Genomic DNA, 143,554 nt, shown 5'->3' with positions numbered 1-143,554 from the left:
CATATATAAAATGCATCAAAAATTATATTAATAATAATATTATTTATTTGTCGCCTGCCATCTGCCATTTACCATTTGCCGCCATATAATATATTTAAAAAAATTTAATTAATTGTGTACACCATCATATTGTTGTCTAAATGCTTCAATGTTGCAATGCCCTGCTGCTATACACAGCAACACCACAATCTGTATGTATATCAACACACAGCAACATCAAAAGCAACATAAAAATGTTTCCCGTACTATTTCTGCAATGGCACACAAGTACCGCAAATTATTCGTCTTCTATTGCTGCACTGCTGCTGCCTCTGCCGCTGCCGCTGCCGCCGCTACTCTATCATCTACTCTCTCATTCTCTCTATATGGTATTGCAAATGGCCGCCATGCGATCTATTGTTGTTGTCGTTGCTGCTACTTCAAGCTAGTGATGGTATATTTAATAATATATATTGTTATGCATGAGTGAGTTGTTGTTGCTGCTGCTGCCGCTGCTGATGCCTAAACAAATGCGTGCATCGTTCATTAAACAATAATATTATAATGTACTATCGTATATGTGTACTATGTATGTATATGTATATGTTAAACAAATAATAATTATTATTAATTATGCCTGCCATCTGCCGCTGCTGCTGCCACTACCACTGCCACTACAACTGCCGCGCATATATAAAATGCATCAAAAATTATATTAATAATAATATTATTTATTTGTCGCCTGCCATCTGCCATTTACCATTTGCCGCCATATAATATATTTAAAAAAATTTAATTAATTGTGTACACCATCATATTGTTGTCTAAATGCTTCAATGTTGCAATGCCCTGCTGCTATACACAGCAACACCACAATCTGTATGTATATCAACACACAGCAACATCAAAAGCAACATAAAAATGTTTCCCGTACTATTTCTGCAATGGCACACAAGTACCGCAAATTATTCGTCTTCTATTGCTGCACTGCTGCTGCCTCTGCCGCTGCCGCTGCCGCCGCTACTCTATCATCTACTCTCTCATTCTCTCTATATGGTATTGCAAATGGCCGCCATGCGATCTATTGTTGTTGTCGTTGCTGCTACTTCAAGCTAGTGATGGTATATTTAATAATATATATTGTTATGCATGAGTGAGTTGTTGTTGCTGCTGCTGCCGCTGCTGATGCCTAAACAAATGCGTGCATCGTTCATTAAACAATAATATTATAATGTACTATCGTATATGTGTACTATGTATGTATATGTATATGTTAAACAAATAATAATTATTATTAATTATGCCTGCCATCTGCCGCTGCTGCTGCCACTACCACTGCCACTACAACTGCCGCGCATATATAAAATGCACTCAAAAATTATATTAATAATAATATTATTTATTTGTCGCCTGCCATCTGCCATTTACCATTTGCCGCCATATAATATATTTAAAAAAATTTAATTAATTGTGTACACCATCATATTGTTGTCTAAATGCTTCAATGTTGCAATGCCCTGCTGCTATACACAGCAACACCACAATCTGTATGTATATCAACACACAGCAACATCAAAAGCAACATAAAAATGTTTCCCGTACTATTTCTGCAATGGCACACAAGTACCGCAAATTATTCGTCTTCTATTGCTGCACTGCTGCTGCCTCTGCCGCTGCCGCTGCCGCCGCTACTCTATCATCTACTCTCTCATTCTCTCTATATGGTATTGCAAATGGCCGCCATGCGATCTATTGTTGTTGTCGTTGCTGCTACTTCAAGCTAGTGATGGTATATTTAATAATATATATTGTTATGCATGAGTGAGTTGTTGTTGCTGCTGCTGCCGCTGCTGATGCCTAAACAAATGCGTGCATCGTTCATTAAACAATAATATTATAATGTACTATCGTATATGTGTACTATGTATGTATATGTATATGTTAAACAAATAATAATTATTATTAATTATGCCTGCCATCTGCCGCTGCTGCTGCCACTACCACTGCCACTACAACTGCCGCGCATATATAAAATGCATCAAAAATTATATTAATAATAATATTATTTATTTGTCGCCTGCCATCTGCCATTTACCATTTGCCGCCATATAATATATTTAAAAAAATTTAATTAATTGTGTACACCATCATATTGTTGTCTAAATGCTTCAATGTTGCAATGCCCTGCTGCTATACACAGCAACACCACAATCTGTATGTATATCAACACACAGCAACATCAAAAGCAACATAAAAATGTTTCCCGTACTATTTCTGCAATGGCACACAAGTACCGCAAATTATTCGTCTTCTATTGCTGCACTGCTGCTGCCTCTGCCGCTGCCGCTGCCGCCGCTACTCTATCATCTACTCTCTCATTCTCTCTATATGGTATTGCAAATGGCCGCCATGCGATCTATTGTTGTTGTCGTTGCTGCTACTTCAAGCTAGTGATGGTATATTTAATAATATATATTGTTATGCATGAGTGAGTTGTTGTTGCTGCTGCTGCCGCTGCTGATGCCTAAACAAATGCGTGCATCGTTCATTAAACAATAATATTATAATGTACTATCGTATATGTGTACTATGTATGTATATGTATATGTTAAACAAATAATAATTATTATTAATTATGCCTGCCATCTGCCGCTGCTGCTGCCACTACCACTGCCACTACAACTGCCGCGCATATATAAAATGCATCAAAAATTATATTAATAATAATATTATTTATTTGTCGCCTGCCATCTGCCATTTACCATTTGCCGCCATATAATATATTTAAAAAAATTTAATTAATTGTGTACACCATCATATTGTTGTCTAAATGCTTCAATGTTGCAATGCCCTGCTGCTATACACAGCAACACCACAATCTGTATGTATATCAACACACAGCAACATCAAAAGCAACATAAAAATGTTTCCCGTACTATTTCTGCAATGGCACACAAGTACCGCAAATTATTCGTCTTCTATTGCTGCACTGCTGCTGCCTCTGCCGCTGCCGCTGCCGCCGCTACTCTATCATCTACTCTCTCATTCTCTCTATATGGTATTGCAAATGGCCGCCATGCGATCTATTGTTGTTGTCGTTGCTGCTACTTCAAGCTAGTGATGGTATATTTAATAATATATATTGTTATGCATGAGTGAGTTGTTGTTGCTGCTGCTGCCGCTGCTGATGCCTAAACAAATGCGTGCATCGTTCATTAAACAATAATATTATAATGTACTATCGTATATGTGTACTATGTATGTATATGTATATGTTAAACAAATAATAATTATTATTAATTATGCCTGCCATCTGCCGCTGCTGCTGCCACTACCACTGCCACTACAACTGCCGCGCATATATAAAATGCATCAAAAATTATATTAATAATAATATTATTTATTTGTCGCCTGCCATCTGCCATTTACCATTTGCCGCCATATAATATATTTAAAAAAATTTAATTAATTGTGTACACCATCATATTGTTGTCTAAATGCTTCAATGTTGCAATGCCCTGCTGCTATACACAGCAACACCACAATCTGTATGTATATCAACACACAGCAACATCAAAAGCAACATAAAAATGTTTCCCGTACTATTTCTGCAATGGCACACAAGTACCGCAAATTATTCGTCTTCTATTGCTGCACTGCTGCTGCCTCTGCCGCTGCCGCTGCCGCCGCTACTCTATCATCTACTCTCTCATTCTCTCTATATGGTATTGCAAATGGCCGCCATGCGATCTATTGTTGTTGTCGTTGCTGCTACTTCAAGCTAGTGATGGTATATTTAATAATATATATTGTTATGCATGAGTGAGTTGTTGTTGCTGCTGCTGCCGCTGCTGATGCCTAAACAAATGCGTGCATCGTTCATTAAACAATAATATTATAATGTACTATCGTATATGTGTACTATGTATGTATATGTATATGTTAAACAAATAATAATTATTATTAATTATGCCTGCCATCTGCCGCTGCTGCTGCCACTACCACTGCCACTACAACTGCCGCGCATATATAAAATGCATCAAAAATTATATTAATAATAATATTATTTATTTGTCGCCTGCCATCTGCCATTTACCATTTGCCGCCATATAATATATTTAAAAAAATTTAATTAATTGTGTACACCATCATATTGTTGTCTAAATGCTTCAATGTTGCAATGCCCTGCTGCTATACACAGCAACACCACAATCTGTATGTATATCAACACACAGCAACATCAAAAGCAACATAAAAATGTTTCCCGTACTATTTCTGCAATGGCACACAAGTACCGCAAATTATTCGTCTTCTATTGCTGCACTGCTGCTGCCTCTGCCGCTGCCGCTGCCGCCGCTACTCTATCATCTACTCTCTCATTCTCTCTATATGGTATTGCAAATGGCCGCCATGCGATCTATTGTTGTTGTCGTTGCTGCTACTTCAAGCTAGTGATGGTATATTTAATAATATATATTGTTATGCATGAGTGAGTTGTTGTTGCTGCTGCTGCCGCTGCTGATGCCTAAACAAATGCGTGCATCGTTCATTAAACAATAATATTATAATGTACTATCGTATATGTGTACTATGTATGTATATGTATATGTTAAACAAATAATAATTATTATTAATTATGCCTGCCATCTGCCGCTGCTGCTGCCACTACCACTGCCACTACAACTGCCGCGCATATATAAAATGCATCAAAAATTATATTAATAATAATATTATTTATTTGTCGCCTGCCATCTGCCATTTACCATTTGCCGCCATATAATATATTTAAAAAAATTTAATTAATTGTGTACACCATCATATTGTTGTCTAAATGCTTCAATGTTGCAATGCCCTGCTGCTATACACAGCAACACCACAATCTGTATGTATATCAACACACAGCAACATCAAAAGCAACATAAAAATGTTTCCCGTACTATTTCTGCAATGGCACACAAGTACCGCAAATTATTCGTCTTCTATTGCTGCACTGCTGCTGCCTCTGCCGCTGCCGCTGCCGCCGCTACTCTATCATCTACTCTCTCATTCTCTCTATATGGTATTGCAAATGGCCGCCATGCGATCTATTGTTGTTGTCGTTGCTGCTACTTCAAGCTAGTGATGGTATATTTAATAATATATATTGTTATGCATGAGTGAGTTGTTGTTGCTGCTGCTGCCGCTGCTGATGCCTAAACAAATGCGTGCATCGTTCATTAAACAATAATATTATAATGTACTATCGTATATGTGTACTATGTATGTATATGTATATGTTAAACAAATAATAATTATTATTAATTATGCCTGCCATCTGCCGCTGCTGCTGCCACTACCACTGCCACTACAACTGCCGCGCATATATAAAATGCATCAAAAATTATATTAATAATAATATTATTTATTTGTCGCCTGCCATCTGCCATTTACCATTTGCCGCCATATAATATATTTAAAAAAATTTAATTAATTGTGTACACCATCATATTGTTGTCTAAATGCTTCAATGTTGCAATGCCCTGCTGCTATACACAGCAACACCACAATCTGTATGTATATCAACACACAGCAACATCAAAAGCAACATAAAAATGTTTCCCGTACTATTTCTGCAATGGCACACAAGTACCGCAAATTATTCGTCTTCTATTGCTGCACTGCTGCTGCCTCTGCCGCTGCCGCTGCCGCCGCTACTCTATCATCTACTCTCTCATTCTCTCTATATGGTATTGCAAATGGCCGCCATGCGATCTATTGTTGTTGTCGTTGCTGCTACTTCAAGCTAGTGATGGTATATTTAATAATATATATTGTTATGCATGAGTGAGTTGTTGTTGCTGCTGCTGCCGCTGCTGATGCCTAAACAAATGCGTGCATCGTTCATTAAACAATAATATTATAATGTACTATCGTATATGTGTACTATGTATGTATATGTATATGTTAAACAAATAATAATTATTATTAATTATGCCTGCCATCTGCCGCTGCTGCTGCCACTACCACTGCCACTACAACTGCCGCGCATATATAAAATGCATCAAAAATTATATTAATAATAATATTATTTATTTGTCGCCTGCCATCTGCCATTTACCATTTGCCGCCATATAATATATTTAAAAAAATTTAATTAATTGTGTACACCATCATATTGTTGTCTAAATGCTTCAATGTTGCAATGCCCTGCTGCTATACACAGCAACACCACAATCTGTATGTATATCAACACACAGCAACATCAAAAGCAACATAAAAATGTTTCCCGTACTATTTCTGCAATGGCACACAAGTACCGCAAATTATTCGTCTTCTATTGCTGCACTGCTGCTGCCTCTGCCGCTGCCGCTGCCGCCGCTACTCTATCATCTACTCTCTCATTCTCTCTATATGGTATTGCAAATGGCCGCCATGCGATCTATTGTTGTTGTCGTTGCTGCTACTTCAAGCTAGTGATGGTATATTTAATAATATATATTGTTATGCATGAGTGAGTTGTTGTTGCTGCTGCTGCCGCTGCTGATGCCTAAACAAATGCGTGCATCGTTCATTAAACAATAATATTATAATGTACTATCGTATATGTGTACTATGTATGTATATGTATATGTTAAACAAATAATAATTATTATTAATTATGCCTGCCATCTGCCGCTGCTGCTGCCACTACCACTGCCACTACAACTGCCGCGCATATATAAAATGCATCAAAAATTATATTAATAATAATATTATTTATTTGTCGCCTGCCATCTGCCATTTACCATTTGCCGCCATATAATATATTTAAAAAAATTTAATTAATTGTGTACACCATCATATTGTTGTCTAAATGCTTCAATGTTGCAATGCCCTGCTGCTATACACAGCAACACCACAATCTGTATGTATATCAACACACAGCAACATCAAAAGCAACATAAAAATGTTTCCCGTACTATTTCTGCAATGGCACACAAGTACCGCAAATTATTCGTCTTCTATTGCTGCACTGCTGCTGCCTCTGCCGCTGCCGCTGCCGCCGCTACTCTATCATCTACTCTCTCATTCTCTCTATATGGTATTGCAAATGGCCGCCATGCGATCTATTGTTGTTGTCGTTGCTGCTACTTCAAGCTAGTGATGGTATATTTAATAATATATATTGTTATGCATGAGTGAGTTGTTGTTGCTGCTGCTGCCGCTGCTGATGCCTAAACAAATGCGTGCATCGTTCATTAAACAATAATATTATAATGTACTATCGTATATGTGTACTATGTATGTATATGTATATGTTAAACAAATAATAATTATTATTAATTATGCCTGCCATCTGCCGCTGCTGCTGCCACTACCACTGCCACTACAACTGCCGCGCATATATAAAATGCATCAAAAATTATATTAATAATAATATTATTTATTTGTCGCCTGCCATCTGCCATTTACCATTTGCCGCCATATAATATATTTAAAAAAATTTAATTAATTGTGTACACCATCATATTGTTGTCTAAATGCTTCAATGTTGCAATGCCCTGCTGCTATACACAGCAACACCACAATCTGTATGTATATCAACACACAGCAACATCAAAAGCAACATAAAAATGTTTCCCGTACTATTTCTGCAATGGCACACAAGTACCGCAAATTATTCGTCTTCTATTGCTGCACTGCTGCTGCCTCTGCCGCTGCCGCTGCCGCCGCTACTCTATCATCTACTCTCTCATTCTCTCTATATGGTATTGCAAATGGCCGCCATGCGATCTATTGTTGTTGTCGTTGCTGCTACTTCAAGCTAGTGATGGTATATTTAATAATATATATTGTTATGCATGAGTGAGTTGTTGTTGCTGCTGCTGCCGCTGCTGATGCCTAAACAAATGCGTGCATCGTTCATTAAACAATAATATTATAATGTACTATCGTATATGTGTACTATGTATGTATATGTATATGTTAAACAAATAATAATTATTATTAATTATGCCTGCCATCTGCCGCTGCTGCTGCCACTACCACTGCCACTACAACTGCCGCGCATATATAAAATGCATCAAAAATTATATTAATAATAATATTATTTATTTGTCGCCTGCCATCTGCCATTTACCATTTGCCGCCATATAATATATTTAAAAAAATTTAATTAATTGTGTACACCATCATATTGTTGTCTAAATGCTTCAATGTTGCAATGCCCTGCTGCTATACACAGCAACACCACAATCTGTATGTATATCAACACACAGCAACATCAAAAGCAACATAAAAATGTTTCCCGTACTATTTCTGCAATGGCACACAAGTACCGCAAATTATTCGTCTTCTATTGCTGCACTGCTGCTGCCTCTGCCGCTGCCGCTGCCGCCGCTACTCTATCATCTACTCTCTCATTCTCTCTATATGGTATTGCAAATGGCCGCCATGCGATCTATTGTTGTTGTCGTTGCTGCTACTTCAAGCTAGTGATGGTATATTTAATAATATATATTGTTATGCATGAGTGAGTTGTTGTTGCTGCTGCTGCCGCTGCTGATGCCTAAACAAATGCGTGCATCGTTCATTAAACAATAATATTATAATGTACTATCGTATATGTGTACTATGTATGTATATGTATATGTTAAACAAATAATAATTATTATTAATTATGCCTGCCATCTGCCGCTGCTGCTGCCACTACCACTGCCACTACAACTGCCGCGCATATATAAAATGCATCAAAAATTATATTAATAATAATATTATTTATTTGTCGCCTGCCATCTGCCATTTACCATTTGCCGCCATATAATATATTTAAAAAAATTTAATTAATTGTGTACACCATCATATTGTTGTCTAAATGCTTCAATGTTGCAATGCCCTGCTGCTATACACAGCAACACCACAATCTGTATGTATATCAACACACAGCAACATCAAAAGCAACATAAAAATGTTTCCCGTACTATTTCTGCAATGGCACACAAGTACCGCAAATTATTCGTCTTCTATTGCTGCACTGCTGCTGCCTCTGCCGCTGCCGCTGCCGCCGCTACTCTATCATCTACTCTCTCATTCTCTCTATATGGTATTGCAAATGGCCGCCATGCGATCTATTGTTGTTGTCGTTGCTGCTACTTCAAGCTAGTGATGGTATATTTAATAATATATATTGTTATGCATGAGTGAGTTGTTGTTGCTGCTGCTGCCGCTGCTGATGCCTAAACAAATGCGTGCATCGTTCATTAAACAATAATATTATAATGTACTATCGTATATGTGTACTATGTATGTATATGTATATGTTAAACAAATAATAATTATTATTAATTATGCCTGCCATCTGCCGCTGCTGCTGCCACTACCACTGCCACTACAACTGCCGCGCATATATAAAATGCATCAAAAATTATATTAATAATAATATTATTTATTTGTCGCCTGCCATCTGCCATTTACCATTTGCCGCCATATAATATATTTAAAAAAATTTAATTAATTGTGTACACCATCATATTGTTGTCTAAATGCTTCAATGTTGCAATGCCCTGCTGCTATACACAGCAACACCACAATCTGTATGTATATCAACACACAGCAACATCAAAAGCAACATAAAAATGTTTCCCGTACTATTTCTGCAATGGCACACAAGTACCGCAAATTATTCGTCTTCTATTGCTGCACTGCTGCTGCCTCTGCCGCTGCCGCTGCCGCCGCTACTCTATCATCTACTCTCTCATTCTCTCTATATGGTATTGCAAATGGCCGCCATGCGATCTATTGTTGTTGTCGTTGCTGCTACTTCAAGCTAGTGATGGTATATTTAATAATATATATTGTTATGCATGAGTGAGTTGTTGTTGCTGCTGCTGCCGCTGCTGATGCCTAAACAAATGCGTGCATCGTTCATTAAACAATAATATTATAATGTACTATCGTATATGTGTACTATGTATGTATATGTATATGTTAAACAAATAATAATTATTATTAATTATGCCTGCCATCTGCCGCTGCTGCTGCCACTACCACTGCCACTACAACTGCCGCGCATATATAAAATGCACTCAAAAATTATATTAATAATAATATTATTTATTTGTCGCCTGCCATCTGCCATTTACCATTTGCCGCCATATAATATATTTAAAAAAATTTAATTAATTGTGTACACCATCATATTGTTGTCTAAATGCTTCAATGTTGCAATGCCCTGCTGCTATACACAGCAACACCACAATCTGTATGTATATCAACACACAGCAACATCAAAAGCAACATAAAAATGTTTCCCGTACTATTTCTGCAATGGCACACAAGTACCGCAAATTATTCGTCTTCTATTGCTGCACTGCTGCTGCCTCTGCCGCTGCCGCTGCCGCCGCTACTCTATCATCTACTCTCTCATTCTCTCTATATGGTATTGCAAATGGCCGCCATGCGATCTATTGTTGTTGTCGTTGCTGCTACTTCAAGCTAGTGATGGTATATTTAATAATATATATTGTTATGCATGAGTGAGTTGTTGTTGCTGCTGCTGCCGCTGCTGATGCCTAAACAAATGCGTGCATCGTTCATTAAACAATAATATTATAATGTACTATCGTATATGTGTACTATGTATGTATATGTATATGTTAAACAAATAATAATTATTATTAATTATGCCTGCCATCTGCCGCTGCTGCTGCCACTACCACTGCCACTACAACTGCCGCGCATATATAAAATGCATCAAAAATTATATTAATAATAATATTATTTATTTGTCGCCTGCCATCTGCCATTTACCATTTGCCGCCATATAATATATTTAAAAAAATTTAATTAATTGTGTACACCATCATATTGTTGTCTAAATGCTTCAATGTTGCAATGCCCTGCTGCTATACACAGCAACACCACAATCTGTATGTATATCAACACACAGCAACATCAAAAGCAACATAAAAATGTTTCCCGTACTATTTCTGCAATGGCACACAAGTACCGCAAATTATTCGTCTTCTATTGCTGCACTGCTGCTGCCTCTGCCGCTGCCGCTGCCGCCGCTACTCTATCATCTACTCTCTCATTCTCTCTATATGGTATTGCAAATGGCCGCCATGCGATCTATTGTTGTTGTCGTTGCTGCTACTTCAAGCTAGTGATGGTATATTTAATAATATATATTGTTATGCATGAGTGAGTTGTTGTTGCTGCTGCTGCCGCTGCTGATGCCTAAACAAATGCGTGCATCGTTCATTAAACAATAATATTATAATGTACTATCGTATATGTGTACTATGTATGTATATGTATATGTTAAACAAATAATAATTATTATTAATTATGCCTGCCATCTGCCGCTGCTGCTGCCACTACCACTGCCACTACAACTGCCGCGCATATATAAAATGCATCAAAAATTATATTAATAATAATATTATTTATTTGTCGCCTGCCATCTGCCATTTACCATTTGCCGCCATATAATATATTTAAAAAAATTTAATTAATTGTGTACACCATCATATTGTTGTCTAAATGCTTCAATGTTGCAATGCCCTGCTGCTATACACAGCAACACCACAATCTGTATGTATATCAACACACAGCAACATCAAAAGCAACATAAAAATGTTTCCCGTACTATTTCTGCAATGGCACACAAGTACCGCAAATTATTCGTCTTCTATTGCTGCACTGCTGCTGCCTCTGCCGCTGCCGCTGCCGCCGCTACTCTATCATCTACTCTCTCATTCTCTCTATATGGTATTGCAAATGGCCGCCATGCGATCTATTGTTGTTGTCGTTGCTGCTACTTCAAGCTAGTGATGGTATATTTAATAATATATATTGTTATGCATGAGTGAGTTGTTGTTGCTGCTGCTGCCGCTGCTGATGCCTAAACAAATGCGTGCATCGTTCATTAAACAATAATATTATAATGTACTATCGTATATGTGTACTATGTATGTATATGTATATGTTAAACAAATAATAATTATTATTAATTATGCCTGCCATCTGCCGCTGCTGCTGCCACTACCACTGCCACTACAACTGCCGCGCATATATAAAATGCATCAAAAATTATATTAATAATAATATTATTTATTTGTCGCCTGCCATCTGCCATTTACCATTTGCCGCCATATAATATATTTAAAAAAATTTAATTAATTGTGTACACCATCATATTGTTGTCTAAATGCTTCAATGTTGCAATGCCCTGCTGCTATACACAGCAACACCACAATCTGTATGTATATCAACACACAGCAACATCAAAAGCAACATAAAAATGTTTCCCGTACTATTTCTGCAATGGCACACAAGTACCGCAAATTATTCGTCTTCTATTGCTGCACTGCTGCTGCCTCTGCCGCTGCCGCTGCCGCCGCTACTCTATCATCTACTCTCTCATTCTCTCTATATGGTATTGCAAATGGCCGCCATGCGATCTATTGTTGTTGTCGTTGCTGCTACTTCAAGCTAGTGATGGTATATTTAATAATATATATTGTTATGCATGAGTGAGTTGTTGTTGCTGCTGCTGCCGCTGCTGATGCCTAAACAAATGCGTGCATCGTTCATTAAACAATAATATTATAATGTACTATCGTATATGTGTACTATGTATGTATATGTATATGTTAAACAAATAATAATTATTATTAATTATGCCTGCCATCTGCCGCTGCTGCTGCCACTACCACTGCCACTACAACTGCCGCGCATATATAAAATGCATCAAAAATTATATTAATAATAATATTATTTATTTGTCGCCTGCCATCTGCCATTTACCATTTGCCGCCATATAATATATTTAAAAAAATTTAATTAATTGTGTACACCATCATATTGTTGTCTAAATGCTTCAATGTTGCAATGCCCTGCTGCTATACACAGCAACACCACAATCTGTATGTATATCAACACACAGCAACATCAAAAGCAACATAAAAATGTTTCCCGTACTATTTCTGCAATGGCACACAAGTACCGCAAATTATTCGTCTTCTATTGCTGCACTGCTGCTGCCTCTGCCGCTGCCGCTGCCGCCGCTACTCTATCATCTACTCTCTCATTCTCTCTATATGGTATTGCAAATGGCCGCCATGCGATCTATTGTTGTTGTCGTTGCTGCTACTTCAAGCTAGTGATGGTATATTTAATAATATATATTGTTATGCATGAGTGAGTTGTTGTTGCTGCTGCTGCCGCTGCTGATGCCTAAACAAATGCGTGCATCGTTCATTAAACAATAATATTATAATGTACTATCGTATATGTGTACTATGTATGTATATGTATATGTTAAACAAATAATAATTATTATTAATTATGCCTGCCATCTGCCGCTGCTGCTGCCACTACCACTGCCACTACAACTGCCGCGCATATATAAAATGCATCAAAAATTATATTAATAATAATATTATTTATTTGTCGCCTGCCATCTGCCATTTACCATTTGCCGCCATATAATATATTTAAAAAAATTTAATTAATTGTGTACACCATCATATTGTTGTCTAAATGCTTCAATGTTGCAATGCCCTGCTGCTATACACAGCAACACCACAATCTGTATGTATATCAACACACAGCAACATCAAAAGCAACATAAAAATGTTTCCCGTACTATTTCTGCAATGGCACACAAGTACCGCAAATTATTCGTCTTCTATTGCTGCACTGCTGCTGCCTCTGCCGCTGCCGCTGCCGCCGCTACTCTATCATCTACTCTCTCATTCTCTCTATATGGTATTGCAAATGGCCGCCATGCGATCTATTGTTGTTGTCGTTGCTGCTACTTCAAGCTAGTGATGGTATATTTAATAATATATATTGTTATGCATGAGTGAGTTGTTGTTGCTGCTGCTGCCGCTGCTGATGCCTAAACAAATGCGTGCATCGTTCATTAAACAATAATATTATAATGTACTATCGTATATGTGTACTATGTATGTATATGTATATGTTAAACAAATAATAATTATTATTAATTATGCCTGCCATCTGCCGCTGCTGCTGCCACTACCACTGCCACTACAACTGCCGCGCATATATAAAATGCATCAAAAATTATATTAATAATAATATTATTTATTTGTCGCCTGCCATCTGCCATTTACCATTTGCCGCCATATAATATATTTAAAAAAATTTAATTAATTGTGTACACCATCATATTGTTGTCTAAATGCTTCAATGTTGCAATGCCCTGCTGCTATACACAGCAACACCACAATCTGTATGTATATCAACACACAGCAACATCAAAAGCAACATAAAAATGTTTCCCGTACTATTTCTGCAATGGCACACAAGTACCGCAAATTATTCGTCTTCTATTGCTGCACTGCTGCTGCCTCTGCCGCTGCCGCTGCCGCCGCTACTCTATCATCTACTCTCTCATTCTCTCTATATGGTATTGCAAATGGCCGCCATGCGATCTATTGTTGTTGTCGTTGCTGCTACTTCAAGCTAGTGATGGTATATTTAATAATATATATTGTTATGCATGAGTGAGTTGTTGTTGCTGCTGCTGCCGCTGCTGATGCCTAAACAAATGCGTGCATCGTTCATTAAACAATAATATTATAATGTACTATCGTATATGTGTACTATGTATGTATATGTATATGTTAAACAAATAATAATTATTATTAATTATGCCTGCCATCTGCCGCTGCTGCTGCCACTACCACTGCCACTACAACTGCCGCGCATATATAAAATGCATCAAAAATTATATTAATAATAATATTATTTATTTGTCGCCTGCCATCTGCCATTTACCATTTGCCGCCATATAATATATTTAAAAAAATTTAATTAATTGTGTACACCATCATATTGTTGTCTAAATGCTTCAATGTTGCAATGCCCTGCTGCTATACACAGCAACACCACAATCTGTATGTATATCAACACACAGCAACATCAAAAGCAACATAAAAATGTTTCCCGTACTATTTCTGCAATGGCACACAAGTACCGCAAATTATTCGTCTTCTATTGCTGCACTGCTGCTGCCTCTGCCGCTGCCGCTGCCGCCGCTACTCTATCATCTACTCTCTCATTCTCTCTATATGGTATTGCAAATGGCCGCCATGCGATCTATTGTTGTTGTCGTTGCTGCTACTTCAAGCTAGTGATGGTATATTTAATAATATATATTGTTATGCATGAGTGAGTTGTTGTTGCTGCTGCTGCCGCTGCTGATGCCTAAACAAATGCGTGCATCGTTCATTAAACAATAATATTATAATGTACTATCGTATATGTGTACTATGTATGTATATGTATATGTTAAACAAATAATAATTATTATTAATTATGCCTGCCATCTGCCGCTGCTGCTGCCACTACCACTGCCACTACAACTGCCGCGCATATATAAAATGCATCAAAAATTATATTAATAATAATATTATTTATTTGTCGCCTGCCATCTGCCATTTACCATTTGCCGCCATATAATATATTTAAAAAAATTTAATTAATTGTGTACACCATCATATTGTTGTCTAAATGCTTCAATGTTGCAATGCCCTGCTGCTATACACAGCAACACCACAATCTGTATGTATATCAACACACAGCAACATCAAAAGCAACATAAAAATGTTTCCCGTACTATTTCTGCAATGGCACACAAGTACCGCAAATTATTCGTCTTCTATTGCTGCACTGCTGCTGCCTCTGCCGCTGCCGCTGCCGCCGCTACTCTATCATCTACTCTCTCATTCTCTCTATATGGTATTGCAAATGGCCGCCATGCGATCTATTGTTGTTGTCGTTGCTGCTACTTCAAGCTAGTGATGGTATATTTAATAATATATATTGTTATGCATGAGTGAGTTGTTGTTGCTGCTGCTGCCGCTGCTGATGCCTAAACAAATGCGTGCATCGTTCATTAAACAATAATATTATAATGTACTATCGTATATGTGTACTATGTATGTATATGTATATGTTAAACAAATAATAATTATTATTAATTATGCCTGCCATCTGCCGCTGCTGCTGCCACTACCACTGCCACTACAACTGCCGCGCATATATAAAATGCATCAAAAATTATATTAATAATAATATTATTTATTTGTCGCCTGCCATCTGCCATTTACCATTTGCCGCCATATAATATATTTAAAAAAATTTAATTAATTGTGTACACCATCATATTGTTGTCTAAATGCTTCAATGTTGCAATGCCCTGCTGCTATACACAGCAACACCACAATCTGTATGTATATCAACACACAGCAACATCAAAAGCAACATAAAAATGTTTCCCGTACTATTTCTGCAATGGCACACAAGTACCGCAAATTATTCGTCTTCTATTGCTGCACTGCTGCTGCCTCTGCCGCTGCCGCTGCCGCCGCTACTCTATCATCTACTCTCTCATTCTCTCTATATGGTATTGCAAATGGCCGCCATGCGATCTATTGTTGTTGTCGTTGCTGCTACTTCAAGCTAGTGATGGTATATTTAATAATATATATTGTTATGCATGAGTGAGTTGTTGTTGCTGCTGCTGCCGCTGCTGATGCCTAAACAAATGCGTGCATCGTTCATTAAACAATAATATTATAATGTACTATCGTATATGTGTACTATGTATGTATATGTATATGTTAAACAAATAATAATTATTATTAATTATGCCTGCCATCTGCCGCTGCTGCTGCCACTACCACTGCCACTACAACTGCCGCGCATATATAAAATGCATCAAAAATTATATTAATAATAATATTATTTATTTGTCGCCTGCCATCTGCCATTTACCATTTGCCGCCATATAATATATTTAAAAAAATTTAATTAATTGTGTACACCATCATATTGTTGTCTAAATGCTTCAATGTTGCAATGCCCTGCTGCTATACACAGCAACACCACAATCTGTATGTATATCAACACACAGCAACATCAAAAGCAACATAAAAATGTTTCCCGTACTATTTCTGCAATGGCACACAAGTACCGCAAATTATTCGTCTTCTATTGCTGCACTGCTGCTGCCTCTGCCGCTGCCGCTGCCGCCGCTACTCTATCATCTACTCTCTCATTCTCTCTATATGGTATTGCAAATGGCCGCCATGCGATCTATTGTTGTTGTCGTTGCTGCTACTTCAAGCTAGTGATGGTATATTTAATAATATATATTGTTATGCATGAGTGAGTTGTTGTTGCTGCTGCTGCCGCTGCTGATGCCTAAACAAATGCGTGCATCGTTCATTAAACAATAATATTATAATGTACTATCGTATATGTGTACTATGTATGTATATGTATATGTTAAACAAATAATAATTATTATTAATTATGCCTGCCATCTGCCGCTGCTGCTGCCACTACCACTGCCACTACAACTGCCGCGCATATATAAAATGCATCAAAAATTATATTAATAATAATATTATTTATTTGTCGCCTGCCATCTGCCATTTACCATTTGCCGCCATATAATATATTTAAAAAAATTTAATTAATTGTGTACACCATCATATTGTTGTCTAAATGCTTCAATGTTGCAATGCCCTGCTGCTATACACAGCAACACCACAATCTGTATGTATATCAACACACAGCAACATCAAAAGCAACATAAAAATGTTTCCCGTACTATTTCTGCAATGGCACACAAGTACCGCAAATTATTCGTCTTCTATTGCTGCACTGCTGCTGCCTCTGCCGCTGCCGCTGCCGCCGCTACTCTATCATCTACTCTCTCATTCTCTCTATATGGTATTGCAAATGGCCGCCATGCGATCTATTGTTGTTGTCGTTGCTGCTACTTCAAGCTAGTGATGGTATATTTAATAATATATATTGTTATGCATGAGTGAGTTGTTGTTGCTGCTGCTGCCGCTGCTGATGCCTAAACAAATGCGTGCATCGTTCATTAAACAATAATATTATAATGTACTATCGTATATGTGTACTATGTATGTATATGTATATGTTAAACAAATAATAATTATTATTAATTATGCCTGCCATCTGCCGCTGCTGCTGCCACTACCACTGCCACTACAACTGCCGCGCATATATAAAATGCATCAAAAATTATATTAATAATAATATTATTTATTTGTCGCCTGCCATCTGCCATTTACCATTTGCCGCCATATAATATATTTAAAAAAATTTAATTAATTGTGTACACCATCATATTGTTGTCTAAATGCTTCAATGTTGCAATGCCCTGCTGCTATACACAGCAACACCACAATCTGTATGTATATCAACACACAGCAACATCAAAAGCAACATAAAAATGTTTCCCGTACTATTTCTGCAATGGCACACAAGTACCGCAAATTATTCGTCTTCTATTGCTGCACTGCTGCTGCCTCTGCCGCTGCCGCTGCCGCCGCTACTCTATCATCTACTCTCTCATTCTCTCTATATGGTATTGCAAATGGCCGCCATGCGATCTATTGTTGTTGTCGTTGCTGCTACTTCAAGCTAGTGATGGTATATTTAATAATATATATTGTTATGCATGAGTGAGTTGTTGTTGCTGCTGCTGCCGCTGCTGATGCCTAAACAAATGCGTGCATCGTTCATTAAACAATAATATTATAATGTACTATCGTATATGTGTACTATGTATGTATATGTATATGTTAAACAAATAATAATTATTATTAATTATGCCTGCCATCTGCCGCTGCTGCTGCCACTACCACTGCCACTACAACTGCCGCGCATATATAAAATGCATCAAAAATTATATTAATAATAATATTATTTATTTGTCGCCTGCCATCTGCCATTTACCATTTGCCGCCATATAATATATTTAAAAAAATTTAATTAATTGTGTACACCATCATATTGTTGTCTAAATGCTTCAATGTTGCAATGCCCTGCTGCTATACACAGCAACACCACAATCTGTATGTATATCAACACACAGCAACATCAAAAGCAACATAAAAATGTTTCCCGTACTATTTCTGCAATGGCACACAAGTACCGCAAATTATTCGTCTTCTATTGCTGCACTGCTGCTGCCTCTGCCGCTGCCGCTGCCGCCGCTACTCTATCATCTACTCTCTCATTCTCTCTATATGGTATTGCAAATGGCCGCCATGCGATCTATTGTTGTTGTCGTTGCTGCTACTTCAAGCTAGTGATGGTATATTTAATAATATATATTGTTATGCATGAGTGAGTTGTTGTTGCTGCTGCTGCCGCTGCTGATGCCTAAACAAATGCGTGCATCGTTCATTAAACAATAATATTATAATGTACTATCGTATATGTGTACTATGTATGTATATGTATATGTTAAACAAATAATAATTATTATTAATTATGCCTGCCATCTGCCGCTGCTGCTGCCACTACCACTGCCACTACAACTGCCGCGCATATATAAAATGCATCAAAAATTATATTAATAATAATATTATTTATTTGTCGCCTGCCATCTGCCATTTACCATTTGCCGCCATATAATATATTTAAAAAAATTTAATTAATTGTGTACACCATCATATTGTTGTCTAAATGCTTCAATGTTGCAATGCCCTGCTGCTATACACAGCAACACCACAATCTGTATGTATATCAACACACAGCAACATCAAAAGCAACATAAAAATGTTTCCCGTACTATTTCTGCAATGGCACACAAGTACCGCAAATTATTCGTCTTCTATTGCTGCACTGCTGCTGCCTCTGCCGCTGCCGCTGCCGCCGCTACTCTATCATCTACTCTCTCATTCTCTCTATATGGTATTGCAAATGGCCGCCATGCGATCTATTGTTGTTGTCGTTGCTGCTACTTCAAGCTAGTGATGGTATATTTAATAATATATATTGTTATGCATGAGTGAGTTGTTGTTGCTGCTGCTGCCGCTGCTGATGCCTAAACAAATGCGTGCATCGTTCATTAAACAATAATATTATAATGTACTATCGTATATGTGTACTATGTATGTATATGTATATGTTAAACAAATAATAATTATTATTAATTATGCCTGCCATCTGCCGCTGCTGCTGCCACTACCACTGCCACTACAACTGCCGCGCATATATAAAATGCATCAAAAATTATATTAATAATAATATTATTTATTTGTCGCCTGCCATCTGCCATTTACCATTTGCCGCCATATAATATATTTAAAAAAATTTAATTAATTGTGTACACCATCATATTGTTGTCTAAATGCTTCAATGTTGCAATGCCCTGCTGCTATACACAGCAACACCACAATCTGTATGTATATCAACACACAGCAACATCAAAAGCAACATAAAAATGTTTCCCGTACTATTTCTGCAATGGCACACAAGTACCGCAAATTATTCGTCTTCTATTGCTGCACTGCTGCTGCCTCTGCCGCTGCCGCTGCCGCCGCTACTCTATCATCTACTCTCTCATTCTCTCTATATGGTATTGCAAATGGCCGCCATGCGATCTATTGTTGTTGTCGTTGCTGCTACTTCAAGCTAGTGATGGTATATTTAATAATATATATTGTTATGCATGAGTGAGTTGTTGTTGCTGCTGCTGCCGCTGCTGATGCCTAAACAAATGCGTGCATCGTTCATTAAACAATAATATTATAATGTACTATCGTATATGTGTACTATGTATGTATATGTATATGTTAAACAAATAATAATTATTATTAATTATGCCTGCCATCTGCCGCTGCTGCTGCCACTACCACTGCCACTACAACTGCCGCGCATATATAAAATGCATCAAAAATTATATTAATAATAATATTATTTATTTGTCGCCTGCCATCTGCCATTTACCATTTGCCGCCATATAATATATTTAAAAAAATTTAATTAATTGTGTACACCATCATATTGTTGTATAAATGCTTCAATGTTGCAATGCCCTGCTGCTATACACAGCAACACCACAATCTGTATGTATATCAACACACAGCAACATCAATAGCAATAGCAACATAAAAATGTTTCCCGTACTATTTCTGCAATGGCACACAAGTACCGCAAATTATTCGTCTTCTATTGCTGCACTGCTGCTGCCTCTGCCGCTGCCGCCGCTACTCTATCATCTACTCTCTCATTCTCTCTATATGGTATTGCAAATGGCCGCCATGCGATCTATTGTTGTTGTCGTTGTTGCTACTTCAAGCTAGTGATGGTATATTTAATAATATATATTGTTATGCATGAGTGAGTTGTTGTTGCTGCTGCTGCCGCTGCTGATGCCTAAACAAATGCGTGCATCGTTCATTAAACAATAATATTATAATGTACTATCGTATATGTGTACTATGTATGTATATGTATATGTTAAACAAATAATAATTATTATTAATTATGCCTGCCATCTGCCGCTGCTGCTGCCACTACCACTGCCACTACAACTGCCGCGCATATATAAAATGCATCAAAAATTATATTAATAATAATATTATTTATTTGTCGCCTGCCATCTGCCATTTACCATTTGCCGCCATATAATATATTTAAAAAAATTTAATTAATTGTGTACACCATCATATTGTTGTATAAATGCTTCAATGTTGCAATGCCCTGCTGCTATACACAGCAACACCACAATCTGTATGTATATCAACACACAGCAACATCAATAGCAATAGCAACATAAAAATGTTTCCCGTACTATTTCTGCAATGGCACACAAGTACCGCAAATTATTCGTCTTCTATTGCTGCACTGCTGCTGCCTCTGCCGCTGCCGCCGCTACTCTATCATCTACTCTCTCATTCTCTCTATATGGTATTGCAAATGGCCGCCATGCGATCTATTGTTGTTGTCGTTGTTGCTACTTCAAGCTAGTGATGGTATATTTAATAATATATATTGTTATGCATGAGTGAGTTGTTGTTGCTGCTGCTGCCGCTGCTGATGCCTAAACAAATGCGTGCATCGTTCATTAAACAATAATATTATAATGTACTATCGTATATGTGTACTATGTATGTATATGTATATGTTAAACAAATAATAATTATTATTAATTATGCCTGCCATCTGCCGCTGCTGCTGCCACTACCACTGCCACTACAACTGCCGTGCATATATAAAATGCATCAAAAATTATATTAATAATAATATTATTTATTTGTCGCCTGCCATCTGCCATTTACCATTTGCCGCCATATAATATATTTAAAAAAATTTAATTAATTGTGTACACCATCATATTGTTGTATAAATGCTTCAATGTTGCAATGCCCTGCTGCTATACACAGCAACACCACAATCTGTATGTATATCAACACACAGCAACATCAATAGCAATAGCAACATAAAAATGTTTCCCGTACTATTTCTGCAATGGCACACAAGTACCGCAAATTATTCGTCTTCTATTGCTGCACTGCTGCTGCCTCTGCCGCTGCCGCCGCTACTCTATCATCTACTCTCTCATTCTCTCTATATGGTATTGCAAATGGCCGCCATGCGATCTATTGTTGTTGTCGTTGTTGCTACTTCAAGCTAGTGATGGTATATTTAATAATATATATTGTTATGCATGAGTGAGTTGTTGTTGCTGCTGCTGCCGCTGCTGATGCCTAAACAAATGCGTGCATCGTTCATTAAACAATAATATTATAATGTACTATCGTATATGTGTACTATGTATGTATATGTATATGTTAAACAAATAATAATTATTATTAATTATGCCTGCCATCTGCCGCTGCTGCTGCCACTACCACTGCCACTACAACTGCCGTGCATATATAAAATGCATCAAAAATTATATTAATAATAATATTATTTATTTGTCGCCTGCCATCTGCCATTTACCATTTGCCGCCATATAATATATTTAAAAAAATTTAATTAATTGTGTACACCATCATATTGTTGTATAAATGCTTCAATGTTGCAATGCCCTGCTGCTATACACAGCAACACCACAATCTGTATGTATATCAACACACAGCAACATCAATAGCAATAGCAACATAAAAATGTTTCCCGTACTATTTCTGCAATGGCACACAAGTACCGCAAATTATTCGTCTTCTATTGCTGCACTGCTGCTGCCTCTGCCGCTGCCGCCGCTACTCTATCATCTACTCTCTCATTCTCTCTATATGGTATTGCAAATGGCCGCCATGCGATCTATTGTTGTTGTCGTTGTTGCTACTTCAAGCTAGTGATGGTATATTTAATAATATATATTGTTATGCATGAGTGAGTTGTTGTTGCTGCTGCTGCCGCTGCTGATGCCTAAACAAATGCGTGCATCGTTCATTAAACAATAATATTATAATGTACTATCGTATATGTGTACTATGTATGTATATGTATATGTTAAACAAATAATAATTATTATTAATTATGCCTGCCATCTGCCGCTGCTGCTGCCACTACCACTGCCACTACAACTGCCGTGCATATATAAAATGCATCAAAAATTATATTAATAATAATATTATTTATTTGTCGCCTGCCATCTGCCATTTACCATTTGCCGCCATATAATATATTTAAAAAAATTTAATTAATTGTGTACACCATCATATTGTTGTATAAATGCTTCAATGTTGCAATGCCCTGCTGCTATACACAGCAACACCACAATCTGTATGTATATCAACACACAGCAACATCAATAGCAATAGCAACATAAAAATGTTTCCCGTACTATTTCTGCAATGGCACACAAGTACCGCAAATTATTCGTCTTCTATTGCTGCACTGCTGCTGCCTCTGCCGCTGCCGCCGCTACTCTATCATCTACTCTCTCATTCTCTCTATATGGTATTGCAAATGGCCGCCATGCGATCTATTGTTGTTGTCGTTGTTGCTACTTCAAGCTAGTGATGGTATATTTAATAATATATATTGTTATGCATGAGTGAGTTGTTGTTGCTGCTGCTGCCGCTGCTGATGCCTAAACAAATGCGTGCATCGTTCATTAAACAATAATATTATAATGTACTATCGTATATGTGTACTATGTATGTATATGTATATGTTAAACAAATAATAATTATTATTAATTATGCCTGCCATCTGCCGCTGCTGCTGCCACTACCACTGCCACTACAACTGCCGCGCATATATAAAATGCATCAAAAATTATATTAATAATAATATTATTTATTTGTCGCCTGCCATCTGCCATTTACCATTTGCCGCCATATAATATATTTAAAAAAATTTAATTAATTGTGTACACCATCATATTGTTGTATAAATGCTTCAATGTTGCAATGCCCTGCTGCTATACACAGCAACACCACAATCTGTATGTATATCAACACACAGCAACATCAATAGCAATAGCAACATAAAAATGTTTCCCGTACTATTTCTGCAATGGCACACAAGTACCGCAAATTATTCGTCTTCTATTGCTGCACTGCTGCTGCCTCTGCCGCTGCCGCCGCTACTCTATCATCTACTCTCTCATTCTCTCTATATGGTATTGCAAATGGCCGCCATGCGATCTATTGTTGTTGTCGTTGTTGCTACTTCAAGCTAGTGATGGTATATTTAATAATATATATTGTTATGCATGAGTGAGTTGTTGTTGCTGCTGCTGCCGCTGCTGATGCCTAAACAAATGCGTGCATCGTTCATTAAACAATAATATTATAATGTACTATCGTATATGTGTACTATGTATGTATATGTATATGTTAAACAAATAATAATTATTATTAATTATGCCTGCCATCTGCCGCTGCTGCTGCCACTACCACTGCCACTACAACTGCCGCGCATATATAAAATGCATCAAAAATTATATTAATAATAATATTATTTATTTGTCGCCTGCCATCTGCCATTTACCATTTGCCGCCATATAATATATTTAAAAAAATTTAATTAATTGTGTACACCATCATATTGTTGTATAAATGCTTCAATGTTGCAATGCCCTGCTGCTATACACAGCAACACCACAATCTGTATGTATATCAACACACAGCAACATCAATAGCAATAGCAACATAAAAATGTTTCCCGTACTATTTCTGCAATGGCACACAAGTACCGCAAATTATTCGTCTTCTATTGCTGCACTGCTGCTGCCTCTGCCGCTGCCGCCGCTACTCTATCATCTACTCTCTCATTCTCTCTATATGGTATTGCAAATGGCCGCCATGCGATCTATTGTTGTTGTCGTTGTTGCTACTTCAAGCTAGTGATGGTATATTTAATAATATATATTGTTATGCATGAGTGAGTTGTTGTTGCTGCTGCTGCCGCTGCTGATGCCTAAACAAATGCGTGCATCGTTCATTAAACAATAATATTATAATGTACTATCGTATATGTGTACTATGTATGTATATGTATATGTTAAACAAATAATAATTATTATTAATTATGCCTGCCATCTGCCGCTGCTGCTGCCACTACCACTGCCACTACAACTGCCGTGCATATATAAAATGCATCAAAAATTATATTAATAATAATATTATTTATTTGTCGCCTGCCATCTGCCATTTACCATTTGCCGCCATATAATATATTTAAAAAAATTTAATTAATTGTGTACACCATCATATTGTTGTATAAATGCTTCAATGTTGCAATGCCCTGCTGCTATACACAGCAACACCACAATCTGTATGTATATCAACACACAGCAACATCAATAGCAATAGCAACATAAAAATGTTTCCCGTACTATTTCTGCAATGGCACACAAGTACCGCAAATTATTCGTCTTCTATTGCTGCACTGCTGCTGCCTCTGCCGCTGCCGCCGCTACTCTATCATCTACTCTCTCATTCTCTCTATATGGTATTGCAAATGGCCGCCATGCGATCTATTGTTGTTGTCGTTGTTGCTACTTCAAGCTAGTGATGGTATATTTAATAATATATATTGTTATGCATGAGTGAGTTGTTGTTGCTGCTGCTGCCGCTGCTGATGCCTAAACAAATGCGTGCATCGTTCATTAAACAATAATATTATAATGTACTATCGTATATGTGTACTATGTATGTATATGTATATGTTAAACAAATAATAATTATTATTAATTATGCCTGCCATCTGCCGCTGCTGCTGCCACTACCACTGCCACTACAACTGCCGTGCATATATAAAATGCATCAAAAATTATATTAATAATAATATTATTTATTTGTCGCCTGCCATCTGCCATTTACCATTTGCCGCCATATAATATATTTAAAAAAATTTAATTAATTGTGTACACCATCATATTGTTGTATAAATGCTTCAATGTTGCAATGCCCTGCTGCTATACACAGCAACACCACAATCTGTATGTATATCAACACACAGCAACATCAATAGCAATAGCAACATAAAAATGTTTCCCGTACTATTTCTGCAATGGCACACAAGTACCGCAAATTATTCGTCTTCTATTGCTGCACTGCTGCTGCCTCTGCCGCTGCCGCCGCTACTCTATCATCTACTCTCTCATTCTCTCTATATGGTATTGCAAATGGCCGCCATGCGATCTATTGTTGTTGTCGTTGTTGCTACTTCAAGCTAGTGATGGTATATTTAATAATATATATTGTTATGCATGAGTGAGTTGTTGTTGCTGCTGCTGCCGCTGCTGATGCCTAAACAAATGCGTGCATCGTTCATTAAACAATAATATTATAATGTACTATCGTATATGTGTACTATGTATGTATATGTATATGTTAAACAAATAATAATTATTATTAATTATGCCTGCCATCTGCCGCTGCTGCTGCCACTACCACTGCCACTACAACTGCCGTGCATATATAAAATGCATCAAAAATTATATTAATAATAATATTATTTATTTGTCGCCTGCCATCTGCCATTTACCATTTGCCGCCATATAATATATTTAAAAAAATTTAATTAATTGTGTACACCATCATATTGTTGTATAAATGCTTCAATGTTGCAATGCCCTGCTGCTATACACAGCAACACCACAATCTGTATGTATATCAACACACAGCAACATCAATAGCAATAGCAACATAAAAATGTTTCCCGTACTATTTCTGCAATGGCACACAAGTACCGCAAATTATTCGTCTTCTATTGCTGCACTGCTGCTGCCTCTGCCGCTGCCGCCGCTACTCTATCATCTACTCTCTCATTCTCTCTATATGGTATTGCAAATGGCCGCCATGCGATCTATTGTTGTTGTCGTTGTTGCTACTTCAAGCTAGTGATGGTATATTTAATAATATATATTGTTATGCATGAGTGAGTTGTTGTTGCTGCTGCTGCCGCTGCTGATGCCTAAACAAATGCGTGCATCGTTCATTAAACAATAATATTATAATGTACTATCGTATATGTGTACTATGTATGTATATGTATATGTTAAACAAATAATAATTATTATTAATTATGCCTGCCATCTGCCGCTGCTGCTGCCACTACCACTGCCACTACAACTGCCGCGCATATATAAAATGCATCAAAAATTATATTAATAATAATATTATTTATTTGTCGCCTGCCATCTGCCATTTACCATTTGCCGCCATATAATATATTTAAAAAAATTTAATTAATTGTGTACACCATCATATTGTTGTATAAATGCTTCAATGTTGCAATGCCCTGCTGCTATACACAGCAACACCACAATCTGTATGTATATCAACACACAGCAACATCAATAGCAATAGCAACATAAAAATGTTTCCCGTACTATTTCTGCAATGGCACACAAGTACCGCAAATTATTCGTCTTCTATTGCTGCACTGCTGCTGCCTCTGCCGCTGCCGCCGCTACTCTATCATCTACTCTCTCATTCTCTCTATATGGTATTGCAAATGGCCGCCATGCGATCTATTGTTGTTGTCGTTGTTGCTACTTCAAGCTAGTGATGGTATATTTAATAATATATATTGTTATGCATGAGTGAGTTGTTGTTGCTGCTGCTGCCGCTGCTGATGCCTAAACAAATGCGTGCATCGTTCATTAAACAATAATATTATAATGTACTATCGTATATGTGTACTATGTATGTATATGTATATGTTAAACAAATAATAATTATTATTAATTATGCCTGCCATCTGCCGCTGCTGCTGCCACTACCACTGCCACTACAACTGCCGTGCATATATAAAATGCATCAAAAATTATATTAATAATAATATTATTTATTTGTCGCCTGCCATCTGCCATTTACCATTTGCCGCCATATAATATATTTAAAAAAATTTAATTAATTGTGTACACCATCATATTGTTGTATAAATGCTTCAATGTTGCAATGCCCTGCTGCTATACACAGCAACACCACAATCTGTATGTATATCAACACACAGCAACATCAATAGCAATAGCAACATAAAAATGTTTCCCGTACTATTTCTGCAATGGCACACAAGTACCGCAAATTATTCGTCTTCTATTGCTGCACTGCTGCTGCCTCTGCCGCTGCCGCCGCTACTCTATCATCTACTCTCTCATTCTCTCTATATGGTATTGCAAATGGCCGCCATGCGATCTATTGTTGTTGTCGTTGTTGCTACTTCAAGCTAGTGATGGTATATTTAATAATATATATTGTTATGCATGAGTGAGTTGTTGTTGCTGCTGCTGCCGCTGCTGATGCCTAAACAAATGCGTGCATCGTTCATTAAACAATAATATTATAATGTACTATCGTATATGTGTACTATGTATGTATATGTATATGTTAAACAAATAATAATTATTATTAATTATGCCTGCCATCTGCCGCTGCTGCTGCCACTACCACTGCCACTACAACTGCCGTGCATATATAAAATGCATCAAAAATTATATTAATAATAATATTATTTATTTGTCGCCTGCCATCTGCCATTTACCATTTGCCGCCATATAATATATTTAAAAAAATTTAATTAATTGTGTACACCATCATATTGTTGTATAAATGCTTCAATGTTGCAATGCCCTGCTGCTATACACAGCAACACCACAATCTGTATGTATATCAACACACAGCAACATCAATAGCAATAGCAACATAAAAATGTTTCCCGTACTATTTCTGCAATGGCACACAAGTACCGCAAATTATTCGTCTTCTATTGCTGCACTGCTGCTGCCTCTGCCGCTGCCGCCGCTACTCTATCATCTACTCTCTCATTCTCTCTATATGGTATTGCAAATGGCCGCCATGCGATCTATTGTTGTTGTCGTTGTTGCTACTTCAAGCTAGTGATGGTATATTTAATAATATATATTGTTATGCATGAGTGAGTTGTTGTTGCTGCTGCTGCCGCTGCTGATGCCTAAACAAATGCGTGCATCGTTCATTAAACAATAATATTATAATGTACTATCGTATATGTGTACTATGTATGTATATGTATATGTTAAACAAATAATAATTATTATTAATTATGCCTGCCATCTGCCGCTGCTGCTGCCACTACCACTGCCACTACAACTGCCGCGCATATATAAAATGCATCAAAAATTATATTAATAATAATATTATTTATTTGTCGCCTGCCATCTGCCATTTACCATTTGCCGCCATATAATATATTTAAAAAAATTTAATTAATTGTGTACACCATCATATTGTTGTATAAATGCTTCAATGTTGCAATGCCCTGCTGCTATACACAGCAACACCACAATCTGTATGTATATCAACACACAGCAACATCAATAGCAATAGCAACATAAAAATGTTTCCCGTACTATTTCTGCAATGGCACACAAGTACCGCAAATTATTCGTCTTCTATTGCTGCACTGCTGCTGCCTCTGCCGCTGCCGCCGCTACTCTATCATCTACTCTCTCATTCTCTCTATATGGTATTGCAAATGGCCGCCATGCGATCTATTGTTGTTGTCGTTGTTGCTACTTCAAGCTAGTGATGGTATATTTAATAATATATATTGTTATGCATGAGTGAGTTGTTGTTGCTGCTGCTGCCGCTGCTGATGCCTAAACAAATGCGTGCATCGTTCATTAAACAATAATATTATAATGTACTATCGTATATGTGTACTATGTATGTATATGTATATGTTAAACAAATAATAATTATTATTAATTATGCCTGCCATCTGCCGCTGCTGCTGCCACTACCACTGCCACTACAACTGCCGCGCATATATAAAATGCATCAAAAATTATATTAATAATAATATTATTTATTTGTCGCCTGCCATCTGCCATTTACCATTTGCCGCCATATAATATATTTAAAAAAATTTAATTAATTGTGTACACCATCATATTGTTGTATAAATGCTTCAATGTTGCAATGCCCTGCTGCTATACACAGCAACACCACAATCTGTATGTATATCAACACACAGCAACATCAATAGCAATAGCAACATAAAAATGTTTCCCGTACTATTTCTGCAATGGCACACAAGTACCGCAAATTATTCGTCTTCTATTGCTGCACTGCTGCTGCCTCTGCCGCTGCCGCCGCTACTCTATCATCTACTCTCTCATTCTCTCTATATGGTATTGCAAATGGCCGCCATGCGATCTATTGTTGTTGTCGTTGTTGCTACTTCAAGCTAGTGATGGTATATTTAATAATATATATTGTTATGCATGAGTGAGTTGTTGTTGCTGCTGCTGCCGCTGCTGATGCCTAAACAAATGCGTGCATCGTTCATTAAACAATAATATTATAATGTACTATCGTATATGTGTACTATGTATGTATATGTATATGTTAAACAAATAATAATTATTATTAATTATGCCTGCCATCTGCCGCTGCTGCTGCCACTACCACTGCCACTACAACTGCCGTGCATATATAAAATGCATCAAAAATTATATTAATAATAATATTATTTATTTGTCGCCTGCCATCTGCCATTTACCATTTGCCGCCATATAATATATTTAAAAAAATTTAATTAATTGTGTACACCATCATATTGTTGTATAAATGCTTCAATGTTGCAATGCCCTGCTGCTATACACAGCAACACCACAATCTGTATGTATATCAACACACAGCAACATCAATAGCAATAGCAACATAAAAATGTTTCCCGTACTATTTCTGCAATGGCACACAAGTACCGCAAATTATTCGTCTTCTATTGCTGCACTGCTGCTGCCTCTGCCGCTGCCGCCGCTACTCTATCATCTACTCTCTCATTCTCTCTATATGGTATTGCAAATGGCCGCCATGCGATCTATTGTTGTTGTCGTTGTTGCTACTTCAAGCTAGTGATGGTATATTTAATAATATATATTGTTATGCATGAGTGAGTTGTTGTTGCTGCTGCTGCCGCTGCTGATGCCTAAACAAATGCGTGCATCGTTCATTAAACAATAATATTATAATGTACTATCGTATATGTGTACTATGTATGTATATGTATATGTTAAACAAATAATAATTATTATTAATTATGCCTGCCATCTGCCGCTGCTGCTGCCACTACCACTGCCACTACAACTGCCGTGCATATATAAAATGCATCAAAAATTATATTAATAATAATATTATTTATTTGTCGCCTGCCATCTGCCATTTACCATTTGCCGCCATATAATATATTTAAAAAAATTTAATTAATTGTGTACACCATCATATTGTTGTATAAATGCTTCAATGTTGCAATGCCCTGCTGCTATACACAGCAACACCACAATCTGTATGTATATCAACACACAGCAACATCAATAGCAATAGCAACATAAAAATGTTTCCCGTACTATTTCTGCAATGGCACACAAGTACCGCAAATTATTCGTCTTCTATTGCTGCACTGCTGCTGCCTCTGCCGCTGCCGCCGCTACTCTATCATCTACTCTCTCATTCTCTCTATATGGTATTGCAAATGGCCGCCATGCGATCTATTGTTGTTGTCGTTGTTGCTACTTCAAGCTAGTGATGGTATATTTAATAATATATATTGTTATGCATGAGTGAGTTGTTGTTGCTGCTGCTGCCGCTGCTGATGCCTAAACAAATGCGTGCATCGTTCATTAAACAATAATATTATAATGTACTATCGTATATGTGTACTATGTATGTATATGTATATGTTAAACAAATAATAATTATTATTAATTATGCCTGCCATCTGCCGCTGCTGCTGCCACTACCACTGCCACTACAACTGCCGTGCATATATAAAATGCATCAAAAATTATATTAATAATAATATTATTTATTTGTCGCCTGCCATCTGCCATTTACCATTTGCCGCCATATAATATATTTAAAAAAATTTAATTAATTGTGTACACCATCATATTGTTGTATAAATGCTTCAATGTTGCAATGCCCTGCTGCTATACACAGCAACACCACAATCTGTATGTATATCAACACACAGCAACATCAATAGCAATAGCAACATAAAAATGTTTCCCGTACTATTTCTGCAATGGCACACAAGTACCGCAAATTATTCGTCTTCTATTGCTGCACTGCTGCTGCCTCTGCCGCTGCCGCCGCTACTCTATCATCTACTCTCTCATTCTCTCTATATGGTATTGCAAATGGCCGCCATGCGATCTATTGTTGTTGTCGTTGTTGCTACTTCAAGCTAGTGATGGTATATTTAATAATATATATTGTTATGCATGAGTGAGTTGTTGTTGCTGCTGCTGCCGCTGCTGATGCCTAAACAAATGCGTGCATCGTTCATTAAACAATAATATTATAATGTACTATCGTATATGTGTACTATGTATGTATATGTATATGTTAAACAAATAATAATTATTATTAATTATGCCTGCCATCTGCCGCTGCTGCTGCCACTACCACTGCCACTACAACTGCCGCGCATATATAAAATGCATCAAAAATTATATTAATAATAATATTATTTATTTGTCGCCTGCCATCTGCCATTTACCATTTGCCGCCATATAATATATTTAAAAAAATTTAATTAATTGTGTACACCATCATATTGTTGTATAAATGCTTCAATGTTGCAATGCCCTGCTGCTATACACAGCAACACCACAATCTGTATGTATATCAACACACAGCAACATCAATAGCAATAGCAACATAAAAATGTTTCCCGTACTATTTCTGCAATGGCACACAAGTACCGCAAATTATTCGTCTTCTATTGCTGCACTGCTGCTGCCTCTGCCGCTGCCGCCGCTACTCTATCATCTACTCTCTCATTCTCTCTATATGGTATTGCAAATGGCCGCCATGCGATCTATTGTTGTTGTCGTTGTTGCTACTTCAAGCTAGTGATGGTATATTTAATAATATATATTGTTATGCATGAGTGAGTTGTTGTTGCTGCTGCTGCCGCTGCTGATGCCTAAACAAATGCGTGCATCGTTCATTAAACAATAATATTATAATGTACTATCGTATATGTGTACTATGTATGTATATGTATATGTTAAACAAATAATAATTATTATTAATTATGCCTGCCATCTGCCGCTGCTGCTGCCACTACCACTGCCACTACAACTGCCGCGCATATATAAAATGCATCAAAAATTATATTAATAATAATATTATTTATTTGTCGCCTGCCATCTGCCATTTACCATTTGCCGCCATATAATATATTTAAAAAAATTTAATTAATTGTGTACACCATCATATTGTTGTATAAATGCTTCAATGTTGCAATGCCCTGCTGCTATACACAGCAACACCACAATCTGTATGTATATCAACACACAGCAACATCAATAGCAATAGCAACATAAAAATGTTTCCCGTACTATTTCTGCAATGGCACACAAGTACCGCAAATTATTCGTCTTCTATTGCTGCACTGCTGCTGCCTCTGCCGCTGCCGCCGCTACTCTATCATCTACTCTCTCATTCTCTCTATATGGTATTGCAAATGGCCGCCATGCGATCTATTGTTGTTGTCGTTGTTGCTACTTCAAGCTAGTGATGGTATATTTAATAATATATATTGTTATGCATGAGTGAGTTGTTGTTGCTGCTGCTGCCGCTGCTGATGCCTAAACAAATGCGTGCATCGTTCATTAAACAATAATATTATAATGTACTATCGTATATGTGTACTATGTATGTATATGTATATGTTAAACAAATAATAATTATTATTAATTATGCCTGCCATCTGCCGCTGCTGCTGCCACTACCACTGCCACTACAACTGCCGCGCATATATAAAATGCATCAAAAATTATATTAATAATAATATTATTTATTTGTCGCCTGCCATCTGCCATTTACCATTTGCCGCCATATAATATATTTAAAAAAATTTAATTAATTGTGTACACCATCATATTGTTGTATAAATGCTTCAATGTTGCAATGCCCTGCTGCTATACACAGCAACACCACAATCTGTATGTATATCAACACACAGCAACATCAATAGCAATAGCAACATAAAAATGTTTCCCGTACTATTTCTGCAATGGCACACAAGTACCGCAAATTATTCGTCTTCTATTGCTGCACTGCTGCTGCCTCTGCCGCTGCCGCCGCTACTCTATCATCTACTCTCTCATTCTCTCTATATGGTATTGCAAATGGCCGCCATGCGATCTATTGTTGTTGTCGTTGTTGCTACTTCAAGCTAGTGATGGTATATTTAATAATATATATTGTTATGCATGAGTGAGTTGTTGTTGCTGCTGCTGCCGCTGCTGATGCCTAAACAAATGCGTGCATCGTTCATTAAACAATAATATTATAATGTACTATCGTATATGTGTACTATGTATGTATATGTATATGTTAAACAAATAATAATTATTATTAATTATGCCTGCCATCTGCCGCTGCTGCTGCCACTACCACTGCCACTACAACTGCCGCGCATATATAAAATGCATCAAAAATTATATTAATAATAATATTATTTATTTGTCGCCTGCCATCTGCCATTTACCATTTGCCGCCATATAATATATTTAAAAAAATTTAATTAATTGTGTACACCATCATATTGTTGTATAAATGCTTCAATGTTGCAATGCCCTGCTGCTATACACAGCAACACCACAATCTGTATGTATATCAACACACAGCAACATCAAAAGCAACATAAAAATGTTTCCCGTACTATTTCTGCAATGGCACACAAGTACCGCAAATTATTCGTCTTCTATTGCTGCACTGCTGCTGCCTCTGCCGCTGCCGCCGCTACTCTATCATCTACTCTCTCATTCTCTCTATATGGTATTGCAAATGGCCGCCATGCGATCTATTGTTGTTGTCGTTGTTGCTACTTCAAGCTAGTGATGGTATATTTAATAATATATATTGTTATGCATGAGTGAGTTGTTGTTGCTGCTGCTGCCGCTGCTGATGCCTAAACAAATGCGTGCATCGTTCATTAAACAATAATATTATAATGTACTATCGTATATGTGTACTATGTATGTATATGTATATGTTAAACAAATAATAATTATTATTAATTATGCCTGCCATCTGCCGCTGCTGCTGCCACTACCACTGCCACTACAACTGCCGCGCATATATAAAATGCATCAAAAATTATATTAATAATATTATTATTTATTTGTCGCCTGCCATCTGCCATTTACCATTTGCCGCCATATAATATATTTAAAAAAATTTAATTAATTGTGTACACCATCATATTGTTGTATAAATGCTTCAATGTTGCAATGCCCTGCTGCTATACACAGCAACACCACAATCTGTATGTATATCAACACACAGCAACATCAAAAGCAACATAAAAATGTTTCCCGTACTATTTCTGCAATGGCACACAAGTACCGCAAATTATTCGTCTTCTATTGCTGCACTGCTGCTGCCTCTGCCGCTGCCGCCGCTGCCGCCGCTACTCTATCATCTACTCTCTCATTCTCTCTATATGGTATTGCAAATGGCCGCCATGCGATCTATTGTTGTTGTCGTTGTTGCTACTTCAAGCTAGTGATGGTATATTTAATAATATATATTGTTATGCATGAGTGAGTTGTTGTTGCTGCTGCTGCCGCTGCTGATGCCTAAACAAATGCGTGCATCGTTCATTAAACAATAATATTATAATGTACTATCGTATATGTGTACTATGTATGTATATGTATATGTTAAACAAATAATAATTATTATTAATTATGCCTGCCATCTGCCGCTGCTGCTGCCACTACCACTGCCACTACAACTGCCGCGCATATATAAAATGCATCAAAAATTATATTAATAATATTATTTATTTGTCGCCTGCCATCTGCCATTTACCATTTGCCGCCATATAATATATTTAAAAAAATTTAATTAATTGTGTACACCATCATATTGTTGTATAAATGCTTCAATGTTGCAATGCCCTGCTGCTATACACAGCAACACCACAATCTGTATGTATATCAACACACAGCAACATCAATAGCAATAGCAACATAAAAATGTTTCCCGTACTATTTCTGCAATGGCACACAAGTACCGCAAATTATTCGTCTTCTATTGCTGCACTGCTGCTGCCTCTGCCGCTGCCGCCGCTACTCTATCATCTACTCTCTCATTCTCTCTATATGGTATTGCAAATGGCCGCCATGCGATCTATTGTTGTTGTCGTTGTTGCTACTTCAAGCTAGTGATGGTATATTTAATAATATATATTGTTATGCATGAGTGAGTTGTTGTTGCTGCTGCTGCCGCTGCTGATGCCTAAACAAATGCGTGCATCGTTCATTAAACAATAATATTATAATGTACTATCGTATATGTGTACTATGTATGTATATGTATATGTTAAACAAATAATTATTATTAATTATGCCTGGCATCTGCCGGCGGCTGCCGCTCCCGCTGCCGCATATATAAAATCATTTAATTGCTGCTGTCAACACCACAATATAACATCGTCGCACACAAGTACCGCAAATTATTCTGCTGCTGCTGCTACTTCATCTACTCTCTCATTCTCTCTATATATATTGCTAATGGCCGCCATGCGATCTATTGCTAGCTAGTAGTGATGGTATTAATTGGTATAATTGCCTTCCATTTGCCGGATGTATAAAATATTTTAATACACACATATATACATTGTAGATGTATGTGGATCGTGGCTAAACTATTTTTTTCCATGCCATTAAATAAACTACAAAAATTGTCCTCCCAAATTAGTCACAAAGAAACTATTTTATAATTATTTTCGTCCCACAAACATATATAAAAATTGTTCCGCTACATGTAAATAATTAAAACACATAGATAAGCTACTAAAAGTAAAGACTGCTTCCGTTTCCTGTTCTTTTCGATGATCTACCGACTTCACTGCCCTTCCGATTAGACTGCTTTACCGATTGTATTACCTTACTGAAGACTGCTTCCATTGGCACTGCATCTGCTAACAGCCGAACACTGCCTTTTCGTTTCTCTGCCCTACCGATTGGGATGGTTTGTGTTGCCTTGCTGAAGACTGCTTACATTGACACTGCATCTGCTAGCAGCCCAACCGGCATGTTCGTTGCGTTGTTCTTCTACTAACTTTGCTGCGTTACCGATTGCCTCTGCCAGTTACATATACGTAATTGATACGCAGCTCTCTTATGTGGCCTCTGACGCAGGCCCATCAACAAGTGGCGTGGCATATTGGAGAACGTTGCGGCCAGGAAAACGTGGATGCTGGGTTCGATTCTGAACTCGGGTCTATGGTTTTCTAGCACGTCTCCGTTTTTTAATATATTACGTTACCTCTGGCACCGTGTTGAGGTGGGCTCACTTACAAATGCACTGCGTGAACTACTGCCTTATAAGCTACATTAGCTGTCGAGTACCAACGAGTATCTTCAGCCTCGTCGGTAGAGTGCATTGCCCACACGCCATAGTACTTGGGTTCGATTCCCACTACAAACCCAAAAATGGAAAATCAATCTTTCAAGCAATACATTTGTTTTATAATTAATAAATCAAAAAGACACGATAGTATACAAATTATTGGATTAGATAATAACCATTTTAGCGCGGAAGATTTGTCAAGCATATTTATAAGTAGTAATACGCGCAGCCTACCATCCACCCACTCAAGCAGTGTGTACCCTTGTTATTTCAAAGCGGCGCCCACACAATTGCTTTTTTTCCAAGCTACATTCCGACCTACTAGATCTGGTCCGCGCGATCCGCTCAAAACAGCACAAATGCTGAGCAGTCCTCTCAACTTCTTGTAAACGACGCGCGCACGCTATAATTGGTTTGCTAACTAACACTATCCATACTTTAAACACTACGCTTTATAACATACTAATCAAAATTGCTAACAAATTAACAAATGCATCGTGGGATCTAAATTATGCTATCCCCCTGTCCATTTATTACAATTGCCTTCTGCCTTCTGCAATGTTAATGGCATTTTTAGGAAAATAAAAGACAAAAACATTTCTGAGAATAATTTACCAGCCCTTAACACATGCTATCAATCAATTAATTCGTAAATTTTCTGCAATCGGACACAAGTACCGCAAATTATTTTCCTGCTCTACCTGCACTCACACTCCCATATTGCAAATGGCCGCCTGCCATGCGATCTGTATATGTGTATATACTATGTATATTATGCGAATTTGCAAACAAAAATATATTTGCTTGCCTTCTGCCGACTGATGCATGTATAAAAGCATTTAATTGAACATATGTATGTATGTAAATGCAATATGCTGCTAATGTCAAGCCGCAATGTTGCTACAACAAGATGTATCAACAAAAATGTTGCCTCGCTCTCTCACTCTTATACTGCAAATGGCCGCCATACAATCCATTGCAACTTGCAAGTGTTCTGGCGTTCTCAAAGAGAGCATAAGAGAGCATGCTAGTACTCTTTTTGAAGTAAAAACTTAATTAGACGCGTTTTTGTTGCATTTGTGAGAGATTTTATTATGTAAGGCAGTTGCTGTTGTTGGTGTTACTGTTTCTCTTTGTGTCTCTCTTACGATAGGAATCAAGAGCATTAGCAAACGCAAATTAAACCACCCCTAATGCAGCGCATTTAAATTAAGAAGAAGAATGTAAGCAAAAAATAAATAAGAAAAAAAAAACCATTGGTCAAGTTAAATTCGGTAGCCCCCGACTTTAAAATTCTCTGTACCTATGTAAGAATACCTATATAAATTAAAAAAAAAAATTAGCAACAAAATGAACGAATATACCTTCATTGGGATTCTTTCTCACGTAAAGGGTGAACATCGGAATTGTCGCTATAATATAATAAGCATAATGTAGTCTTTCAGATACAGACTATAAAAAGCACAAAAAAATTGCTATCGCAACTATATAAACACCAAATTCTGACTATAGACTATACAACACAAACAATTTCCATAGATTTTTGTTGCGCGTTCATGTTTTTTAAAGCCAATTACGTAGTCGTTTTGTGTCGGATGTGCAGCTGCTTGCATATTTACCGGTGATTCATCGTTTTAGTGCTGAGATTTCACCAGTAAATGTGTTTTAAAGAATTCTTTAGCGTTAAGCTTATTCTGTGAATACAATTTTGCGATCCACAACAGCAGAAATTCACCAATACATGTATATGTACATATGTATATTTTAAATTGAAAATAAATATGTATTAGTATTGAACTGCCAAGTGAAATGCATATATACATACAAACATATTGCCCCAACAAAGGAGGGCAAAAATTGCTATTAAGGTCTAATTAAAGTAGAATTATTGCCGCTTGCCTCTTTAGCAAGTGCACTGAGGTGTTAACCACATACTATAGGCTTTTGAGTGGGGGAAGTACACCTCTACCATCTGCATTGATTCTAACGACCGCAACGAATTCAAAAATAAGAGCAACGACAAAAAAGAATGCAAGTGCCGTTACAACACACACATACAAAGTCATATGTATGTATATGAAAGTAACGGTCAGCGTCCAATCGAACGCTGAGACTAGCACATATGCACAACGACCACTCACACACACCAAAGACGCGCCTATTATGTATATTCTTTCTTTAATTTCGCGACAAGGCTGTCGCATGCATGTACATATTTATTCACACGAAATTTAGAAGCACCATCCACAGCCACTACAAATTTAAAGCTTATCGTTACAACACACACGGGAACACATACAAACGCATGCATTAATGTAACGGTCAGCTTCAGCAAAAATTTCTTCCAACTGTAAATGCGTACATACGCACAAAGATCACTCACACACATTAAAAAACAGTTAATCTATTTATTCACACATATTCTTTATATAAATTGTTTACTTACCGTGAGTAGAATTACTTAACCATTCGTAAACGCTTTGCGTATTTAATTGAAGAAACAAATTGTAATAGGTTCGCACCACACGAATAATTATTCATTAAGTGTTGTTGGACACTACATTTCAAAAGCAAAACAGCAAAAAATGTATTATATTAGAACACTACACAAGGTTTCGCGCTAATTACGATTTATTATATATTATACACATATGTATGTGTATGTATATATATGTATATGTATGTATGTGTAGAGAAGAAAAACTTGCGCATCACTATTCAAAACAAAATTATAGAATTTTGGCGCATTTCACTTTTTATTGACTTTTCTCTACAAATGCACACGCATTTGCACCGACAGACACAGTTGATTTTGATTTTCAAATTATTTAGAACACTACACAAGGTCTCGCGCTAATTACTATTTATTATATATTATAAAAATATGAATATGTATATATGTATATGTAGAGAAGAAAAACTAGCGCATCACTATTCAAAACAGAATTATTGAATTTTGGCGCATTTCACTTTTCATTGTCTTTTCTCTACAAATGCATACGCACCGGCACCTGCACCGACATACATATACAGTTGGTTTTACTTTATAAAATTAATTAAAAAACCACAAGTTTACCGAGAATTACGATTATGCGAAGGCCCAAGTGTGCGTCGCATGTCTGAACGTTGCGGAGTCACGAGTCGCACTGAATGAAACAAACAAGCCTCGCATTTAATCTAAAAGCACTAACGGCCGCCATTTTAGATCGTCCCCGCTGTTTTCAAAGAGAGCACAAAAAGAGAGAGAGCGTGGCAGTACTCTTTTTGGAAGTAAAAACTTTATTAGTCGCGTTTTCGCTGTATTTGCGTGTTTTGTGAGATCGATTGCATTATGTGTTGCTCTTACGGAAGAGAATCAAGAGCATAAGCAACCGCAAATCAAACCACCACTGATGCACAGCAATAAAACTTAGAAAAAGAATGCAAGCAAAACACAAATAAGACAAAACCAGTGGTATAGTTAAATTTGGTAACCCCCGAATTTGAAATTCTCTGTACCTATTACGGGATCGTGTTGGGTCGGATCTGCAGCATTTACTAGTTGCCGTTCGCAACGGAATCTATTTTACTTGTTCGTCAAAAACCATAAAAACTCAAAACAACAACAAATATACACGCTCAGAGCTATAAATGCGTTGAACAGTTTTTACGAGTTTTTAGCAGTTGTTAGATGCTGTTTTCCTGTTTATTTTGACGTTTATCAACTTAGAGCTGCTGGTATAGAAGTCGGCTATTAATTATTTTATTATTATCCGATATTACTTGTAAATGTTATTAATATTTATTTAAATTTGTATATTGCTTTCTGCTTACGTATTTCAAAGTCAACCACTCCGTTGCCGCTGCTTCCACCAGCCCCACTTATAGCCGCTGCTGCTGCCTGTTGCACAACTGAATACAATATTTACAACAGCAACACTAATTACTAAAAAAACCAAGTGCAAATGCACTTGTTATAGCCAGCCCTCGGGCTGCAAATACATATGTACATGTACACATTTAGAAGCACCATCCACAGCCACTACAAATTTAAAGCTTATCGTTACAACACACACGGGAACACATACAGACGCATGCATTAATGTAACGGTCAGCTTCAGCAAAAATTTCTTCCAACTGTAAATGCGTACATACGCACAAAGATCACTCACACACATTAAAAAACAGTTAATCTATTTATTCACACATATTCTTTATATAAATTGTTTACTTACCGTGAGTAGAATTACTTAACCATTCGTAAACGCTTTGCGTATTTAATTGAAGAAACAAATTGTAATAGGTTCGCACCACACGAATAATTATTCATTAAGTGTTGTTGGACACTACATTTCAAAAGCAAAACAGCAAAAAATGTATTATATTAGAACACTACACAAGGTTTCGCGCTAATTACGATTTATTATATATTATACACATATATATACATGTATATGTATGTATGTGTAGAGAAGAAAAACTTGCGCATCACTATTCAAAACAAAATTATAGAATTTTGGCGCATTTCACTTTTTATTGACTTTTCTCTACAAATGCACACGCATTTGCACCGACAGACACAGTTGATTTTGATTTTCAAATTATTTAGAACACTACACAAGGTCTCGCGCTAATTACTATTTATTATATATTATAAAAATATGAATATGTATATATGTATATGTAGAGAAGAAAAACTAGCGCATCACTATTCAAAACAGAATTATTGAATTTTGGCGCATTTCACTTTTCATTGTCTTTTCTCTACAAATGCATACGCACCGGCACCTGCACCGACATACATATACAGTTGGTTTTACTTTATAAAATTAATTAAAAAACCACAAGTTTACCGAGAATTACGATTATGCGAAGGCCCAAGTGTGCGTCGCATGTCTGAACGTTGCGGAGTCACGAGTCGCACTGAATGAAACAAACAAGCCTCGCATTTAATCTAAAAGCACTAACGGCCGCCATTTTAGATCGTCCCCGCTGTTTTCAAAGAGAGCACAAAAAGAGAGAGAGCGTGGCAGTACTCTTTTTGGAAGTAAAAACTTTATTAGTCGCGTTTTCGCTGTATTTGCGTGTTTTGTGAGATCGATTGCATTATGTGTTGCTCTTACGGAAGAGAATCAAGAGCATAAGCAACCGCAAATCAAACCACCACTGATGCACAGCAATAAAACTTAGAAAAAGAATGCAAGCAAAACACAAATAAGACAAAACCAGTGGTATAGTTAAATTTGGTAACCCCCGAATTTGAAATTCTCTGTACCTATTACGGGATCGTGTTGGGTCGGATCTGCAGCATTTACTAGTTGCCGTTCGCAACGGAATCTATTTTACTTGTTCGTCAAAAACCATAAAAACTCAAAACAACAACAAATATACACGCTCAGAGCTATAAATGCGTTGAACAGTTTTTACGAGTTTTTAGCAGTTGTTAGATGCTGTTTTCCTGTTTATTTTGACGTTTATCAACTTAGAGCTGCTGGTATAGAAGTCGGCTATTAATTATTTTATTATTATCCGATATTACTTGTAAATGTTATTAATATTTATTTAAATTTGTATATTGCTTTCTGCTTACGTATTTCAAAGTCAACCACTCCGTTGCCGCTGCTTCCACCAGCCCCACTTATAGCCGCTGCTGCTGCCTGTTGCACAACTGAATACAATATTTACAACAGCAACACTAATTACTAAAAAAACCAAGTGCAAATGCACTTGTTATAGCCAGCCCTCGGGCTGCAAATACATATGTACATGTACACATTTAGAAGCACCATCCACAGCCACTACAAATTTAAAGCTTATCGTTACAACACACACGGGAACACATACAGACGCATGCATTAATGTAACGGTCAGCTTCAGCAAAAATTTCTTCCAACTGTAAATGCGTACATACGCACAAAGATCACTCACACACATTAAAAAACAGTTAATCTATTTATTCACACATATTCTTTATATAAATTGTTTACTTACCGTGAGTAGAATTACTTAACCATTCGTAAACGCTTTGCGTATTTAATTGAAGAAACAAATTGTAATAGGTTCGCACCACACGAATAATTATTCATTAAGTGTTGTTGGACACTACATTTCAAAAGCAAAACAGCAAAAAATGTATTATATTAGAACACTACACAAGGTTTCGCGCTAATTACGATTTATTATATATTATACACATATATATACATGTATATGTATGTATGTGTAGAGAAGAAAAACTTGCGCATCACTATTCAAAACAAAATTATAGAATTTTGGCGCATTTCACTTTTTATTGACTTTTCTCTACAAATGCACACGCATTTGCACCGACAGACACAGTTGATTTTGATTTTCAAATTATTTAGAACACTACACAAGGTCTCGCGCTAATTACTATTTATTATATATTATAAAAATATGAATATGTATATATGTATATGTAGAGAAGAAAAACTAGCGCATCACTATTCAAAACAGAATTATTGAATTTTGGCGCATTTCACTTTTCATTGTCTTTTCTCTACAAATGCATACGCACCGGCACCTGCACCGACATACATATACAGTTGGTTTTACTTTATAAAATTAATTAAAAAACCACAAGTTTACCGAGAATTACGATTATGCGAAGGCCCAAGTGTGCGTCGCATGTCTGAACGTTGCGGAGTCACGAGTCGCACTGAATGAAACAAACAAGCCTCGCATTTAATCTAAAAGCACTAACGGCCGCCATTTTAGATCGTCCCCGCTGTTTTCAAAGAGAGCACAAAAAGAGAGAGAGCGTGGCAGTACTCTTTTTGGAAGTAAAAACTTTATTAGTCGCGTTTTCGCTGTATTTGCGTGTTTTGTGAGATCGATTGCATTATGTGTTGCTCTTACGGAAGAGAATCAAGAGCATAAGCAACCGCAAATCAAACCACCACTGATGCACAGCAATAAAACTTAGAAAAAGAATGCAAGCAAAACACAAATAAGACAAAACCAGTGGTATAGTTAAATTTGGTAACCCCCGAATTTGAAATTCTCTGTACCTATTACGGGATCGTGTTGGGTCGGATCTGCAGCATTTACTAGTTGCCGTTCGCAACGGAATCTATTTTACTTGTTCGTCAAAAACCATAAAAACTCAAAACAACAACAAATATACACGCTCAGAGCTATAAATGCGTTGAACAGTTTTTACGAGTTTTTAGCAGTTGTTAGATGCTGTTTTCCTGTTTATTTTGACGTTTATCAACTTAGAGCTGCTGGTATAGAAGTCGGCTATTAATTATTTTATTATTATCCGATATTACTTGTAAATGTTATTAATATTTATTTAAATTTGTATATTGCTTTCTGCTTACGTATTTCAAAGTCAACCACTCCGTTGCCGCTGCTTCCACCAGCCCCACTTATAGCCGCTGCTGCTGCCTGTTGCACAACTGAATACAATATTTACAACAGCAACACTAATTACTAAAAAAACCAAGTGCAAATGCACTTGTTATAGCCAGCCCTCGGGCTGTAAATAATCTAATACCTAAAAAAATGTCCTTGCACTTGAAATAATGCCCACGCTTGAAAAACTTCCTAGCACTTGGTTTCTTAGCCACAATTCATGAAAACAAAACAAACTTCTGAAAATGTAAACAAAAACTGCTTTAAAAAACAATAATTTTCAGCTGACATAAAGCCGAAGGACGAGAAAAACATACATCTGCTTATGAATGTACATATGTACAGGTATGGATGCTCATTTACATGTGCTGATGCATAAGTTGACCAAATATCTTTTGAAATTGTACAGCTTTAAATTATTTGGCCTTGATATTGTTCTCATATATACATATTTGCGTATGAACATAAATACCTGGATAAGGCGTGGTAGTTTACTTAAATGTTCGAGCCGTGTTAAAAATTGATTACATTGGTAATCATTAATAAATAATATAATTTTGGTGAAATGTAAATGTTAAAAGCTAAATTCATAAAAACTTTACACGTATTTACGCCGTTATATATTTATATTCATTGTAATTGACAGACATACTTTTGTTTGTTTATTACAAGATACGTGTATAAATTACTTTTCTCACATTTGATAACATTTTAAACTGTCCAGTAACTAGAGTTTTGGGGTGGGGCTCAAAGAATTTACTCGTATGTTTTAAGATTTATTTAGCTAAATAATAAAAGTAACAGTTATTAATTCAAATTCGTTTAAAATGCGTTTACTATCATAGTTTGAAGCTTCGTGAAAATGTGGACAAATAATTACAATTGAGGTATATAATTTATATGCATGACAGTTACACATACACACTTAAAAGCAATTTTTAATATTATAACTACATAAATACTTATATACATAAATATGTAAATTAAAATCAATTTCATATACAACATCCCAAAATTGTTAATTTCGCGCTAAATATAGACAAAGTATACTTTGCCCCACTCAAAATACTTGCTTCTTTCTCTAAATCGGTTCTGCTTGCACGCTTAGATCATAAGTAGTACAATAAAGTTTAGACAAATATTATTGGAATTTATGTACAGTAACGAGGCAACTGGCAATTGTTGTGCCGATTTTCTGGCCTTATAGTAAAAAGAGTCACGTGCATTCGATTTCTTAGTCTATGGATATAGGCGTACTTAATACTAGTTTTTAATTATAATTATTCAAAGCGATTGTCGCGTACTTATGTAAACTCCCTCTTTCTCTATTCTCTTATCTACGCGTTGATGGTCTGTCTGTACCTCCTGCTGGGCCTAAATTGCAGCTACTTTCAGTCCTACTTTTCAGCTCAGCTTTATTACTTGAATTCTCTTTCTTCTTTGTATATTTTAAAAAATATACCCAAATACTTTTCACAATGTTGTGCTCATTTTACATATTGCACGCCCCATTTATATCGATACACATAAGTATGTATATACATTTGTTTTACATACTTATATTTATATGTCCATACATACATTTATTTATGTACGAATAAATGTAGCCTACAAATTAATTGCTACACATATCATTAAATATCTTGTTCACTTTTGGCTTAAACTATTATTCGTTAGTATGCATTTTTGTTAAAGTAATATGTGTTTGTAATTACATATAAAAAATTATAATTATTTGCTCTTCATATATACATAAATGTATATACACTTATACAAATGAAGCGGGAAGTTTGGAGTAGCATTTGTGGTTTAATGCATTTGTGAATGAGTGTGTGGGTTGAAATTTATGTGCTGGACATATATATGGACTGTGAAATGCAGTGCTTAAACGTTTCTATATAGGCTTCTGTTGCAACTAGTTTAAACTACATTCGATGCATTTTTGCTTTTGATTCATTGACATTTATCGTTGGTTAATTCGCTAGATAATTTTTTACGTTCACTTGCTGACTACCTTATACGATTTTTTAGCTACAAGTCTGTGCTTTGTTTTTTGATCATTGTTCTTGTTTCTTTGAAGTACACATAGGATAGCTTAAAAAGATTTTAATTTTTTTTTTTTTAATATATTTATATTTTTTTATACTAAAATAGCACCTTGTATTGTTTTGTGTTTGGGGGAATTCAGATGGAAGTGGTTTTTGGGTTAGAAAAAAAAAGAGTAAAGATTGGCGCAGATACATATGTATAATTGTTGTTTTTATAGAAATTCGAACGACAAATGAGAATTCAATAAGATTATTGGCCTTTTGATAAACCGCGGTAAAATTTTGTTGCTTTAAATTAACTTATTAGAATATATTACCATCAAAAGAACATATTATTTATAGCCAGTGAAGAAAAACGTAACGATAGTTGGACATATACATGGGTTACAGATGCAAATACAATACAATTGTTAACAATAGTTAAAGGTACAATGTGTGCGATGAGTGCGGAGCAGCAATAACTAGATGGTTGACTGATTGAACGAGTGAATCTGGACGCAAGCGAGTGAGCACTTTTACAATTACAGGCGGTGGTCGTGATCGTGTTGGCAAATTGTGTATATGAGCGGGAAATTCACAAATTCAGCAGAAACGGCAAGTTTAAGGCAGTGTAGAGTATATATATGAAAGTAAATCTATCCGATAATTGTATAACTAACTTTAAGACTTATCACTTGGTTGGTTTTGAAATCAGGAATCGCCTATCAGCCCTTCCCTCTACTATACGATGACGCGGGAGTTTCTAGCTAACCAAGTTCTCTATATCAGAAATAACAACCTCTAGATCTGATGGAAGCTCATTGTCTGGCGCTGTCGAAGTTTGAGTGACAGCCGTGGCCTTCGGATTGAAGTTCTTCAGATCCCGTCGCACTGGCTGAATTGGGAGACGCCGCTGGGAGGCGTTCGAGTTGACAGCGCTCGATGAGGCGGATTGCTGTGGTAAATGCACGGGCGCCGTGAAGCTGGACGACGTTGTGGCTTTGTTGATGGAAGATTGACGTGAGAAACTGGGCGCTAATGGGGTCGAAGAGCTATTGCCGCCATTGAGGCTAGCGCGTGGTATGTTGCTGAAGCTATTGCGTAATGTGCGAGTAGGTGGAACTGGCAATTGGGAGGCCGACTGTTGTGGATCATTTGTGGATGTAGATGCAAAACTATCCCGTCGCAGATTCACATTGGAGGAGGAACGAAGATGGGGCGCATTACCTGCCGCACCAGTAGGGGGAGGATCTTTACCATTTTTATTGCTCGCACTTGACTTTAGATTCAGACTACTGCGCTTCTTCGATTTGGTCAGGTTCTGGCTGAGATTGATAAGGTTTTGTGTGCTACCGAAGTTGCGCGTTAGATTAACGGAATTACTGCCTCCATTTCCTTCTATCTTAGACTTGCTGCAGTTTCGTCGGGGGGCAGGTTGAACTGCTGCGAAGGGATTGTGTGTGGAAAGCGAGTTAGAGCGACGGTAAGGGATGCGTTGTTTGGATTCAATACTAGCGCGATTGCTGCTGGGAGCAATTTTACTGTTGTTACTAGGCTTGGAGCTTGACGTCTTGCAATCGGCCTCTGTCCCCGTTACTCCTATGGTCGTGCTAAGCAGATCGACATTCTCATAACAGTGCTCCGTAGGACGTGTGGGCTTGAGTGTCTCATAGCTGGGCTCATTTAACGTTAGTATTTGATTTTCTTCCTCGTTCTCATGGCACAACAGCAGGGCGCTTCTTTTAGTTCTCTCTGTGCACAAACCACTTGTATCTTTGCTTTGTTGTGTTTGGGCAGCGGCACGATTGGAGGTGCTTTTTTGCCCTCGCTTTGGACGACCAGTACCAACTATGTGAGTTTTCACCTTGGGCTTCTTCGACAGCTTTAACGAGAACTTGAACGGCGGCTTGTATACCACTTGCAGTTTTACCTTTTCATTTGACAAATTACCCATTGATTTAGTCTTTGGAGGAGTTTTCTGTACCAAACGCTCCGGTGTCGACTGCGACTTGCTTATCACCTTATGCACTTTGGAACTATGTTCGATATGTGAGAGCGGCACAATGGGCGACTCCAGAAGCCACCTTTGTACCTTGCCAAAGGTATTAGAATGGTTTATATTCGGCGTAGACAAGTTGGACTCGCCATCGTCAGCATTGTTGCGATGCGAGTAGTCTATGACTTCCTTGATGTGTTTACCCAATTTCTTGTTCTTAGTATTCACATCATCCAGTGCCGTTGCTAAAGTATTAGTAAGAGGGACCCTCGGTAGCTTTTTATTGGTTAGTGCCTGTAGCCGAGTGGCATTCGTTGGTTCTGCAGTTGTACCGTTAGTTTTGGTTGATGGAGTGGCGGCTAAGAAAGCGCTAGTCTTGGCTCGAACAGCTGCTCCATTGGTCATTTTATCGGATTTCTTGGGTTTTTTCGGATTTTTGCTGGTGGAACGCTCTCCACGCACCTTTTTTTTGAATGGTACTTTGGTGCGCACTGCGGTGTGAACGATAACTCCATTGTTGTTGTCTGGCAGACGCACCGTTTCTGTTGTGGCGCTATGTATGATGGTGACGGACTTAATCTTAAGATTGTGCCGCTTCGTGAGCAGTTTTGTGCTCAGTATCTATGAATAATGAAAGATATGTAGGTAAGCAAAGTGTCACTAGGAAGGACATTAACAAGGAGTAGCATGAAATGAATCCAATTCTAGATGTGCTCTAAGTATGTAATTTCATCGAGCGAGCAACAATAATTGCGAATTTACGTTGCCTATTAACAAAAGCTACTGGGAACGCTTTTGGGTCTCTCCAAAGCTCACCAAAAGTGGCATTATCTTGTGTGTTCTCATCATGCTCATCCCGCAATATGTTTGTAACGATGCGCATAAACTTAGCACAACCGTGAGTTCATTAATATTAATTATACCATATCATACATTAATAACTAGTTACTTACAAGCAAGATAACAGCACCAAAGGCCGCCAAAACGACTGTGTACCAGTTATGTTGCATCCACTTTTTAAACGTGGCAATACTTTCCTCGGACAGTAGAAGCTTACGTAGTGTGGCCAACGGCCCCGATGGGTCTACCTCGCGGCATTTTTGAAATACATCACAGTAACTAGAAAAATAACAGAGGGAAGACCTTAATAGTTGTGGAAAATGGTTAGAACTGCTTATGTTTTGTATGAGTTACCCATTGTAGTCATTGCATGGGGTGCCCGGTTTGGAGTACATATCGGGCACATCGAAAGGTGGCTCGTTCCATTCAAAGGAGCTGCGGCAGGGATTGCTTTCGCCAGGTTGCTTGCAGCACAGCTCGCAAGATTTAATGCGATCATCCTGGGGACCAGGTATACACTGACAAGATTCCAAACCATATGCCAAGCAGATGCTACCTGTGCAATCGCCCATATAACAAACGAACTCCTTATTGCAAATTGTCTTGTTTGGCTTGTTTACCGATGGCGGGCACTGAGGTACACGTCCGTCACAGAATGACGGATCTCGGCAGCCATTGTCATCGCGACATTTATCACCAAACTTGAGCTTACAGTCAGTTGTGCAGCAGGGACCCTGCGAGGGACTGCAGCGTGCATGTGGGGTGAGTGTACAAGGTGCCTCATCAATGCGCGGCTGACGCGACATGGGGAAGCAGCATGAGTCCTTGCAGTCCTCCTCCCACCCACAGTCACACTCTTCGCCAGGTTCCACTACGCCATTACCACAAATGGCAGATTGCGGCTCTGTAAAGCAACCTTTTGCGCTACGCGCCTTAGCATTGAGTACGGGTTCTATAGACTTCAATGAGCAGGCGCTAAACCTATTGTTGTTCTTCTTGTCACCTGATGTAGCACGCGCAAACATTATGAAATTACCATCTTCGCCCCCTGGCGTACACTGCTCCGGATCGTGCTACAAGGAGAAAGCATTAAACGATGTTGAGAAATTGGTCTAACACTTACAGGTGAGCCAAAATTATGACCAATCTCATGAGCTAGCGTCACGTGCGAGACGGCTGGTGGTACATGCTTGCCATAGTTGAGTAGCGTGACAATCCCAGTGTTTAGGGACTTGAGGGAGCCACGGTAGTGACCATTCTTTTCACAAACACCACCTGCATTCTTAAGATCACCCGTCCAGGCTAGACCCAATGTGCCCATTTCAAAGTCCCGATAAGTAAACATGTATGCTAAGCAGAAAGCATCGTAATCCTCCTCTGCAAGTCGAATATTAAAAAAATAAAGTTTTAAAAACTGGTAGCTACACTAACCTGAAAACAATTCCAGAAACTTTTCTACGCCATAGTTGCCGGGAAAACGGTAGGTTGGATCTTTCATGGCATTCATGTTGTGAACTTTGATTCGCTTGATCATAAACGTAATGTTATCCGGTTTCCCATCATTGTTGAAATCTGTATTACGATAAATGGAGTTGGCTCGCTGAACGTGTCTTGTTATGGCCTCGATAGAAGCCTCGTCAGAGCCCATTTTCTGAAAAAAAGTGTGATCGGCTTGCAAATATAGCATGCAGGTCGTTTTTCGGTCGTACAGCAATCTCGGTGAGCTATGTATATCACTGCCCAGGACATTATGACCACGCCCGCTCAGCAAGTTCGTCATAAGCATGTTATTGAAGTTGGGATTGTGTGGATTCGGTGCGAAAATAATCTCTGGATTATAGTTGTTTACAATAATGTTTGGTTTTTTAGTTGCCCCATTCTTGGTTATAATCTCCACATGCGTCTTGTGACTGGGTCGATCGTTACCGGTGCCCAAGAAGAGAGTTGTCCAGTTGGCATTGAAAAAATTATTTGGCAGATTGTTGCTGGAATTTTGTCGGTCATCATACGGCGTACTGAATTCCGGTTCGATGGGACGATTGTAGGTGCTCACAATGATGTTCTTATGCTTGGTGTACAGCTTCCTTACATTGTGGCTATTATTATTGTTGTTGTCATTATTATTGTTATAGCTTCTGCTGCTACCGGTCACACTCGAGGGATTATAGTTATTTACAAGTATATTTCGATTTTGTGTGGACTTCGTCAACGTGGCCAAAAAACTATCTGTACTTTTTGTTTCAGCCCTGGTTGTTGTCGAGTCATGCTCCATCGAGGACAGCATGCGGAAATCATCGTTGTAGGGAACTTCCAAATCTAGTGGTAGGGGAGGATTTCGGCTATTTGTCGCGGGACTGTCCGACATGGCCAACTAAAATGAGAAGACAGGCTCGTAGGGCTATGATAAATTTAAATCTTGCACTCACCTCATCTGGCAGCCAGCGCTTGCGACGCAAAATTTCGCTGGCACAATGTGTATGTGGTTCCTTGGTAATAACCTGTGGCGCTAAGGCCCCACCACTGATGCCGTGTTCCTTCATATTTACATCGCTCAGCTTATAGACTATGCTATGAATTCCACTCTCAACAAGTTGCTGGGAATAACGATGTGCTGGTTCCAAATAATAATGTTCTGCATGCGTTTCGATGGTACCATCCAATAGATTATCACTGGTGAGAATTGCCTGCACATGGGCGCTTTCATCATCTTCCAATGTACCGGTATATATGCGAGATACATCATAGTCTACGGGTCCCAGGGTATTCTCTATTTGCACATTGTGGGCAAATACCGAATGCGGTTGTTGTCGCAGCACTAGGCGAAAATCTCTGTTTAAAAATAAAAATATTGTTCATTTGAAGTAAATAGATAATAAAACAATAGTATATATGTAAAACACCCTCACCTGTCATGTGCCGAGAAATTCAGTCGTATTGTGTGCGCCAGACCTTTTGATGCCGTGGATGTTGCTGCTTCACGTTTCCGACGCATTCGTGCTTGCTCAATATGTCGAAGCTGGGCAGCCTGTAATATAGCGCGATCAAAGCTCGCAGCTTCCCAGTGCTTAATATATGGCGTTAACTTATGTGTGTAACCTGCGAGGAGTAATGATGCAAATCCAAAATGAATATTGAGGTTAAAAATTTAAAATCCATGCTTCGACGTATCCGAAAATTTGATATCGATTCACCGATTTTTGATATTTTTCATATTGGTTCCTTAAGTTGAAATACTATATTACAACTTTATTTCAAATGAAACTTTTGTATTGTAAATTTCGTACGAACGATTTCAAGATTGAATTACTTATTCAGCATAACTAACAATTTGGTATTCGACGATTTTCAAAATATAGAAATAAGTATTTCACTTCGCACATGCAACAACAACAAACAACACATGATATCAACAAGATGACACGAACGTTAAAATACGATAAAAAAAACCATCAAGACCAATGTACATATGTGTATAACTCAAGATTAGGAAAAATCTTAGGATGACATATTCCAGTTTTTTGCACATAGTTATCTTAAAACCATGCGTTATGCATATGTATTTTTTTTGTTTAAAAAAAAAAGTGATTTTTTTTGAAAGTGCATATCTATTCAAATAAAATAAATGAATAACATAAATTAATATTTTGCGATGCAATATTCCATTTAGCATTATTATTATATATTACATATTCATCATACTGCAAAAAATTTATCCATCAGTCCTTTGATTTGGACTACCATAATATACACATGTTTACAAGATTAAATAAAATATACACTTTCTGGTGATGATTTGAAAACAAAAATTTTGTTGTTTATAAATTTCGTGCTTCTTTATTCTTATACTATATTAAATAGTGTAAAATTGAAGTCATACGATTTTGGCCTTGTATTAGCATAAGACTAATCTATGAGTGGTTACTTACCTGGCAGCTTGAGAGGAGTTGGAGTGGCAAGGAGCTCATTGTGTGCCAGCAACAGCAACAGTAACGTCAGCAGCCAGCCCATTATGATTAGCTTTGATCTTCAGTTTGTATTATGGAGTGGAAACCTAACTAATTATTGGTGACGTCTCTAGTGAAATGAATTCCAGTGTGCCCTGCGTATTACATTATTGCTGGTATTGGGTCTGCTGTTTGAATTCTAAGCTTATGCTAATGTTAAAATGACCAGCTTGTAGTGTAAGTGTGTGACATCTCAAGCTTACTTCTGCAAGACATAAAGATAGATATTTACATGCATTTGTATAAATACGTACATATTCAGTAAGATTGTGGGACTGCTCATAACGGTAGGTAATTGATTTGAATTGCCATGATGCCCACCCACACGCTGATGCTGTTTCGATATTACAAGATAATGTTGCATTTTAAATAAAATCTGTATCTAAATACAATGCACTGTCGTTGTTGGCAGTGAGAACGAAAACAACAATAACGGCAACTAAAAAAGTTGATTTCACCTTTTGCGCTGTCTGAGTTCAGAAACGGAATTCCCAGCATTCACTAATACACGCAAAGATCAAAACAATAAAACACATCTTTTGTTAAAATATTTTGCATAAATGGCAAAAGCAGAGGTAAAAAATTACGACAACACAACAGCAACAACACATTATATGAAAAATAAGCCCATCTTATTAGCACTCTGTTCACAGCAGAGACACACACACCATCAACGCAAACATCTGTAACGCGTAAATACAGCCCAATACATATGTATGTACCCTGCATATGTTGTGTATATACAGGTCCAACATACACAGAAATTTATAAAGCGTATTCATGTTCGTGAAATTTACTGTTAGTCAGGGTGTCTTTTGCACATTTGCAAAAAGCTAAACAAAATAAATGCATTCTTTTTTGCTTTGATAATGCGTTGATTTATTATGGTTTGTGTATGCAATTTAAGTGTTAAATTATATTTGTATGTGTGTATTCTTCTTGCTACCTGAGTTTTGACTTGAATTTCTGCTCTGTAGTTTGTTAGTCGCTGCTTGTGGTTGTTGTTGAATTTTCTTGGCCAAAAAAACCCCTAAATTCAATTAGCTGGTAATATTATTTTACCCACAGAACTCAACACATTTAAATTGTTTTTATTTTTAGAATTTTTTAATTGGATTTAGCAAACTCACTGGCGAAAAATCGCGTTGAATAAAACACACAAAACAATCGAAGTCCGCTCGCTGTTGTATTGCTATATACGCGCTGCTGACTGCTACTTGTATTGGCGTAAAAGGTAAGCCAGCCAAGTTTTTTTATTGCCTGGCCTGAAACCTGTTTTTGGCTTATTCATTGGGCAAAAATGCTGGATTTTTAACTTATGGTACACGTGATTTTACTTATTTTAAGTAGGAATTTTAGGCACATACTGTATATATATTTGGATACTTCATTTTTAAGTACGAAATTTAAGTAGAAACAATTTTGTTACCCTGCAAAACGGCTGCAATGTGTATGAGTATCGATACCTTTAATAGTGAACAGTGATGAGCGAAGAAGCTAGCGGAGTATTCGATAAGTGTGGGTGGATATCTTCCGCAGCAAAACGATTACCAACCGCTGTGTTTTCAGTTTTTATTTTTAAACATATGACCACATTAAGCTAATGTAGACCTTCCTGAATTAACTCAAGCTGTTTTTGTAGGGCAACACGAAGCCCTTCGGCGTTGTTTTCGAGTTTACGTTTGCAACTTTGTAGTTGCGTTTTCTGCACATCTATTTTTTCATTTATAGCGGCCAATTTTTTGACTTTATGTTCGTAATCGTCGAATACCTGCCACCAGATTTTAAGCGAAAGATTATCGGGCTCAGCGAGTAGTGCATTTTGCAACTCGGCAGTGCGTGCCTCTGTTACATAGGCCTGTGGAATTTTAAAGGTTTCTACGTCTTCAAGAATTTCCTCTATACCAGGTGCTGTGGGAGGCGCTGGTTGTTGCGTTTTAGATTTCCTAAACATTTTTACTGAAAAAAAATGACGAAAATCAAATAAAAATAACGTGACGAAGTGACTTTCAAAACACGTACTGGGGTGCCCGAGTCTGAGTTGATGAAAATGTTGGATAGGTGTGTGCTCAAATTAATATGCAAGTAAAATTTTGTTTTTACGCGTCACTCAGCTGGTTTATTCGGCAGTCTTCTTCTTACACGCCAGACATTCGCATTAGATAGTTCTTTTATTAGGCTTGGTAGCACTTTATTTCGCGCTTTGTCAGTCACTGACGCCCTGCAGAATAGTAAATTATAAATGCTTCATAAAAACTCGATTTGCTTAAAAAATGACTAATGGAGAAGAAATTAGTGCTTCAGCTAAGCAAAAACACATCGAAGCTGCTGCACGGGCGAAAAATCCACTAGAAAACTTACCATATCGCAATTACAAATCTGCAGCTTGTGGCCAGGAGTTTGAACTGTATTGTCGCGCTAAAAATGACCTGGATGCGAAAACACTTAAGTGGGCATTTAAATTGGCTGAAATTAATGTTGCGCCGTTTTACAAACAACTCAAAATGGGATGGCAACCAAAGATCAAGCAAGCTGAGCTGAACAAGAACTGGGCTCGTTACTTGGTTGCTCAAAACGCAGAGAAACAACCTGTGGCATATGCAATGTTCCGCTTTGACATAGACGATGGGGATAGTGTTCTTTACTGGTATGTACTTGACAGACGACCGTTACGTATTTAATTAATCAACACATATTTGCTATGTAGCTACGAAATGCAGGTATCGGCCCCTTGCCAACGCAAGGGTCTGGGAAAATTCATGATGCAAACATTAGAGGCTTGTGCTCGCCACTTCCAAATGGAGAAAATAATGCTCACAGTCTTGAAAAACAATGAAAATTCGATTACATTTTTTAATGCGCTTGGTTATATTAAGGACGAGACCTCGCCAGATGTGTTGGCTCAGGCAGACTACCAGATATTAAGTAAGTCCACTTTGGTGTGAGTATTTCCAACGAATATAGGACAAATAAATATGCATGCACACATATACATATGTACACATCCACATGTACCTAGTTTTATAACATACATATGTACATACATACATATATGTATGTACATTCAGTGATTGGGAGGGAGGCAATGCTTAGTTGAACAATTTTCATAAAGTATGTATGTAGCCATGCGTATGTCAGGCAGACTACCATATATTAAGTAAGTCCACTTTGGTCTGAGTTTTTCAATGAATATAGGACAAAGAAATATGCATGTATAATATGCATACTTATGTATTAAATTTAATTGAACAATTTTGCATGCGTATCAAAGTATGTAGCCATGCGTATGTCCTGGCTACTTAAGCCGCCAACGTCGTGGGTAGACAGTGTGACTTGGACCTTGTTGTAGCAATTGAACCATTCTGGATGGTGATTAATTTTCTCCGCCAATAGGGCCACTCCAGTCATAAAGCTAAAAGCCTGATTAAAGTCACTGAAAATGAATTCTTTAATGATGGCGTCGCGACCATTAACGAGACTCCACCCAGCATCTAAAAGTGGTTGCAGTTTTTCAGTGCGTTCTTGTTCTGATAGTTTTGCCTGTGTGGGGAAGGGAAAAAGTTTTGTCTTAAGTAAGCAGCAAGTACATATGCATATTTGTATGCAAGTCCATATAGGAATAAACAAAAAACTGAATGGACCCTCAAGACATAAGTACTGTTGAGATTAAACGTTTGTGAGCTACAAGTGCATCTATGTATGTGTATAAAGAAAATGTGCGTCCCAGGTATACACAAGCAATATCCATTATATAGTGCCTAGTACAGGGCCTTATCTGAGATCGAGTTCTTGGTTTAAGAAATAAAAAGATTTGTCACTTACCACCATTTTTCGCTTTTTCGCTGTGGTTGTATTTGCTGATGTTATGGACTTTTGTTGCGTGTTAACAAACCTGCGTTGGCCACTATCAGTTGATGCCTCCACTCTTGTTGCTGTCGTGTACAGAACTGAGATGTTGCTACTGCGCGTAATCAAAGCTTCTCAATCTAGTCATTGGACACTACGAATTTACTCACCACTGCTCCCCGCTGACAATCCATCTGTTAGCTCTTTCTTTCGCATCGGCACCGAGCAACTGCCATTTGCCTTTGTTGGCGAGAAGCGAGCTTGCTACTTTTCGAAAGTTGAATATACATTGCGTGTACCTTTTTGCTAAACTCATTTGCAATACGAGTTTTTATTTACGGCTTTCGCAAGCAGCTGCTCGGCTGCCAGTGCTTACATACTATTTATTTTTAGAATTGGAAACGGTGCAAGTGATGCCAACTTGTTTTAATAAGCAGAGTGCGCGATTTTTGAAATTAATGTTTTTATTATATTTATATGACTTTATTTAAGAGAGATAAAATAAATTTGCTTGCCATTTCTGCATTGTGTTGCTTACTGATTCTTTAAAAAAAACTATTCTATGTTCATTGATTTTATTCAAATGAGTTAAAATATTTGTGTATTCTATTTGTGAACATTATTGTCCATTTCCCCGTTTCCATAATAATCGTAATCCCCATTAGCTGTTGATGAGGCTAATATTTTTGAATGCTCAGAAGAGGTTGCCATTTCTACGGCACGTCCTGTTGTCTCCAATGGCGAGATTGTACTGTTTTGACGCCACCGTAGACTATATCGACTACGCACAAATGGTGGATGAGTGATGTATGTAGTATTGCCGTAAGCTGTGAAGAATAAAACTAAACAGCATGCAGATCAAGGACTTTATAATCTTTAATACTGACTAATACGAACCAATGAAATAGCTGCATAAAATCAGCAGAAATATATACTTCATTTCGCAAGCCAGAACAAATTCAAACTGTGCATTTGTGCGATTTTGGGACTGCATTTATAGGATTGTTTTCGCACAGATAACTTTATTCCCCAGCGACTTTAGCCACGAAAATAAAATCGATGATTGTCCCGATTCTCCCTAGGGAATCCCCATTGGTGAGCTTACAAAGTTCATTAACCGCAAGTACGTGAGTTTTATTTTGTATTACTATTTGTGGTGATTCCTATACTAGAAGTGGTTGAACGACATTGTACATGCATTAGAAATGCTTAAGAAAATACTAATAAATATGTGCGTATATAGTACAATGAATTCTACGTTTAATTTAATTTATTTTATTTTTCCATTGGCTTGAAACGTTTCGGACCGGAAGGTATCGGCGGTGGAGGAACGTCAGGTACAGCGCTGTTTTTGCTTTCCGAACCATTTATAATATCTTCAAAGCTCGGTATCTGGGTAAAGTTATCCAAGGGTAACGACACTAGTGGCTGCATCTCTGATTGTATGTGTTGCTTTTTATCTGATTGATGTGCCTGCTGTTGCGGCTTAGTCTGTGCTGAATTTACATAACCATGGCTCGGGTACTGCTCAAAAGGGGGCAAGTATTGCTCCCGACGGTAAGGATATCCCGTGTTGTCGTAAATGACGGGATATTGACTGTACGGATAGGATGGCAAGTGAATGGGAGTGTTGTTGTTAGAGTATTGGGAAGACACTGGTATGAGCATTGGTGGCAGACCCTGATGGTTTAATTGCAAAGGCAGGTGTTCTTTGGTTATGTCCTTGATGTCAGAATTAGAACTAGTAACCGGCTGACGCTTATTTGGATCGACACTGGGTAGACGCTGCCCGAGAGGCACTTCACTTGGATCGTTGGGATCTAAAGTTTCATAGCTCGGTGTAAATTCCTTTCCCTGTGTTATAGGATAAGGCAGCTGTAAGCAAAACAAATATATAGAATAATTAGGGCTATTGGTTGCATTTCGTCTTCAACTTACCCGCTCATTAGGTGTCAGACCCGGAACAAGGGGCTGGCCAAACCTTACTGAGGGCGGACTGTAAAAGGCGTATGGATTGTAGGGCCCAAAAGGCGTATATCCTGCCTCGTGAATTGTGGGCTGTATTAGAGGATACGCACGGCTTGAAGTCAAATTGTCATCAGTGGTTATTAGAGCATTGTAAACCTTCGGCTTTTTTCGCAAGCGCCTTGCGTCCGCAGTCGGTGCCTCGTTCAGACTCAATGCCAAAATTAGCATCAAAAGAAACGTTTGCTGTTAATAGAATTAGGGAAAAGGTTTTATGAAATACCAGAGTAACTTGAAGGTTGGTCACCGTTTCACTTTCATTGTCTGCTGTTGTTGCTTGTCTGTCATTAAGAACATTTATCGCTTTTGGTACAATTACCAATGCTCTTTTTATTGATCACGCGCTTGCTGATCAATCAATGAATTGTTCCATTGTTTGGGCAAACGTTGACGGAAGTTTAGAGGCTAATAGAATTGCTGGTGCTGGGATGCTATAAGGAAGCGGGTTTATACGTTAGGCTAACGCGCATATTGGTTAATATGCCGACTTTAATAAAAAAATTATTATGGAGCACTTTTTTGATTGTTGGTTTCACCGAGTTTTGTAGGATCACTACAAAATATTAAATTGGATGGCAATTTTCAGCAAATATAATTTTCCGATTCAAAATTCTGATTTTTGTATAAGGAAGTAAGGCATTTGTAATTGTTAGTGCCGGCCGCCTAACTAGTGTGCACTCACACTCACCTTTAAAATTTGGCAATCATTTATTGTCCCCGCTTCACAGCTACTTATTGCACATATGTACACATATACATACATGCATTTCCCAGAAGCAATCAAACGTCATGTTATCATTTATACATACTTATACTTATTTGAATGATAAAATATTTTACCCAATAATATAACATTTAAGGATTAAACAGGCTGAATGGGAATATTGTTAAGAGAGGGTAGAGCATTTCACGTTGTCGATAGTCCGCAAAAATCGTGCACGACTTTCAAAAATACATATGTATATACTTATGTACATACATACAAAATGTATGTAAGTAGCACGTCAGATCAACTAACGCGATTGAATTCGTTATGGATACTAAAGCTGCTGTTGCAGCCAAACGTCCAAAGGTTCAACTCAAAGATATAATAAACACATGTAGTGATTGTTGGAATTCGCCACACATAATTAGTTTTGAATTGAAATGTAGCTTGTTCCTTTAATTGGATTACTATGGGCTCTGTCAGTATGGGGCAACGTGAGGCGTTCCGCTTGGGTCCCATGTAGCTTGGCAATGAAATTTAGAACACCCTGTTTTGCTTTTCGTGATCGCCAGCCCCTTAAAAATTTGCATAGGTATTCTAGACTAAATGGCCAGCTGTATATAGCCATGTCCGGTTAAACAAGTTCGTTACATGCTGGCACGGAAATGCGTCGGGGCGTGCAGCGGCGGTGCTAGCGCAGTCTGTGACCGAGTTTTTCGTCGATCTTGATCTTTACAGACATGCACTCTAATTGCTTAGATTCAGATTACACCTAGATCTGATGGGCTCGTTGAGCACGGTACGGTGCACTGCTCACTGTTTGCTGTCTGTATGCAATTTGTTTTGCTTTCCATGCGTTTCACTTTGACTTTCCATGCCTTTTCATGACCGTGGCCACAAAAACAATCCCACCTACGCGCATTTCTCTGTACTTTCGTTTGCCCAAAAGTGAAATAAACGAACACAGTACACTATGAGCACCGATCAAAATATAAAATCAATTTTAAACGCTTTTCCTTTTCGCATTTTGTACGTTCGCTGAGCAGCTGTTAACGTTGTTGACGTCAACAGTACTATAACTGGGACTTGTCTGCAACTCAGTGACATGAATCAAATCCACTAACAAAAAATTCAATCATGACGACGGCATCTATGAGTGCACTTCATTGCTTAAAATTGGGGCATATTAAGTGGCAAATATCAAAAAACACGACGCAAACACGTTTGAATCGAAATTAGAGCAAGAGCTTCGACTTTAATGTAACAAGTCATTCAAAATAACAAAATGTTTTCCGAACCATAGTATCTTGTTTCCAAGTTCCCATATTCCAAGTCATATTTTCTAGTTCCAGAAGGGTTATACTATAGAGTTACAGGTAGAAGCAGGTATGGCAAAGTCCATGCTATGTATAATGTACAGGTAATACGAATTATAATACGAATCGATATAAAGATGTCCGCCTGTTCTTCTGTATAAACACTGTGTTCTTTTGAAAAATATCATTTGAGAGATTATGGACAGCCTATCGACATGTGAACTACTCAAAAAACAACTACAAACAACTAGAAAAAAGCTAAAGTCTGGTGTCCCGACTTTGAAATACTCTGTACATATGTTTAGAATAATTATATAAATTAAAAAAAGTAAGAGAATTAAAAAAAATTCTTTTGATCGATTTTATCTCTTTTGATATTCGAACTCACGCAAAGGGTGTATAATTGCACATATATCTAAGAATTACGGGAGTTCGAGAAAATCGAGATTTGCATGGGAGAGGGGGGAGGAAGAAAAATTCCAAAATACACATTTTCTGCGTATTCACATAAGGCATGTGGGACTAAAATAGGGTGTCCGTAGGTCTTATAGTCTCCGAGATATAGGGAATTATATGAATGGAAAATCGGGAAACCCCCCATAGGGGGAAGTGGGGGGTAAAATTAAAAAAATAAAACAAACTTGCACAGCGTACACACATAACGCATCTTTGTGCAAAGTTTGGTGTCTCTACCTCTTATAGTCTCTGAGATCCAGGTGTTCATACGGAACGACGGACAGACAGGGCTAGATCGACTCGTGTCGTCATGCTGATCAAGAATATATATACTTTGTGGGGTCTGCCACGTTTCCTTCTGCCTGTTAGATTTTCAGCTTCCGCAAACCTAATATACTCTTGTACATTTTATGTACAGAGTATAAAAATATAGAACATCGGATAGTGCTAAATTGAACACTTTGAATCAATTCCTCTAATATTATTGAAAAATTTCGGAATTTCTTTGAATTTCCATTAGGCGAAGAACCGCAATCTACAATTTTGGACATAGTTATGTTAAAGAATCTAAAGAATAATTTTTAATTTTATCTTAATTTTTAAAGTAAGCAACGATATGGTCATAATCATCGGCTCGATTTTTATGACATGAGGAATGTGAATGATATTTAAGGTGTGTCTAGTCTAAAAAATACCATACAATCGTTTCTTGAATTAGCCTGCAGTGCAAGTTTTGCCTATAGTATGTGCTATCAAGTCGGTGAGTCAGTTATTCAGTTCAGTCCAGTGCTATGTTTAAGACTCGCGCTCTTTACCACTCGAAAATCAACATCAATAATGGTTTATTTCTAATGGCCTTATGGCTTATTAAACTCACTGCCAGACACTTAAAAACTGAAAGTGTGGCCAAAAGCGAATGATAGGGAATGTGGGCAACTGATGTAGTCGTAGATGCATCATGGAATCAATTATCATTATTTACCTTTGTTTTTTGCATGTCGTCTGCACAAAAGTGGGCTGCGGACATGCGAGTTTTGTATGCGAAGTGCAGTAGAGGCTCAAGAAAAGCCCAAAAATTGCACATAAAACGTTGAGCTCAGTGTTGCACTTGGGAACTTGATGGTAGCCTTAGCTTGATTTAAAATGCACAATTTGTAATGCGGCGTTCGCGTCACGTAATGACTTTGAAAACAAGTTGCTATAAATTATAATACAATGTATACGTACATATGTATGTATGTTTGTGGCTCAGTTATACTTGTCCTAAGCTAAAATAACGCCAACAAACACGAAACTAAACGAAATACACACTTTCGACAATTTGCGCGCACTTAAGCAGTAACGGAAAACATTTTTTAAAACCGCTGAAATAATTTAAAACACGGAAAGACGCTGAAGTTGCGGCTTCAAGCTTAAGCTGTAGCTGCTGACGGACGACTGACAAAGGCGACGGTTGCGCACGCGCGTTTCTTATTGAAATTGAAGCTGGTTGCTGGGAATGCAAACCTTTTTATACCTTCCATTTTTACCATGAGACAAACGGTGTTCGGGGCTCGCTTTTCGTGCCGTTGCCTCGGTGGCGTAGATTCGCCGCTTTCTTTGTGTATTATTATTGTGTTTGGTGCTTATCGATCTTGTAAAGGAACTTTTGCACTTCGATGAGGATTTTATTGTTTAATGTACAATTCGTTGATGATGGTAACAAAAAACTATACAAAGGATTGTTCGGAAGATATATATGTACATATGATCCACATATATATCTACAGTAAAGGATAGTGTTTATTTTTGGTTCTCTCTTCCGATCTACAAGTCGTAACGAATCAACTTAGCATGTTTCACTTTTATTACAAGATTTCGGAACTGCTTGCCTTGATGCCACGATGTAAACACTCCACTCATCATTGCCAGCGGAGAGATGATAAATAGATATTATGGGGGATATTATATGGCTGCTTGCTGTTTTAGCAATCCGCATCATTTTCTTTGCTGAAACTTTCACTTTCCCTTTCCTCCATTTAAATGGACTACTTTTCTTTTTCTCTTCGGCATATTACAGTTAAATTTATGTTAGGAGGCAATTGGGATCATTACTTGATCATTTTCAAAGCTACACGCTAACCATAAAAGATTTCTCAATTCTAGTAAGATTATTTAGTACACATTTATTCTACAAATTGTAGGAGTATGAAAAATATCTGAATGTCATATGCTAACAAAAGAAAATATATATAAATCTTTCTAACTTTTGATCTCCCTTTTCTCTAATTTTTGTCCACTTAGCATATTGAAGGTATGTGTAGTGTGGTTACTTCAAGTAAGGACGGTGTATTTTCGTCAGTTAATTTTTTGAGGTTGTATCTATAAGACAAAGAAAAAATGTAAGCAAGTATGTATGTATTAGAAATGAACTGGCGGCATAGCATGCTTACAAAAGTAGAAATGTATGAAACTGTTTTGCAATGTTTGTGAAAGCTTATAACTAGATGGCGCTTCAAAAATTTGAAAAAACGTCTCAATTTAAAAATATAAACTTAGCAATCAAAAATTTACATATATATACGAGTATATATTCATCTCAGTAGAGAGCTGCCAAACCTAAATTAATGTTGTCTATTGAAAAATGAATATTTCTAGAATATTTACGTTCAGTTTTAGGCAACACCAATAAATGTACAATTTTATATACATATTTGTGTAGGAGGTTTAAATATATTTTCAAGTTAAAAGTACCGATTAGTAAGTAGCGTACAAGACACAATTATTCGAAGTTTAGATTGTTTACCGTTTAGGGCCCGATTAGTAAGTAGCGGACAAGACACAATCATTCGGAGTTTAGACTTGTTTACTGCTCAGGGCCCTAACATCTAGTGCCATTGTTGGGTACTGCTCAGCTCAGCGGCATTGATAACACTTTCTATAAACTAGACGAACAAGCTGTAATCTCTTAGAGCGACCTAGAAGGTGAATTTAAAGATAACCAGTTGTTCAGTTGTCTGTAAGTTAAGGCGGTGACTATAAAAGCATATACAAATGTGTAGGGCAGCAAAAAGTGCAGTTTAGTTCTACTTGCGTATTTGTACTCGCCGCAATGGAAAAATTTGTTTTCTTCCTACCGTTCGTTGTCTTTGTTTTGGTAAATCTTTGGGCATGGAGTTAACGTGAGGAATCAGTCTACTTGTATGTGGTTTATTTGTTGCCGCAGGTAAAAGCTAATCACGAACATCATCATGCTGCGAGTCTCCATCACGAACACGAAGCTGCCTATGTGGTGAAGACTCATGACGATCTAATTAGGTATCGCAATCTGTGTGCCGAGCAGGTAAACGCTAATGTCGATGCTGTGGACAAGTATAAGCAATGGAAATATCCCGACGATGAGACCACGCGTTGCTATCTAAAGTGTGTCTTCGAGCAGTTTGGATTTTTTGATGCCAACAAGGGATTCGATGTCCACAAGGTACACGAGCAGTTGGCCGGAGGAAGCGGCACTGTCGATCACAATGATGAGACGCATACGAAAATTGAGAGCTGTGCCGACAACAATTCTCAGGGTAGCGATGCCTGCACCTGGGCATATCGCGGAGGCATGTGTTTCCTACGCTCCAACCTTCAGTTAGTAAAGCAAAGCGTTCATAGCTAGACAACGGAAATACTGAACTTCTAAAAAATTGCATGAACCGAAAAAACTTTCGATAGTACCTTGGCAATATGTTGAATAATTTTCAAATCTCTTTAAAAAGTATATATTTTCTGTTATGAAATTAGATTTCCATAACCAACAAATAAATTTATGCCTCTCTTTTTTTATACCCTGGAACCTAAAGGTACCACGTTCTGGCGATGCCGTTAATTAACAGTTTTGGCTGCAAGTATTAGGGATTCCTTTTGATACTAAAACTTAAGGTTGAACTTTAGTTATATTTATTAGAAATTTCTTTATGATTAAAAGGATAAGCAAAATGATACATTCGAATAACACATCATGTACAGAGAAGGTAGTGTTCATATTTTTAATTCAGCTCCCAATCAACAATGGTTTGCTAAAATTGCAACTGCAATTATAAGCGTTCGGCTCAATGCGCAAAACGTTCGAGACTTCTCCTTCCAAGCCCTGATGCATGTTTATTTAACGTTGAAGTCAAACGTAAATTTGCATACCCTGTACCTTATGTTAGTGCTTATGTGTCCGTATATGAAGTTGTGTCGTGATAGGTGAAATTTAAAAAATTGTACAGCCATAAATGTAATCTCTGTCTAATCTTTGCTAGCAGCTGTTGTTTATGCTGCTTTGGCTCAATTCTTTATTGTAAACATAGCATACACATGTATGGGCTGACAGAGTAGCAATCCCGAAGTCAATTAAAACTAAGAATGGATTACATAAGCATATTTGGCATAATAAAATTAATTTATTCATTTTATTGAGGACATAAAATTTTAAGTTATTTATACTAATTTGGTGGGATTGGGTACAGGGTATTTAAGGGTTTGGTCCGCCCGGCTTTAGCATTCCATTCTTGTTTTGCGTGCCATTTTGCATTTCACCTCATTGTTTTGGCTTTTGAAACGAAAGCTTTGATTTGTACTTGTATTTTGACTGTGACTTCTTCATTAAAAAATCGCTGTCGCCTTTTCACGCTGCAATTGATTTTTCCGCGCCATTCAACTTGTACATATGTCGTCGGTTATTTACAAAGCTAATCTCGCTTAGACTTATAGCTGGGAAAGAGTCAGGGGTAGACCAAGCATAGCAGGTGTGTGCGAATGCTAAAAAACCACTTCGATCAACCTATTCAATTATTTCTTAATTAAATGTTGGGTAAAAAAGCTTCGTTGCCGTCGTCATTGCCGCTATTGCCTTCATCGTCATGGATGTGGTTATGTACGCCATTGAGCGCTTCGTCCATAGGCACTTGAAAATTTTTTGAAGATCGCGGTAGCATGACTATGGTTCATTTGATGGCCAAGCTATATATATATATAATATATATATATATATATATATATATATGTACATATATTATGTACATACTATACCCCTTTACTTAATTCATGGATGAATTTTCCCTAACTACTGCAGATAATTTATTACTTATTTCATCTTTATGTCAGGTAACATTTCTTTTCTCACAAATATTTCACATTTATCCAGGTATCTGCGAACTTCTTTGCTGCTTAAAGTTGCTTTATTACAGGAAGAACTCTGTATGATCTTAGTAGTGCCCAAATCAATTTTTAAAATCTTCAGGATAGGCCGAATTTGAAGGCATATTGTTGTGTTTATTAACAAGAATAATTACTAACACGGTTGACTTAATGTTTTCTATTCTGCAATGGTCTGCCTTAATGAGTCGAGCATAAAAATCGCTTTTAAATTTAATGGTCTGCGACTTGTTTCCTTTCAACATTGTTTTTATGAAGAGGACATGATTCACTCAGCCCTCTCAGCCAATGGGCCAATCGCTGGCGATGGCGACCGCTTGGCAGCCGCGCATTGAAGCTTCTCTAATTGCAACTTTGAAACTCAATTGAGTAGACAGTAGAGTTGTAAGAGTGGCCACAGAAGGCGGATAAGAAGAAGAGAAGCAGGGGTATGAGTACAAGGAACAGACGGGGTCACTTTACACGCCACGTACACACCAATTAAACATTTTTTTGCGGTTTTCGTTTATGCATAGAAAGTACACAGTTTAAACTTGAGTAGGGTGCAGTTTTTATACATTTTTGTACTCTCCCCTAAATCCCCGCCACTCTCTTTGTAAACCTCCTCTTTAGCAGTCTGAAGCATGCACACGTGTGTTTTGTCTAATGCAGAGCTTTTAATATGAAGGGACGCTGTCTGGACATTGCAGGCAAAAAAAAAATGCCTTTGTTCCTCCCTTACCGAGTATGTATGTATATACACATATGTATGTATGTGGGAATATCTACATATATTATACATAAAGCCTATGGTAACATTGCTATATCTGCATTTTATTGCCTGAGTTCTGCATGAGAAATGCGACAGTAAAAACTTTTACTCCATGCTGCTCCGCTGTCGGCTCCTAAAGGCGTTGCCTGTCCAAAGAGGACGACACATTGTGCCAAAGTTTACGCAAAAGTTGTGTAAAGAAAGTTCTGCTAAATATTTTTGCGCAAATGCTGGCAGCCGAGAGCACAAATAAAGAAAGAAAGTTGGAATTCTTCCCAAGTCAAAGTTTTATTTTACTTGCCAGCATTCCTCCACTCGACTTTTAAAATTTTTAAACTTAATTAATTATTAATTAGCGACACTGGCGGAGGGCAAACGAACAATCGTGCGGACGCTCGAAAAGCCAACAAAGTGCGGGCTATGGAAAGAAATCTAAAAAATAAAAAATATATATACCTATAACAAAATTTATGTAATAAAAGGCGCATAAAAGGCAATGGAACTCCAGCGCAGCCAACGCAAGACCAGCGCAAATGGGAAAGTGGGAAGCAAAGGGGAGTGCCATCAGGAAAAGACCGGGTCAGCGTATGCAGCAGAGCTTTTGTCGAGTGCAGGTCCGCGCATTAGCGCAGCTAAATTAACGCATAAAAATGTTAAATGTCATGGGTGGGAAAAGTAGAATTGGCTGAGTTGGTTATGGATTGCGCTTGAGTATGCTTGTCCACTTGCCAGCTTGGACTTGCAATGGCACTGGCCCTAATGTGGTAATTGGAATTAATTTAGCATTAAGCTGATGCTGCGGCTGTATTTCTCTAGCAATGAATGACGTAGCGGAGAAAGAGAGAGGCTCGCAAGTATATTTTATATATTTTTTCTATTCTATACCACATTTTGAAATGCGGCCCGTCGTTGGCTGTTAAATATTTGCACTCCGTTTGCGGAAATGTGGAAATGTAAAAGGAAAGGGCGTAATGCGAGTAGGCGTGGGTGTGCACTTGGACAGTGTCCAATATATTTTTCTTTGCGAATGGTTAGCATACTTTCCAGCGCTATCGTCATTATCGGTCTTCAATTAGCGTCGAGAGCAGTAGCGGATGGGGGTAAATCAAAAAGCTGTGTGCTACCCGCATTTTAATTTATGATTGCGCTATTAAACTCAAAAACAGCAACAATATCATGTGCACCACAAGACATTTTAAAAGGATTGGAAATGGCAAAGTGAATAAAGGGAAATTTGCAATTGCTTGCAACCTATTGATATATTTATGCTGCTATAGCAACCTACTCTCATACTTGTATTATAAATACACTCAAAAAAACGAAAATGTAGATGTAGTGTTACTGGAATCCTATCTATATTAATTTGTTTAAATTAAAAAGCACCAATGGGTAAAATTAGCTTTGGCATATAAATGTAGTGATATGGCATTAAAGCTTTTTTTTTATAGAATACATACATATACATATTTAGGTACACCGTTATAACTTTACAGGATATAACTTAATTTTAACAATTTTTTGCCATGAAATAAAGCTGTATGACTTCTCAATCAGTCACAGCAGAAAAACGAACTTTAATATTGATCCCTAACTAACCTTCCTTGAGGTAAACAACAACACATTTAATTTTTTTTGCAATATTTTTCCAAGTACTACTATTATTTTGACGTGCAAAAAATAACAAACAAACAAACTTGCTCTTAAAAGTAGTCCCAAACGAATGTTCTAGAAAAAGTGTCCGTCTAAGACGGGTGTCAGGAAATAAATATATTTTTCCAAGTACTACTATTATTTTGACGTGCAAAAAAAACCAAACAAACAAACTTGCTCTTAAAAGTACTCCCAAACGAATGTTCTAGAAAAAGTGTCCGTCTAAGACGGGTGCCCGGAAATAAAGGTGTCTATTACGGGAGTTTTCACAGTATTAAAAATATAAATTAAATGAGTCAAATTCTAGTAAATATTAGGAATTTCTAATGTGGACCCCAACTAGCTTATTTACTAAAATTGTAATGGGGAACAAATGTTAAATATTTAAAAGAGATGAAAGTGGGATATTTTAATAACGGGTATGGATGATCATGATATGTGGATTTAAAAGACTTCGATCTTTGAGAAAGTTAAAATAAAAAACAAAGAATGTTTTTTAACTTAAGAGACTAATTGCCTATTTCTTCGAGTGATCCCACTTGCTCTTTACGGTAGTTTCTTTTTATTGTTATCTGTTTTGCATGTTTGCGATGCGGAAGCAGCAACAACAACAAAAGCAGCTGAATCCTATACTCGACGTATTACAATCGACGTGTGTGCGCAGCCTTACTCTTACACACATAGACACTCAGTCGCTGGTAATACTCATTAACCTGCGTGTGCTGCAAATCCTTTTGTCTCGCCTGTCAAACAATTGCCACAATCGGCTCTCCCAACCTTACTTCCCACTTTCATAACGACCTCAGCCGTGCGTTTGCCATTGTTATAGATATATTGTACTATTTTACGCTTGATTACGGGCAAAGGATTTTCAGCATTTGCCCATATTACACCTCTCCACACTGCACCCCCTCCCACTTCCACTCTATTGTTTATTTGTATTTGACCGCGTTTGGCACTCTTTGGTTGTCACACACCGCCCTCCTGGCAACCATCAAGTGGATACGCTTATTATCCTTTGTTGACGTTCATGTACGTATACGCTGCAATTGTTGCCTGACCTGCTAACTTAAAATGCTTTGTAATATTATTCATAAACTCGATTAAAACATATTGTCGGCTTAGCCAAGCCCTGGTCGAATCTCGAGTCGATAGCAGTTTGGGGCGTAGCGGTCCATTGTTTTTCGGATGCCAACAGCACAAGCAGTTGGCAAGGAATCAAAAAACGCGCACAGCAGGTGACTTGCTGTTTGGCTTTTGTGTCAATGAATACAATAACCAAATTAAATATCCAAGGTGATGCAACAGCAGATGCAGCAGTTGGCGCTGTGAGAGACAACCAGCCGTATAGGGAATATAAATCTTTGAGCCACGTCGCCAGTACGTTGTGTTGACATATGGACTGAAGGGTTACTTGGATTGTCCCAGCAATAAGTTGTGGAGTAGCAGCTACTCGAAACTAATAGATACTTATCGCTGATCCATAATTGTACGATTTATAAAAATACCTACGGATGCTTGCATGTTTAACGAATTGTACATATTGACAACAATGCAGAGTGGCCCGCTCTTCAGCGGTTTCTGTCGGGCACACACCTTTGTATGATAAATAATTTGTCTATCTAACAACTTAGAGAAGTGGCCGCATTTATCATTTTAATGTTGATTTTGATTTGTATTTATGTGCTGGAATAAAATGCTGCCTGAGGACATGCATGAGAATGTTTTTAGATGGATCTCTTGAAATGGCAAACATATAATGAGAAACACTTGAGGGCAGACGGACCTCTAAAGTAAAGGGAACCTGTGCTCTTGAGGGGTTAAGAACATTTGCTTTAGATACAATTCATGCCTTGTGTACCTTTCAAGCCTGAATTGCTCTGCCTCAATTGTAAGACCAGACCAAAAGTGTTCCACTTGACTGCACGGCCTGCGAAAATGCTGCACCCTCGCACTCGCCTGTCCTTTTAAACTCTTAAGGATTTTGCAGTTGTGAAACTGTTGTTGTGCTATTTGTGTTGATTGTTGTTTATACATTTTACCGTGCTGTTGATTTTGGCGGCACACTGTAATTACAAGCGATTTAACTGCAATTTAATTACAATTTTTACCACACACATTGCGCAAATTGTACAACAAAAGGCGCCAAACAACTGCAGAGGTGCAAATTTTCTCATTGTTCCTTGAGCGATTGTTGCCTTTGGGAGTTGCTTTGCTACAGACAGGCAGCAGCAAGGGCATAGAGGAAAAAGCTTTGTGTTCCCTGTAGAACTTACAATTATATTCGCACTAAAAACACGCACGGCGTGAGTTGTTACCGCCATTTTGAAACCACTACCACCCGTTGCCCTTCAAGCGTCACTCGCTCTATTGCTAGGCATTCGCTTTCGGCTTCTTCGACGCCTCTTGACTTCTCCCTTTGTAGATGTTGCTTGCTTTCTTTGCATGGTACATAAAAAACGGATGAATTTTTACCTGGTGTGCCTCCTCTATGATTTTTTGTGGTTCTGCTTTCTCTCCGCTTGGCACTCTCTTCTGTTTGCATGCAGCGGGGCGTGCTTTGTAATTTGTATTTAAAATAGGTATATTTTTATGCCAAATAAACAAAAATGCCTTTGTAGTTATACAAATGCTCGTAATTGCTAAGCTTTACGTCGTCTTGGCTATTTCGGGATTTTATTTATTGTTCTTTAGTTGAAGCTAAGAAGCTGAAGTATTTGCCACATTTAGGTGCATTAATCGTGGCTAAGAAACACTAAAGCCAGCTATATAAATATTTGTCTTTCTTCTAACACTATTATGGCAAAAAAACCAAGGCATAGCGCTAGGAATCTACACTAATACGCAAGTAAATACTTAGGTTTTGATCATCCGTAAATGGTCAATATCCCAATTAAAAGGTATTGAACCAGATTAAACACAGATTAACTGTTAAAAAGATTTAAATAATTGTGTGAAATTCGATGGTTTTCTTAAAAACTATTTTGATGATTTTTTTCCTGAAATTCTTACGATGACGACAATTATTCGTATTGACCGTACTGGTTTTTAATTTTGCACATTTGAATTCATATAATAACAACCAAAATCTGTCTATCTATTTTCTGTGTGTATGTTTATACTCATGTTCAAATTGTATATCGAAACTGGTTATTATTTGACACACATTGTGAAGAAGACACACTGTAGAAACGTGTTCGATATCACGACCTTAAACAGGATAAATCAAAATTCGTAATATCTCATGTTTACTGATAAAATGTTGTACCAAACAATACATTTAAGTGGATTGGTTTCCATGTATAAATACATTTATAATAGCATCACAGCAAAGCAATCCGGGTACGCTGGGCAAGTATATTCGTTTTCTATAGACTTTGCAAATTTTTCTACAATAAAAACAAATGTAGGTACATGGTATAATAAATGATTTCCTAAGCTATTTACTACTTATATCTAGAAATTAGTTGATTAAGGCTTCGTTAGATGTTTGGTATGATTATTTCATCACGTAAGTTATGCTATATAATATTTATTACACATAACTTAAAATCTACATTGTTGTCTTTTTCGCTTTATAAATAATAGTCATTTGTAGTTGCGGTTACCAGAAATATTTGAATGCAACCACGCCAGTTAAAAAATCGACTCTGCACACGTGTAAAAATCAACCAAATTACACATACTCGTATTAATTAAAAGCGCTTAACTTGAGGTGCTTAGGCGGTAGCGTGCATGAAGAAGAACTAAACACTGAAGCGTGTGGTGAATATTTAATTTAATTAAATTCACTTGGAACATAACTTTGCACACACTCGGAACAATAAGGCTCAATACCGACAACGTAATCACAAAAATTTGCATAAATATGTCTTGGCAGTGTAGCCGAAAGGAATAAAGTTTTTCGGCTTCTGCGTATCATGATAAAGTTGAAGGTGACATGGTTTAATGGAGGAAGGATTGGGATGCAACCAAATGATGGCAGATTCCAGGACCAGCGATTAATTTAATTTGAAGTCATTTCTGTGTGCAACTGACAGACGAGGCCTAACAATGGGTAACAACATTTTCATATGTCAAATTTTTTAAACGGATTGTTTAAATTCGAAACTTATTAAAAAGCGAGAAATGCTATCGAAGCACGTGTCACACATAAAGTGTCGGTGGTTCTATTGTCCAATGACTGTGCGACTGCATCTAATCCTAATGCCGTCGGCTTAACGTCACAAAAACATATTTCTGTTTTAAATTGAAATACAATTTTGTTTCTGTTCTTGCCTTCTGTCCTTTGAAAGTTTGAAAAGCATTTGATTATTGAGGAAGATTGTGTCTGTTGGTCACAGTGTTTGGTAACTTTTGTCTGAAATTTATTTCAAATGTGTAGCCGCATTTTCTCTTTGCGGGATGTTTTGATGCGTGAATTATGCGTTTTGAATGTTTTTGATCATTTTCTCTTGTTTTTTTTTTTAGTATTTTTATTCTGTTGGTCCGTGAAAGTTGGACACATTTTTATGGCATGATTTACCCCTTCAATAAGTTTAGCCTTGCTCTAATAAACTTAACAATAACTGTTTTTTATCACTTCCACCCTCATGCTTTGTGGTTTCACCGCTCAGTAGCCCCTCCCATTAATAAATAATTCTAATAATAAATTAAATGCATCCGTTACAGAGACTGTATAGTAACTGGGCGAGTGTTGACTGAATGCTATGTATCGGGTATTTTTTTGTTGCTGTTTCCCAAAACGATTTGCACCCCCATTTCCTTTGCCATTCGGACTGACATTTATCCTTGGAAATCATAAACAAGCACACAAAAGCCGGGCAAACCAAACTGGTCCTTCAGTTGTCCTTTGTGAAATTTGTGTACGCTTGCATGATTTGGGCGCGGGATTCGAGGGGATTGAAATTCACAGCGAACGAGTTGAAAATGTGAACTGAAATTTCGAATTGTGTTACATGGCAAATCATTTGAGCGTGCCTTACCAAATTGAATTAAAATGCATGTTTAATTTGGGAGCAGCCGGCGGCATCGTATTCGAGCATTGTAGTAGAAAGTACATAAGTATTTACGGATATTGTGGTTAAAATTAATTGCCAATCGCAACACCTGGCAGCTCTCCATCAACAATTTAACAAGATTATCGGCATGAGGGGTTGAATGCTAGAAAACAAAATTTGTGCTTGGTGTTTAAAATGTCACCCACAGACATTCCAAAGAAGGCATTCGACAGTCATCGGTAGGCGAAGAAGAAACCTGCGTACCCCATTATTATATTGCTGATGGTTTTTGGCATGTGCTGGTGCTAACAGTAATTAGAGATGATCCATATTTAAGAAATTTTGTCACGAGTTTTGTAAACTTAACAAATATACATAATAATATTGTTAATGGATTTGGGGTATGTATGCACGATGGAAATAATCTTGGATCAATTTCATCAATTAAAAACTTTTTTTTTATAAAGTACTGTGTTGGATATAAATCCATGGTTGACATGCATTGAATTTCAGGAACAACAAATCACTAAAACATCAATATACCGTAAAAAGAGCAATACAAAAAAACAGATGTTTCATAGTTCTTAAGAATGTATTCACTTAAATAAAATATTGACCAATAGCATAGCGACAATTGTTTTTCTACAATAAAGATCCATAGCAATTATTAATGTATTAAAATGATTGCCAAAGTACTTGTATGTCACATATTATTACGATGAGGTCATCTCTAACAGCTTCGTTCTTGTTGTGATGCGATAAAAACATCAGAGTATTTCTTTCTCGCTATCTGCACACACTTCACTTCATTTGTAAATATAACAAAGTGCTTAGCGCCCGCGGCTTGTCCAGAAAAGGGGGCGTTATGATTATTACACTTCCGCACAAGCAACGCCAAAGTTGTGGGTTGAATTTTGGGGAGAGCCGACGTCGTTTATTGGCAATAATCGAGCCAGTGCGGTAGTCTACGCACCCTGTCCCTTGACTGAGTTTCGGTTGCGGTTTTGACATCTCCTCTTTGACCGGCAAGTGAACGACCGTAGCGACCCCAAAAATTGCTCGATTTTGTGGGAAGGTACACACACAGACAATGTGAAAGTGTGATTTTTTGCTTGAAATGCTTTTGCGCAAATGTCGACAGGCGCTCCCCTCGACTCCAATTGTAAACGAAGAATATGTTTTGGTGGCATTTTGAATTATGTGCATGTGCTCGAGCACTTATTGTGTCATAAGGCTCATCGGAGGGGAAAAGTGTGTAGGAAATTAAAAATTATCGTTTTCTATTATATGCATATTGATATTGCGACAGTGGTGAGCGTGTTTTTTGTTTTTAAATCGTAGATATGTTGGCAAAAAAAACATTCTTAGATTAAGTCAAACGGAAATATTTGTTATTTTTTTTTTAAAATACTTGTAACCCAGTTTAAAAGTTGTCAAGTTTATGAATTATTTTCAAAAGCCAGGGCAATAAACATCTGCTATATGAGAAACTTGATATATGCTTTGGAAATACATATGATTCGTATTTATTTTTTTATTTATGTCAAAAAACATTGACTGTCGACATAGGAAATATATAAAAATTATAAAAAGCATCTTATAAGCTAGAAAAGCCTTAGAAGGAGAAATCAAATCAAATTACAATAATATCTAATAAACGCCTCCGACCCGGTGGGGGAATATTATTTGCCCTTCGGCTAGCTGTGCCCCGTCTCACAGCCAAGTGTGGTCAGAGGCGTCAATAGATCTACCGATAAAAAAGAAAAACTTAAAAGAGAGAAGAAGCTTAGAAATACTTAAAAGCTAATTTTCGAAAAAGAAAAAAGTGAAAAAAAGGAAGATAGTTTCTTGTCGTTCTGGAACTGAGAAATTAAGACGACCTAATAGGCAAGGAGAATCAACACTACCGGCAATCAGTTGTGGAGAAATACAGCTCCAAGGACGGTCCTCCGATTAGCCAATGACGGAAGATTAATAAGTAAAAGTCTGCTCGAGTAAGGTGGCAAACGACACCAAACGCATGAGCAGTATTCTAGAATAGGCCGTACCAGTGAACTGCAAAGTATTTTAGTGGTATAGGGATCATCAAATTCTTTGGACCAACGTTTAACGAATCCAAGAACGCCCTTAGCCTTGCTTATGATACAAGAAATGTGAAGATTGAAGTTCAATTTAGAATCAACCAGAACTCCAAGATCTTCGACAGTAGAAATACGTTGCAATAATTCATTGTCAATCGTATAGTTGACAAGATGAGGTCTGGTCCGATAAAAGGACATAAAGTTAGATTTAGAGCAGTTAAAGTACAATTGGTTAACTAAGCATCATCTCTGCATGCAGTTCAGATCATCCTGCAAACGAGTGTGGAAGAGAGGATTGTTATATGAAAGAATGAGCTTCACATCATCAGCATACATCAGTTTGTGAGACTGTAACAGGATAGAAGAAAGGTCGTTCATAAAAAGAGTGAATAACAATGGACCTAGATGACTACCTTGAGGTACGAGTGGAAGACTAGCTGTAGTTAATATCGTTCTTTTCCGAGCTTTCTCTATTTTGTTTAACCTAAATTAGCAACATAAAACCCATTTCAAAACGTATAAACTTGAAGTCTTTTTACCATTTATAAGCTTGTACACATTGGCTGGGCGTAACACTTAATTCAGTACTTAAAGATTAAATTTCCTGGAATTAAGTGTGCTTCCTGCTCCAACCCATTAAAGTAAAGCTTCTGTGTTCTCCGCGCCCGATCTTGCTTTTCCATTTCAACTGAAACGGCAGCGCACAATAAAATGAACGCAAATCACTTGAATATATAAACTTATGTATTGTATATGTATTCATTACACATAACTTCATTTTGTTGGCATTATGTACGCATTCGCATTCAATATGATCCATTGTGATGGACTACGGGTGGCGGCGGCGGTGGCGGGGTGCACAATGAACACGCGAGTGGCCCATTTCGAGGCACAAAAGAAGGAGAACGCTTCTTGCCTTTTATTTTAAAATCGATCCATTGTTCGCATTGTGCAATGTGTTAAGTTGTGCGAGTTGTGAGCGTCCTTTGTGGTGTTGTTGTTGCGCATGCGTGGCGTATAAAATTTCATGTGCTAGCCTTCAAATTGCACCCAAGATACGCGCTCACAATTCTGTTCTGTATATAATTTTTATTAAAACTTCTTTGAAATTACTGGCAAGCCAAGTGCCAATCTCTTGCCTGGCTTTGTGAAATTGTAATTTAATTAATTATTGCGCAGCCTAGGCACTTCCTACGTGGCATTGTCCTGATAATTGTACTTGTAACTGATATCTGCAGTACGTATATGTACGTACTTATGCGTGTAGTATAATCAATAAAAGGCGCTGACAAACGGTAATTGTGCGTGTCTGAGGAAATAAAAGAAAAGCAGTTGAAAAACTATGTGGAGTCTGAGTGTATATCTGAGGTTTCCCTTAGCTGCAGTTTTGATCACCTTTCGCCACAAATTCTGGCAACAGAATGACAAGCATAGGCGGTTTTCCTATTCTAGGCACACATAGAAAATGCGTATATGGCACGAATTCCAACACGTGTGGAAAACCGAATCGTGAACACGATATAAAATGTACATCTTGTGTTTACAGACTATGTATGTCACATAAGAATAAATGAAATATGTGAGAGCATAACACATTTGAGAGTTATAAAAGACAAAATAACTTTGTTAACGATGCTGTTAAGCACACGCCTGCACACATACGCTCATATAATAAATTGTTGGCAATAGAGAGAAAACGACAGTACGTGAAAAATTCAGTGGCAGAAGCCAAATGATTTTGCTCGTTTGGCTATTGTAGTGTGTGTTGTGGGGGGCTTCTAGCTCATAGTAGGCTTTGAAAAATGCGAATGTTATACTAAACGTACTTAGATGCGAAATAACGAAAAAGAGGATAAATATGCAAATTTCCTTTTTTGTGTTTTTGCAGCATAGTTTAATATAAAGTTGTTAATGTGTTGAATCATTTCGATTCAGTGTAGTATACTTGGAGACGATGTAAGCATATTGTAAAAAGGAGGGTAAAAGGATTTTTTTTAAATCGTGCAGTTGTTGCAATACTCAGACGTCATAGACCCCATAATGGATGTACTTGTATATAACGGAGTATAAGAGGTAGGTTTACCAAACTTAGTATGCAGGTTTTTCTAAGTTCCGGAATTATCATGTTATCTCCAAGTCCCCCGAAATAGGCTTTTGGTTAAAAGTATGCTTTCATCATTTATAAATTATATGAGTTCTACAATCTTCAAATTTAATATGTGCATGTGTTTATGCTTTTGCGTCCAGTAACACCCGATTATCTATCCTCACCTAAATTTACATCGTGATATGTTAACTTAAAAGCCATAAATGACATAAACAAGGTGAAAATGTGTTTAATCGAAGAGTTTAGTATTATTGTTTGTAAGCTTAGTGTCGGTTGTTATTCAATGTTCATTATAGCCATAAGTGTAATCTGTACAGCAGAGGCTTTTTTATTCGGCTTGTTTTCTATTCTCAGAAATTTCATTTTGATACAGCGATTTTATAGTTAAGCAAATTTAAATAATATACGTAAGTTACAGATATGCCAACAGGACCATAAAAAACACATTTTCGAACATTTTCGGTATGTAAAGCAAAGGTCGTGCCTTGTCATTGTTCCAAAAGAGGAGTGGTGCACTAACCGCCCCATTGAGAACCGCTACCAATGCGCGTGTCACTTCAAATCGTTGACGATTTTAAGTGAAAGCCCGACAGCCTACAGTGGCCGTGTCTCTCTCTGTGGGTTGTCCAAGGAACTGCAAGGAATTCCGAGAGAACGACTTTGGTATTTCGCATGATTTAAATGCCGTTTTAATTGAGTTTTCGCAAGGCAGGCGACAAACCTCCCGTTGTCGAGCAATGCCAACAAGCGTTTAACTACATTTAAATGCATTTTTCTACCAGCTGTGGTAGGATGGAGAGCGGGCAGTACAAGCTATGAACATGTCGCATGCCTGGCACAAAAAATAAAACTTTTGTCGGCAAAGCAGCAACAACGACAGAAGACGCAAAACCAGCATCTGTTTTTGTCGATGCAACAGCAAGAATTCATATTAATATTTAAATAGTTGCGCAAAATACAATTTTCAAATTAACATTTCTATAAATTTCACTGAAGGAAAGCAAACGTGTCCCTTCTCGGGCTTAATATGGAAATAATTTGTACATTAGGTGCAAAAATATAAACTAGGCATATCTTTTTTTATATGTATAGTGTACCTATGTGTAAGCGCGTATGTATATGTTTATAAAGTATTTCCGCCATATTAATGGCTGCCATTATGCAGTACACATGCGCTTTTGTATATGTATAAATAAATGTGTGTGTGAAGCACTTAAATCTTTGAAACTTTTCTCATTGGTTGTTATTGCCTCGTTCTTTGTCCCCTTTTTTCTTTTGTTCAACACAACTCGAAATCAATATCAGTTGTATCCTTCAGCAACAACAAAAGGAACGGCTGATTGACAGAAACAATTCGTTTATGATCACACATACTCTCACACACTAATAACGCACAACAACCCTTCAACCCACTACTACATTTTGATTAACATTTCATTTGCGGCTTGCGTTTCCCTGCGTGTTCTATAAAATACAATACACATTTATTTGCTGCTTCTCTTGAGCGGACAACATAAAACAGAAAAAACACAACTACTCGAACAACAAAGCGCATAAAGACGAACTAACGTATATCCTTTTTTTTTTGCTTTTTTTCAGTCGCTTGTCATCGTGCTAAAGGGAGGGAAAGGCGGGGCAGACCAGGTAATGGGTTGCTTGTTGGTTAGTTTGCCATGCCTGGCACTTGCACAATAAAATGTATTTCTTTCAATACATTTTATTTTATTTATGTGTTGGCGTTCCTTTATTGTGGTCTCTGTCTTTGTTACTTCGGGCCTGGCTAGCTGGTTGGTATATTGCTTCGTTGACAGCCTTCCCACCTCGTCCTGTTTGCCATTTTCACTAGCTGCCATTTGCGCGCTTTCACTTTATTAAAAATATCGTTGTAAATAAAATTTTTTGCTTTGCATCAGTCCGAATTTATCCCGCTTTACTGCCAAACGCCTCCTTGCTCATTTTTGCTGCTTTTACTCTTTGTTTCCTGCGCGCTCACTTTTTTGAAGTAGCTCTTGAGTTACGTTGCCATTTTTGTGTGTATTTTGCTTTACTTTTCTTTTTATTTGAGCACTTATTTTGTATATTGTATTTTACCCGACTAAATGCGCCTTTTGTTGTTGCTTTTGTTTAGGTTAAAGTGTTGTAGAGTTGTTTGTGTGTTTTGTGTGTTGATATTATTTTAATTGCATTGATGTTTTGTAGGCAAACCGAGTATCTTCTGAGTAAGCCAAGCTATAAGATATCCCCAAGAATAATGTAAGATGCTCTCATTTCAAAACTACATTTCGTCTTCATACTTATTTTCATATCCTGTACCTAAAGAGTATTATAACATCACTTTATGTACACCCTGTACCAAAAGGGTATATATCCTTGATCATGATGAAAAGACGAGTCGATATAGCGATGTACGTGTGTCTGTATGAACGCAAAGATCTTAGAAATAGAATAACAAAACGAGTTTGAATTTTTTTCTGATGCACTCCCAACTTTCCTGATATAAGTAATTTTCCATAATTCAGTAATTTTTAGAATATTTTACTCAAATTTGAAAGTCCAGCAAACTGCTTGTACTGCAAACACAATCCTGATGTAAATGCATGGTATTGAAACTCTACATAAACAAATGTCTTTGTGTTAATATTTTTGAAAAATTTAACTATTAAAACTTAAGAAGAAATTAGTTAAAAAATATTTACTTGTATATACATAATTTCAATACTTTCTGAGGAGTGCGGGGTACTGGACAATATCTATAGTTATCAATCGACGATTTTGGAACACCATTTCCTTGATTTGCATAATGTGTTCAGTTGACGCTATTGAAAGTTCTGAAAGCGTTCTGCAACATTCTTAACGGTTCGACTGCAGAAATTATATTCTTTTCACAAAATTAAGTCGAACTTGTTTGTGTGGCAAGCGCAGGGACAACACGTGACTTTTATGCAGTTTGGAAATCGGAATAACACAAACATTGCGGACAATCAGAGACCAAGTAAAGTTGTAGTTGATGTTGTTGTCGCGGCTAATGTTGGTGTTGGTCCTTACGCTGATGGGTACACAATGAAGTGCAGGCTGTGTGCCGCCGGTCCAAAAACAACCCCAACCCTTTGCCCACGCTTTTAGCATAACAGACGGGTTTGAGGTTAAACGCTTCGACATGCTTTGTGAGCACATTACACCAAAAAAAATGTGGTACAGTTGTCACACAATTACCTACCACGAATTCACATACTCTAAGTATATACGAGCTCATGTTTGTATTGTATACATACTGGTATCTATTGCATCGAAAAGTTGACATGCCGTCTAAACACACGAGCTCGAGATGCACCACACGGTCTACTGGCTGTTCAAACGTCGGGTAGGATAAAAGAGAGCAGAAGAAAGCAGCAGCAAACGAACAAATGTAAAAAATCATTGAAAATACAGACCAGACAAAAAGCAATATGTAAATTATGAATTTTGTGTAAGCAAACAAAAGAAAACGTTCTAGTGCATCAAAGAAGAGCAAAGGGACGGAGTATTAGGGAGGGAAAAATTGTGTGTCTTTTGTATACGCAGCCATTAGTCCAGCTACTGTATTAAATCAAGCGCATGAGCTATTAAGACAATTTTAACAGATTTACATCTACATATATATAATGGAATTAAATGATGATAATATAACTCTATTTATAGTAGTTTCTTATAGTGGTTCAAACAAATAATTAGAATGTGATTTCAAATCGTCTGAAGTAAAGTAATTTCAATATAAGTGCCACAAATAATATAATCTATTTTAACGTACATAGCTGTAACGGTTATACAAGTATTTCAGTCAAACAATAATCTTACTCCTGTTAAGCAATGCGAATAAACTGAAATGTTTAATTCTCAATGAGTCAATATAGAACAATGTCTTTGCACCTTTAACATGATGCAAACTATTGCTCTTGTAATAATTTCTTGTTCTACAGACTATACATTTTTCAGTCTACAAGCTGCGTTCGTATTTCAGTTTAAATAGTAACGTTTTTCTGTACATTTTAGAAGCAACAATCAATATTTCATTAAAAGAAGCAATAACCGGTGCACACTTCCCGACAGACTTCCAGTGTTTCTTTCCATGGGCTCAGTACTGATGCATACGACGGCCTCACATTTGCTAGCTACTTGAAATGCCATTGGCTTTCTTTTGATGGATGGTATTATTTTTTCTCCTAGTAGTCTGTTGAAAAAACACATTTTTTCGGTTAGTAGTCGTTGGCGGGCTGCACTGGGGCCTTAGCAGGATCTAGCATGTTTTTCATTGTAGCTTGACAGGCCGTTTTAGGCACTGCTTCTATTACGCTTGTCTTTAAATAACAAACCACATCTGCAAGAAAAACAAAAGTAAGAGAAAACAAATAAAATAAGGTAAATAATAACTACATGAAACTAATACCAGAGTGCCGGTGCAGCGTGGGAGCTCAGACCACCCTTAGGTTGGCCTAAACATATGCTTCGAATTAGACATGTTAAGTAACCCTTTGGCACTTAAGGGCTCGATGTGTCTCGAATGGCGTGTGCAAAATGGGGTATCCCATAAAAACAGATGCGTTCTTAAGGATAAAAAAATGGCTTGGGGTGAAATTCATGTGCCATTTCTTGTCACTTTTACAAGGATGCTCTTGAATGATTGGTACTGGCTGATGTTGTGGGTATTAATTGCGTGTAATTGCTTGAGTTCTCATTGCCTGCAGGAGTTATGGCATTGCGGCATGAGTTTTATGTGTTTTGATGAGGTCGTTTAGCACATCTTAAGCGTCCTTTAGGAAAGGATCTCCTTCGTCTCCATATATGAGTTGCGCATTATGCATTGTGGTTCATATCAAAGTTTAAAAATCTAATTATTTATCGTTTATCCGTTGTGCGTTGGTTGTAGACCCATCATTGTTGTAATCGTTATTAATTCATTGTCTATCATCGAGCAATTCCATGCCTGACATTGTATGCATTTTGTGGGACGCCTCAGCGACTCGAGCGAATTCGAGCTGCTCGCTCTGCATCCATTGTTTTGCCTTCATGACTGTGACTGCTGGTGCTTCTCTAAGATATTATCGACAATTCGTTGCCAATAACAAGCAGTTCTCCTTTTAATGGCACCGTGGCCGAAAAGTATTACTGACCTCGATCATTACTCATATATCTAATTTTCAATGAATATAAAAATGGTGTGCGTCAAGCTTGTTGAGATTTACATAATAAAATTATAGTTAGTTTTATCGTCTGTAATAAAGAGTTCTTAGTGTTCAACATTGATTCTATATGTATTTGTAAGAAGGAAAAGTTTTCAATACTCCCCTTTTGTGTACACATATAACGCATCTGTGTCGAAAAGTTGGTATTTCTAGCTCTTATAGTCTCTGAGATCTAGACGGACAGACAGACATCGACTCGACTGCTAATGCTGATCAGGATCAAACATATATTTTTCCCATTTCACAAACCATATATACTTTAGGTAAATTAAATTTTTTTTTTACTTTAAAAAATTAAATTCAAAATTCAAGATAAATATTGGTTAATTCATTTATAACCTGCATAACAATTTATTAAATTCTAGTGGGATATTTATGGAGCTTATGGATTCGGAGCGCCTAGGACTATGTATTTCAGAGCTTATAAATTTTGCAAAGGAAATAATCAGAATACGGCACTGTGCGTCACAGCATTTGAAGCGGTCGAGATCGACCAACGGACTGACAGACTAACAACGATGCTCAGGATGGGCGGTAACTTTTGCCTTCTGTTGGCTATTGTCCACTTAAGCCATCGTACATGTACAGGCACACATGTGTGACTAGTGCAATTGTTGGAGTTTAGACCAGAGTCCATTGTTATGCACGGACAATTGTACAAACAAACATACCTACATACTTATATTCATACGTGTATAGAGACCATTGTTTGGCCTGCCAATACATATGGGCATAAATATATAAACACACACAAGCAAACTAAGGAGATTGTGCCTTGTTGTTGTTGCTGTTGACTTTTCGAGTTTGGCAAGGCGCACAATGCCACACAATACCTATTGAGCAAATTGATATCCAATAATTTAGTTTTGTTTACCGTTGTGGTTCGGGTGGTTTTGCTCGCTTGCTTGTTGTTCATGTTCATGTGTAAAGTGGTGGTGCATGTTGTTGCTGTTGCCGGGAAAATAGTTTTGTAATTTGCACTCTAGATGACAGAGCTGTGTAACCGATATTATTGTCAGTAAGCCCGTCAGTTAGTGAGGCAAACCGTCGTTCCCCTTCCAGCCTGTCCCTTTTTGCTATTGTAAATTTCTAAAATAATCTTGTGTGTGTGTTTGAATTGAATGTGCGTGTGCGTGTGCATATGCGTGGGCTTACCATGCTGGTCATTTTGGCAACTGGCCCTTTGTTCCTGTTCGGCTGTTCTTGCGGCTGCCTTTGTGGCTTTAATTATATTATAATTTGTTTATGTGTCATGTGTCCAAATTCGGCAAGCGAAACCATTTATGTGAAAAATAATTTCACACTTTCCATGAACACGCTGCCGCACAATGCAGATAGAACAGATATCTGAATTATAGTTTTAATTTGATTTTAGTTTGGTCGTGTGCCGCATTTTGGCTGTGATATTAGTTGACGATAATGATGATATGGCTTAACGCTTTTCAAAAACAATTATTATTTTTCGTTGTATAGTATCTGATGTTTGGTTATTGCTGCGGGTGTGATAAAGGAGTGTAAGCGCTTTTCAATTATATATTTTGTGGTTTTTGTTTGTTAAACTGCCCACGCCTTTTTATATAGTCCCACGGGAACTAAATTTGTATTTAAACATAGAAGAAGAATGCGTATTGGCGTATTAAATTACTATTACTTCGTTGAGTAATCTATCCTTTATCACATTAAATATTGTATATAAATCGTACTAATTCAATCACAATTCATCCAAAAATATATTTTTAGAAAAGCCTTTGATACCTTCTTAAAAAACGCGCAACTAGATTCTACAATTTAAAGGACCGCCCTTATTATTTGATTTGTATGGAAATTATTTGGAAGAGTCTTTTGAATACACAATCTTTGTGCTTACATTTTTGGAGCAATGTGTGACTTACCCCAGTGGATTGCAGAACTATTAAGTGAATACTGCGTTTTAATGATTTATTAATGGTCTTTAAGTTTATTAAATATTTTAACACAGTGTTTTAAAATGTTTTATCTAACAGATAATGCGATTTACATACACAATAATCTCAATAGCTTATATTTATTTCTAATATTTTGTAGTTCTTAACTGTTTTATTCATATGGTACAATACATTTGCTGATCTTTGCTTAAAAAGCCACAGTACTGTTATAGTTTACAGTGTACATGCAGACGAAAGCAATGCGACTTTGAATCCAAGGATATAGCCAGTGGTTACACTCGTCGCATTCAATATCTAAGAGAATGTTATAGATGTATATCAATGTTAGGCTAGGTAAATTTCCTAATGAAATATAAACTAGAGCATGTGGAAATTAAAAAGTCTCATGAACATTGTCAAAAGAAGGCGGATTGTTACTCGAATGGTCTGAATACTACAACGCCGAGTGCTTCGGCGTTGTTGTTGTCGGTACCTCAATCCTGGGAGTCGCCTGCATTACTAGCGCGATCAACAGCCATACTAGTGGCTCCATTCGATTCCGATTGTTCGATATCCGCGGAACTGAGTACACCAGGCAGGTAACCCGTACCGGCATACGGTGCTGATAAGAAGCGTTTGGCATGCGCCTGCATGAACGGATGATATCGATGCGTGGGCGATCCAAATACAGAGGGTGGAACCAACGGGGAGAAGGCGGACTTCATCGGAAATGGTGGTGAAGGCGGCACAGTGGGAGGCGTAGTGCTGGCACCACTCAGAGCCATATCCTCGCCGGATAACATAAATTCCATGGCCTGCAGTACATCACCACGAAAGCGCTGCATAAGCTGCTCCACATCACTGCGTCGCCGGTTGGGAAAGACACGCATGAGGACATCGATAGGAGAACGTTGCTGCTGCTGGGCGACAGCTGCGGCGGCCAAATGTTGCTGGGCATGCTGCTGGAGAGGCGAGTGAGCGGCTGGATGATGAGTAGGGATGCCGGCGGCAGCCAGGAACTGCGTGTGATGGTAGGGCATAAAGCCTTGCGCATGTCCATTGCTAAAGGAGCGCAGCAAGTGAAGATTTTCGGCGGGTGTGTTCGGTGGCGAAGTTGAATCCTCCTTCTTCAGACTGAGATTCTCGGGCGTGGCTTCGTCGGGCGCAGAATCTACATCAAGATCAGACTCTGGCGAGCTAGGTGGGCCCGTTCGCGCCGGCGATAAACTAGCTGTTAGGTTAAACAAACCCGCCACCTTTGGACGCGGACTACTGGGCGATGACTCGGAGCCTGTGTCCTGGTCAGTCTCATTTGAGAGGCCAGTACCGCGTTTAGAAACTAAAAGGCAACACACAAAACAGAGAAGAGAGGATGATTAAAAAAAATCAAGGCAGGTAGCTACAATCGTTGAAAATACATTGTGGGAAACTCTGCGGTTTCCACTTGCTGCGAAAAGCAAATAAAAGTATCGAATTGTTTTCAGCAACTAAACAAATAAAACACACAAAAAATGTAATCACGGGAATCGCAAATAAATGCGCAGCATAAAGGTTGATATGACAACTAGAGACAGGAAAGGACAAGGCAAGGGGATGGCAATTGCAACCTGACAAATGAAACAAGTTATACGATATTTTTTCTATTCGGGTTTCCCGTCAATGCAGAAGCACTTGGCAGTGAAAATTTAATTAAATTGCTCCGTCGTTGAAAACGAATTCTAGGGCATTGGCATATCCCGCTACAGGTAAAAGCATTTTTCTAAATATTCATGCGTGAAATCGTCTTGGATTTCAGTGCAAATATAACCTGTAGGTTACTAGAGTTCGATTGATTCGCGTGAGAGTTCTTGGCTGTTGTTCGTAAGGGAAACAAGAAAGGCAAATAAAAACAGACAGCCGCAGTCAGTCTGTAGCATAAAGAGTGGCTCACATTACGACTTCACTCTGGCGTTACCTTGCGCTACGTGACGTAAAATGATTGTAATAGGTCTAATAAGTGCATATATGTAGAAGGCCCCTGGGGCTTTGAAAGGGTTTGCATTTATACCTATGAGAGAAACTCATAATGAAAGATACAATGAATAGTCACACCTAGTTTTCATTAGAAATTGTATACAATTTTTTAAAATAAGATAATCCGAAGTTATTGTGTGGGAATCAGGAACTTATAGAATTGGTTAACTTTGTAGGATATCAGTTCCTAAAGTCTACAATATATTATCGAATACAATTTAATGCCCACTTATTACATGGGAATTTATTTGAATTTATGCAAGAACGTTTAATCTTGTAGACGCGCGTTAAGTAACGCTGTGCAAATGGCAAATGTAAAATATGTCCAATAATGAAGCCTGCGGATAAAACGGATCTTGTAGCAAATCTTTTTTTAAATGCAAGCGCAAGCACACCCTTTTACAAACACCTTTATAAACAGTGTCGATTTATTTAAGCACTGCTGGATAAAATGCATGGCAATTGCTTCACTGGGGACTGACGTGCTGAAATCTTTGTCAGGCCAACACATGCACGCTCTCAAAGCAGAGAGTGTGGCAGTATATGCGCCGTTACACTCTTCACAATTGAAAACGAATTTCATGACGTTTTTATAACGCACATTTAAACATAAAGTATTCTTAGGCGCCTGGCCAAACGTAAAGTACCAAGCCACGGATAGAATTAAGAGGAAGTCTTTGCAACCGTTTTACACATGTGCAACTTCAAGTGTTTGCCATGGCGCTCAGCAAGGCGTAAATATAATAATTTCATTTCGCTTACCTGGACTCTCATCCAGCTCCGTGCGTGTGGGTGAGAAGCCCACGCTCAGATGCTCGGAGCGTGTGCGTCCATCCGTGTCCGATTCATTACCATTGTAATGCAGTTGCGTCAAGTTGCGCTGCTGTTGTTGAGGGTGCTGCTGTGGTTGCTGATGATGCTGATGCCCTGGTGTGCAATTGGCTTCGAAGCCATCACTTGGGGGCGAAGGGATTCCACTGTGAAAAGCGCTGTTCTGGGCAGCAGCAGCTGCAGCGGCAGTGGCGTTTGTCGGACTGTGTGGTGTAGGCGTATCGCCGCCACCACCGCTTCCATTCTGCTGATTTGAACCGGGGACCGATGTATACAATAGGCCCAGCTCACGCGCCTCATTCTCCTCCTGCGCCTGCTGGCGGCGCAATGCAACCTGGTGAAAAACAGATGATGGCAAAATGTGGTCTAATTGTTGGTTCTATTTGAATTTGGGAGTAGGTGAGCTACCAACCTGTGCGGCCATTACTCGCTGGCGCTCGGCAATAAGTGTGCATTTGGCGCACACACAATCTCGCCAACGGCAATAACGCTTGTGTCCTTTCAAAGCGCTAACCTGTAAGAGAGATGAGCATTGCTTGTTATTGCGTAATAGCTTAGGTAAAACCATATAATCTGTGCATTTAAATTAGTTTTGTGAACAAATAATATTGCGATTTAAATTTAAATGCTTAAAATTTGCTCAAATCTTTAAGAATTACCAAAAAAACCCGAAAATTTTAAATACTACATTTGATAGGCTTATTATTTATGAAGCTTTGATTATATTATATGATTTGTATTACTTCGTATCTAATATACCTGGTAAGAAATAAAGTCAATAGTTTCTGTTATACATTTAGGAAATCTTTACATATATAGAATGTTAGAATATTCCCATACATTGTTTTGATCAGAGACTGCAGAGAGTACATTTTCTTAAAAGACACTCCTTATATAGAAGTACTTGTATTCCTCTAAATCGTTTAAATTCAATGCCTATATTGGAATGACATCAATCATTAATGGCTTTGGTTAGACTGCTTAAAAGTGGGATACAGTTTCGGACCTTATATGAGTATTATAAATAATATATCAATAATTTTATTGAAGTGTACTGACCACGCCATGATTACGGCATCGGGCGCATTTGGGAGTACGTTGGTAGCGCTCTGAGGCAGCGCGTAGGAAAAATGCTGGTGGCAGGGCGCCCAGCACGGGGTGCTGCGACATAAGATTCTGCATATCCACGCCCGACGGTAAACTCATAATGAACTTGTAGATTATTTTCGATAGTTTGTAGACGCACTTGGACACACACCAACACAGAAATAGAGATACTTAGAGAGTAAGCTTTTTTGTTGCACTTTTAATTTAATTATTTTAAACGGAATTTTTTTATAGTTTATCGATTTGTTTATAGTATATATCAGCATTGAAATAAATTATTTTCTACGCTGCTCAAATCGAACGTAGCCACAGACGATGAAGCGCGTTTGAGCGACATGACACAGAGAGCATTCGATTGCAACTGACTCAAGTTTAACTTTGTCGCTGGTTAAACTGAAACGGCAGCAGTAGCAGGAGCAGCGACAGTGACAGCGGAAGGGGAGGCAACAACGAGTTTCAAGGCAAATGGCGGCGAGGGCCGCAACGGCAACATTTACCAATACAAAAGCCGCTTGTACCAAACACACACACACACATATATATATGTATATATATATATATATATGTATATATATTTGTATGTATATATATACAGCCAGGGTAACACGAGGGTTGAAAATACATATAAAATAGACATTCAGAGAGTGTTGCAACCACCTTTGTGTTGCGTAGTTGGTTGCGCAGCAGTTGCCGTCGATGACTGAGTGAATAGGGATGTGAATCAGGAGAGGTCGGAGGCGCGGGTGTATACTGGACGGGCAGCGACGCTGATTCTGGCTGCGCCTCAATTAAGAAAAAGTTTCAAATATAATTTGGTACTGTATATAAAATTGTGCACTCGACTCGAGGCAGCGGCAGCGACGGTAGCTGCGGCGGCGTCGTGGCGTATGAGCAATATGGTACCCCTGTCTGTGAGTGCGGCTCTCGATGCTGTTGGTGGTGTTGGTTCTTCTTGTGTGCGGTGGTTGTTTGAGGTTTCTTTAATTTTCTTTGTTGCTTTTGTTTCACAATTTCTGTTGTTTGTAGTGATCTGTGTGTGAGTGTTTATGTGCTTGTCTGTGTGTATAAGTGAGCTTTGGCAATGCTAATGGAATAGCCAACCAAAAACGTTGTTGCACTTCAGCTACGTTGCGGCCTCGTTTCTGGTTGGTATGGCTGTGTAGGCGACGTACTTTTATAAGAACACACACCAACGCAACTGACACAGTTGGCACACTTTGTGCTTGATTCTGTTGCTTTTAAAACAGAAATAGGCTTTGCTACGTGCAAATGGCGTCGTCAGGATTTAGTAGGTACATCTACAAAAATTGAAGGATTACAGTACAGATAGATACAGTATATGTATATTCTTAGCATGCCCATATAGTAAATTAAAAACTAATTGGTAAACAATTTGGGATGTTTTTAAAATATTTGGAGCCCCCTTATGTCAACGAAATTAATATCAACTTGCATGCTGTATGATATGTATACGCGGATGGTTGTGGTAAAAGCATCGTAAGGAACTACTTTGTCCTATTAGAATGTTACAAAATTATTGCAAGTAAAACAAACAGCAACTAAAGCATTAATAACAAAAATAAATATAACCGTAACAACAGCAAGTACAATCGAAGTCACGCGTATGAGAGAAGCGACGACATTTGCAGTTATGTGCGCTCCTTCTCCTTCTCTCTTTCTCTCTTTTTATGACATTGGCTCTCTGGCAGCGTTAAACTCCGCCTACATGCTAGGGCGGAGCTAAGGCAACACGCACACTCACAGCACAAAGCGGCTACAATGTTTTACAAGTTGGCAAAAGAAACAAGTTTCCAAATGAGGAGAGGAGCAGTAACGACTGACGCAGTGCGGCAACTACAACTACTTTACTGCCCTAGAGCTTCGCTCTTCGTACTTATATATTATATTTGTATATATGTATACGTAGTAGATTGTATGTGTTCGGGCAGCACAAGGACAACACTCACACTTTCATAGTGTGTTAGCAGTCACAGTCGTTGGCAACTGTAAATGGATAGAATTTGTTGTTGCTGTTTTCATGAGTACGCTACCGAGCAGCTACCGGTTTTTGCTCGGGGCCAATTTCTCGCATTTTAACTTTGTTTAAAGTACAATTATACATACATATGTAGGTAAATATGTATTTGTTTAGGTATGTACCAGTAAGTGTAAATGTGTGTGACGCTGGGTGGTCACTTTTTAAGTGTTTTTTCACTGCTCTGCGCCGTTTCCTAATATGCAAATTAGGTGCCTGCTTGTGGTTGACAACATACGCTGACAACTTCAATAGCCAACAAAAGCTGAAACATGTCCAATATGTCGCCACTCTTTCTCTTCTTTTCGCTGTTGAAGTGGAATGCAAAGCGGCCTATGGCAGGGTACGTGTGTCGATGCAAAGCGCTGGAAGAAGAAGAAGGGTTGGTCGTTGTGAGGGACTATTTATGTTATCATATTGACAATACGATGGAAAAACCGACTTTCCAAAATTTAGCCTTTGTATCATTTTGTCTTGTATTCGAATTCCCTCCCAGCTAACGTTATTCTTTCTTTTTATTCTATTCTTTTTAAATTTTAAGTGTTTTTTCTTTTTTACTTTTAGCTTATAAACAGTTTTGTATAAAGCATGTCAGCAGTTTCCATGCTGAACATTTTTAACTGGTGTTCAATTTTAGTCAGTAGCCATTCGTCAATTGTAGGGCACATGTAAAGCGCCGATGCCCATCAAGTGACCGAACGACGAAACTTGAAATCACTTGAGATCATTGCTACTATACTTGTTGTTCGTCGATATGAGCGCTTTTGATGCCTCCGATGAATCTGAAGTGGTCAGGTGAGCAGCCAGTTATGAACTGCTTCTGATTTGGACAGAGCGACAGAAATGAGAGACAAAAGAAAAGTGCCTTAAAATGTTGACAAATATTTGCTGTGCATTGGCCGCAAAATTATTTGATCAAGACCACCGAAAGTATACAAAGATCTTTTTGGTTGTCTCTATGCATGCTGGTGCCCGGTCAAACCGCAACAACAACAAAAATTTTACAAAAAATTAAAAAAGAAACTTAAAGACATGCGGCTAATGAGATTTCCTTGCGTCATTGCCTCATTCATTCATTCGACTGCGATACGGGACTATGTTTGTTTATTGTTTCGCTGTACTTGTTGTAGCTGTGTGAGTTGTGTTCGTTTAAACTTGTGTTTCGATGTTGTCTTGTGTGTGGTGGATCGTTCAAAGCAAAGACAATATTTGAGCAATCATCGAAGCAATCGTCGAAAGGCACACATAGCACGAACGAACATTGTCTCTATTTCGTAAGGCCTTCTGCAGACAGTCCACAATTGCCTGCCCACTACAGGAACAAAAACAACAGCAATAACAGCATCGAACACTTTCCATTTGGAACTGTCAGCCACAGGCATCGTCGGCGTCGGCTTTGGCATTCAATTGTGGACAGGGGTGAAAAAAGTTAATTTAATTTCAAGTGTGTGCAACAATTGTCCTTCCGTGCTTATCCCTTTCAAAAGCGCCGCTGTATCATGTTAATATAGCCACCAACAACAATGACATCACAAAAATGGTACCAGAGTCACCACCATGTTTTGTGCTTTGGTTCTTTTGAATATTGTTTTACAAGACAATTTCTTACTTAGTTGCAGGCTATGAAATTCTTCGACTTATCTTTGACATAAAGAAATCTCATTAAGTGACTTCCTTGGCTTTTAAGTTGGGCAATCGGGCGGTGGACGGTCGGTTGTCAGATGTCGGGCGAGATGCTGCTGCGAGCATCCTTGCGACTGAAGAGGCTACCACACACTTGGCTACAAGCTGAAACTTTGAACTACCATGTATTCGTGTTTGTAACATGCAACGGAGCATGAAATTACATTTTACTTTTGCTGCGTTATATGGCATTCGCACATATTCTTATTTCTTATTTTCTATTCTCTTCCACTGAAATTTCGGCTCCTAGCTCGACTGAAAAAAAGTGAAAATGGAAACTCATGGAAACGTGAAAATGTTGTTAAAAGTTTATGGAAATTATATTCCTGGTGGATTTGTGCTATTGTCGTGAATTTGAACGTTGACGAAGCCCATAAAATGTCTCATGTCATATGCAGATAGACTATAGTTCGTCAAGAGATGTTTTTTAATAAGCAGCAAGCTCGGATATTTGTATATAAATAGTTGATATATAGCGATGCACATGCACATGCATGCAAATGAATATAAGTTGTAAAAACAAAAATATTTATTTATTTATTTATTATATAGCCCTGTCTGTGTGGGCATCAGATCTCAGAGACTATAAGAGCTAGAGACAAGAAATTTTGTGCACAGGTGCCTTATATATGTACGCAGTTTAAGTGTATTAATCATTTTTCATATCCCCTCACTCCCCCGTTATTGGTAATTTGCACAACTCTTTTTTTAATATTTGATTTTACAATCTAAATATATTTACGAGTGAAAAACTGACAAACAGAATAAAAAATGACTGTCAAACATATTATTTTAATAAAGAAAAAAGCCAAAAAACGATGGTTGATTGCGTTGACAAATCGCCACGAAACTTCACAGGTTTACCCACGGGACTATTTTGAATGTTGCCAAAAATTTAATCAACATCGGTTGAGCGGTCCATACGGTCTATACGGAACATATATATATACTAGCGCACCCGTTGTCCTACATAAAATTTAGAATATTAAATGAAGTATGAAATGGAAGACAAAAAATATAAGAATTTCATTATTCTTTATTTTGAAATAACATCAATTTTATCTTAATGTATATATACATTATATATATATATATATATATATATATATATATATATATATATATATATATATATATATATATATATATATATATATATATATATATATATATACATACATACTTACATACCTATTCCCATTTTTTAACCGATTTAAAAAAAGAGGAGGTTATCAATTCGTCTGTATTTTTTTTTTATGTTTGTTACCTCGGTACTCTCGACTGGGTGAACTGTTTTTAATGGTTCTTATACCATTTGAAAGCTGGTGCTTCCAGAATGGTCCCATATAAATTAAGTCCAGTTCTGACAATGTCATCCATGAGAAAACAGTATAAGTCTTAAATTTGTATTAAGTATGTGCAAGACAAATGAACGAATAACTTTATATCACGATAACCGATTTCTATGATTCTTTTTTTATTGGAAAGGATGTACTTTAAGGGTACTTTGATGAGAGTTTGGTTAGGTTCTGCAAACGAGGACGTTCTCAATTCGACTGTATTTTTCATTGCTACCTCAGAACTTTCGACTGTGTAAACCGATTTTGATAATTACTTTTGTATTTGAAAGCTGATGATTCCCATGTGGTCCCATTGCAATTTGGTCGAGCTCTGACAATGGCATCCATGAGAAATCCATATAATTCTTAAAACATACAAAATGTTCATGGGTTTTAGATATCATGCGAAGGCACCCGGTAGATGAGTGTCAAATTTAAATGAGATATCATGTGAAATAGAATTTCAATTTCAGTATAATGCCGTCGAAAAAATCGAACCGTAACAATGCGTGTAGCAAAAATACACGACTCCAGCGTTCTAATAGCTCAAAAGTCAGAGGAACAAACTGGAAAGAGGAGTTTCTCCATGACTTCTTTTGTTTCATTTAAGCGGCGCTGTGTCATATGAGAAACACGTTTATTAGGTCTACCCATATTCATACACATTAGTTAGTGTACTTCACATTCACTAAAAATCCAAAAATAAACAACAATTTAAACAAAAAAAGAAACCGATTTCAAACTATTAACAGGCACTAAAAAGTAAAAAATAATTGCGTATTCTTCTACAACTTATTATTCAATATATAATGTAGATACAATTATTGTTATTTTTGGAGTCGGTGTCAGCCAAGGAAACACTACAATATATCAATCAATCTACCAGTAATAATATGAGAATAATTAAAGAAATACTTTTTTTTTACAAATTAACTTTTATATGAACGACAATATACTGTGACATATTAACAATACCTAATTAAACCCAATTTCAAATTAACTTTTATGCGACAATACACGTATAATTACTGTGACAATATCTGCTACCTTGAAACAACAAATAAACCGGTACCTAGTTAAACGAATCAAACGAATTTTAATACGACACTATGCTTAGACATACGGGTAATCAAGGAAATGCTGATACGAAAATATAGTCAACATTAAACACAAGGAACCGTAAGAATGACGTAGTAGATATAGAAAGAGAAAAGAATATGAAATGGTTCGTAATGAAGTGCCTCTTTCTCTTGACTGGCACGGCGCGCGGCCGCTGACACCGACTCCAAAAAGAACAATAATTGTATCTACATTATATATTGAATATTACGTTGTAGAAGAATACGCAATTATTTTTTACTTTTTAGTGCCTGTTAATAGTTTGAAATCGGTTTCTTTTTTTGTTTAAATTGTTGTTTATATATATATCGATTCTACACATAGGCAAAGAGTATTTCAAAGTCGGGGCATCCAATCCTTCTCTTATTGACACAGATTCGCAACCAATATATATTATTTCCGTATCGCATGACGTACGCTGAAGATTCCAAAGAACTCGAATTCAGCATAGAGCCAACATACACGTACAGTCACATATACAGTCTCTTACACGAAAGCCGGCGCAAGTTCGTATTTCAAACAATTTCCGTTGACTTAAAATGGCTTAAGAAATGTTATAACTGTGAAACTAGAACTGCAACAACTGAATTTATACAATATTGCGAAATCCTGGAAACATAATTTGACACCTTGTCGCCAGATCCATTATACGATCGTTAGTCGGGAGCAGGGAACAATAAACGTGGATGGTAATTTGAGCACATAACACGAATCTGAACACTCATATTCACACTCATCTACATTCATTTCCAATCACATCAATTGATGCAGGCTTGTGCCGTTAATATACACTTACCTTAAGACCACTACAGCATACATATTATGTACATTTAATATAATTTTTCAACAAACAACGAAATAAGAGAACACAAAGAGCGGCAACGCCCAAATCTCGAATTTGTTATCGACTCAGCTAGTAATCATAGACCATTGTTTTGGTATAAACACTGTTTCCGATTTCGATGCGCCTTACCTAAGACTGAAATAACGTGGCACAGCTCAGCCTGATATGTAAACCCTCATTTAAGGGTGCACGCTTTTGAGAACGCCCCTTTGGTAAAGTTCAGGCAACTGTTATTAGTTGAATGTGCACATATGCTGGGGTAATAGTAGTGGCACAGACAACCGCGCGTGGTTCTCAGCCAAGGCAGCGTATTATGAGCCGTAATTGCGCATCTCATGTCATGGTAGCGACACCTTGGACGCCCGCGGCTTGGGTTTAATTTTGGGCTAGGTAGCGCGGCAGCCAGCTGCGAATTTCATTTGATTTAATTAAAAAAATGTTGGGCTGCATAATTAAATATTTGGATTGACTAAATTTATCAATCATTACTTTTATATCCTATACCGGAATGGCTAAAAGGCATACTAGAAAGGCTAAGTTGCATATTAATCAGTCGTACAATTATTTACTTAAGTAAAATCTAAAAATCTGCAACCCCACAAGAAAATTTGTTAACTGGCTTATGGCTGGTAACACTGAACTGCCATTTAAGTGAAAAAGGGCCGTCTACAAATGCATCATCGTTCCGTCGTGGACTTACGGTACCCCAATTTGGGGGCTGACTGCAGAGTCAAACCGCAGACGGGTCCAGACGCTTCAGAATAAGGCTTTTCGGCTTATTACTGGGTGCGTCTGGTACGTCTGCACCAAGACCGTAATCTGGTGACAGTTGAAGCGGAAATCAACCGCCATACTAGCCGCTACAATGACCGGTGATCAACCATCGCAACAGGCTGGCCAGTTCCCTTCCTGATGAACGCCCAATAACACGGCTCAAAAGAAAGCATCCAGGTAACTTACTTTGATAAGATTCTAATTGTTAGCATTTATATTTTTTTGAACTCTGTTAAGTTTGGTTAGTTAAATGTTTTGTTACGGCCAAAGTTTCAGGCCGATTCCTTGCATAAATATATATAAAAGCAGGTGGAGAAGCTAAAGTCGGGTTTCCCGACTTTGAAATACTCTGTACATATGTACTACAAGTATATGTTGAATAATTATAGAAATTAAAAAAATTAAAAACAAGATAGAACACTACAGTCGGGCAAGCCCGACAGTAAAATACCCTGTAAACACTCCCACGACCCTGAAAGCAAACATTTTTAAAATAAATGTAAAGTTTTAAAATTTTGTAAAATAAATTTAACATTTTTTAAAATTTGTAATTAAATAATTCAATTAAATAATAAATAAAAAGAAACGAAAATTATAAAATATTTCTTTAATTAGTTCTACAAAACCTAATTAACGAATAAAATAAAAGAAGTAATTTATGGCTATAACTTTCTTCACAATTGACCTTTCATGATAAACATAAAAACATTGGCGTTTTAGTAAGAATTCCATTCTTTTTTGCGAATATAATATAGCCCATGTTCACTGTCGATAGTGTAGCTTTCCAACTGTGAAATAATCCATTAAATCGGTCCAGCAGATTTCAATTCAAACAAACAATCAAATCTTTCCTCTTTATAATATTAGTATTGATATATATGTACTATGAGGTCTATGAGGCTACGTCTTCTGCCTGTAAACATTTTCACAAATCGAATACATACATATGTACCATTTAGCTATAGGGTATAAGAAAATAGCTGGTGATTCTGTTTGGCACAACACAGCTTGATGGCTGATAGGGCACTATTTGAGACAAGAAATGTTGGAATATTATATGCCTGTTAAGGTAGAATGCAACAGATGGACTGGCCGAGTGACCGCTGAGTTATCAGCAATTAAAAAACCGACTTATCATTGATAGAAATACATGCGTCGTTGCTATACGGAGGGCACAACAAGTGGCTTATCGCTGAACTTTTGACACATTTAAAATTGAAACATCGCATTATAAAAACGAGCATCGGGCCTGTTTTTCATTTAGTTAAAGTCGCTCGTTAGGTTGTTGTGAAGCCTAAAAATGAAGTATTTCCTTGCTGCAGTAGCGCTATGCGCCATGGTGTGTATTTTAAAATAATAATACTTGTTTTTATAACTGATATATAATAAATAATTATTCAGACTCAAGCCGATGCTGAGTGGGTACCCAAAACAGCTGAACAGATCAAGGAAATTCGTGCTGCATGCCTAAAGGAGCACGCACTTGACGATGCGCAAATATCAAAGATGAAGCAATTGGAATTTCCTGATGAACCCAACGTTCGCCAATATTTACTATGCACTGCCACCAAGTTGGGTATTTTCTGTCCAAGCCAGGGCTATCATGCCGATCGTCTGGCGAAGCAGTTTAAAATGGATTTAAGTGAAGAAGAGGCTCTGCAAATTGCACAAGGTTGCATCGACAGCAATGCCGAGCACAGTCCTGCTGATGTATGGGCTTTCCGTGGCCACAAGTGCATGATGGCCAGCAAGATTGGAGATAAGGTCAGGGCGTACATAAAGGCCAAGGAGGAGGCAGCACTCAAGGCAAAAGTCTAGGAGTAAGCGCAAGAAGATTGCGGGAAATAAATGTAGTCCAACGTTTTTGTGCTTGAACGGAAATCCTTAAGCGAAAATTTTATTTAATGGTAACACACACATACATATGCTAAAAGCGGGGAGTGACACAAAATTTGACTAGTTAATTCCTAAATTCAAAATATATAGGTGCACGTCGCGTGTCTAGTCCATGCTAGCGATCGATGCTTAGGCGTTACCGCCTTCGGATATCCTCTTCATGGCTGCGTTTATGTGCTCAACCAGAGGCAAGCTACTGTCCAGCACGGGATTACGATATCCTTCTAGGAAGTAGCACGTGCCACCGCCATTCGATTTTGGAAATTCCTTGGGCAGACACGATGGATCACGCGGCTGAAGATCAAAATCAAATCCCTCATGCTTGGTTAACCAGCTTGGGGGAAGATAGACATATAGAGAACAAGAGTCAAGCGTGTTAGACTTGCACTTAATTATCTTACATACTTTTTGGTTGTTGGGCTGACGTTAATCTTCAACGCTTCGCTACCAGATTCGAACTTGTTGGCGATAGTCACGTTGTGTCCAAAAAGACAGTACCTGGGCATTTTTCGCCCCACCACGCCCGCTAGTACCGTTCCTGTATGTAGGCCAATTCGCATTTTGATTTGCTCACCATCGTGTGTGATGTGCTTTGAGCAGGCATCAATCATTTTAAGAGCCATCCAAGCCACTTTGTGGGCGTCGTATATCGATGCGCGATGGAGGCCGCTAGCTACACAGTAGGCATCACCAATGGTTTCAACTTTGTATACATCAAAAAAGTCGCAGAACTCGTCAAAATCCTTATACAATCCCTCCAACATGCTGATTACCATAAATGGTGTTGCACGCGAACAAATGCTTGTGAAGCCGACAATATCGGAGAAGAGAATAGTCACATCCGGATAGGTCTTCGCATCAATACTTGCACCAAGCCACAATCGCTCTGCAATCTCGGCTGGAAATATCAAGTGCAACAAGCTTACATTTTTTTTGCGCTCCTTGGTTACTGCCGAGTTGGCCTCTTCAATGCTACTCTTCAACTTATCCATTCGTCGACGCAATCCATCTTGGGCTCGTGCCTGCTCGCCCACAAGAATCACCTCTCGCGTTGCATCGTGCAGCGGAATGTCCGAGATGAAAAGTCCGTTACATGTTAGGCCATCTAAACCATCCAGAAAAGGTGAACCAATAAACAGAAGTGAGTTCGATTCCGGGCAGTGTACCATCTGTCCTTTTATCTCCAGTCCAATTGCCGAGAAGTCCTGTACACCTGGAGGACTATTTAGACCGATCAAAAAGGGTGTATAGGTACGTCGCACGATGTCCCGAAATTTCATATTTAAGCCCTTGGGCCTCTTGAAGTCAAAATACGTAGTAGCCAAGCATCCAAAGTCAGCCAAATACGGCTTATATAACTTACTGAAGCCTCGTCCTAGTTGCACCAGCTCCAACTTTTCGTTCATGATAAAATGCCACGGAAACATTTTGCAAAAACTCGCCGAACTTATGGCCAAGTCGGCAGCATTGCTCGAGCTGCTACGCTGCACTGTCTCGTGTAGCTTAGCAGGTGCACCCACAATCCGCTCTAACAACGAAGCGGAGCTGTCTTTTACTAGCGAGAAGAGATAACGGTAGCGTCGTGCATCGCCCTCCACCGGCTCAATTTTAATGTTGACGTCCACTTTATAAAGCATGCGTGTTAACGCCTTAAGCGATCCCAAGAGAAGCCATGCTATGACTGGACGCTCCGAGGTAAAGATCAACTCACCCTCTCCTGCGCACACAAAGCCTGTATCGGTAACATCATCCTATGGGGAAAACAATAAATACCTTATTTAATAAATTTGATTAGTATGAAGAAATCTTCAAAGACCTACCTCTTGTAACTTGAGCACATCGTAGACACCATCTAAAGAACCTAGAAACTCCTGTAAATCCGTGCCCAAACAGCGAAAGGCGCGTTCTATAATGCCTGTGCAACAGCAGGTGATTAATTCTTCACCTAACAGCACAAGAATCTCACTGGCACTGGCCTCATCCATTTCTAGAAGTAGCTCCTGAATGTCCCCCAAATAGTCATAATTAGAATAGCTCTTGAAGGTGTTGGGATCAAGTTTGCTGTTAAAATTTGTGAAATTATTGATTGAAAAGTGGATTCATTTAACTTACAGTTTATGTATATTGGGCCAGCTCTGGCGATATTTGGTTACTAGGGAGTTTACAGCCGTGTTGAGATCATCATTTGAAGGCGCCGTCAGTAGCTGTATAGCCATCTGCAAGTGCGTCAAGGTAAGAGCATCGTCGGCCAACTCCTCATCTTCCAGGGTCCAATGCGTACCCGGTTCGACAATAACCGATGGCTGGCGTGTTAGCGAGTCGGCGCGACGAAAGAACGGACATGCCATGTTGTGTGTGGCCGTGAGTATTGCGACTGCCGATATCAGTGTAAACAGATCAATCTATTGCAAACTAGTGGAAATACTAAGGTTGGGTGCCGCGACGTTGAAATACTCTATATCTATGTGTACAATAAGTACAGCTACAAATTGTAAAAAGTTGGTTGTACAGTTCGTTTTAAACAGAGAGCTACACCGTTGTCAGAATCATATGGTATGGCAAATTTTGCTCAAGTTCAACTTGTGTGTCTGTATCAGAATTTGAGTCTATAAGTTAGCTATTAATACGCATGTTCATAAGCTCCCTATGTCTCGTGTTCTAACTGCGATTTTTGAGTGACTGCAAGCTGTCTTATGTATGCACATTACATACATACATATGCATGTATATATATGTACATCCCCGTATACAGCCATACACATACATACATGTCTCTGGAGGTCAAGTGCAAGCTCCCACGCCCTTATATGCATTTTAGCAAAAAATGCATTTCCATACTATCTTTATGTTTAAACATGTTTCTATTTTTAATTGTGGGCTCTGCAACTCTCGAAATGTGTGTCAATGGTCAGCACAAACTGGCTCCAAATTAGGCACATCCAAAATATGTATATATTCGTACATACATACATGCATACATATAGTGTGTATGGGTTCTGCGCAACTAGCGTTCCTCCTCACGATAGGTACACAATTTTTCCTCATCACCAAGTTCGTGTACATACTTTTAGGCTTACACTTCCGTCTTTTCGACGATAAATGCGATAGATTTAACTTTTTCACTCTAAAAACTAAAGATCTTACCAATTTGTAACAATCTGCAATTACAATTGCAATTTTTTAACTGCAAAGACGAGTTTTTTACACGCCTGCAAAATCACACAACCCAGGACAGAACAACTTTGGCAAAAACGTTAATGGCAAGGCTCAATAAACCTGTATGGACAAAGCTCTTGAGGGGATAAGCTTTCGTAAAGCTTTTTGGTTTGGTCGAAGCTTTGACACATGAAGAGGGAGCAGTACATTAAGTGTGTACAGTGGAAGCGCGTGGTGTAATTATGTATAACTGTGTCCGTGAGAATAGTGCAATTAACTGTAAAGCTCTCTGCATATATATGTACAAGTATGTATGTTTTTATACTCTGTACATGAAATGTACAAGAGTATATTAGGTTTGCGGGAGCTGAAAAATGTAACAGGCAGAAGGAGGCGTGGCAGACCCCACAAAGTATATATATTCTTGATCAGCATGACGAGACGAGTCGATCTAGCCCTGTCTGTCTGTCTGTCCGTCTGTCCGTCCGTATGAACACCTGGATCTCAGAGACTATAAGAGATAGAGACACCAAATTTTGCACGAAGATGCGTTATGTGTGTATTCTATACGAGTTTGTTTTATTTTTTTGATTTTCCCCCCACTTCCCCCCTATGGGGGTTTTCCCGATTTTCCATTCGTATAATCGCCTATATCTCGGAGACTATAAGACCTAGGAACACCAAATTTTAGTCCCAGATGCCTTATGTGAATACGCAGAAAATGTATATTTTGGAATTCCCCTCCCTCCCCCCTCTACCAAACCGTAACTCCCGGAATTTCGAACTAAAATTTTGGTAATACCCCCAGTTAGTTATTATGTGTCCGTATGCCAAATTTCATTATGATAGACCGATTTAACAAGAAGTTATAGCCATAAATATATTTGCTGATGCAGCGCTGCTCAAGCGCTGCCCGCGGCTGTTGTTGATGTTGCTGTTTGGTTGACTGCGAAAATGCTTACACAGACACGAATTGATGCGCATAGGCATACATACACTCACACAGACGCAATTGCTATGTAAATGTGCAATTATACACCCTTTACGTGAGTTCGAATACCGAGAGAGGTAAAATCGATCAAATTTTTTTTTTATTTTCTTAATTTTTTTATTTTCTATAATTATTGTAAACGTATGTACAGAGTATTTCAAAGTCGGGACACCCGACTTTAGCTTTTTTACTTGTTATGTATGCATTGCTTTACTTTTGGTATAACGGGAAACAAATTTAATTTAAGTCAAATTTTGCTGCTTATCTGCAAAATTTATTAATGAATAAATTACACACTTAATAATTAGTTTTATATACATTTTTTTTGTGGAAATTGGTACGGTGTATTCAAGAGTTGTGACCGTCTGATCCAGCAGTCCGTTCTTGTTTTTTTGTGAGATGAGTAACACAATATTTCTTAGAACTAATAAGCCCGGCATTATGAATGGGGAGAATCTTGTAGATTTTTCGTCACAAATTAACCTGTTGCGTGCTAGAGTAGTTTATGGCGTACCAAGAGTTAAATGCACACACACAGTTATGCACTCACGAATATGTATTTATGCTCTCGCCGACGCTACGGAGCTGCACGCTATACTCACGCCCACAGTTTTGTTTTCTTTGGCGCTCGGACTTTGCAATTTTTCCATTTGTCGTGATAATAAATGTACCTTATAGTAATAATCAATCTGCCTGTATTCCAGTAGTGTGTATCTGCAGATGCCGAATGCTGCTTGGTTATGACCGATTTACCGGCGCTCATTTGGCGATTCACGCTCTCCAAACCCGACCAGCCGACTGTCCAGCTAGCCAGCCAGTTGAAAATTATACGCTTTGGTTCAGTTGTGTTGACGTTGGTCGCAAGTGCGCAACGTGTGCTGTATCGTTTGTGCATGTTGGGGTGGCATTTCGGGGCGGCAATAGCGGTGGCAGACCCAATAACAAAAGAAAATCGACAGCAATTCTGACTGTCTAGTGCGTATCGAGCGAAATACGCGCTTAGCTTGCACATATACACGTAGATTTAATTAATTTTTAATTTTGCCAGAGGGTGTCCCGGCTTATAATTATGAGTAATGTAATGCATATTGTAAGTGTTTATCAACCTTAAATTTTAATTAATTATTTTAATTCTTAATTCGGTGAAGCTGGTAGATTTCCGTCGAGTATGTCTCGGTTTTTATTATTTATTTTGTATTAGCGCACACCGTTTCTTTGTTCAAAAGCAAATTATTTACTGTATGCATGCATATGTATGTATGTATGTATGTATGTATGTATGTACATATGATGCTTTGGATGCTTAATCTAGCTGCAAAGCGGGTCAAGCAAAAGCCAATAAATAAACAATACATGCTTAGCTTTTGTCCTTGACCTTGCACATAGCTCTCAATTGGTGCTTTTGATTCGCAGCACGAGCAAAAGCTCGGACCATATAAAGCATAAGGGAAAGTTTGTTACCAAAGTCCCACTCTAATATGTAGTTAGAAAACCTACAATTTATATGCCAAAAAAATCATTTACAAGTATAATGCACAAAGGTCGCTACAATCAAATCGAGCTTCTACGATTCAGCCAACCAAATTGGCTAATCTAATCACATGTCCAATTTATAGTAGTTTGTGTTAAAGCCATTGTGGTCAGCTATTGTTGCTAATCTCTCGCTCTTTAACAAATCTTGAAGGCAAAATCTCAAAGTATAAGGCTTGTGCCATTCTTTGTCACTGTCGTGCTTTATTTTGCTCTCGTTCGCGATGATCCCGAGGGTAAAGTATGGACAACTGTGCTTAAGTGTCTGCCCATTACAACATTGATGTTATATGTGGTGCTGAAAGGATTTGCCTTCAACAATGAGTAAGTTGTCTGTGTTTATATTACTATATGTAATCCAACTCGTATATTCCGTACCAGTAGGTACAGACGCTCCCAGTGGATTTTGTTCGGTCTTATATTTTCCTGTGGTGGTGATGCTCTACTTAATCTTAACCTTTTTCCATTTGGCATGATATCCTTTGGTATAGCTCATGCGTTTTACATAAGCGCCTTCGGTTGGACGCCGCTTAAATGGCCAATAGGTTTGGGGCTGTATGTACCAGTAGCCGTTTGTAAGTAAAGTAATTTCTCTTCTGTGATTTATACTCTAATTGTAATCGGTTGCAGTTATTTACTTCATACACACAAATTTGGACAATATTTTAATTTTCGGTGTTCCCATATATAGTGGCCTGATAATAACAATGTTGTGGCGTGCGATCGCAAAAGCCATGGCTTCTAAGAGCTTCCTCACCATTTTCTGTGCAGTCGGAGCTGGGTTGTTTGTCATATCCGATAGCCTTATTGCTGTGACAATGTTTTTGGGCGTGCCGTTGCCGTGTGCAAGATTACAGATCATGATTACCTATTATGCGGCTCAGTTTGCCATTGCACTGAGCACGGCCGATGATGGACCGGCCCAGAAATGGAAAACCAAATCTTAGCTAAGCTAAAATGAACAAAACCCCAAACGTTACCACCAGACTTAGTACTTCCAATCTACTTGTAGTTATTATTCATTAACAACAATGCAAATTATTTGTTTTGGAAAACCGTTTAATTTATTAATAAACAGTTGCATATCAGGCAGCTTTTCACGGTATCGATAACATTTTATTAGTATAGCTATCGGCAATGTTGCCACTTCAAACTGCTTCACAAGTAAAGCTGAGAAACTGTCGATATTGCCATCCGATATTTTCGTTAGCTTAAAATGGAATTTGGTATTAGAAAAATATTAACAAGAAAACAATTACCAATGTGCTTACTATACATTTATATCAATATATTTTCTCTAGGTAATATACCTCACCTTAAAAAAGTCCTGAAAAAATACTAAATGAATTGATAGCAAACGAGTTGAATTAATATAAAATTAGTATATAATGCATTAATGTAAAATTAGTGTATAAATAAATACAAAGCAAAGAACATACAAATTTATGTTATGTATATGAGCTAGGGATATATCAATATACAATATGTACTTATGTATTTATAAAAATGTATATAAATATTAGTATTTATATATTCAAAAATTAGGAGAACCTATCGCCGGAAAAAAAACCAGTGGTGTCACAAAAATAAACCCATCTATAGTGCAATCGATATTTTTGCAACTCAAGAATACGAAGTAGCGAACTGACGCCGGCGCAAAAATCTGCTCATTAATAAAGAATACTAAATTATATGCAAAGCAAACAAATAGATATGCGTCCGCCAGAGTTTAAACTTACAAATCCGCCTGAGGATCTTATATCGGCTGTAAAGTTCGGCCCCAAGTCCAACCAGTATTTGGTGGCTTCTTCTTGGGATGGTACGCTTCGCTTTTACGATGTGGCGGCAAATTCGATGCGCCAACGATTTGCACAAGATGCGCCGATACTGGACTGCGCATTTATGGTATGTGAGGATTGATATTTATAAATTTTTTGTGCCAACTAATGCGTTTCCGCATCAGGATATTGTACACGTTGTAAGCGGAGCGTTGGACAATCGACTCCGTCTCTACGATGTTAACACACAGAACGAAAATGTAGTGGGCAGCCATGAGGAACCAATTCGGTGCGTCGAGCATGCAGAATTCGTCAATGGAATACTCACCGGAAGCTGGGACAAGTATGTCAAGCTGTGGGACATGCGCGAGAAGCAATGCGTCGGCACCTATGAGCAAAACAACGGCAAGGTGTACTCTATGTCCGTAATTGACGAGAAGATTGTAGTGGCCACCTCTGATCGCAAAGTACTTATTTGGGACTTACGAAAAATGGACAGTTATATCATGAAGCGTGAATCGTCGCTAAAGTATCAGACGCGTTGCATTCGCCTCTTCCCAAACAAGGAGGGCTATGTTATGTCATCCATTGAGGGTCGTGTGGCTGTGGAGTATTTGGATCACGATCCGGAGGTGCAGAGACGTAAATTCGCTTTTAAATGCCATCGCGAAAAGGACAAGAATATTGAGCACATTTATCCGGTGAATGCGCTCAGTTTCCACAATGTCTATCACACATTTGCGACTGGTGGCTCAGATTGCATTGTCAATATATGGGATGGTTTCAACAAGAAACGCTTGTGTCAGTTCCATGCTTACGACACGTCGATCTCTTCCTTAAACTTCAGTTCGGATGGTAGTGCTCTGGCCATTGGGTGCTCTTATTTGGACGAACTGCCTGAACCACCGGCCACTGTGCCCAGCCCTGCCATTTATATACGCTATCCGACTGACCTCGAAACAAAGCAAAAGTAAAGACCACAACTTTTCATATCCCTTTGGAGATAGCACATAAACACATGTTTTAAGCGAATCGGGAAATAAATAGACAGGATTACAGATATGTATTTTTTTATTTTAATACATACATCCTTTACGTGAGTTTGAATCCAGAGGTATGTTCGATCAAAATAATTGTCTATTAAAATGTTTTAAATTTAATTTTGTCAAATTGATGTAATTACTCTATACATATGTAGGTGAAGTGAATTTCAAAGTCGGGCCATCCGAATTTTGCTTTTCCATTTGTTTTTTTTAATACCCTGTACCCCAAACGTAAAAGTGCATACATACAAGTTTTTAATGAATCGCGGTTACTCGTGTTTTTTGCCTCGCAACTAAGGCATCCTGGAAGAGTTTCCACAGAAGTTGAATGGCCACATAGCCCAGCTCAGCAAAGCTTAGCGCCGAAGCACCTACATATAAACCCAAGATCCCGCCAAAGTTTGTCAGCAAATCCACATGAGTATATTCCAACTTGGTAACATACTTTGTCATAACACGCTGACTGTAGTAGATTTCGGCCTTAATCATTTTCGTTGCGTTTGTTTTGCTGTTGATGATGGTCTACAACTTTACCTTCTCGGAATATAAAGCATTGGTACTCACTAGCTAAATTGGCGCACATTAAGTCCGAGTTTGTACTGTCGGGAGGAGCAACTGTTGTAGCAGGGACAATTCTGGCCCCGTCTCCTGTCTCTGATGAACTTATCCTGACCGCTAACCTTCACGTAGCTGAACACGTCCGAGTTTTCGTGAAGACATTGAAAATCCATTATTCCACATTCGCGGGTGTCTTAAATTACGTCAAAACATAGAGAAGAAGAAAATGGAAGAGTATTTTCGTTATGTTGGACACTTACTAGCAGGTGGAAAGTAAAGCGGCAAGGTGCAGTTACAGAGGCGAATCACAGCCCGTTGCATGCACACGGTAAGGCAATTCTGGCGGTTGTATGTAAGATCGGGGAATCGTGTAAAGTATGGATTTTTTTCGGACTACCGGGGCGTCATAAAATATATAAGGCAGATGAGTAAAATGCACTAAAGTAATCCACAAAGTCTTTGCAAAATGCACCACTCATATATATATATAGTACATATCAGTGCGCTACTTTTTTTCTTTTGAGCTCCGAATTTACTGGTATTATTAAATTAAATTTTACTCACTTTTAAGTAGCAATGACGCCTCGATGGCTTTATATAATAAGCATTGTTCGATGCTTCAAACACAACTGGATGAATAGAGATAAAATTCTCAGTATTCTCATATAAGTGATATGTCATGGAGTGCGTCCACTGACTCGGCTCCTTGACCATTAGCTGTAATGCAAGCAAAAATGAAATATCAGTTCATAACTAGATACCCAGAACAGAGAGACCTTACATTCATGGCGAATGGAATTTTTGTGCCCGGGCGCAAAAACGAGCTATTTAGATGCAATGTGAACTCCAAACCAGAACTCTCACCTGCTCTGCTCAGTTTGTATGGATAGTACGGACTGATAAGTTGTTTTTTGCGCGAATCATCCGAAATAAGTGAATTAAAGACCAAACACTGGCCCTTTTCGGTGCGCTCGAGTACAAAGAGCTTGCAGCAATCGTGGGGCGTCTCATCGAACACACAGGAATTAGGCACAAACAGCTCGTCGCAGCGATATGCTACGTAGCTGGCCACTTCGGCCACACTCAAATCTGCCATAACAGACAAATTGCGTCCGGCAAATGTGCCCAGGGACTCAAAATTGCCAAAAGTCATACCCTCCATGCCAATGAGTAGCTCGTAGAAGATTTGACGAACACTGTCCCCTGCATTAACGGGTAAAAAACGATCCGCTGCTGATTTGGCACGCAACCAGTTTACATGATTCCATGGGCAGACGGCAATGGCTGGGAATTCAATGTTATACACCGGAAGTTGGGTAGTTTCAATAACAGTTATCAACTGCTGCTCGTCGTGGCGCTGTGCCAACACGCTGTACATGGCAAAGCATCCCGCGAAGGCAAAAATCACGACCGTCAGCCAAAAGCATCGCAGCCAATAACGCTGGCTCAAATCAAAGACATTGTTCATTCCATGTACTGTGGAATATGAAGAGAATTTGCTCAAGAGCTTAGTATATTTGTCCCGTAAAGGTTTTGGCGAAGTTGCCTTGAAACGTAAAAGTCCAAGCGACGGCTTGGCCGGCGGCGACTCTAGCTCATTGGTGTAAAGTAACATGACTACGCGACCAACAAAAAGTAGCTGGGACAGTAAACAACAAAAAGTGTCCGTACAAGTCAATTAACGTACACAACAGCTTGTTATCTCTAAATATCAATTTTATTAAGTGCACTTGCTTTGTCGCCCTTGCTCTACATTATAAGGCTGTGAGTCCTTCCCACCAAATTAAGCCTTGGGCACCAGACTCTGTTGCACGAGTTGCAAATGAGTCTTAAGCAAGCAGGATGCTCCGCGATAGGCCCACTCACAGGCGTTCGAGCCTTGCTCGTTGTTGTCAACACAGCCTGCAATCTTACGATGAAGTTCATCGTCATGAGAGGCGACATCACCACGAGCCAACTGGGCGTGAATGTTCTCCACATTGAAACCGGTCTGAGTGTCGAACAGCTCGAATTTGATAAATACACATTTAAGGTAGCATTGGGTCTTCTCGTCGTTGGGATAGTCCCACTGCTTGTACTTCTCGACAAGATCAGCGGGCACGCTGAGCTCTTTGACGCACTCCTCGCGATAGGCAAGCAAATTGTCGCGGTTCTTGACTGCATACTCGGCCGAGGTCTACGGAACAGAATTTGAAACATTTAGCTACATCTTTTCAAATATTTTAATCGCTGCTCTTAAGGGTTATCAACAGCTGGACTTACCAGGCTGATTAAAACACAGATGGCAACGAAGAATTTCATCTTGCTGGCTTGTCAGGCGGCTGAATGTGAACCGTGTCTGAATGTAACTGTGACTGTTTCTGCTGTTTCGACTGATATTTATACCCAGAACCATACGACCTGGGCTCTCAGTCTATTTTATTACCTCCTGTAGGAAAATACATAAAAGCAACACTCGATCGTGACGCCATGTGAGTGCGCTCCGCACGCCCTGATATGCTTTAAAATTGTCCAGTTCTGGAGCATGAAATACATTGTATGTATGTTTTTCCCATTTTTAATTCCGTCAACTCGTGCCGAATGCAGTTTAAATATATATGTGTATACATATGTATATACATAGTATGTACATAATTTATTTTGATAAGCAAAAAGTTTGTCATACAACAATTTCTTCTAAGTAATGTGTTCACTACATTACTCCCAAATGGACGGGGTAAAACAGATAGGCATATATCGCGATTTGGATTCGCCTGTGGAAAATATCTTCTTTCTTTCTTCTCGACTCATCTGAATGCTTAAAGTATGTATATGAACTTGTAAACATCATTGCTCTATTTCTAAGGAGAAAAACTAAAGCAATGTTCTGGAACAATATATTTGTATGTTATAAGCAAACCAAAATACTTCCTTTTTTTGGAATAGGGTATTTTATGAGCAGGGTTCTTAGGCCATTATTCTACGTCACAGAGGTCTTCCTCATAAAATAAAATCTTAGATTTCGGTGCTTCATGGGCTAAAACACATTTCATTGCTCTCCAACCTCTGTAACCTTTATTATAAGACAAAGAAGTGTCTTTGCGAGCCTTGGTTGGTAATTTTCCACTGCTACGGCAGGTAGCATTTTAAAAACATATTATTTGGATGGGCATAAATTTAGGCCGTTGTTTTTACAGGTAGCTGAGATACGTGAAAAATCGGCAGCTGCAGCAGCTGTGAGTTCAATTGGAAGGACGAATCTCATGATCGTCGTGCCTGAGCTTACCAATGCACACCAGAAAAGCATCTATAGCACCGATTAAGGATATGCCCAGAAACAGACCCGCAATGCCGCCATATGAAACTAGAAAAGGAGAGTGTCATGAGCATTGGACTTTAGATTGTCATTGAACTTACCCATCAAATCCAACAAACTGAAGCGCAACACTGAGCGATATGAGAACAAAGTTTCTTCTTGGTAATAGACATCAAGTACTATGAAGCTACTATTAGTTTCGTGGGTGTTACAGCGCTCCGTGTAAGCCAAAAAGTGATATTGTGTGTGATCACAGTTTGGATAACAGCCGCAGTCCACAGTGGTAAAGACGGATTCATTGGACTCCTCGATAATGTTGCTCATTGAATATAAAGATACTTTGAGAAATTAACCAAACAATTAATTTCTAAGGACTTATTCTTACATCTATTCTGATAAAAGCACGGTATATCACTCAGACTGCATCTGCGGCGGCCATCAGAACTGCTGGAAAGCTCCTGCTGTTGCTGTTGAAGGGGTAATGGCGTATCATAATGGCAGTTGCACTTCTTCTGTATGAAGCGCAAATTGCAGTTGCGAATACAATCACTGCGTAATTCTCCAATTCTGTTTAACTCTTGCTGCAAAGAAATAGTCACTTATGCTACGGGAGTATGCATTTTTATGTACGTACCGGGAAATAACAGTGGCGCATGGCGACTGGGCGCGACCTTACATCCTCCTCAGCAGTGAAACGCAAGGGTTGCACAGGCACCACAATTCGATCATCTGTAGTATAAATGATACTGGACGCTAAATACTGATCTGGCTCATGTAAAATGACCTTTGGTGGGAGAAGGAGTGAGAGAGCGGAAGAGATAAGTAAGTAAGGGTAAGGGTAAGTTACGTGTTCAGATGAATGTAAATATGAGCATGTTTTACTTACTCCGATGCTGTTTACTGTAAGATTCGGTAACTGTCGTCTAATGCGAACATTGAGGGCACTGTATGGGCCAGCATCAGCCACGACCCATGGCCAAGTAGGATCGGTATTCTAAAAGGTTAAAAAATTAACGTCAATTGGTAACATCAGTAATAACTGCACTTACCTGTCCGCGAACTGTGTTGAAGACATAGCAGGCACCCTGTCGTCGAAAGAGGGCACAACATCGCATCATTTGGCGGCGCCAGTAGCACTCATGAAAAAATTCTTCACATGTGAAATTAAAATATTGATAGAGGTTCTGTAGCAATTGACCATTATATTCGCTAAACTGGGCAAAATCAGGCACTGTTGCCTTTGCAACGTCTCTTGTTTGCCAAAGGACATCTTGTGCCAAATTGAAGATCTTTTCAAACTGTGCATGATCTTGTGTAGTCGACAGATTTAATTTGCTCAATTTTGATGGGCAAATGGTCACGGCTGGAAAATCAATTTCTGAGACATGGAGATCGGTGCGTTCAATGGAAGTTTGTACCCAAAAATTAAAATAGCGATCGGAGGACAGAATACATACGTAGACTGTCAGGGCGGCAGCCATCAATACGAATGGCAAGCGAACACATCTGTAAAGCCACATATTATATTAAAAGATCCATCTTGACTGTCTGCTACTTACCGCTGAAAAGCCTTAGAGCTATTGACAGTGCAACATATTTCTCGCGCTTGCTCTTCATGCTTTTGCTTATTGATCTGTCCATGACATCCCTGGTCACTAATATTATGTCTAGGTATATCAGTCGACTTTATTACTTTACTCATTTTGATGAACTGATTGATGGCTTATTTTCAGCTAATTGGCACGCACCCTTAGCCAAATTCGTGCTATCAATTGGGCACTTTTAACGTAGCTATCTCACACTATGTTTATCAACTCACACCACACATCGCAACGGTAACACACGCCCTTAATTAAATCACTTTAATAGGTAGTTGGTGCTAAAAGTTTCTGGCCGTGTGACAGGAGCGTACAAATAAAAACCGCAGACTGTCGCTGAATTCGGCGGCAGTCCATCAATACAACGACATGGTGATGGTTAGAGCATTTAGAAATATTCCAGGCGGAGGAAAAGGTTTTTTAGAGTTGGTGCGCACATATTTTCGTCTGTACTGCGAGAAATCCACAATACACTGCGTGCGCTACTTGTATGATCCCCATTTGCACAATATTGAGCGGTGAGTAGTGCCAAAGGGACGTTTACATAGCACTTGATAAACGTTACTAAAATTTTCTAATGATTAATTACGCAAAACGAGACAATTTGATTTAGTAGTTAGCTATTTTGTTTTTAATATGGATGTAGAATGTTTTCTGTTTGGTTTTTTTTCTCAGGCTCATCTGGTGTGTGCTTCTAATAGTGAGCTTGACTTTGTGCTGCATTTTTTATTTACTACTTTCTGAACGCTTCTATGCACAGAAGCTTGAAACTGTTGTCGAGGATCCACAATATCCTGTTTTCTATGTGAAATTTCCCGCAGTGGGCGTCTGTGCGGACAATCGGATCAACTGGAGCAAATTGGAAGCGGCCAAAGCTCAGTTTTTACCTCAAAATGCAAGCACAAAAGTAGAGGATATTTTCACACTTCTAGTGTCACGCATGGAAACCCTACGCTTTGGTGATTTTCAGTACAGTGAGACGGAAATGGAAGATCTTAATCTGGAGGTACTGGACTTTATCAACATAACATCGTTGGCTTTATTTCTCACGCTGCGCTGCGAGGATATAATCGTGCCGAAGACATGCGAGTGGCGACGTGCCCCCTTCAATTGCTGCGACTTCTTTATTCTGGAAAAAACCGAGTATGGTTTTTGTCTCGTCTTTAATTCGGAACTATCGCCCACATCGCGGGACATAAAAGCGCGGGAGGGCGGGAGCTTCTATCCGAGACACAATTCGAAAGCCGGTCAAGGAACAGGTCTGAATTTTAATATTATGCTACGTGATAGTTTTAAGCGTCCCAATTCAACGGCCAAGGATAATGTCTATGTGAGTATTTGATTGTAAAAATGTTGTAATCTATTGCTCATAATGGTTTCAGATTATGATCAAAAAATCGGATCAAATGAGCAATGTAGTGTACTCCATGACGCCGAATACGGAGACTTACATTACAGGTGGAAATCCGTTTATAGTTATATAACATTATTGATTGAATTTTTTTATTTTAATAGTGCGTCCCGAGATAACCAACACGGATGAGACCACACGCAATATGCCGCCAGAGCGTCGAAATTGCCTGTTTTCTGACGAGCACACGGATTTTGGAACTAGCGATGTCACCAAACGATTTAGTAAAGAATTTTTGCTCACCAATTGCCTTAATCATTGCCATGAGTCCTATTTGGTAAAATTGTGCAACTGCTCATTGCCTATTTTCTTCGTAAGCAACTCCAAAGGTAAGCGGACTAATTTCATTGGATTAAATTATCTTATTTATTTTCATATTTCAAGTGCCTGATTGCACTGCGTCTAGCTTGCGTTGCCTATCGCGGAACCATGGTCAGTACTCCCATAAAAAACTTACTTAAGTTCAGTGTATAACCAAATCTCTTCCTTTGTTTATCAGACATTCTCAGCTACGATAAACGGCAAGAGGAGGACGTTTATTTCAGCGCCACCAAGCCGGGCATGACGTGCTACTGCCTTGTCAGCTGTAATCTAATAGAATATTACACAGCCCTGACAACTTTGCCACTCCACATTGAACAGGTGTAAGAACTTATTATATTTCTCATGTAGCTTCCGAAACTCACACAGCTGCCGTTTACAGAAAAAAGGAAACGTCCGAAAAACTCATTAAGATTGATGTGCATTACCAAATCGATACGATTGTCAAATATCGCACAAGTCTCGAGTTCTCCAGCATAGACCTAATTGGTACGTGTTCCTGTATACATTTTAACCCGCTAAATCTTATATGTACATTGTGCTTGCTTGAGCAGCCAATTTGGGTGGCATTTTCGGCTTGTGCCTAGGTGCCTCTATGGTCAGCGCCGTCGAGCTGTTCTATTACCTGACTCTGGGGTTCGCGTTGCATTTGTACGACAATGCCTACTACGGAGTATTGTGGGATGAAGTCAAATTAAAGTGGCGTGCATGGTTGCGTTATTTACGAAATGATTTGACTGAACATCGGCCGAACTTGGCTTCCCAGCAACCACAGACGTTTCGACATCCGTTCAAACACACGCAGAATACCTGGTGAATGTTGACTTAACAGATGTATGTATATGTGTAGTTAGAATCTACATTTGTATAGTCAATAAAACGTTTTATAAATTATTTGTATCAGATACCATATCGCTGGGTATATCAGTGAAACGACTACTGCCGGAGCATTCTAGCAGGCTTCACCCCGTACATATTTGCTTTCAACATCCGATACACCTATCCAGGGGCTGATGAACATCATATACTCGTATGTGCTGAGCTGCCCGAAGCACTGCTGCTGCGGCTTGCGAAAATGACACATCGATCATAACCGTCAACATACCGCCAGAATGGAATGCACCTTCAATTGAATCCTCATTCAGATTGATGCCAAGCACTTATAGAATTATTCGGCTTATTTACGAAAAACCCATTCTAAGTTCTATATAACAGTTATAATCATCACATCACAACACTCAAATGAATGTAAAAACTTGGTATTAAAATTAAAACATTGTTAAAGCGATGCTTATTTCTATTCTCTTAACTATAAAGAACGATATAATTTCTGGGTATATTTTTGCTGCTTAATGTAAAAGTGTTGCTAAGAAGAAGTTCCGAGTTCATGCAGCCTTCGCACGCCACAATCGGAAGTCGGGACTTGCATCAAAAAAACGAAATTCCACCCGGCTCAAGTGCGAGTTTAAAATATCTTAGGCTCCATACAAAATACAAAACTCACTTCGGCCCAATACCAGGCGAACATAAATCAGCAGTAAGCAGACTGACATAAGTAAGCAATTTCGCATTTGTAAACAAACTTTGATTTTACAGTTGTTTTTTGTTGCATCATTTGCTGCCCACCTCATTTGTTTACATTTGGCAATGTACTATATATGCGTCTCTTTCGCACCAGAAGCTAGGTTAATCCTAGCAGTCTTTTCACTTACTGCAAATAATCATTTGCTTGCTTTCATTTATGCAAGCCTCGTACAGCACTTCAGTCAAACCTATCTTTTGGTATTGAGGAGGCTTCGACTCGATCGAAATTAAAATACGGAAGCTACAAAATGGGTCTCTGGACTGGGCAGAATACCAGGCAAACATAAATGGTAGCAGGCAAGCGAGTTAAGATCAACTAGCTTCAGGTGCAAAAGAGACGCATATGCATAGCAAAATAGGCTACGTATACAAATGATAGAGAGCGAACATTGTTTACAAAACAAATAAAGTAGGCAGCAAACGACGCAACAAAAAACAACTGTAAAATCAAAGTATTGTCAGCGCATTACTTACAAATACGTCATTGTTTACTTATGAGTCTGCTTACTGCTGATTTATGTTCGCCTGGTATTGGGCCGAAGTGAGTTTTGTATTTTGTATGGAGCCTAAGATATTTTAAACTCGCACTTGGGCCGGGTGGAATTTTGGTTTTTTGATGCAAGTCCCGACTTCCGATTGTGGCGTGCGAATGCTCCATCAATTTGTTAAAACAGTTGTTTCACACAACCATACTCGTATTTCTCTGCTCTAAAAAAAACAATACAGATTTAACAATTTTATTACTTTATTATATATCGACTAAAAATTTAGCAATTAGGATTTCAAAGCTAGGCAATTTATGCAGACAAATTGCCTATAAATATAACCATTTGACGAATTTAGTTGATTCAGTTTTTAGGCTATACCCAAAGGGTAAAAGTATATACTAGTTTAATGCGTGTACAAGTAACATACAGAAGGAGGCGTGGCTGAAAATACATATATGTATATATTCTCATCAGCCTGAAAAGACGAGTCGAAATAGAAATGTCGGTCCGACAGCATGAACGCAAGGATCTCAGAAAGTATGTGCTAGAATAGCCAATTTTGGTATCCAGATTCTTCTAAGTCACATAACATCAATTGACCAATTTTTATTTCGGTGTATGCTTGTTTGATTACATTTTTGAGATAAGTCTGATTTATAAGTGTGTTACAAACTAAGTCAGTTAACTAGCTTGTTTTTAGAAACTCTTGGCCGGGGCTGAATAGTTTGTGTATGTTGCAGCTTCTGTACCGAATTCTGTTGTTGTTGCAGTTTCCAATTTCCATGTAGGTAGAAATATAACCCCATTGTAAAGTAATAAACCAGCTCAATAGCGCTAAGAAGTGACGCACCCAGGAAAAGTCCGATAATGCCACCAAAACTTGCTGCAAAATAAAAATGTTTTATGTTAGTACTTTCTATTGTCCAACAAAGTAGGTTATCGGTAAGTGGAAAACCTACCCAATAACTCGACAAATGTGAATCGCATGCGCGTTTGATACTTGATGAAGAAGCTCGATTGAAAGAATATGTCTAGGCGCATTGTGCCCATCTCGACTCCAGTTTCATTAAAGCTACCAGAGAGGTAGGTTGTATGTATTTGGATAAATATTATTTAGTTTTTAGTAATTCACGGGCTACTTACTCCAAGGGCGTGCTACTGTGAACGGTTTCAAAGATAAGTTGGACGCAGCTGTTGAGACAGTCACAGATCATGCTGTCCTTATAGACGCTGTCCACATACAAAGTTTCCATAGCATGGCGCTCCACCCGAAATGTATCTAAAAACCACATACTTAGAGATTGTTGAACCGTATTGAATACCGTATTAGGGACCTACCTCGATTATCGTAGAGACATTTGAATTCGGAGGGCTTGCAGTCCGTAAAATTATCTGTGGAATGTGCAAAGATGAATTTTATTTTATAATAAACGACATTAATCATGGCTTCATTTTACATTTTACTATCTATCTATGCATCGTAGCTTAGATTGCCTTACTTACTTACATTAACCAAGGACATTAACTGGCAAATCTGCATATTTTTTCGGCCTCACGTATGTTAGTACTCACCATCGTCACTGATGGGAAAGAGGAGCATGGGCGTGCACCTGCACAGACGGTCGACATGCTCCTGATGGCATCGTGAGCGACAATTGCCTTTCCAGTATTTTAGACCCGGCAACTTCTTGTATCGGTGATCGTTTGTCTCGTCATCAAAAATACAATGCCGCTCAGTAGGTGTTACGGAACGCGTGCGTTGCTCGGTCGAGGTATAGCGCGGCACAATACTAATCTTAGTGTGTGTGTTGTGGGTTACTAGTCGGACCTCATCGCTCCACTGGTCCGGTTGTTTGATCATCAAGTACACGCCACGTACGCCCGGGAGTATGAGCGACTTGTTCAATCGCATAAAAACGTCGAGCCCGGTGCCTTCCCCTGAGTTTGGTGTGTGCAAAGGATAATATTTGTCGTTTTTCTGTAAACATATGAGAACAACTTTTATCGGCTATACTGCGAAAACAAGTACGATAATTTAATTCTTACCGCGCGTTGTCTCATTTTGGGACTGACGGCGGAGTTGAAGACCCAACAGTAGCCGGCTTCGGTGCGCTCATGCTCAAAGATTTCACAACAGTTATGCGATTGGCCACGCCAGTTGCACTCGACAAAAAAGTCTTTGCAATCCAAACGAGCGTAGCGCAGAACTTCCGACACATTAAGGTGGTCAAGTCTGCTGACCGCCATTGCTAGTGTGGCATTATTGAAGAATTTGCCCATTACGTACATACGATTTAAATGCACTTCGGAGGCGGCGGTGAAGAAGCGCACAAAAATCTCCCTATCAGCAGCACTGGCATTGGTCCCCAGAAAATGTTCGACCGCCTCGTGTTGCAACTTCCTCAGGTTGATTCGATTACGTAAGCACAAGCCCACCGAGGGAAAAGGTGAATAGAATATGGGAAGCATAGAGTCCTCTATGGTTGTGTGTATACGCACTGAGTTGTACCGTTCGGTCAGGTCGATATAGACAAGTGTGGCACAAATAGTTGTGGCAATTAGAAGCAGTACCCAAATGACTCTGCAATAAACGAAACAATTTATAAGTTCAGGGTGGTCCATATAGTGCTACTTAAATCATATTTTTTTTTACAGTGACAGCTCTTTCTCGCTGGAAATCTTGATAAAAAGTCATTAGCTTATTTGCAAAATCGAAAAGTCTATGCTTCCTCAGAGAATGAGAGTTTAGTGCAGGATTTCGCATCATTGGCCCATATTCTTTGAAAATGCTGCTGAACCCGCCAACTCGGTCAACGGTAAGCACTTCTTTAACTATTCAGACTCTTAAGGAGAATATTGAGCTTTTCGTGGGATAGAGTCAGAACCCGTCAACAAGGTCATGGAAAATTGAGCTAAGCTAGCCGAGGCAGCCACTTAATCGTGTGCCTCAAATAAGGGAAATGTTTGCTCTTACGAATAAATTAATAATATATTGGAAAAATGGATATTGGATCATTCTTTTTTTAAATTTTTAATAGGAACCACTATATGGACTACCCAGTAGTAAGTTTTTGTAATTAGGTTTGATGCAAATGCATCATTATTATTTGTGTAGTAAATGGCAAGATATCAGGAATTCTTCTGCGCTGAAAGGTGCAACTGTTGTAAGGAAATTTCTCTCTTATTCGTGGACGAACAAATGAATATGTTAATTACTTTTCAAAATTCTGTAGCTTCGGATCTGTTAGATACCGAATACCATGCAACGACGAGCTGTCGCAGTACTCTTTTAAGTAGGGCAGCATAAGCTTCGCCATTTTACTGTTTGGGCTACAGCAGGTACGTTTGGAACCGTTTCGCGGCCACGTTTCAGCAAAATTGTTGTACAGCGGTGGTCTCGGACGCGGAAACTCGTGAGGATAAATCATTGCAACAGTGAATCCCGAAGCGACTTGAGCGACAACTGACACGCGTTGTCTTGTGGACGGACTAAAAATGTTTAAATACATGAATGATGAGCACGACCGACAATAGCTATTGAAAATTCAAATTCATGTCTAACTCAATCAAAAAGCAATTATTACTGGCTCCCATCAAATGGGAGCCCCTCTTCGCCTTGACCACAGCTTAAATCACTAAATTAACACTTGTGGGCCAGGCAGTTATAGACATACATACTATTAAAATAGCCAGAGCAGCAGGATGGTAGGACGGACAGTGTCAGTGGAAGTAGCTGCATATCCCTCTTGCCACAAAATAGTGGACACGAAAGCGCAAGCTGTTTACCCAACATTGTAGCATGGTGCGACAGAAATGAAAGTGACGGGGACAATGCCAGTTGAAGCATAATCTCTTGTTTGCTGTGCTGTCTGTGTGTTCATTAAAGTGTTGTTGCCACCAGGTCTGCCACCCCCCGTGATTACACAAACAGCAATTTAAAGGACTTACGCGCATTAAGAGCCGCAGTGGCATACATACACATAAATAGTTGTTGTTGAGCTTCATTTGACTTATTTGTTCCAAATGTTACTTTAAGTGAACAGCTTATCATTGCTCGCACTTTGGGATTCAATTAACCTGCTTGGAGGCGTTCTGTCCGTTATGTGATTTATGTATTTGACGATCAAATTCATTTTGTCAAAGTTTGTACATTTACAATTTTGGCAGAAATTTACTGTACACTACACTACCATCGTTTGAGAAAATGTTGGGTAGTCCTTTGCGGCAGCAGCATAAAACATAAGCATTGATAGTTGCTAAAAATAAATAGAATGTGATAAAATAAATAATAATAATAACACTCTTTTAGATTTTTTGACCGAACCTGAAAACTGACGATATCACGATCAGATTTCTATATTTGTGAATGGTCTAGTTTTTCTGGTTTTTATGTGTAACATACTATACAGTTAAACAAATAAACAACCAATTTTATATTCTTCAAAACATTCTTTGGTGGATATTTGTTATAAAGAAAATAACAGTCTTACTTCCCTTTTTGTGAACAAAAACGTTTTTATTTCCATTAGTTATCGCATCTAATCGGTTCAAGCTGTGCATTGCTCACTGTTGACAATTTTCCGTTCATGGCATACCTGCTGTGCATTGAAACATTAGCGTTGAAATGTGCAGAGGCACTTTTATGCGAAAACATAAATTAAATTTTCCACTCACTATAATGGCGTCAGCAATACACTTTCTATGTAGTATATGCCTTCATACATGCACATCTTAATCGTAAACATTTAAGGCTGGAAAAAGTTATGCGTGTGTTAATGACTTCCGGTTTTGGGTAGAAGCCGAAGATTCACTTTTACATTGCGGCTTTGCGGGCATGCAACAATTTTGCAAATTCAAGCATCTATTGGCGCTGTTGCTTGACTATAGTAGTTTAGGCTTTCGTTTCTTGTTAACTACCGTATGCTAGCTAGCTCGCTGAATTGGAATTATAGTAATGAAAGCTGACCTTGTTGTCGCTTACCGAAGGTCAAAAGACATCAATACACAGGCAAGTGGCATTCAGTGAGATTCATGAGAATTAAATCAACCCAAAATGAAAACTCTTGCTCTTGAGATATTGTCAGCGTTTCTCACGAAAGTGTGGCAACAAATGTCCGAGAAATCAAACGAAGCTCTAAACAGTCACCTTAGAAAAACTGCCTATAATTGTAACGAACTGTGAACGACTCAAAGGGCAGCCAAACAAAATATTATATAAAAAATATATGTACGAGTAGTACGTTTTTGCTAACCCATGAGCATAAAATTATTTTAAGATATGGGGCATAGCTACCAAGAAGCACAGATGAAGGTAAAGCAATAAATGTAAAAACAAAAGGGGGTGCTACTTTTGAATTTGAATCCAAAAACATAACAATAATGTAAAAACACCTTTGGCGGACTTATTTTGTTGTTGTTTTTCAATGCTATTCTTCTTACGAGTTCTGCATTTAAACATAGCTGTTTTAACTCATTACACCAAACAATATAAACGTTTTCCCTAAATTTATGAAACACTGAAAATAAGTATGATCTGTTTAATATGGGAAAATTCGAAAAATGTTATTTTTCTTTAATCAGCCCAAATAAATGTAATCATGTTGTAGTAGACAGTAGACAGTCAGAGAGACAGAAAATAGGTACGCCCAACTTTGCACTACTCATGTAAATTGCTGGTAAGACATGCTAAAAACAGTAAAGAGCAGCAGTTTGTTGTGTATCCTACTCAGTTATTATCTATATGGCACTTACCGTGAAACTGGCAACAGCCTAACATTCAATCTCACTATTACGAGGCAACGGAAACGTGACAAGCCCTGCCTGCTGGCAATTGTCGCGGGCGTTTCTCACAATTGCAAAATGTTTGAACTGCGACGAAAGTGCTAAAGTCGTTTGGCACGTCTGACTGTCATTTTTGGTGATATGGCCGGGTCGCAGGGGCGTAAAGTCATTTATATATGCAAATTTAGTATAACATGAACTTTAACTCTTTTGCCACAGAGAGCACGCGACGAGCCAAAGCGGACAGCGGAGCAAAAGTCTTCGACACTAATTTACATGTTTTCCACCGTGTTTATATTGTCTTTCCATCATTTTCCTCTTCCTTTTCCACCTTCGTCACCATCTCTGCCATCAAAGCCGCAGTCATCGCCCTAAGTGAGCTGTAATTGCGATTATCTTTAAGGAAGAATCCGAATAAATATTACTAAATACCCAAGCAGGATTTCATGCGATGGAGGAGCAGTTGTGTTTGGCTTCATATTTCGCCGTTGGCAAATTTTGGCGAGCACGCACATTCAAAAACAAACATGCCTTGACTGAACCGGAGCCAACATGCCCTACAATCATATGTTGCAAATATAATAACGAAACCAAAGGATTGTTTAGAATTGTTGAAAAGGTAAAAAAATTTAATTTAGTATGATGATAATTTTGAGTTCCCTTGGAACAAACCAGGCAGTATATGCTTCAGGAGCCTCAATTGAGAGATACTATTAAAGCTACATCATTAATCAATTAATACAGGTAGTAGCTGAAATATCAAAATTTTGTGAAAATGTAAGCAACGCGCCGATTTAATATAATTTTTTTGTGTATCCGGTAATTTCAAGATGTGCAGGGAAATGAAAGGACACAGACAAACTGAATAACATAGCTTAAATAGCCATTTTGTGTGACAGGAAGGACAGAATAATTAAGCGTAACATTGAAAGGCGTCAAAACTTTTGTAATTCTCGCTTCAATGATTTCTTTGTCTCTGCTGTTATTTTGTTGCTCTTTTTGCTCAAAATAAAACAAGCGAGTGATGTATGTTAACTACGTAATAATATTTTCGAATAACTTTATGAAAGCTTGTGAGACTTGCTTGGGCTTGAAACAAAGTTGGCACAGCTAGTCGGAGATTTCCTATTTTATTGAGGTTTTGATGGATCAATGCGGGTGAATAAGCAAGGCTGCATTTTTTTTTTTTACTTAACAAATGAACTCATTATTGCGCATTGCCATTTTTCTGTGATTCCTTATAAGGCGATGTCACTTGTTGCAGTCCTTCTGCAGCCTGCAAGTCGGCTGACACTCGCTCATAAGTAATTTGAATAATTTTCTGAAGAAGTGCAAAATTTGCATATGAAATCTGAAATTTCGCATATGAGAGTTTTTCCCACACTTACTGGTTTTCGCTTTCACTGGTGCATCGACTCGAATTGTATGCAAGAACAGGAACAGGCACATTCGTGGGCATACATGAATGGCAAAGAGGGAAGCATGGGGTGCAGTAGATGCTTTTAACTTGTCTATGCAAATGAAAATGTTTGTACGCAATCGAGGAATAAACAAATGCTCACACGCATACGTAGACGCATACGAGGATGTGTAAATGTGTGCATATGTTTATGAGGATCTGCGACTGCTATTGCAAGTTGTCGTCTACTTGTTTGTTTTTGCTCGTTTCAGTGAAAAGTTTCCGTGTAAACTTCAATGTGAATTAAGGCAGACTTTTGTGCTGGGAAGGAAAATTAAGAAAACTTCCTTTAATTGATGTCATGCATTTTTAATTCAGTTGGCATTGTCTTATTTTTCATGTTTTCGCATTTTCCGTTTTCCATTTCCTGTGTTCCACTAAAAGCAGCAATCCAGCTTTCTTTCGTTCTAATGCCGGTGCTCAACAACAATATATCCTATACTCGTATGTAAACGTAGATGGAGGAAGTGCATTAGATGGTTTAATTTAATTTAATTTTGTGTTTTGACGATTAAACTTTGCTCGATAAAGCACCAAATTAGTTCTTGAAGAACGACAATAAAGGTATTGGCCTTAAGGCTGTCCATTTTTTACCCTGTATCCAAAGGGTAAAGTGTAGTGCGAATGTGTGTCACACGCAAAAGGAGGTGTGGGAGGCCCCAAAAATAATATATTATATTGATCAGCATCTCAGAAACTATACTAGCACACAAATTCCCTATATGTTTAAGCAGTGCGAGTTCATTTTATTTTTATGATGCACCTCCACCCCCTCGAAATAGGGGTTTTTCCATAACCCCATTCATATTGCACACAGGTGCTTTAAATGTGTACGCAGTGCGGATGTTACTTTGCAAACACCTTACACCTTAAATGGGGTATTTCTGTAATACTTTTTTGACTTGTTCATAAACCTTGGTAATAAAGATATATACATACGATAAATGCAATCAAAGCATGTGCTTAACATTTCGCTGAAGCACCAAAGGTTTTGAAGCACACTAAAAGTGAAGGGGTGTTAGTTTGACAGTTTGTTGATGAACTTTAATATGCTAAAGACAAAAGCCGGCTCGTCAAATATATAGTTGCGAAGCTTTTAAAGCATTGGAAAGCTCTGACAAAAACAATCATCATTGTACTCTAAAAGGTACAAGAGTATATTATGTTTGTGCAAAGTAAAAAATGTAGCAGGCAGAAGGTGGCGTGGCAGAGCCCCCAAAGTATATACTTGAATATACAAAGTATTTTCTTGATTAGCATTACAGTACGAGCCATGCCTGTCTGACCATCTGTTCGTATGAACACCTCTCAGAAACTATCAGAGCTAGAGACACTACATATTGCATATCTGCCTTATGTGTACACAGTACAAGTGTATTTCAAAATTTAATGCACTGGTGCTTATGCTCCTGTCCTAACTTGTGAGGTACGAGAATTGAGAAGACTTAACAAAATTTTGTATGTAGTAAGAGCAACTGCAGTGTATAGGTAATTGTGAAGTTGTCCGCCTTATGGACTGCGTTAAAAACTCTCATTCCTACAGAAAGGATTCCCAGCGGGCTTTAAAAAAAACCCAAATACAAAACACAAATTGAAGGAACAGATTTTGAAGGAACTTATATTTGGCTAGGAGAGCTTCGGACTGGTAGGTATCGGTGGGCGAAAATCTGATCATCTGTTCTCCAAAGATTTCTTATTTGCGCAAAATACCGTTTTTATGTATTTAATATGTATTATATTAAGAAAAAAATGATTAAGTTAAGTCCTTTTAGATTAATTTAGAATTTCTAAGTACGAAATAAATCTTAGTCCCTCTTTGCTGAATATGGAAGCACAAGGCAATGGCATGGCTCTATTGTTGTATGACAGTTATAGGTGTATAACAGAATCACGCCTGCGCATTCAACTCCAACTTTTTGGCGCCAATCTAACAGCTGTGCGTTTGCCGGCAGAGCGCTGAATACAGAGCACAGCGCTCATTAGTATGCTACGAAATTTTCTCAGCTGCAAATAGTTGCCTATTGTTGTTGTTGCTGCTGTGCGAGATTACGATGGTAGCTTCTTGCAAGCAGAGATGCCATCATCGTCCTCGTGTCGGTGTCGTCGATGGCGTCGTCGCTGAGGCGCTTGTCATAATTTTAGGTTCCTTTATGCCTGCGAACATTTAAGTCCGCCATTCAGTGCCAAGCACGAAGCCGAACAAAGTCGTCGCTGTCGGCAACGTTGGCCTTCGTCAGCCACCATTAGTCGTAGTCGCCTAACAAGTCAAAGGTCCCGTGGTCGCTGCAGTTCAGATTTGCGTATTTTTTGTCGGGGGTGCTACGATTTTTAGTGTCGACCTGGTCGCGTTAGTCGCTAGATCGAAGTTAAACGAAACAACTAAATACGTTTTAATCAACAAAGTTCAAGCGGGCAAAAAAGTGTGCTCTAAGCTAAACAAAAAAAATAATATAGAAAATGCATGTAAACAAAAAGAGGATTGAATACAAAATAAATTAAGAGAGTGTTTAAAAACAAAGTGCGTGAATATTTTTACAACAAATTTAAATTTAGCCTTTGATTATCAAAATTTGTCAACGCCCTTTTAGTCAGTCAATTTGATAAATTGTTTCAGAAAATTAGTATTTCTGTTTTTTAATTAAAATATTTGTTTACTAATAATTTCAAGGTACGGCTACACATAAAAAAAAATTGTTTCTGATTAATATGAAAAATCGGAACAGGTCTGAATAGGTCAAATTGTAGTGTGCCCATTTAAAAGTTCAACTCACAATTTATGACAATTTAGAGAAAAACCTGCTCGATCGTGCAACTTAAGCTGGCTTAAGTCATATACATTAAACTGAAACCAAAATAATAAATCTCTTTTTAGTTTTATTATTGGTCTCTCTACCAAAGGAAACCAAGAAAAACTCTAATCGAATATATATTTACTCCCGTGAAGTTTGATAAAGTTCATTAAAAAATAGATAAGAGGAAATGGCTTACATCGAGTAACTATGTCTGGATTGATCCTTAAAGTTCCTCAATTAATAACAAACATAACATGTTTGGCTTTGTGATTACATTTCAAAATGGTATTATTGTATTTAATTTCATTTAAAATATACAACTTTTTCCTAATTCGTAAATTTTTAATTTTAGTTTTTAAGTTATGCTGTTTTCAAAATTTGTTTTTTTTTTTAAACTGTATAATGCCACAGAGTTATTCGATGTGATGCTATGAGCTTGTATTCTTCATTGTGACTTCCGGTCAGTGAAGCTGCAAGTTTGATCACCAAATCCTTGCTTGCCTCCTGTCCATTCGTTAAGTGATTAATAATGCCCATATATTTTCAAAGTGAAATTCAATTTCGGCCGCAGCAGCAGGGAGTGCAGCCGCACACAAGTCCAATAACAGCAACAAAATCCCAAAAATATAAACACGCTCGTGTTGAGCAAATACTGCACCATAACAGGCAGTGAAACGAAAAATTGCAGTCGACAGCAACAATAAGAGCTGTGGCGGCGGAGGAAGCACTCCTAAGCGAGTGGGAGTAGCCAGGCAGAAATTGCAGCTCGGCAGCTTCGTATGCAACGGTACGTTGAATGTGCTTCAGTCTATCCCTCAATTCAGCAACATAAACATGTAAATACTTAAGGAACACAATCCTACACACATTCAAGGCATTACGGCAGTTTTAAATGCAGTAGAAAGGCCTAAAATTAGGAAAATAATATATTAAAACACCTTTGGAGCAGTCAACTTGAAAAACTGACACCTAAGTATAATCGTAGATTCAAGCAACTGGTTCTCAAAAGGAGACATTTTTGGGACAGAGCTCGAAGAAGTTTTATCGGATTTATACGTTTCTTAAAACTGTTGCTCAATTTACGCGTTTATCTCTGTTAGACCCCAACTAAAATAAGTCTGACAGGCCAACACCCATGAATTATTGATATAGCATGTACCCGAAGGCTAAGAAGGGATTATTAGGTTTGTGCAAACTATAGACTTAGCTTTGCATACGCAATTAATATATAATTCTTTACCGTTGTTTCAAATTTCATGTAAAACGGTAAACTCCTAAAAAAGCTATTAGCAAAACCATTTTACTCCAAAAAGTAGCAAATGAATAAAAATAATTTGGTAGGGTTTGATAAAGAAATATTTAAAGAAATATTCGTCGATTAAAACGCAGTACCTATCTTACATTACAGTTTTGTAAGCGTGCTTATAAAATGTTGTCTTTGCACTTGGGCATAATGAATAAATTGGGTTGGAAATAAACGCTGTATCTCAGGTGGCATATGTATTCTTAAACAGCATGTCGAGACGAATCATATTTTGACACTGTCCATATTTTGAAAGCTACATAAACCAAACCTTGCACACGTTTTAAATTTCATCCAAATCAATAAATTCTAAGAATAGTTACTAGTGAAAGAATTTCACACCAGTACTACGTCCACAACCTAGGTAAGGATATTTCACTGTCGGACTTGCTAGACTGTAGCATTCTTTCTTGTTTACAATTTACTTTTGGCGTGTAAATGAGGAAAAATGTTCAGTGACCACGTTGCCACACAAATTCTTGCAAAAAGCATAAAACTTTAAAAAATTAAATAACAAATTGGAGCTGCTCGAGACTGATGGCGTCAACGATGCCACAAAAACAAAACAAAAAACACAATAGAAAAGGAAGAGAACAAACTTTCTTCATTAAAATTTTTAATGACTTTGCATCTATATGCGAAAGGTAATGAAAGTAAATAGCTTATGCCATGGGTATGCACATTTTTATACAAGTATGTACTCACGCATTGTCTTGAATATATGTTTATTTTTATTTCTACCGATGCAATAAAAGAATTGCACAATTTTTAATTTGCATTTGAGCTTAACATTTGCCTTCGAAATTGTCATTATTCTATAGCTTCATATTTGCCTCTCTTTATTTATTGGCCGAGTTTGGGGTTTTGTTCCACTGCCTGTTCCTGTTATCGCACCTCGACGTCTGCAGTTAATATACATAATTAGCATTTTTGCATTTGTAGGTTTGTATGTTCGGATTTTTCCTAGATTGAATTTAAATGGCTTTTATATTCGTTTTAATATTTTTCATGCTCAGCAGTGGTTTGTGAAGGAGAATCCGCCTCCAAAAATACCAAATCTGTTATTTCGGATGGAAAAGTGATGGTCACAGTTTTTATACCCTGTACCCAAAGGGTACAAGGGTATTCATGATCAGCATGATTAGAAAGAAAGTTATAGCCATATAACCAGGCCCAATGCACACATACATATTTACTAGTACAGCAACACGCATAGACACGATTCTGATGTAAATGTATGTATGCATGTATGGAATATTTTATATTTAATTTAGTTAATTATTAAATTAATTAAATTTAATTAATTAATTAATGCAATTTAATTAATTTGTTTTTTTATGGGGTGGTACAGGGTATTTAAGAGTTGAGCCTGCTCGTTTTTATCATTTCTTCCTTTTTTTTTTTAAGATAGTTGTGGTGTTATGTATACCTATTATCTAGAGAAAGGAAAATCGATCACAATAGCCTGCCATGCCTGCATAGCTGAGGGTGAGGAGATAGATAGTTGTGGTGTTATGTATACCTATTATCTAGAGAAAGGAAAATCGATCACAATAGCCTGCCATGCCTGCATAGCTGAGGGTGAGGAGACGGAAGAAGGTAAACGGCATGCCAATAACTTCTTTGTCAGGAATGATGCTTGCATTTGGTGTCGCGGTATCCATATGAGGTTAAGAAGACTATGTTGAATAATAAAAAAAGTTTGCCTAACTTTTGTATCAGTGTTAAGATAGAAGCAGTTCAAACTGAATTGGTATTTATGTGGTTAACTTCTTATTGGATTTATAAGTATGCCAAACTAATAAAACCATATTTCCAATTAATAACAATATTTCTGGTGACACATCATTTTTACCTTTTCTTGGTTTACCCCTTAAAGCTGGAGTGGCAGCAACCACATTTGTACTATATGTATGACAATTTTATATCACAGACTCTAATAGATTAAGAATTAAATACCACGAACAATTAATGTGTAATCACGCAACATTTTGGAATGTTTACATTGTTGTGAATGGGCATGAGAGACAACGAACTTGAGACAGTCACAGGCAAAACGGAATTCGAGTATAATTATTTATTTGCACACAAATTTCAAGAAAACAAATTCTCGCGCGTTTTCGTATTACATACTCAGACAAATGTTGTTACAATTTTGTGGGAAAATAGTATGGGCACTGATTTCACTAATGGCTATAACTCTTTTTGGAACTAACATATCATGATGAAACTTAGGACCATAGCACACAACTACTAACTGGAGTTCGAGTTAAAAATTGAGTTCACACAAATTGCGGTAGTTAGGGAACTGGACCTTGTATTTCTGTTGAAATAAGCTCATCATTTGTTGTGATATGATTTCTGTTGTTTTTCTATTATTACCTTCTTAAAGTAATTATCTACATTAAAAAAAAAAACTATTGCCAAAGGTCGGGTGTCCGGACTTTAAAATCCTCTGTATTTATGTGTGTAATAATTATGTAAATTTTAAACTTATTCGAAATTGAAAAAAAAAACAATAAAGAAACTAATAATATAAAACAGGAAAGCAAGGCCGTTTTGGAATCACAAGTAACACAAATGCCGGGAATTTAACAACATGTACTGCCATGGCGCCCATTGGGGGCGTAAGTACGCCCGCATCTCAGATCGTGCCACTAGGGGGGGTGAGGTGTGTTGCGGTGTTACTTTAACCGCATCAAACGTTATTTAGTTTTAAAACTGACACAAAACATAACAGATGCGACTAAGCACTGTTGGATCGATGAATGGGAAGAAAAGGAGAAGAAAAGAGAACGTCACATGGTGAGCATAAAATTTGATGACTGTACGGCTATAAAGTATTCCAAGTGCAATTACTGCTGCAACGACGTCAACAACAACCAAAGCAGCAGCATCACTTTGCAACAATGTCGGGGGGTATGCTTGAGTGGGTATTTGTATGTGGGTTTGTTGGCACTCAAACACTTACACATTAGCGCCACAAAATGTTTGCAACTGACTTCTTCTGAGTTGGTTAATTGTAATATTTGCTCCTGCAAAGCAACAGAAAAGGAGGGCTACCAACTGGAAACCATTTACAAAAAGGCCGCTGCTAAGAAATTTTCCTATAATGTTAAATACAGAACCACTAAATCCTTACAATTGCGCTGGCTTTTATCATCACCTCTTTTTGTGTAAAGTTATGCTTTGCCAATCTTTTCAAAATTACACATGACAGTTAGTAGAACAACGGCAACGGACAAAATATGTGAGTTAGCAACACAACACAGATAGAAATAGAGAAACATGGAGGCCGTGTGGCGAGGGAGCGTAGGGCAGGGCGTAGGCTCGTCCACATACAAGTATGTATATGCGTACGAATGTGTTGTGAATTTGTTGAAAGTCCGCGCCACTTTTTTTTCGTTTGGTGCAATATAGTGCACACGCAGATCTGTGTGTGTTATGCCGTCTCAATGGCGGCGCACTTGGAACACTAATGAAAATTCCAATGAGCTGTCAGTAGCACTACCGACTACGCAGGCAAACTTAAAGGAAATAACGACACGATGGCCTTGGCACAGTGCCAATAAATTGTGTCCAAGTGGTCATAATTTGAACGATGGCGAGGTCTTGGTTTGTACAAATACGTACGATATATAAACATTCCCCATGATACAAAAAAGTGACAAACACAAACGAAACAAAATGCGGCAAATACGACTCGAATTTGTATTCGAGTGCGAGGACATTCCAAAAATTGCATGGTCGAAGCAGGGAGAGGAGCAGAAAAGACCGTTTGTGTCCCCTTTAAACGAGCGAACCAAAACGTACAAATGAACAAATTAGTTGATATATGTAATATATAGTAGGTCCTCATATCTAAACACATAAGTCTAAAAGGTTAAAGGCTGGTGGGTCGGGAATTTTATTTGCAAATGGTACAGAATTTATGACAGCGCTGGCAAATTATATCAAATTAAAAAACAAAGGCTTAAGTGTTCCAATCACTTAAAGGGTCTATTGGAATTGTTGTATTATTGAATTATTGTTTTGCAGAAACACCTATAGAATTTTAACAAGTTAAATACTTGGATTTTCTTTAAATTCATTTATAAATGTTCAAGTTAATAGATGATGCCGGTGCGTCTGAAAAGCAAAAAGTTTCCCCCATTACAACGCCCATGAAAAATGTTAATATGTGGCTAAGGGTATGTTAAAGTATTATTGTTTTCATTTCTGAATTGTGTTTGCTTAAAGTACCCCTATTGGGCTGTTTTGTGGCGGCATAGCGCGCATTTCTTCACCACATGTTGTTTAAAGGGTCGTTTTGTTAATAACTTATGGCAGGTTGGTTTCCAACAGAGATGTGGCAAGAACACTGTGCTTTGTTCTTGTTGTTATTGCTGCTCATGTTACTGGCAATGATTAATGTAACGATTTTTGGCAATCGGACAAATATGTAAACGTCAGGACTAACTTCAAATATAAAAAGTTCGTTTGTCTGCTTTGAATAAAAAGCTAGTCGAAATTATTTAGTTTGGGTTTAACTTATGGATAAACTAGATATACTTTCAAGTGAATAATAAGTATAACTGAATTTTTGATGAACTATATGGTTTCAGTTATTTGTGGTGTAGCAAAAAAAAAAATTTTGGTTTTAAAAAATTTGGATTTTCCTCTTTTGTGAAAATAAAATTGGGAACAATTAGCAATGGCTTTGCTACAATTGGTATACTCTGAACCGAAACAAAAACCTACTTTTACTCAAATATAATACTCAAGAGTGAGTGGAAAACGCGTAGGTTTGGGTTTGTCTACCCCTCGCTGTAAGGTTTTTTTGCTACTCCCGCAATTTTAAGATATGTTTCTAGAAGTCGGGCGAGCACGACACTCTGTGAACCATTTCATCTTCACCTTTTGCTGGCTTATAGCCAAGTTCAACGTACTTTCTGTCTAATAAATGGCCAACGCGATGGTACTAATCAGGCATTAATTTTAACACGCACTGCCACTTAAATGTTCTCCAAATTAAGCTTTCCTAAAGCCTAGATTTCAGTTTGGACTTATTTTTCACTATATTTTCAGACGCGTCTGTTTAATTGTGTTAATTGACTTTTTTAATTATTTAGAAAAATATAAAGGCCTAAGCTGACAGACAGCAAAGATAATTTTTTTCAAACTTTTCCTTCTTTTGGCGCCGACTCTGAATGTCAAATGCTTGGTTCCTTAAGTGTCGATATCGACATCAGTGGCGACGGCCACAAAAATTAAGGGCCAATAATGGAAGTGTTCTGCATAAATCTAATTCACAGCACCAACGGCTACACAGTCACGCGCACGCTGTACACCGTCTCGTTCCAACTTCCTTTTTTAAGCACAAAACAAATTATGCAAACTTCCAATTTGTATGCGCCTTCGGGAAGAAGCAGCAAAATCAGGAATGAGAGCAAAAAGAAGAAAAGAGAAAAAATTAAATGAAAATCATAATAAATTGCAAAATTTACGAAAATTGGCTGTGGCTTTGACTAGGGGCGCCTCGGATGAGCTACAACAACAAACCTTAACAGGCCGCAATGCAAAGTTTTTGAATTGAAAAATTGAAAATAATGAATGAGCGTTTACCGACACAACCGCACAGCTAAACATACGCATGCAACCACTGAGCGCAAATCGCTTAAAATTACCACCACAAATAAAAACTGCTGCACTTCAACAATCGCTCCGCGCAAAACGCAAAGTCCCTTCAGACAAGCCCAACAGCAGATTTGAGTGACAATCTGAAAGACGAAAGGCAGAAGCAGTTGCTCAACCTATAATATACGCGTCGTGTGGGTGTTGCCTTGGTTCAGGCTGATACTTGCCTTAAAATGATGCGAAGCAAATACAGTAAAATTAAACAAAATAGAATGAAAAAGCCAATCTTTTCGTGCAACATTGTGCTCAACTGTCGCTATGGTCCTCATTCCTCATTCTCACAGGATTAACAATTACATCATCACAAAAGGGTACTAGCGAAATCTAGAACATCTAAAGGTGGAAAAAAACATAAATTCCAGGTAGAGGTCTCTGGAAATGTTTGGTTACTTTCTCTGGTACTTTTTGCTATAACTCATTTCATCCCAGCTTGTATTGAGTTCTAGCTAATATAGATATATTTTGATTTAACACGGTTTACAAATTAAAAATTGTATATTGTATAATTGTATATATTGTTGCACGGCTTTATTTCATTTAGCACGATGATTAAGGTGAGATTTGGATTATGAGACTTTTCAGTTAGCAGAGATACATTGTTTTGTCCCGAACTTCAAATTCTCTTCTTACAGAACAAACCCCGAACTTCTAAGAATATGTTCAAAGATCTCATAGAGCAAATAGTTGTGAGATTGTAGAAGCTGCCTAGCCCAAAATATTTTCATAAATAACTAATAAGTTATTTACTTTTCTTTGATTTGTTCTTCCTCACTCAGTTGCCTTCTTATGCAATATAAACTGTCCTGTTATTTTGACTTCTCTGTGCGTGTAGGTATGTTATGGTGTTTGTCGGCTTTTCAACGTATGGCTCGGCATGCGGCTTGTAAGCGTCGCACACACAAATATAGCGAGGACCGCACCTGCTGGGGCAACTGCGGCTGCGGTGTCGGCGATCGACACCTCTTAAGGCCCCCCTGGCTGTGTTGTACAGGTATTTAAATTCATTTCCCTTCCAAGGATACACAATTTGGTTTTGCAAGCACGCCTGTCTACCTTTTCATTCCATTTTTTGTACCATTTGCGGCTAAGTGGGCTCTCTTGCATATTATGTGTATCTTTAAATTATAGCACCTAAATTAAAATAATATTTTCATAATTGCAATGGCTCAACAGTTGGCAACCCCAGCACACCAGATTTGGATATGTATGAGTGAGCTTCTTCTCAACCGTTGTGTTGTGGCCACAGGATTCATTTTTGCTTTTCATATATCTAATTTTTACCTTTTGTTGTTGCTTTATTTATAGTCGCAACAACAACTGTCAGGATCTTTTTGCAACGTTGCGAATTTTTGAACTGCCCAATGCGACTCAGGGATGTTTTTGTTGCCCCTGTTTGGTGTTGCTATGGTTGTAGGTGTGGTTGCTATTTTTATTTTCGTATTTCCACTTACACAGCGCAATAATTTTGCAGCTTTAATAAAGCGCCTGACTGGGCAAAAATGCCAAATAACATTTCCGTCTTCCATCCACCTTTTTTTAATGTGGGGAACTTTTTATTTTCTGCGTACAGCGGACACAGAGGAAATGGAAAATATGGCCAGCCAAGTAACGGACGTTGGACGCAGCGTCCCATACTGAAATTCGTAGCATACTATTGCGCGCAGGCGACTTGCAGGTGTGTATGAGAGTTGTCCTATTAAACATTGCCAAGTAGTTGTCAGTTGACGCTGTCGTTCTTGTCGTTTCCTTTAACTTTGCTCTGCGCTGTGCAGACTAATTAACTTGAAATGGGTTTTCACCGTCATCCTTGGTGTTGTTGTTGTCGATGTCCTTCTTGTCTTCGTCTTTCAACTTTTAACCTCTGGCAACTAATCGAATCGACGTGTAGTACATGCACACGTCTTTAAGGGGCTCATGTGTGTGATTGTATTTGTGTATGCAATAATGCATAGTATAAGCCAAATGGGAGTTTAGTGTCACCTCGCTTGTCAATTGGCCATAATTGGAGTGTGTAGATTGATTTTTAATGTTAATTTTCTGAATTAATTAGCCGTAAAATTTGAAAATGTGAAAAGAGCAATCAAGAGTAAGGAAGTACAACACAGGGCATTAGAAATTCCTTACACTGATGGTAAACTTCGGGCGCTTTATGCTAATAAGTATGGGTGTAGCCGTTAATTATAAAGTCGTTTGAATAAATTCAGAAAGAAGGATCATTTTTGTAGCTATGCATGCCAAGTACAAGACGTGCCCAAGAAAACAAAAAATGGGCACGAATGCGATAAATTAAACGAAAGATTAAAAAGTATAAGAAAAGCTGTGAATTGTGGCAGCTCTTGACCCTAAAACAACTAACGTGGCTAACTCCATTGGGGCAGTGGTGAGTTTGCGTGCAGGCAAAGTCAAAAGTACTTCTGACATGTGCCAGAAATGTGTGTGAATTGAAGGCACGCAGTTTCTTTGCATGATAATCATTCTATAAATCATGTGAGGTACAAAGTTTTCGAGCGGGCGAGCTTAGTTAACTGCCCTACTAAACACATAATTGTCAGGGTTTAGCACAATTATTAAGACTTATTTATGCCGGTTTTGGGAAAATTGTTTCTGCTAGCAACTAAATCAAAATAAAAAACTATAAGTGGTCGTCTTGGGGTGCCATTAGAATTATTCGATAAGCATGTCACACGCACAACCTCCCTTCTCAACTTACCCATCAATGGCAGCTATTTGCAGCATGCTTATCTAATACTCTCTCTCTCACATTGACACACAGTTCTTTATTTTCGCAGTTATTTATGCGACAGACACGCCGCAGGCTTGCCTTGACAAAAGGTCAGACTTGCGTCAATATTTCAGCGTATTCGTCAATACGTTCTTTTCTTTTCTCCTGATAAATTTTCTTTTGCCACTGCCTCTGAAACATGACAATGACTATGATGCAGCATGGGCATGAGAAGACGTGTCCTTGTCTTCTTGTTATTATTTCGAAATTATCGCTCCAAGTCGAATTGTTTAACAGCCAATGTCGCGCGTTGGCTGAGTTAAATTATTGCCTTAGCTGCCACGAGCCTTCCCTAACCTATCAGTCCTACCACAGACGCTTGAAGAAGAGTAGGAGAAGGTGGTGAAGGGTGTTGGGTGCTCTTGTACTATAGCTGCGTGCGTGTGTAATATGTAATTTGCTCGCATTTGTTCGAGCCACTGGCTCGCTGCTAGTACATGTTTATAGGTTCCTCTTCGCATCCGTAATTAATTTTTTTTTGCTGCGCTCATGTTATTATTATATTAGGAGCTGGGAAATGTTTTTAGCTGGCATGTGACTGGAATTAATATGCGCGAGCATTGCGCGCATACAAAAAAGTCTGTGTAATATAGTATATGAGATAAAAGATTTTTAAAGCTAATAGCCGCGAAGCTTGTGGTCTGTTATTATAGACAACGTCTTCTCGTTTTCTTCATTTTTCCGCCAAAATACAAAATTTAGCATATATATATTTTATATAAATAAACTTGAGTTATTTGTCCAGTAATGACAAATATCACCGAGGACATATTCGTGAGCCTGTGCATGGCTGCAGATTTTATTTGTGCAAAATATTTAATAATTAATAACGTCACTTGGGGCTATGGTAATGCTACGTGTACTTGCACAACATATGAGTAATATGCCAGTTAACGTAATGCCGCCCAATTGGCTCACTGACAAGCGGCAGACGTTGATTGCTCTGTTGGGTCGTTATGATTGCTTTTTGTCTTACCTACAGTTGTTGGTGCTCCAGCTGTTGCGGAAAAGTGTCCAATCATTATTCATTGCATGACAAGCACGTTAAATGTACGAGTATGTCCTTCTGTGTCTGAAGTTGGCAATAACTTTGACATGCCAAAGGTATTTCCGTCCTTGCTCACAACCAAAAATGTGGGCATCCACACGCAACTAAAAATCAACAAGAATTACGATAAGAACCAGCAATCGCAGCATACAAGTGAACAAAAAGGAAAGCAACACAAATGCGAAATTGAGATACTCTTTAATATTCCAGAAAATCAAATTAGGATCAACTTCTATAAGAAGAACTATGAAGGGCTAATAATGGATGGATGATAAGTTAAAAAGTGAAAGAAAAGGGCTTGTGTAGCCTGATTTGGCAACACTGAAAAGCTTGCGTGAGCTGTGACGCCAGTAATGATCCGCCTGTAAACGCCACTTGGATAGGAAACGGATCGATTGATTTTCGCTTAGAAGCAACGAATTATGTTTATTAGATACGACGAACCGAATCAGGGGATTATTGAAATTTTCGCGAAGAAAAAATCATGCGATTTTGAAAGTAAATTGTCTTCTGCCCGTAGAGCGTGGAGTTGGCAAAGAACGCAAGGATCTCAGGATGTACAAGAGCTACATTAACAAAACTTGGTACCCAGGTTACCCTAAGCCCTAAGAAGATCCCGTAATTCGTGGATTTTTCAATTTTTTCGAATTTGGCAAACATCTCCAGTTAGTGCTTATATTTCATCACCCTATACTGCACACTTACACGAACACACAGTCACAGATAGACACAATACTTACATATGTAAATGTAATTTATTGAAATTATACGAACCTATGTGCGTGTTATATATTTTTAATTTTATTAGTTTTATTTAATTCTTTCTAATGTTAGACCTACTATAGCATTACTTTCATATTGTAATAATGGACAATTTATCGAAAACAATTTTTTTTTTTGCCAATTTTCAACGAGACAGGAGTTTAAGATTTTTAGTTTTTTTGTTGTAGTTATTCTTGTTTACACAGTTTATATTTAAATTAGCTTACCTTAACAATAAATTCAAAACTAAACGAAGAATAACTAATCCTGAGAGTGAACATTTTATTTCACCTTTGATAGTAAACTAAAATTCTGGGATATTGGAGATACACAAGCGCGCAGCTGCGGACATTATTATATAACCCTGTCATGCCGATAAAAACAAAAGAAAAACATTTTTGATATGCGAATTCAATTGTACGATGTTTTACAAGCTTTGTAGAAAAAGTAATAGAACTTTATATCGAAGGTAATAAAAATATTTTGTTGCTTGGCTATTTTTGTTCGCATGTCATCGTCGGCGCCGGCGGCGACCAGCGTAAACTTTTCGGGCGGCGCACACGGCACAACAAATCGCAGTAATGTCTCTGTTTCAACGTTTCTGAGTGTCCCTTTACATAAATATATTTGTGTTTGTATGTGTGTGTTTGAGTTGGCACAAATTAATGCCAGCCATTATCACGAAATCCACTTTCATTGGGATCCCTGCGCCATCGCTGCCATCACAATATGTAATTTTTCTTGTTGCTATTGCCGCTGCGTATTTGTCCTTGATTGTCCTAAAAATGCGACAGACAGGCCAATGCCAGGCCATACAGCATTGTTTCAGTTGATGTTCGTTCTTCTGTTTGTTGATTTCTTTTCTTTTTTTTGTTTTTGCTTTGACTAGTCTCTGACATTCTGTTTATTTTACTTAGATTCCGTTTTATTATTCGCTTGCGTGTTGCACTCAAAGGTCGCACGCAGCTCAACAAATTACCCTATCTCTCCTCCACCACCTGGCACGTCTAACAATCCCTTTGGTGTAAATATTTGTAACATAATTAAGCAGAGTTTGGACAGGGTTTGCGGAGTGCACAGGCTGTTGTTATCAACGCCAGTTGGCAAATCGGAAAAGGGACAATTTGCAAAGCTGAAAATAACCCAAACGTGAAGTGGTGGGCAGTAGGTGCTCCAAGCGGTGCGTGATTAAATTTCATTTGTACATACATACTTTTGTTTTTGTATGTGTATGTGTAGCAGGAAGAGCAAACAGAAACAAGTGGAAAAGCTAATTTCGGGTGCCTGGACTTTGAAATACCCTGTACTTATGAGAATAATATTAAACAAATAAACTAAATTAAAGAAAAAACAAAATTGTAGCAAAAACAGAAGAAAAAAATGTCGTTTGAATATACCTCCTCCGGTATTCGAATGACTGTACATTTACATTGGTATAGCTGCTACTAGAGCTTGGGCAGCGATTACATTACACTAACGGGAAGTAATTGCCGAAATTTAAGTGGGGCGAAGGAGACAATTTTTTAACTCCACTTGTACTGCGTACACATATAAGGCATGTGTGCAAAATTTGTAATAATTTATAGTCTCTGAGATCTTGATGTTTATATGGGCGGACAGAGAGACAGACATACTTGTATAAATTTGGTACGGTCTACCACGCCTCCTTCTGCCTGTTACATTTTTCGCTTTGAACAAGCCCAATAAGCCCTTTTACATTTCTTATACAGGGTATACAAATTGGTTGTATTAGTAGCAACTGAAACCTTTTTGCCTCTAGCCAAAAGGTAGTTAACGTTTCGTTTCAAATTGCTAGCCGCCCTGGCTGATGGCTGTCTCCCTGGTTATTGTGTGCTTCCGTCGCATTAAGATTGTCAAGATTTGAGCAACTCGATAACGGAGCGCGTGGAAGCCACTTTTTTGCTTTATTAAGAAAGAACCCATTCCCTATTCGTGACATGCGTCGCTTAGTTCGTTTACTTAAAAACGCTTTGGGAGCAATTTGAGAGATTTTAGGCAACGTGTGTGTGTTGCCAATGATAGTCATTGATAGCGTTTTCAACCTGAACTCTACCCAAACTTGATCAAGTTTACGTGAAGGTAATTTGAATAGGAAAAGCACTTGGGGTGCGTATTTTATGGAAAGGTTGTACAATGTCGTGGAGATGGAAATTTTGAAGCTTAAACTTTGCTTACATTGCTGGCTCGTTGACGGCAGAGTATAGGATAGCTTTGGATAGTTTGTATAGCTGGGTGGGGTAATAAATCTGTGACCTTGAACCTATGTACTACTATATGTTTATCGAACCAGCGCCAGACGAACGCTTGTATGGATATAAATATTCGAAGGGGATATGAATTTTAGGTAAAATGGCAACTAACCACTCCCAATTAAAAAACTTTTTCGTGAAGTAAAGTAATTTAGTTTGCCTTGCCATCGAGGGTTTTTAATAGCTCGCGTACGTGTCGTGCTTATAAATTGTCTGTAATCTAATAATGTTCCGAGAATGTAGCAATGACGAGGATCGACCTCATAGCATTCGAAATAGTTCTAGCGGGAATCTATTTTCCGCAAATACTATATTTCGTTTATAATTACGGCCATTAAACAACAAATGTACTCGGAACGCATGGAAAGTTAACAATATATAGAAAGAACAATGGCATATTCTTAATAAAAATTCAACTCTTGTAACAGCTGCCTGGTTATATTGGTGCTGGTTACTGCTGCTGTAATCCAACGACTGTTACGATTGTAGTTGCTGTGGTTTTAATGTCGGTGTTGCAATCGTTATTGTTACTCTTGCTGTTGCCGGTCGCATTGAAGCAGCATGTTTAAATTCTCTGATTGCTATTGCAGATGACTATATCAAAGCTTTTTGTCATCTACTTTATCGCAAATGCGCACATATGTATTGTGTCATTGGCAGATGAATCTAAAATGCAATACCATTTTCGCAATGATTTTGTACCATGTAGTACGAAAGTCACAAAAATGACAACATTAACTACATGAATCAATTTCAATTGATGGCCAACGACAAGCAGGTTTATATAAATGTAGATCAAAATCGTGGTCCCTAATTCATATTTGGTATACAATAGGGATACTTTTCAGTACACAAGTACTTATAAGTAATCGAATATATTTGTAAAAAATGTATAAATTTAGTAATAGAAATACATCTAATTTTGAACTTGGCGAAAATACCTAAAAATTTCATTCAATTGCATTTGAACTAGAACTCTCGAGTAAAAGCACAAAAAGAGCAACAATATACAAACACATAGCTGGTCCTTTAGGGTCGTTACAATTAAATTTTTGGGAACATCAGATACAAACGAACACTGTGAGTAAGCCACTAACTTTCACAAACACCGAGCACATACACATTCACAAATGTTTGTATGAGTACGTCCGCAAATGTGTATACGTTCGTCAACTTTCTGTGTTTTCCATTTGGTTGTTGTTTTTATACTTCAGGCGTTTAGTGATTTTGTTCTCTACCTTTGTGGGTTGGGGCTTGCCCAACTTAAACAGTCAACACATATTTTCTTTGCTGCAGAACTTGTAATGTGTAAGCATTTCATATGCTCTCCGCAAAAACATACTCACACATACAAGAACGTTAGAATTCTACGCACATTTTGAGTTACTGCATCATCAGCCTTAAGTGAAAAAAATGTGTCTGTATGTACACTTCTTTTTTTGCCTTTGAATGAGAAATGTTGCAGGAAATTGTACTAAACAGCAGAAAACTGACGCAGTAAATGAGGGTAGGCCGTAGAGAGGCACAGCATAAAAGTAGATAACCATCGACGACAGCAGCAACAACAAGAGGCGGAATGTCTAGCATGGTAGTAAACGTGACGGATATGAGGCGAGATGGAAACATTTACCGGTACCAAAGCCCCTGTCTTCAGCTATTGTTTGTCATGAATATATCTAAAGCCTAAAAGCTAATCGCATGGCTTTAGTTTGGGTTGCTTGGATTTTGATTACTAGGTGGAAATTCCATGAAATGGTAATCTCTGCGAAATTCAAAGATGTTTAAATGCACAATCATAATTTCAAAGAAGAGAGAATGGTACAGTCGAGCAAGCTGGACAGTGAAACACCCTGTAGCCAATAAACTTCCGGCGCTGAGTTATATGCATTAATAGCAGAAGCAAGAGAGAACCCCTTCCTGCAGTTTGAGCGATGATCTTGTTTCGCTAATAACTTTTCATAGAATCAACCGATTTTAATGAAATTTAAACCGTGTGCATTGGAATTGTGTCTTAGCCTGAGGCTAATTAGCAACAACAACAGCAACAGCTGCGAGAAGAGCTTGGGCAGAGATTACATTTCTGGGTATAACAATCAATTTACATATTATGATGAAACTTAACACAATGGCAGATAAGCACTAAATGCATATAATTGTCGAATTTGAGTTAAAAATTCTGAGAATTGCGGGAGTTATGGAAAT

The 143,554-nt window shown here is 38.0% G+C and overlaps 16 protein-coding genes and 1 pseudogene across 22 annotated transcripts; 7 read left to right on the top strand and 10 right to left on the bottom strand.

Annotated features, from left to right (window-relative positions):
- Nucleotides 1-45,825: 45,825 nt before the first annotated feature.
- LOC115620206 lies at nt 45,826-55,276 on the bottom strand. The gene is made up of 9 exons (XM_030513341.1): nt 54,988-55,276; nt 53,780-54,062; nt 52,760-52,949; nt 52,280-52,682; nt 51,285-52,224; nt 50,977-51,230; nt 50,208-50,926; nt 49,967-50,132; nt 45,826-49,634 (listed from the first exon to the last, which is right to left on the bottom strand). Exons 2-9 carry the CDS (start codon nt 53,859-53,861, stop codon nt 47,781-47,783), a joined length of 4,608 nt encoding a protein of 1,535 aa, XP_030369201.1. The 5' UTR covers nt 53,862-54,062; nt 54,988-55,276; the 3' UTR covers nt 45,826-47,780.
- A 139-nt stretch (nt 55,277-55,415) lies between these two features.
- On the bottom strand, nt 55,416-56,016 carry LOC115620209. The gene is made up of 2 exons (XM_030513346.1): nt 55,880-56,016; nt 55,416-55,816 (listed from the first exon to the last, which is right to left on the bottom strand). The coding sequence occupies exon 2, from the start codon at nt 55,809-55,811 to the stop codon at nt 55,458-55,460; it is 354 nt and encodes a 117-aa protein (XP_030369206.1). The 5' UTR covers nt 55,812-55,816; nt 55,880-56,016; the 3' UTR covers nt 55,416-55,457.
- Nucleotides 56,017-56,068: 52 nt separating this feature from the next.
- On the top strand, nt 56,069-56,867 carry LOC115620207 (N-alpha-acetyltransferase 40). The gene is made up of 2 exons (XM_030513342.1): nt 56,069-56,504; nt 56,565-56,867. Exons 1-2 carry the CDS (start codon nt 56,131-56,133, stop codon nt 56,800-56,802), a joined length of 612 nt encoding a protein of 203 aa, XP_030369202.1. The 5' UTR covers nt 56,069-56,130; the 3' UTR covers nt 56,803-56,867.
- Nucleotides 56,868-56,964: 97 nt separating this feature from the next.
- On the bottom strand, nt 56,965-58,062 carry LOC115620208 (pterin-4-alpha-carbinolamine dehydratase). Of its 2 annotated transcripts, none has more exons than XM_030513345.1 (3): nt 57,874-58,062; nt 57,680-57,815; nt 56,965-57,397 (listed from the first exon to the last, which is right to left on the bottom strand). In XM_030513345.1, the coding sequence occupies exons 1-3, from the start codon at nt 58,017-58,019 to the stop codon at nt 57,098-57,100; spliced, it is 582 nt and encodes a 193-aa protein (XP_030369205.1). In that variant the 5' UTR covers nt 58,020-58,062; the 3' UTR covers nt 56,965-57,097. The 2 variants fall into 2 exon arrangements, with proteins under 2 accessions (XP_030369205.1, XP_030369204.1); XM_030513344.1 differs by having other exon boundaries at nt 57,680-57,818; nt 57,874-58,060.
- Nucleotides 58,063-58,309: 247 nt separating this feature from the next.
- LOC115621732 lies at nt 58,310-58,643 on the bottom strand. Its single transcript, XM_030515462.1, has 2 exons — nt 58,614-58,643; nt 58,310-58,555 (listed from the first exon to the last, which is right to left on the bottom strand). The coding sequence occupies exons 1-2, from the start codon at nt 58,641-58,643 to the stop codon at nt 58,310-58,312; spliced, it is 276 nt and encodes a 91-aa protein (XP_030371322.1).
- A 169-nt stretch (nt 58,644-58,812) lies between these two features.
- Nucleotides 58,813-63,468, bottom strand: LOC115621441. Its single transcript, XM_030515095.1, has 3 exons — nt 63,189-63,468; nt 59,642-59,914; nt 58,813-59,578 (listed from the first exon to the last, which is right to left on the bottom strand). Exons 1-3 carry the CDS (start codon nt 63,288-63,290, stop codon nt 58,979-58,981), a joined length of 975 nt encoding a protein of 324 aa, XP_030370955.1. The 5' UTR covers nt 63,291-63,468; the 3' UTR covers nt 58,813-58,978.
- A 1,781-nt stretch (nt 63,469-65,249) lies between these two features.
- On the top strand, nt 65,250-66,203 carry LOC115620696 (general odorant-binding protein 99b). Its single transcript, XM_030514066.1, has 2 exons — nt 65,250-65,342; nt 65,412-66,203. The coding sequence occupies exons 1-2, from the start codon at nt 65,298-65,300 to the stop codon at nt 65,847-65,849; spliced, it is 483 nt and encodes a 160-aa protein (XP_030369926.1). The 5' UTR covers nt 65,250-65,297; the 3' UTR covers nt 65,850-66,203.
- Nucleotides 66,204-86,578: 20,375 nt separating this feature from the next.
- LOC115621584 (doublesex- and mab-3-related transcription factor A2) lies at nt 86,579-90,155 on the bottom strand. The gene is made up of 4 exons (XM_030515275.1): nt 89,988-90,155; nt 89,341-89,442; nt 88,860-89,262; nt 86,579-87,423 (listed from the first exon to the last, which is right to left on the bottom strand). Exons 1-4 carry the CDS (start codon nt 90,132-90,134, stop codon nt 86,579-86,581), a joined length of 1,497 nt encoding a protein of 498 aa, XP_030371135.1. The 5' UTR covers nt 90,135-90,155.
- An 8,922-nt stretch (nt 90,156-99,077) lies between these two features.
- On the top strand, nt 99,078-99,711 carry LOC115621852 (general odorant-binding protein 99a). Its single transcript, XM_030515664.1, has 2 exons — nt 99,078-99,169; nt 99,232-99,711. The coding sequence occupies exons 1-2, from the start codon at nt 99,131-99,133 to the stop codon at nt 99,646-99,648; spliced, it is 456 nt and encodes a 151-aa protein (XP_030371524.1). The 5' UTR covers nt 99,078-99,130; the 3' UTR covers nt 99,649-99,711.
- Nucleotides 99,712-99,720: 9 nt separating this feature from the next.
- Nucleotides 99,721-102,965, bottom strand: LOC115621849 (head-specific guanylate cyclase). 3 transcript variants are annotated; one of them, XM_030515661.1, is made up of 5 exons: nt 102,871-102,965; nt 101,839-102,100; nt 101,547-101,787; nt 100,132-101,477; nt 99,721-100,060 (listed from the first exon to the last, which is right to left on the bottom strand). In XM_030515661.1, the coding sequence occupies exons 2-5, from the start codon at nt 102,072-102,074 to the stop codon at nt 99,856-99,858; spliced, it is 2,028 nt and encodes a 675-aa protein (XP_030371521.1). In that variant the 5' UTR covers nt 102,075-102,100; nt 102,871-102,965; the 3' UTR covers nt 99,721-99,855. The 3 variants fall into 3 exon arrangements, with proteins under 3 accessions (XP_030371521.1, XP_030371522.1, XP_030371523.1); XM_030515663.1 differs by lacking the exon at nt 99,721-100,060 and having other exon boundaries at nt 100,755-100,947; nt 101,090-101,477; XM_030515662.1 differs by lacking the exon at nt 102,871-102,965 and having other exon boundaries at nt 101,839-102,334.
- A 1,762-nt stretch (nt 102,966-104,727) lies between these two features.
- LOC115621275 (lysoplasmalogenase-like protein TMEM86A) lies at nt 104,728-106,508 on the top strand. 2 transcript variants are annotated; one of them, XM_030514878.1, is made up of 4 exons: nt 104,728-104,963; nt 105,558-105,727; nt 105,788-105,978; nt 106,034-106,508. In XM_030514878.1, the coding sequence occupies exons 1-4, from the start codon at nt 104,943-104,945 to the stop codon at nt 106,348-106,350; spliced, it is 699 nt and encodes a 232-aa protein (XP_030370738.1). In that variant the 5' UTR covers nt 104,728-104,942; the 3' UTR covers nt 106,351-106,508. The 2 variants fall into 2 exon arrangements, with proteins under 2 accessions (XP_030370738.1, XP_030370737.1); XM_030514877.1 differs by having other exon boundaries at nt 104,731-104,963; nt 105,785-105,978.
- A 520-nt stretch (nt 106,509-107,028) lies between these two features.
- Nucleotides 107,029-108,243, top strand: LOC115621066 (mitotic checkpoint protein BUB3). The gene is made up of 2 exons (XM_030514591.1): nt 107,029-107,308; nt 107,367-108,243. Exons 1-2 carry the CDS (start codon nt 107,096-107,098, stop codon nt 108,153-108,155), a joined length of 1,002 nt encoding a protein of 333 aa, XP_030370451.1. The 5' UTR covers nt 107,029-107,095; the 3' UTR covers nt 108,156-108,243.
- Nucleotides 108,244-109,415: 1,172 nt separating this feature from the next.
- On the top strand, nt 109,416-109,956 carry LOC115621050 (annotated as a pseudogene).
- A 524-nt stretch (nt 109,957-110,480) lies between these two features.
- On the bottom strand, nt 110,481-111,500 carry LOC115620670 (general odorant-binding protein 99a). The gene is made up of 2 exons (XM_030514030.1): nt 111,045-111,500; nt 110,481-110,958 (listed from the first exon to the last, which is right to left on the bottom strand). Exons 1-2 carry the CDS (start codon nt 111,081-111,083, stop codon nt 110,566-110,568), a joined length of 432 nt encoding a protein of 143 aa, XP_030369890.1. The 5' UTR covers nt 111,084-111,500; the 3' UTR covers nt 110,481-110,565.
- Nucleotides 111,501-111,502: 2 nt separating this feature from the next.
- Nucleotides 111,503-114,038, bottom strand: LOC115620669 (pickpocket protein 19). 3 transcript variants are annotated; one of them, XM_030514027.1, is made up of 9 exons: nt 113,897-114,038; nt 113,637-113,842; nt 113,127-113,583; nt 112,964-113,071; nt 112,712-112,861; nt 112,463-112,658; nt 112,179-112,415; nt 112,048-112,125; nt 111,503-111,986 (listed from the first exon to the last, which is right to left on the bottom strand). In XM_030514027.1, the coding sequence occupies exons 2-9, from the start codon at nt 113,777-113,779 to the stop codon at nt 111,919-111,921; spliced, it is 1,437 nt and encodes a 478-aa protein (XP_030369887.1). In that variant the 5' UTR covers nt 113,780-113,842; nt 113,897-114,038; the 3' UTR covers nt 111,503-111,918. The 3 variants fall into 3 exon arrangements, with proteins under 3 accessions (XP_030369887.1, XP_030369886.1, XP_030369889.1); XM_030514026.1 differs by having other exon boundaries at nt 113,637-114,037; XM_030514029.1 differs by having other exon boundaries at nt 111,901-112,125; nt 113,637-114,035.
- LOC115621049 (pickpocket protein 19-like) lies at nt 114,014-116,107 on the top strand (the record flags this gene model as incomplete). The annotated part of the gene is made up of 8 exons (XM_030514571.1): nt 114,014-114,193; nt 114,351-115,005; nt 115,058-115,133; nt 115,191-115,415; nt 115,471-115,518; nt 115,586-115,730; nt 115,790-115,896; nt 115,962-116,107. Coding segments are annotated over exons 1-8 (1,551 nt in total), but the record flags the coding sequence as incomplete, so codon positions are not given.
- A 1,937-nt stretch (nt 116,108-118,044) lies between these two features.
- On the bottom strand, nt 118,045-120,796 carry LOC115621048 (pickpocket protein 19). The gene is made up of 7 exons (XM_030514570.1): nt 120,696-120,796; nt 119,526-120,060; nt 119,052-119,457; nt 118,818-118,871; nt 118,623-118,758; nt 118,439-118,551; nt 118,045-118,362 (listed from the first exon to the last, which is right to left on the bottom strand). Exons 1-7 carry the CDS (start codon nt 120,794-120,796, stop codon nt 118,157-118,159), a joined length of 1,551 nt encoding a protein of 516 aa, XP_030370430.1. The 3' UTR covers nt 118,045-118,156.
- Between the last annotated feature and the right edge of the window lie 22,758 nt (nt 120,797-143,554).

The sequence above is a fragment of the Scaptodrosophila lebanonensis genome, unplaced genomic scaffold, assembly GCF_003285725.1.
Source record: "Scaptodrosophila lebanonensis strain 11010-0011.00,11010-0021.00 unplaced genomic scaffold, SlebRS2 tig00000024-arrow-pilon, whole genome shotgun sequence".
Lineage (NCBI taxonomy): Eukaryota > Metazoa > Arthropoda > Insecta > Diptera > Drosophilidae > Scaptodrosophila > Scaptodrosophila lebanonensis.
This window is presented reverse-complemented; position numbering and strand designations above follow the sequence as displayed.

Bases quoted from the DNA above. Each gene is read 5' to 3' on its own strand.
- LOC115620206 (XM_030513341.1), bottom strand. From the start codon at position 53,861: ATGGGCTGGCTGCTGACGTTACTGTTGCTGTTGCTGGCACACAATGAG. The intron at 52,950-53,779 runs GTAAGTAACCAC...TACTCCTCGCAG, and splicing joins AACTCCTCTCAAGCTGCCAG to GTTACACACATAAGTTAACG. The intron at 50,927-50,976 runs GTAAGTGTTAGA...TTCTCCTTGTAG, and splicing joins GTCATAATTTTGGCTCACCT to CACGATCCGGAGCAGTGTAC.
- LOC115620209 (XM_030513346.1), bottom strand. From the start codon at position 55,811: ATGTTTAGGAAATCTAAAACGCAACAACCAGCGCCTCCCACAGCACCT.
- LOC115620207 (XM_030513342.1), top strand. From the start codon at position 56,131: ATGACTAATGGAGAAGAAATTAGTGCTTCAGCTAAGCAAAAACACATC. The intron at 56,505-56,564 runs GTATGTACTTGA...TTTGCTATGTAG, and splicing joins GGGGATAGTGTTCTTTACTG to CTACGAAATGCAGGTATCGG.
- LOC115620208 (XM_030513344.1), bottom strand. From the start codon at position 58,019: ATGAGTTTAGCAAAAAGGTACACGCAATGTATATTCAACTTTCGAAAA. The intron at 57,819-57,873 runs GTGAGTAAATTC...GATTACGCGCAG, and splicing joins ATTGTCAGCGGGGAGCAGTG to TAGCAACATCTCAGTTCTGT. The intron at 57,398-57,679 runs GTAAGTGACAAA...TTCCCCACACAG, and splicing joins CGAAAAAGCGAAAAATGGTG to GCAAAACTATCAGAACAAGA.
- LOC115621732 (XM_030515462.1), bottom strand. From the start codon at position 58,643: ATGAAGTATATATTTCTGCTGATTTTATGC. The intron at 58,556-58,613 runs AGCTATTTCATT...CCTTGATCTGCA, and splicing joins TATTTCTGCTGATTTTATGC to TGCTGTTTAGTTTTATTCTT.
- LOC115621441 (XM_030515095.1), bottom strand. From the start codon at position 63,290: ATGTGCAATTTTTGGGCTTTTCTTGAGCCTCTACTGCACTTCGCATAC. The intron at 59,915-63,188 runs GTAAATAATGAT...TTCTATTAACAG, and splicing joins ACGACATGCAAAAAACAAAG to CAAACGTTTCTTTTGATGCT. The intron at 59,579-59,641 runs GTAAGTTGAAGA...TTTTGCTTACAG, and splicing joins GTCTGACACCTAATGAGCGG to CTGCCTTATCCTATAACACA.
- LOC115620696 (XM_030514066.1), top strand. From the start codon at position 65,298: ATGGAAAAATTTGTTTTCTTCCTACCGTTCGTTGTCTTTGTTTTG. The intron at 65,343-65,411 runs GTAAATCTTTGG...TTGTTGCCGCAG, and splicing joins CGTTCGTTGTCTTTGTTTTG to GTAAAAGCTAATCACGAACA.
- LOC115621584 (XM_030515275.1), bottom strand. From the start codon at position 90,134: ATGAGTTTACCGTCGGGCGTGGATATGCAGAATCTTATGTCGCAGCAC. The intron at 89,443-89,987 runs GTCAGTACACTT...TCTCTCTTACAG, and splicing joins GATGCCGTAATCATGGCGTG to GTTAGCGCTTTGAAAGGACA. The intron at 87,424-88,859 runs GTAAGCGAAATG...GTTGCCTTTTAG, and splicing joins GGAGCTGGATGAGAGTCCAG to TTTCTAAACGCGGTACTGGC.
- LOC115621852 (XM_030515664.1), top strand. From the start codon at position 99,131: ATGAAGTATTTCCTTGCTGCAGTAGCGCTATGCGCCATG. The intron at 99,170-99,231 runs GTGTGTATTTTA...ATAATTATTCAG, and splicing joins CAGTAGCGCTATGCGCCATG to ACTCAAGCCGATGCTGAGTG.
- LOC115621849 (XM_030515661.1), bottom strand. From the start codon at position 102,074: ATGGCATGTCCGTTCTTTCGTCGCGCCGACTCGCTAACACGCCAGCCA. The intron at 101,478-101,546 runs GTAGGTCTTTGA...TTTTCCCCATAG, and splicing joins ATGTGCTCAAGTTACAAGAG to GATGATGTTACCGATACAGG. The intron at 100,061-100,131 runs GTATGTAAGATA...TCTTCCCCCAAG, and splicing joins GTCAGCCCAACAACCAAAAA to CTGGTTAACCAAGCATGAGG.
- LOC115621275 (XM_030514877.1), top strand. From the start codon at position 104,943: ATGAGTAATGTAATGCATATT. The intron at 104,964-105,557 runs GTAAGTGTTTAT...CAAATCTTGAAG, and splicing joins TGAGTAATGTAATGCATATT to GCAAAATCTCAAAGTATAAG. The intron at 105,728-105,784 runs GTAAGTTGTCTG...ATTCCGTACCAG, and splicing joins GGATTTGCCTTCAACAATGA to TAGGTACAGACGCTCCCAGT.
- LOC115621066 (XM_030514591.1), top strand. From the start codon at position 107,096: ATGCAAAGCAAACAAATAGATATGCGTCCGCCAGAGTTTAAACTTACA. The intron at 107,309-107,366 runs GTATGTGAGGAT...TTTCCGCATCAG, and splicing joins TACTGGACTGCGCATTTATG to GATATTGTACACGTTGTAAG.
- LOC115620670 (XM_030514030.1), bottom strand. From the start codon at position 111,083: ATGAAATTCTTCGTTGCCATCTGTGTTTTAATCAGCCTG. The intron at 110,959-111,044 runs GTAAGTCCAGCT...TCTGTTCCGTAG, and splicing joins TCTGTGTTTTAATCAGCCTG to ACCTCGGCCGAGTATGCAGT.
- LOC115620669 (XM_030514027.1), bottom strand. From the start codon at position 113,779: ATGAGTAAAGTAATAAAGTCGACTGATATACCTAGACATAATATTAGT. The intron at 112,862-112,963 runs GTAAGTAAAACA...CTCCCACCAAAG, and splicing joins TTACAGTAAACAGCATCGGA to GTCATTTTACATGAGCCAGA. The intron at 111,987-112,047 runs GTAAGCTCAGGC...CAGCTGCTGCAG, and splicing joins TGCTTTTCTGGTGTGCATTG to CTGCCGATTTTTCACGTATC.
- LOC115621048 (XM_030514570.1), bottom strand. From the start codon at position 120,796: ATGGCGAAGCTTATGCTGCCCTACTTAAAAGAGTACTGCGACAGCTCG. The intron at 118,759-118,817 runs GTAGGTCCCTAA...TGTGGTTTTTAG, and splicing joins ATGTCTCTACGATAATCGAG to ATACATTTCGGGTGGAGCGC. The intron at 118,552-118,622 runs GTAAGTAGCCCG...CCTCTCTGGTAG, and splicing joins CACAGTAGCACGCCCTTGGA to CTTTAATGAAACTGGAGTCG.